Here is a 105,914-nt window from a genome sequence, read left to right on the forward strand (position 1 = left end):
CATAAGACTAAAAGGGAATTAAAGACTAAACAAAATACCCAATCAGACAACAAACCAGACTTCTCGAACATAAAATAACACTACATAAACACTAGATGGACAGGCGATGGCTTTCGATGCTTACGGATGGTCTAGGTTCTAATCCGACAGACACCACCTCAGAGTTTCTTCCAGGCATCTCTTCGGGGGGGTGGGGGTGGGGGGTCAGGGGGGGGGGGGATGAGCTTTGCCCCCCCCCCCACCCCTAAGAAAGTCTACCGCCCCTTCCCCCGAACGAAATGGAATTTTTATAGAAAACATATAATTTTACCAGTGTCCGCCCCCCCCCCCCGGAAAATGTTGACCGCCCCCCTCCCCCCGAAAATATCAAGTGCACCCCCGGAGAAAAAAGAATCACGAAACCTAAGCCTGCCCACCATCTCCTACCTCCCTACCCCGCAGTAAAGCAGTTCCGCCCCTGTAATTAATTTCCAGTTTTTAAAAACTGCGCTCTCCACTAGCCAAGGATACTGGAAAAGTTAATAATAATAAATATTCTTAAGGAAACAACATTTGGTACACAATTTTCCAAATGTGCTTGTGCTATATTATAGAGAAACACATAGGCTTTGGAAGCCTTCGAGCTACTACTTGAAGCTCATTGCAAAGATCATCAGCATCAATATCTTTATTAAGCGTTGTGCATTAACGACGTTTCTTAATGTATGCAGTCAGTAATGTATGCCGTAAGTAAGGATAACGTTGATATTGGATATATCATATAGATAGCCGAATAGAATATTATGTTGTTCTAATTGTTGGAACCTCTCATTGACTGTATACCCATATCGAAGAATTCTAATTTAAAATCCTGTTTAGGATCTTGTGGTGCCAACAATAAATTTAGTTTGAAAAATCTAAATCTCTCCCTGGCTATCGAGATTTCTAATGCAAAGTGAGAGAAAACGAGACTTACAAGCCCGATTAAAAATAAAAATTGGTCGGCGTGTTTTACAACGTCACGTCATGCGCTGGAGCGTTCACTAAATTAACATTAAAATTAGGTAATCATCTGAAATGTTTGAAATTAAAAGATCTAGATTTAAAACAATAATTATATTATTATTTTTAACATAGGCGTGGCTAGGGGAAGGGCGGATGGGGCGGCCGCTATAGGCACCGACCCAAAGGGAGCGCCAAACGTGGTACATAATAATATAAAAAGCTTATTACTGAATTATATACAGTAGAAATTAAGAATATAGACTGCTACTTTAGCATTACGTGACTTATTTAATTATTTCCTACATCCATTGTGAGACCATCAAAATTAAAAGGCAATGTGACGTAAAAAGCGCCCCGACATTTCTGAATGATGGAGGTGGGGAGGGGAGGGGGGGGGGGGGAGGGAGACACATCGGGGGACGAGGGGGGACGACGACGACGCATTTTCACCAACGCGAATCTATAATAATAGTTTCGCTGTCTCTCTATCTATCTATCTGTCTGACAAGAACGCTCTAGAGAAAACACAAGGAATTTAAAAACCTGCACAGTAATTCGAAAAACGAAATATGACGTCGACACATTTAGCGTAGAGTAGAACATAATCTCAAACCAGAGAGTGCACACAGTAATGTAATGACGTCATTGAAACATTGAAAAAAAAGGAAATGTTGTCTAATCTAAATGGTTTTGCGTGAAGAGTTTCTTGCAATACAATTCTTCGGGTAGGGGCGAAGCCCCACCCCCGCGTAAGAACGTCTGAGGGGGGGTGGGGGGTGGGGTGGGGGGGTTGAGTGGGGGGGGTGGTTTTAATTTAGACTTTTTCCTCCCCGGAGAGGGGTGGGGGTACTTGAAATTTTTCGGGGCGGGGGTAGAATTTTCGGGGAGGGGCGGACACTGGAAAAAGTATATAATTATATTTCGTTGAATGGGACGGTAGACATGTTTTTTTTAGGGGGGGGGGGGGGGGTTGTGGGTGGGGGGTGGGGGGAGGGGGTGTGTGTGGGGGGGGGGATGGGGGGTGAGTGGGGGGGGGGGTGGTTTTAATTTAGACTTTTTCCTCCCCGGAGAGGGGTGGGGGTACTTGAAATTTTCGGGGGCGGGGGTAGAATTTTCGGGGAGGGGGCGGACACTGGAAAAAGTATATAATTATATTTTGTTGAATGGGACGGTAGACATGCTTTTTTTTTGGGGGGGGGGGGGGTGGGTGGGGGGTGGGGGGGGGGGGGGGGTGGTGTGTGTGTGGGGGGGGGGTGGGGGTGAGTGGGGGGGGTGGTTTTAATTTAGACTTTTTCCTCCCCGGAGAGGGGTGAGGGTACTTGAAAATTTCGGGGGCGGGGTGTAGAATTTTCGGGGAGGGGCGGACACTGAAAAAGTATATAATTATATTTCGTTGAATGGGACGGTAGACATGTTTTTTTGGGGGGGGGGGGGGGGTGGGGGGTGGGGGGTGGGGGGTGGTGTGTGTGTGGGGTGGGTGTGTGTAGGGGTGGGGGGTGGGGGGGGGGTGGTGTGTGGGGGGGGTGGTGTGTGGGGGGGGGGTGGGGGGTTGGGGTGGTGTGGGTGGGGGTGTGGGTGGGGGTTGGGGGTGGTGTGTGTGGGGGGGGGTGGTTTTTGTTTAGAGAAAAGAGACAGCACTATCAACCTAGCGCCCGGTGTATCCTTCCTCAACGGGCCATTTTTCTCGTTGCTAAATATAAGCCTAATTTGAGTAGGCGACGCAAAATTGATAGTTAATTCTGGGCATCGCAATAGATCGCGACGCCTTTGAATATTACCCTATCTATAGTTTATTTAATATATAAAAAGTTATTAATTATTAGGTACTTTTTGATAATGTCGATTACACATTTTTGCGCCCCCCCCCAATGGATAGCGCCCTAGGCGATCGCCTAGTTCGCCTTATAGGTAGCGCCGGCCCTGCTTAACCCCCCCCCCCCCCCCCGATTCCAGGTAATTGTTGGAGGCATTAACATTACATCTAATTAAAGTTGAAATTATTCACACAGGATATAGAGTTAAATAACATACTAACACGCTAAATCGTCGATTTTTTTGGTAATGTTAAGTATTTCAATTCCCCCCCCCCCCGAAGAGATGCCTGGAAGAAACTCATCATCTACTATTTTTTTTTAAATCATCGCTAAAACCAAAACCATCCATGAACTAGGCAGGTTTTTCTACTTTAAACTATACCCATATATATATATATATATTTCTGACACTAGCGACGAAATGTACGATCACGTGACCTTTTACAGATAATATTCAGCTATTATAAAAAGATTAGAAAAATATGTTGTAATTAATTTTTAAAGTACCCTCTGTCAGAAAAGACAAAAATATCTGAACTAAGCAAACATCGGACAAAGTGGGCAAATTGCATGGAAGTCTAATCATTGGACGAAGTTATAGCTTTAATAATAAATATACGAGCCGGCCCGCGGCATAACATACGCCGCTATTTAGTTGTTTCTAATTTTCAATAATTCATAATTTGTGAATTCGACAGTACCAACGCTGACACTGAAAATATTTCTTTAAAACACTATAAGTAGCTCGTTAAGGACCATAACCCCCCCCCCCCTTCCTTCCCTCCCCCCTCCTCCCCCCCCCCCCTACGTTTAAAATCGTTGGCTCTGCTTGTAAACATTTAGAGTGAACACAGCTCACTAAAACCATGTAGGGGTGGGGAGGTAGGGAGAGCGTTTGCAGCTTGTTTTCTAACGGCTCGAAGACGAGAATTATATATATAGATACTGAAGAAATAAACTATAAAAACTAGATTGACAAACGTGTTTATCAAGTAGCTAGATGTTTTCATTTTTTAAAACTGAACTATCAAGCCTCTAAAACTTGCTAACATCAATTTAAAAAAAGTTTAGTGATGCGTTGCGAAGAAAACGGTCATTTTCTGCGACCGGACCTAGAGCGATTTTAGTGATCGCCATAGTTTTTTGTCGAGCTCGGCCTTTTTTTGACCATTTATTATGTGCTTTTAACAGAAAAAAGGAACAACTTTCTGAAAATGCTAATTAAAAAATTATACGATGTCAGAATCACATACTAATTTTCGAATTGTTTAGGGGTTGTTTTTTTTAACATTTAAAATATTTAGTCTTTTACGAATATGTTTTGTTTAGTATCCTACTAAAGGCAATTCTGCACATTTTACAGGTATTTGTAAAGAAATACGTTGAATGGTAAAACAAGTTAATAAAAAAGTCTAGTGACATTTAAGCGCAATTTCCTTATGTTATCTAAAAATAGCTCTGTCGTAGCGTAAATCAAGAGCAGACCGGAAAAGTCTATGTAATCATACTAAATTTTTTAAAAATTATTTTTAAAAATATGGCAAGCGATAAAATCATAGCTACAATTTAAAAAATTAAAGTCGATAAGGAACCATCAATTACACTCCTTTTCAGATTTTTGTGTTGAACATAAGCCGTTGAAAATTATTTTGAATTATTGTATAAATTTAAATATTTAATAAAACCGCCCTCAACCCCACCTTGAACTGAACTGAAGTGGCCAGGGAGAGTGAAACGATAAATGTCATAACATTTATTGTCCATGATAAATACGAACAAGGTGATCCAAGAAAACAAAATGGCGAACAAGGGAATATTTTCAGTTCGATTCAGGCTTTTAAAATTCGTTTGTATCTCTTTTCATTATAATTGGCTTATTTTTTTATGACTGTTATGCTCAGATTACTTATATCTAACATTATTCTTATTAATTGTTACCAATGTTTTTGTAGAATGTTTTTTAACGCACGTTTCATTGGGTTTTTTTTAGGCCTGTGGCCTGTGACTACTCACTCTGTGAGTGCTCTAAGCCCTAAGCAGTAAGCTAGAGCTATACGTTTCTAGATCTAGATTATCTAGACTAGATAGATTTATATCGAGAATCTAGATTCTAGTACTAGATTCTAGGAGGAGTACTCTAGAGATCTATTCTAGATCTAGAATCTATTATCTAGATCTAGTAGTAGTAGATCTAGCTAATCTAGATCTAGTCTAGAATCTAGTCTAGCTAGATTCTAGATCTAGTATACTAGATCTATACTAGATCTATATACTATATACTTCTATACTATATTATATATATATATATATATATATATATATATATATATATATATATATATATATATATATATATATATATATATATAATACACGTATATAGAACTTGTTAAAATTCGGCGCCTTTTTTTGCGTACCGATCGACCCCACACTGTTTCATTTGGTTACGGCTTCGCGACGAAGCATCGTAGAAGCATAATCTTAATGTCCTTTTAAAGAGCGAATTCTAGTCTATCGTTTAATGTATAAATTGAAAAAATAACTTGCTTATTTCATTTTAAGAATCAGTTTTTAAAATTTAAATATATACACGAAAACAAACTAATTCTGTTTCAATTTTTACACTGATGTAAAGCTCACTTTTATAACTACTTTGTGTTGTAAATTCAAGTATTTCTGATTTACGGTCGCGAAGCCGTGCCCTCAATAAGCATGTAACCCTCGAGTCAACTTTTAGCCCCGGGTGAGTTGCTCGCCGAAAGGTTTTAAAGCTTGACGACCGATGATGCTAAACGGATTTTACCCTTGATAGAGCCTTCAAACAAGTTGTAAGTATCATTTTTAAAGTTTCATTTCCATTTTAATAAATGAATTTTAAGTTTGAATGTCAGTTTGGTTTAATTAGTACACGTTATTAATGTAAATTTGAACAATACTAGTCCACAGTTTTGGCGTGTGAACTACGCTTGTACACAGGGTGTGTTTAGACGTGAAGCCAGAGTTTCTTCCAGGCATCTACCGCCCCCCCGAACGAAATGAAATTTATATAATTTATATAGAAAATATATACTTTTAACAGTGTCCGCCCCCCGAAGAAAGTCTACCGCCCCCCCCCCCCCCCCGAAAATTTCAAGTGCCCCCCGGAGAAAAAAGTCTAGAAGAAACACTGCGTGAAGCTATTTAATTCAGGACATTCTAGGGACTTGAAATATGGATGCACTTAACTATTAGATGCTAGTGTTTACTAATTCTTTAAAATCTATCGACTGGGATCAATGATAGGCTCGTATTACTACAGTTTATCTGGACTATCAGGTCAAAATTATGAATCGACAAATTCAAAATGGCCACCAGACAATCCTGGTTACTATGTGGACGAACTCAATTATTTACAGGGAACGAAGGTTAAATACTTATAAAATATTAATGAAACACAAAAGAAATTTATAATTATAATAACTATACATTTTTATCAATTTATTTAAAACAAAAGACACTAAATTTTAAGGACTAATGTGATTAATTTTTTTATTTTCTGTTGTGCACTCTGATTCTGATTCCCCTGCTGAATAATGTGAAATGGTCTGCGCCAGTCTCCTTAATAAAATGTACCAGATCAATTTTTAGATGGTGGTGCAATTTATTAAGATTGTACATGTTGTGACTTAGTTTTAAATGTTATATTAGTTGTAAGCGTAAGTGTAAGCAGTACTAGTAGTATTTCTCATTATTTATTTATTTTATATGCATATAGTAACAATGAAGGACAGTTGTCCTATAGGATGTTGAGAACCACAGTATGGCACCTTCATCATTGGATATCTCAACCATTGTGGCACAAGCAACGAATATTTCATTCAATAGAATTAATATTAAAAATATACTATCAAGTATAAATTACTTTTAACAAAAAGGTGTTTTCAGGCTTTTTCATATGTTTCCAGCCACAGTCATAGGACAAATAGTAGGCCTACACAATAGGCTAGTAGTAAGTTTAATTATATTTTATTAATCACTAAATCAATTATTTATTCCATAGCTGGAGACATTTATGGTGGCTTATCCAGAACTTTCCTTACAAGGGAAGGGAAGAAGGCCAAGCCCCCCCCCCCCCCCTACAGTTCCCAAAACATATCACTTACTCTTGATGCTCCACAAGATCAAGGTTGAGGGAAACAAGACATACAAAGATGTGGAGTTGTCGTTTTAAAACTGTTCCACCAAAGCAGTTATCAACCCGATAGGTTTGAATGTAGCATCAACTGCTGCATCACTTGTAGGCATCACGTCTTTATTAGATTACATTACATTGCATTACTCCACTAAATTTTGATTCTGTTTCTCCTGCACTATATAACTGTGGCATTTTTTGAAAATAATATTTTAACTCATGTGATTTTTGAAAATAATGAACACATTCTTCCTGTTAATGTTACCAACACAATAGTTTTAGAGTTATTCTATGTCCAAAGCAACAAAAAAAAAAAAATAGAATTTTTTTTTTTGTATGAAAATAAAAGTGACCAAAACGCATTTTTGTCATTTTCAATTATTTTTTTTTACCTTAGAAAGACTCATTTTAGATGACTGAAAAAAATTGGGCATATATATTACAAAAAAGTTACTTTGCAGTAACTTTACCAATTTCTACACTTCTATGTTATCTAGTTTAGAAAATATGGGTTCTCAAAAATGGCTCTTTTTGAAAATCAGTTTTTTTACCAAATTTTACTTTTTTAAAAATCGCATAACTTTTTTATTTATTGAGATATTTTTATAAAATTTGTGGCATAGAGCTTACAATTAAAATTTCTTTCATTACATACTCACTCCAGAAGTCTGCAATCAATAGTTAATTTCAGTTTGGACTACCTAGATTAAGTGCAAGGTTTAGGGATTTGACTTCGACTATGTTTAGTATTAATATGCACTAACTACGCGTAGATCAAGCTTAATTCCGATTAAAATGCCGATTCTGGTCAGAAATCCATTTTCAATGACATTTTTCGTTTCCGATTAAATTTGAGGTTGAGATGATGATTTGGTTTCGATTTAGAGAAAAAGACACCACTATCAACCTATCGCCCGTTGTATCTCTCCCTCAACGGGCCATTCATCTCGTAATACAGTTTAAATGTACAATCAGGAGATATAAAATACAAAATATACAAACTATTTATATTATTGTAGTATTCAATGTCTTCGCTGCCCACATTAGATTCCGTTGTAGTCTAGCGAAGGGGACTTCTGATAATGTTTGCATAAGGGCCAGAAAATCCCAGCTACACTAATGGCTGAACTCTGAGACTGACTCATTGGACTCCTGTGGTTCGAACGAACGAACCCATGTTAAGAACCACTGTTATAAACAATATGAAACAATGATACTAACATCTGAATATAAAAAGAGTACCAAGAATCTACTCATATGGTTAAAACTGACTTTAATTTAAACAAAGGCTGGTTTACATTTTTTCCATACTTAGTAATATTAGTTTGAAAATAAAAATAAAGGAATATGGTTTCGTTTGAATTTACTAGGCAATATACTTTGATATGTTAAATAGCGACTACCACTCTACCTAGATGCTTCTAGACAGCCACTATCACTCTACTTGATGGCATTTAAAACAGCGACTATCACTCTACTTGATGGCATTTAAAACAGCGACTATCACTCTACTTGATGGCATTTAAAACAGCGACTATCATTCTACTTGATGGCATTTAAAACAGCCACTACCACTCTACTTGATGGCATTTAAAACAGCGACTATCACTCTACTTGATGGCATTTAAAACAGCCACTACCACTCTACTTGATGGCATTTAAAACAGCGACTATCACTCTACTTGATGGCATTTAAAACAGACTATCACTCTACCTAAATGCCTCTCAGTAACTACAACTCTACGTGATGCGTTCATATAAAAAAAAATCTGATTTTCCAAATGATAGTTTTTAAAATGCTGCCAACAGATAAATGTAGATGTATCTAACAGTAAACAATGATAGCACTATTTTATTTGCTGATGGAATAACTGAATGAACATTACCACAATAAATCCTTTCTCTGTTAAATTTATGTTGATTTCGAGACAATTAATCCTCTTTAGCCTTATAGAAATATGTACTTTCGTAAATTACACCAATAAATCACAATTAATAAGTTTTGTTAACTGATTTTAATTACAACTCTATCTATAATATGTAATTTTAAAAAAAAACATAGGTCATCTCGCTGCATAATATCAACATAAAAAGCTGAGTGAACAGAAAGAATAAAACAAGTATTTTTGATGTTTTCATACAGCCCAGGTTAACGTTACAGGTTAAGCATCTTGAATAAACGCATATCTAAAATGAAAAAACAATGACATTAACTGAGCTTTAAAAGGCTGTTTTATAAATTAGAACAGAAATTGATTAACTATTATGTCCTTAATGTTTACCAAACTTACAAATTGTTTTAGAAAGAAATTGCTGTTTAAATTAAAAAAAAAAAACAGCACTTCATTTATTTATTGGAGTTTTGGAAAATCAAAATAAATTTTTCTTCAAGTTTCTAACGTTAAAAAAAAACGACTTTATAAAAGACCATTGTAACTATCACAATGTTTTATTGGTACAACTGGCTACATTATAGTACACCCCAATGGAGAAGGCGGATTAGGGGGTAGAGGGCAGAAAGTCTCAAGACATGCAGTTCAAAAAAAGTAATGTTGGAAATAGAATTGTATTTGGCCGTTCTGTCGCTTTTTTTTAAAAAAAAGATTGTAGGGAAAAAAAGTCACAGGAAACAAAAACACAAGGAAAACAAAAACAGAAAAAAAGTCACAGGAAAAAAGTCACTAATATATATTTGCATGAAATTTGTTAGTACTTAAATATTTAGAGAATGCAAATTAACTTAGGATTAATTAAATGTAATGTAAAGTGGGTAGGTTGTATACGCATAATAATTTTTATACTTCATCAAAAATATTTAGTATGAAGTATGTAGATTGTAATTATGTTGCATAAGATTAATGGCATTTAATAGAATGCCCCAAAGTCCACGTTTTTCATCATGTTTTTTTTTAAAAATACCAACATTAAATTACCGTGAAATGAATGGTAAGTTCATCTGACTTGCTGCCCTCAACTCATCGCAACAATAGTTATGTTTAGTTCAACCACCTTTACTGCCCACATTTATCACGCTCATTACATAACAAAGCATGGGATCATACCAGAAAGCCGACAAGGTTCAAAGGCTGTCATTGACATAAAACGTCAACACAAAACATGTTCGGACAATGCCTACTGAGGAGAGGCCGATCAGAGAATAGCCTACGGCAAAACATATGCGAAACACGATGTGCCTAAATTTCTTTTATAATTAACTTTTCTACCGCGTATTTAACTAAATACGTATCAAAAGTTCAGATTGTTGTTAAATTATCTTAGAGTATTTTTTACTTACAAGTGATACAATTTATAATGCTTTTAACGTATATAAATAATATATGCTATCAAAAAATACAACCCACAACAATTAACATACAGAATCTTACAATTCGTAATAAATAAATCAAAATATTTCTAAAAAGATTTATGTGACTTATTTTCTGTGACTTTTTTTTCCGATAAAATTTTTCCATTGTGACTTTTTTTCCTAGCAAAAACTTTTTTTCTGTGTTTTTTGTTCCGTTCACCTTTTTTAAAAATCGTAATCGAAAATGTTTTAGAAAGAAATTGCTGTTTAAAAAAATGTTTGCAATAAACCATGTAAAAATGTTAGAACCAGTAGAATTGACTCTATTGAGACAGACTGAACAACTGTCGAGTGCATCACCATCAACGTGGTCATGGGAAGAGGGTGAGGGGTTATGGAGAAACATAGAAGTGTCGGGAAAATTAATTTAAACAAGCTACAAACATGAGCGGTTTTCGAAACATTTTTAAGTCTGAAATAAATTGGTATAAATTCCAGACTTTGTATCACCCTGAATTAGAGAGATTTAAAAATAATTTTTACTTAATTTCTGGCCTGTGCCTCCAAGGAAATTTTATATTCATACTAAAATTATATGACTTGTAATGAGACACCAACGATAAGTGCTGTTGCAATTGCTAGTTTCCTCCCTTTGTAAAACAAAAACATACGAAAAATGAACCTAAGGGAAACAGATAAAAAGCAATTTATATTATTTATAATGATTGCACTCATTGACAGCTATCTGCATTAACACGAGTCTCAGAGGCGTCGCGAGGCGTGCGAACCGCACCGGGGGACACCATTTAGGGGTGGTGACACCATGGCAAAAGTTGCAAAATATATAGAAGAGATATGCTTTTTGCCAGTTCAATTAATGATTAATTAGAGGTACTAATAACTGACTATAGATAAACAACTTTACTATTAACTGTGCACACTTTAAAACTATCACCCGAGAAAGTGAAAGGGGGGGGGGGGACGGACGGACGGATGACAAGTGTTACATCAACTATAAACTTTACAAGGAAAAAAGGTTTTGTTGAATATTTTGAATGACTGGTAAGTCAATGAACGACCGGAGAGGGGTGACACCGAAATCTAATAAATTACGATTAAAAACGATTAATATAATGTGCGCAAAATGGGAGGAGGTGGCACCAATTGCAACTATATGTATAAGCCTATGTAAATCTCTGGGTTATATTGCTCGCAATATATATATATATATATATATATATATATATATATAGAGAGAGAGAGAGAGAGAGAGAGAGAGAGAGAGGCCTATATATGACACCATGGTGCCGCACCGGGTGACACCCGATCTAGCGACGCCACTGACGAGTCTTATAATTAACACAACATATTGTATGCAGTTTTTGAACTAGTAGTAAGAAACTAAAGGGGTGTTTCTTTCAGGCATCTCTTCGGTGGGGGTCGTGCCCCATACCCCGAGAAAAAAAGCCTGAAAGAAACACAGGGTTCACCTGTTTTTGTGACCTCGGCATTTAAAGGGATAATTTAATAAACTCTATGCCTAGCAACCTTTGCTTTCCATTGAGTCTAAGCGTTTATTGATCTTCCTATTTGTTTTTTTTTTTCGTAAAAACAGTTACATTGTTTCACTGTGAAGATCTTGTACAAGCCATATCATACTTTATATACCCTATATACTTTAAATGATTGGTAAAGTTATTTGAAAAATGAGTAGTTAAATCACATCAACATGGTAGATGTTATTTTTAAGTGAGTAAAAACTTAAGTCATGATGAATCAAACTAATATTAAAATAAAAACGTTGATAATATAATAGCAAGCTTTTATTTATGCACTAAAAAGTAGAAATTAGAATGAGTTTCTTTAAAATGATAGACACCACTATTTATATAACTACAACAAAATGCAAGTGTCCACTCATACACTTTTATAAAGAGTATTCAATTACAAAAAAATATTAATACTATCCACTTTTAGCAGGATTGGACTACAAGTGTAGCAGTATAGAATTGCTTTTAGACCAATTTAAAAATAGGTTTACCCAATCCCAAACTTTTCAGTAATAATCATCCACACTATAAAATGTGATGTAATATATCTTTTAATGTTACACAAATAAACGTTTGTAATTAATTAAATTTTAGTTTTCAGTTAAAGCCCCCCCCCCCCCCCCATTACAGAAAGTCAAATCACATGAATTATAACACTTGTATCGGATCTAGTCGGATAATATTGGATTTAGTAGAACTTGGTGAAATTTTATTTCTTAATTTCTGCTAATGATGATAGACTCAAGCATGAGGAATGAAGTATAAATAAGAAGAGACAGATTGCAACAATTATACTACATACCATAACAGATCTTGTCTACCTCTACTTCAAGCTATTTGACTGAAACTGCAAGTCAGTGAAAGCTAACTGAGCATAAAGCTAATAATTTTCAAGAAATTATGACCTTATATGTCTGTGTATAAAATTTGCAGAGGCAATAAACAACAGGGCAAACAACATTCATGCATCCTTGGGTAATGGGGTACAGTCATAGACATACTTGGAAGAGGCATACTGATAGTTAGTCAAAAAGTCATACAGGCTCAAAATTATTTTAAAAAACTAGGAATCTAAAGTGTAGACTAATTATTTTACTTTTACTCTTTGCTTGGAACACAGTAATATGAATAATGGTATAATTTGTACTAAAACAATTAAAAAAAAAAACCCACTGAATAGAGTTTATGAACTTCATCAAAATAGTACATTATAAAAACTGAATAAATGCAATGATAAATAATTTAATATGCTATTGATACAATAAATTAAAAAAATACTTTGCCTGATAAATGGGTATTATCACTGATATTGGTTTATATCTCTATTAATATGTACAAAAGATTTAACAAAAGGTAGTCTACCTATTTAGAGCAGGATAATGTGGATACAACTATGGCTTCTGACAGGTTTTTATTACAAGACCAATAACAAGAGTTGTAGCATACCACACTTTCTTCATTGAGACAAATATAAACTTTAGTATTACATTAAATTCAATATTATTGCAATTCATTAAACACAGCCAACAGGATGAATATTGGTCATAGACAATATTTAAAGTAAATAATATATGTTTTGACTTCAACCTTCATTTTAGGATGTCTGTGAGTGTACTTGTCACCCCCAGGATAAAAGATAATGCATTTTTGATAACCACAGACAACATGAATTCCAGTTCTTTCTTTGGAAAAATAAAATAAAAATTATTTTGGGGGAAAAATCTAATATATCCATTTCCCAACTATCTTCACGGGAGATTTAATGCTTAAAACAAAAACCACACACAATCTAGTTTTTTCTAAACATGTGATTCTTTTTAAAAGTAACTAGCAGATTAAAAAAAAGTAAAGAACAGTTTAAACCAAATGCACAGTACATTTTAAGTTATGGAGCATTTCAGTCAACAAAATATTTTTAAAAGTAAATTTTAAATGCCAACCATTCTTTTCACAAACTCTAATTTCATCTTACAGCATAAAAAACATTTAGCCACATTTTTGACTTTTAAGATTTGATAGAGATGAGCAAACTTTACTTCTGTATAAAAAACTTCCAAAAGTGGATTGGTAAATGTATGGTATTTTAAATATCTCAAGTTTCACAGAAAAATACTTTTGTGTAATCAGAATTGTTGAAAATATGCTATTGAAGAAGTGTGTTTAATTCGTTTAATTTAGAATAAGTTCTTTTTGTTCAAATATAAAAATGCTTTGTTTTAGAGTGAAAGCTGCCCTAAAACTAAAAAACATTTTTAAAAATCAAATGAGAGAAATCTTATAAAAATATAAAGTACATGGAGGAACATATTTAAAACTTTAAAGAAATAATATTAAAAATAATTGCCAAGAGAATTATAACAAGTGAAATATTATTGCAATTTTATTTCACTTCCAAAACAAGTTTAAATACAAAAGTAGGAATTGTATGTTTTCCATCAGAGAATACCTGCCAAATTAAAATGAAGCAGTACTTTTTGTTACAGAGTATTGCACTGGCAGATAACAAGTATGAACACCTTTCTTGCCTTGTATAACAGTTAATGACTAGATCCAGTATTTTTCATGAGTTCATCATACATCCCTGTACATTGGTTCTCACAAAACAAATGCACTCAATAATGTAACAATTAAAACTAAATATTTATTAACAAAATTTATTAAGACTTAACATGTAGTCCAACTCAACTTGAGCGAGAAAAATAGAACTGCAGCAAAGTCTGGAAGACCAAAATGACAGCCATACAAACCCATTCTCTAACCTGAAGACCTCCTACAGCACTGGCTTGATTTGGTTCTCTTTCAATTGGAAGGTGTTGAGACTCGGGCTTAGCCTGAGATTTTTGGATGTCTACCACTCGGGACATCATGTCATTTAATACAGCATGCATTTCATCTTGCATTTTAGCTATCTTAACCAAAGTGTGAACCTCCTGTGTGACAAGTGATGTCCGTCCAGCCGAGTCTGTTGTGACATGTCTAAAAGATGGACTAACAGAACCTGGTTTGGAGTCCCGAGGTATTGTATCACCACTTTCAACTGAAGTTTTCAAAGGAGATACCTGTGTGTATTTCATATCCTCCCTAAATGATATTTTAGAGGGGCTCCCCCTGTTGTCAGTAGATGGGAGCCTACTAGCAGAAGTTGGGCCATGTCTTCTTGTTCGTTCAGGAGTTGAAGAAACTTTGTTTTCTGGATAAAGCACATTTACTTTTTGATGATGGTCTGTTTTTTGGGTGGACTTGAGACCAGCATTTTCTTCTTGAAAATGACCCTTGTGAGATTTGTTACCATCAGATGCACTTAGTATATCAGAGGGACTTGACTTTCTATTTGTGTTCCTGCATCTGGCATCATCAGACTCTAAAGATATCAGTTCAAAAGTAAAATTAGCTACAAGTTTTCTTGGCATAACATTCAATGATAAAGAGCCAAAAATCCTAAGGTAAAATGTATAAAATATCCAGTGGTTAATATTACAATTGACCTTAAAATTGTTAATTAAGTTATACAATACTAGCCGGACCTGCAGCATTGTTATCAGATGAATAGCTGTCATCAGTGGCAAGCATTGAATGTCTACTGAAACCTTTGACAGATGTGGCAGGCCAAATATGTGGCACTGTATGAAATGTTTGGGTCTTTATGATGTAATCCTTCTCATACTGAATACAGTCAGTCATAGGATCCCATGGTCTAGCACTGAGGATATTTAATCACACTCTTGATGTATGCACTTCATCAACTGATAATTCACTGAATATAGCAAAGTCATTGAAATGGCAGGAAATGTTTACTAGTATTAACAACTGGATGTATTTGTTAAGGATGTTGTCAGTAGCTGTTTGGCAACAGTAAATGAGTCTAGCATATTAATTTCCACTCAATTACCCCCTCCCAATACACTTCTATGGTTATTACCCCCTTCTCTCTCGTGAATAGCTCAGGTACATGTTACTAGCATAGTGAGAAATCTGGCATTTTCTAGATTCCTAAAGAATACCTGAAATTTTTATTTGTGTAGGTATTCTACAGAATGGCTAACATTTCCTTAACACTACCCTAGTTTAATCCATATTAATATTATTTAATGGTTAGGTGTAGTGTTAGGACAAGGGTTAAATTGGAATTAAAGCATCAGGGGGTAATATATGATTGAGTAATTGAACTGCGGTAATATAAGGAATGATGGGGAATGATCATGTAGTAATTGATAAGTGGTGATGTACTGCTCTAGCACTAAATACTGGTTGAATTTCTTGTGGATGGTGTCAGTCACTGCTGCTATAGGTGAATGGTATTTAATTAAAGCATAAACACTGGTAAGTTTAACAACCAAGGGTTATTTAGTAAAGGAGACAAATGCATACTCCACATGTTTGTAGATCCATTTGTTTATAGCAGGGTCAAGGTTAAACCATTTTGGTATCCATTCTACTTTGTTTCTATGTCGCTCTTTGGCCTCATTACGCTGTTTCTCTTCCAACTTATGTTTTTCTGAAGTGGCTGCATGCATGTCTTGTATGACCACAGCATCACTAACCTTCTTCCACAATCTGTTAAACAGAGCCAACTCATTTTATTAAACAAAAATGTTCATAAAATACTATCTAAAACTAACAAAACTAGTTTTTTAAAAAGAAAATACTAAGTACCTTTCAGATTCATTATCTCTCTGTAGCTCTATTGGTACAGTATACCTCACTAGTCTTTTGCTCCTTGTTTCAGGGGATGGATCCCAAAACAAAACTTTTTCCTTAAAACAAATAATTATCAAAGCAACTGGTTTTTGGGGTTGCTTATGTGACTTAAGTACTTGCATAAACTGAACTTAAATTCTAAAACATAAAACAAGTTTTAACAGTGCAAGATCATTGATTTTTCTAAACATGTAAACTCTGGATTTAGATGTGTAGTTGTAATGTGTGCCAATGTAACTGATGCATACTAGATGTGTAGTTGTGTCCAGATACAGTTTAACAAATTTAATTCCTTAGGGGATATAATGTCACAAGTGTTAATCTTTTTTAAGTTAATCACATAAAACAACAAGTTTAACTTGATTTTGCCTCTAAAAAGAAAGATAAAATTTATCTACAACTCACCCTGTTTGTTAGCTCCTTTATGTAAATCTGCTGGTCCCAATGACCCTCAAATGTACATAATACCTCTTCTCCCATTATAATACGTCCAGTGATACGATTTGATGCTTCTCCATTACTAAAAAAGGGCTAAGGATAAAAAATGTTAATGCAAAAATTAAAAGTGGATATTTTTCTACACAATTCATGCTAAGTTAGATTCCAGACCTATACAGCTTTAACAACTTTTTATGAATATAAATTAACCAATAATGTTCAAGATAGTTTTCATCGCAGCACAACTGAAAAAATGGGCCTTATTACCATAAACTATGACAAATTTACACTTTAGAGACCTTGCAAGAAGCAATTGCTTGATTAGCAAATCCTGATTTTGCCAGATCATAGCACGGACTTGACTCAAAAGAGTACAAGCCCAGCACAATCGTTTTGGTCTACAGATCTCCTGCCAACGTACCAAAGCCTATGCAAAAACATTCATAAATATTGCGGTACTCCAGATTACGCCATTCCTGGAAGAATACCAATATGGCCACATAGAAACATGTTCAGAGATAAATACAATCAGACCAGATAGAAGAACATCTACAGACTTTGGTTCAAAGCATATTTGTGTATTTGCTCAATGTGAAAAAGACCAATGTGCCATGACTTTATTACTTGTCTTAACCTGTTAATAACAATGTAGGCTACGTATCTCAGAATGGTCATCTTATATTTATATCCACCTATTTAGAAAAAAGGGAGGATGTTACATGTTAATGCTTGTCTTTGATGGTTGTTACCTAATCCTAACCCTTATATATATCAGTGATGTTCCTTGAATGTTCTGAGAAATGTGTAAGCTGTGTATTTACTATGATTTACTGTGTATTTCATTGGGCAGTTACTATTGCTACATACCCACCTCTCCCGTCCTGTACAATTAGACGGGGGGGGGGGGGGGTTATAGACAAGATGAAGAACAATAAAGAATAAACACAATTAGCAATTATTTCTACACTTTAATGCCACGATATAAGTAAAACACCTAACATTAAACCGCCACCACATGGAATACAATGAGGAAAATACTACTATTTACAACTATAATAAGAAGTCCTTAATGTGACTACCCTACTTGTCCCTAAAGGTCAGTTCTACTCTACAAACATCTTGTGGCACTGCCCCAACTCACGAGATCCTCTTTGGTCAGAAATATTTCCCAGTCATAAATTACAGACTCAGTATATGAAGCCTTACACCAGCGGTCTGCTTGGCCAGACCCCAGGTTTCTCACTGCCATAAATCACAGCTCTGGACTGACCGCATTTAACTGCCTAATAGTGGTGATCAAGCGCTGGTAACGTCTACCATATTTATGGGTGTCTTCCCCTCCTTTAGGGTCAGACCTGGTAAAAATCCCAGGGGTCGTAACATTATGAACAAAACATGGTAATCAGACTTGCTAAATAAAGTGTTAAGTAAACTTGATGGTGTCTACTGTTTTAAGTACAAGCTGAGTAATGTAACAGTAACTAATATGGTCATCACACTCCCCCCAATATGCACTATTTTCCCTCTGTAAAGTAAACAATAACACATCTAATTTCTAGGTGATCACAAGAATTCTTGCACTAGGGCATCAACTGTTTCACAGACAGCAAATTTTCATAAGTCAAAAGATCTTAGTTGTGTGTACAAACCTTTAATTTAAAATCCAGATCACAGTGGTAGCCAGTTTTAGGACAGTCTATGGTTACTTTTCCACCCATTTCCATGGTAAGTGTTCCCAACAATATACCTAATTGGATCAACAAAAAAGTGCACTAAGAATAACTGATGCTTGATTGAAAAACAAGTTACTACTAAGAAAATGAAATAAAATCACCAAAAGTTAAAGCTAACCTTTGCAATGAGCATAGGGCATTGTTAAATAATAGTCTTCTCCTCGTTCAAGAAATGTTAAAGTTGCCACTCCATCCAAGATGGCTGAGATGGAATTACCTGAAACCATGTAAGGAGAAAGTAATGTCAGTTGGCAGAGAAGCACAAATAAACATGCCATCTCCCACCCAATTCACTCTTAAAATGGATAAAAAGGAGCATGCCAAAAATACAATGTCAACTGCACTGAACTAAAAAGCAGCTAAGGAGCTTATGATTTTTAGCCCTTGCCTAGTGTCTGAACGATAGGGGGGTAAAAAAAAAAACCAACTTTGGTGAACGCGTGTGGACTTAGGGGGGGGAGAGAGGGGGGATAGATGGAGGGTTGATGTGGACGACCACATGTGGAATTTAACCACCAAATATTACATTTGATGATTTTAAATTTAAAAAAAAAAATGCATATAAAATGTAGATTATACATTAAATTGGCAGTTCTTGTGGTAAATCAAATGTATCAGATATGTAGCTGTTTATTGCTACATCTAGTCGTTTCTTTTCAAATAAAAAAAACAAAATAACCATGTTACCATTAGATATTTAACCCTTTCCCCGGCAACATATTTGGTACCCTGTCCCCGGCAACTGGGTGGATCACACCCAAAGACTTTCTTATAGTAAATTCTTTTCTTTGTTCATTGTGGGGTGGGTAACAATACTGACACAGTTAAGGTATTCAGGGCATTGTGGCCATGGGGAACACAAGACATGTTGTTGTCAATGGGAGAACTGTAATATGATACTACAGGTTGATGGGATTCTCAAGCAAGAGTTAACCTGTGGGTGGACACATGTAGTGATTTATACTCTTTGCTGGAGCTCTGACTTGCAGTTACAGACAGAACTGTAGTTTAGAGTTACAATAGATTAATGAAATGCAGGGGTAAGCTTGCCTGTGGGAGGACATATATGGTGATTTGTACTCTTTTAGGGAGCTCTGGAATGTAGAGACAGTAGAGCATTTTAGAGTAACTTGACATTAACCCCATTATGAGTACGAATGAGGACAAAAAGGCAAAACAACTTTGTAATGCTGCTTGAAAGTTGATACTGGGCAATGAATTGATCAAACTGGGAGTGGGGTAGGTGTTCTACAGGTTGTGACCCTGAGAGTAAGGTTTATAAGTCATTAACGTTATTGAGAACACAACAGAAACAAGTCTTGAACTTTTTTGTCTAAACTCAAGTGCTAATGATAAAGGAATATATTTGCCAGTTTTAGTATAGCAGGTGAAAATGACCAACAAGTTTTGAGTTTGAACTATCAGTATCAGAGGTAGTGGATGAAGAATGGCAGCCATCATTACTTGAAGACAATGCTGGTTCAATTTCAAGCAGCTCTGATGATGAGGTCTACCCAATATACTGCATTTCAACTATCAATAATGTGAACAGTTGGCACTCATAATGAAATGAGACTGATGGTGCAAAGTGAAGAAAAAGAAATATTTTCAGGAAAGACAAAGTAACAGTACACTAGACCACTGCCAGAAGTGCAAATCCCAAGAAAAATATAAACAGCCTGACTCAAAATATTTCTTCAGTGCATGTATACAAAACATAATACAACCGATATTTGACTGCATTAGCAGAGATGGAGAGAAAGCAAGAGGAGACACTGGCACTCTGCAGAATAACAATTTAGTTGTATGTCAGTTCAGTACTGCTTATGGAAGTTTTTGAAGGCAGAATTTTCTATGAAGAGATTCAGCAACCTTCTGGGTCATATTCACTTTCACAACAATAACACTAACAGTCCATCAGGTTCATGGTATATTTGCTTCCATTATGGTAGATACTCCATACACATTTGGCAGGGTGTTATGTTTATGGAGAGATCATTACTAATTGGGAAACTGGTTGATTTTAGAGGTGGGAGAAGATTTATCCAATACATACCAAGCAAAATTCTGATAAGTATGGAATTAAAATATTTTGGGCATGTGACTCATGTAACACCACTAAAAGGGTGCCCATATTTTGTCAAAGAAAACTAAAGTTCCCTGCCAGCAAGAGGAAATGTCCAGTTATTTTAATTTTATCTAACAACTGTGCTCTCTGAGGTGCAAATTATTAAAACGTGTTAATGTTCTATTATTTTATTACTAAAGTTGATTACTTCAAACCTATTGGATATTTTTGTTACTCAAATACCTTCAGATTGTTAATTTATAGTTAAACTTTGAAAATGTAACACAACGACTTAACCCACAATGTGTAAAAACAAATATTTAGAAGCCAGTTTATAAGTTATAAATATTTTTTTCCATTCAAAATTGTGTACGGGTGTGTAAAACCCAGTTGCCAGGGACCGTATAAAAAAATTTCAAACCCTCATAAAAAATTTTTTTACGCATAGTTTTAAAATTTACAACCTCCAATGTGTTCATCCCAACCACCTTATAGATGGGAATGAGGCCCAGAAAAAATTATAAAACAAGACTCGAGATATGAGCAAAAATATAGCGACTTCGGGTCGATTACACCCAGTCGCCGGGGAAAGGGTTAAATATCAGCCCATGTATAATGTGCCTTGGTCAGGTGTGTAGGGCTAACGGTAAGCGCGACCACAAAAGGAGGAGAGGCAATTTGTTATGGAAACATGCAGTGTAAAGTTAAGTAAAAGTAACATAATGAAGTCACGTTGATTAGCCAAATTTACCCGAGCCAGAGCCCATATGTTGTTGATAGCCACAAATGACAGAAAAAATTTTGGTCTACAGCATCTGTTATTTAGATAAAGTGTATGAATGCCTGCAATCTCTGACCCTTTATAAAAATAGTGGGTAAAAAAGCCTTAAAAATTGAAAGACAGGGTACACAGCGTCACAGTGCGATTACTCTTTCAGTAAAGAATAATTTTAGATAGTTTTAGCACATTCATTTGGTAAGTTTACACGCCGTATACTTACGAACTTCTTGGAAAAGTTTAATTCCCAATTATTATTTAGGCCTAGTAATAGATGTTACTGAAAATATCAAATCCCTATATTACATTACCAGTTAATGTTGTATTGCATGTAAATGAATTATTAATTTTGCAGCATGTTTTGAGAGGTCTACTAAATTTTTGTGGATGTCCACAATGGGGGAGGGGGGTGTTCGTCAAAAGTGGCCGCATGTGGACGGTGCAGGAGTCTAAAATTCCAAAATTTTGTGGACGTCATGAATAGATGACCCCTAAGATGAGGGGTTGGGTAAAAAATTAAACACAACAAGTATATGCTGGAAAAGTATGGATGCTAAACAGCGAATGACTTGTTCAGAAAACAATTATTTTCAGTATTTTTCTAGGTGAGAAAATTACAAGAAGATGTGTGCTGGGAACAAAGAACTCAAGCCCATTTCAGAGGCGACAAATGAGAAACATGGTTTTGAATTTGAATGTTGATGTCAATGCAAGTTTGAAGTCAGTTGACAATATTTCAAAGTTGCAATTCTAATAAATTCAATAGATGCACATATGGATAAGATGTTTTGACCTGATCTTCCAATTTCAGGGCAACTGAATAAACAAATGGTAAGACATTAGCGGATGTATCTCATTTCACTTTTATATTGTCAACCAGCATTTTTAGCTTGAGTGAATTAGTTTTGATTCATGCAGTAGTTATGTAAAGTAAAAAAGTAAAGTTCTCATTTCAAACCTGACAGTCTATAGGGCAAGTGAAGTAGAGTTCACTTGTTTCTCTAACCTCTGATTATGAAGGGATAGTGTGGTCTGCACTATGCCCAGCCACCTTTACTTTCCCTAATGTGAGTTAGGTACCCATCAGAGTAGTTATTAGGGGAAAGAAAATATAATATTAAATGTGAACAGGACACTAAAAATGGGAAAACATTTCTCCCTCTAGACTAAGTTTAAATCTTTAAATTAAAAAAAAAAAATAATTGAACCTACCATAAAATTTAGACTTTGCCAAAATACAACCATTAATGTTGAAACCATCATGCCTGTTGGTTACATGGAAGGCTGAGATTGGTGGATGATGGGATATCTGAGAAAAGTTTTATTTATTAAATGAACAAACATTTAATAAAAGTTTATAGTCAGAATTTACTAAGTGTATTTAATATTTTGCCTACCTGTTCAGAAACATAAAAAGTCCTACTGTTGGTATTAGGGTGGACCCAGTAGCAACGAAATGTTTCTCCTATTATGGGATTATAAGGCTTTTTCAAACCCTAAAATTAAATAAATTGTATTGAAAAATGCACAATGATAAGTAAAATAAATTTCATTGAAGCAAAGAAAAAAAAACAAAACATACAGACCTTGGGTTTTTTGTAGAATCCTGACAAATACCACTTGACTACCATTTTCATTCTTTCAAGAGCAGTTTCTTGCTGGACTGCCCTAAAAGTATGAGATTAAAAAGAATGACATATCAACTAATCAAAATTTTGTGTTCTCAAAACATCAAAAACTAAATAACAGCAAGAGACTTGAAATGAAAACCTACTGTGATAAAATATCAGCATGATAATAGTAATCTGTTAATTTATCCAGGAAAGATCTTGGTTCCAGTATAAAGGTTGGAAGTACCACTTTAGATAGGTCCATACCCGGACGTACCTTGAATGACAAACAAAACCTTTGGTTAAGAACTAAGTCATTGGATTATAATACATCTACTGATGATTTGAATGTTGATAAATCTCAAAAACCTGTTTCACTAAGGTCCAAATTAAACTTTTATTTTCGTCATCAACTTCTTCTGTTTGACAAGCATCTCCTTGCTGTGGATAAGAACAAGTCAAAGTAACAGAAGTAAAGTTTGTAATTGAAATAAAATTACTTAAATAATCCTGCACATTATGTCTAGAATCAAATACTTTAAAAAAATTTCAGACAATTGATCAATGAATATCTACTACTAGTCAAATCAACAGTAACTTCTGGCCTTGCCTTTGGTCAAAACTGTATACACCTGAAATTTCCTAAGTATTTTTTTAAAATGCATAACCAGAGATGTAGAAACAAAAAAAAAACAAAGCTTAGAGCAATAGAGTACATCCCTTTTTATTATCTGTGTGTAGCTAGGAATAATTTGTGCATCTCACATTTGTAAGAAATTTTTTTTTTATGTTTTGTAATTTAAGATAGTTTTGTTATTTAAGGAAATTAAACTTTACAGCTTGAATTATACTAGTTAGTTGCACACAATTTTTCAATTGATGAAAATGACAAAAATAACGACAGGGTTGTATTAATGGGACTAAATGCTGCAAAACAATACCAAATTTATGTTTATTGGATAAACGGTTCTCTAGATATGACGGTTTTAGTGTAAAAATTGCGGGGACAACTAAGCCTATGGAGAATGAAACCAAAAGTTGGTCACGTCGAGAGTACGAAAAAAGCGAATGGGAAAATCTTCTAATAAAAGGCATAATTATAATTTCTCAAAATTATTACATTATCGCAGTTTAACTTTGCGCGCGTCTAGTCTAGAGCGAAGAGAGTAGGTTACGTAAGACTAAATAAATTGTAATAAAATGTTTTTAAACAATCTAGTTTATTAGCTTTAAATATATTTACGCTTAAGGAAATACCAAAGCTAGATTAAACTGTCAATGAAAGCTTAATAATAAAAAAAGCCTAAAATTAAGTAGGTTTACCGTTTAACACTAATTAATTACTAGATCTAGATCTAAATGTAAAAAATAGACTCTAGTTAACTAGTACCTAGAATCTAGACTAGATCTAGATCTAATCTAGAAAATCTAGTACTAAATACAAATAGCTAGACTCTACCCTAGAATCTAGACCTAGACTCAATCCCCATCGCCATCATATCTCTAAACTCTAAAGTTTAACTAGATTTAGATCTAGAATCTAGATTTAAATGAAATTCACGATTATTGAATTTTTTACGGACACATGCATGGTGCATTAAAATTAAATTAATTTAAAACAACAAAGATCTAGATTCTAGCTCTACTCCAAAATTCAACCCTGATTGTTCATGATCTACGACGGGCGCGTTCTAGATTCTATCTAGATCTAGATCTATTGAGAGACATTTAAAAAAAAAATATGCATCATGACAAAACTTGATTCATTAAAAATAGGCCTAAACAAGTAAACATGGATATTATTATTAATAATTAATGGTTTAAATCATGGCACAATAAAGAGTAGTTTAAAAATGTTAAGAAACAACAAGTTACAGTATAGTATTTAAACTATTTATTATAGCATACATGGAAACTTATGCCTACATTAAAAAATTGAATAAAACAAATTCATAAACAGAGTGTGTCTTTTTATTTTATTAAATATATAGGAAAGTCCCAAAGTTTACAAGCTTTTAATTTTAAGAGTAATGTGTGAATAGAAGCAACAATCTGGCTAGTTTTGTGTACAGTGTAGGATGTGTAGTCTCAAAGTCAAATGAATAAGCTAAAGGCTGATTATGTATGAATATATTAATTAATAATTATTAATACATGCATCTGATTTACAGGAATAATAAGATATATCATAACTACATATCTGATCAGTCCTGCTAATAAGATGCATATATTATTATTAGATATATATTTATGATATTGACAAACATGAACTTAGAATTTTATTTTGTTGAACAAGGAGCAGTCACAAAAATGTATATATAAATTCTTGTGTTTTATAAAGAGACTAACTTTGTGCATTGCAATGGATATAGCTTTAATTTATTAAAAATTGTACAATATAACTTCTAAAGGAACATTGCAATGGATATAGCTTTAGTTTATTAAACATTGTACAATATAACTTCTAAAGGAACTTGTAAATTAAAACTCAAACAACAGATGCTTACTGATCATATCAGTTATTAAAGTAGCTACATTGAGTTCTGAGTCTTCACTATTTTCCTCATCAATTGACCAATAACTTTCAATAAGCAATTACAAATCTATCAAGTTTTGTCTCACTAGCTGAGAGTCTTAAGACTATTCTGCCAAAAAACAAGGTGTCATTGTCATTTATACATTCCCACTTGTGTTTTAGCAGTTGGCCAGTCATATCCTCTCCATTGATAATTTTAGCTAACACTTGTTTTTGTCTGGTCTCCACATTGCAGAATATTTTATCATAAATAAATAACTGACCTTTTGCCAACTTATCAACATCTATCTTTAACTTCTTTCTTTATTTATTTTCTTTCTTGATTCTTCTCTTCTTTGTATGATTTCACTTTCAATTTCTCGCTGTTGGGTTTTGTGTGATCTTTGCCTGCTAGCACCTTCAGTTATAGCAAAATCAATTAGCTGATTTTGTTCATTGATACTTTTTGCATCAAGCCACTCCATTGTTTTATTTAATTTAGCTTTAACCTTTTCTCACAGATAGTGGTGTTGCCTGTGTTTTTATTCCTACATAGGGTTCATTGAAATAACTAACCAACTGTTGCCAATTTCTTTCAGGGTTTGATTTTAAGAGCATGAATTTTTTTATGATTCTGTTTACAGAGTTTCTGTTAGCAAAATAATTTTTTGTTGTTTTTATATGTCTGTTTCTATCTAATAGCTCATCAAGTACCTTACATCAGAATACCTTTGATAGAGATTTACTACATTCAAGGCATTCTTCTTCCCCATTCTGTCTTGCCTATAAATAATGAAATCATAAGTAGTTAGGCCTAATTATAGTTATACTATTTAATTTTTGACAATGGATACCTAAAAAAAATTAATAGTTCTGCTTATAATATATTTTATTATTTAAAAAAAAATACACGGACCTTTTGAAGAAGGGCATCGATACCACTAATTAAAAGAGTGACTGGTTTTTGTAACGTCCGCAAAAAATATGTTACTACTAATATATCAAGTTATAGGCTTAATAAAGTTAATTAAACTTGAATAATATTAAATATATTAATATATTTATTACAGTTATTAGTTAAACAAAAATTAGTGTGTTTGTGAGTGCTTAAATAAAAGAACAACTGAGTAATAATAAGCTAGTAAGTCGAAAACAACGATATGCCTATTTTAAAATATATAGTATATTTAATAGGCCTACTTAATAGGTTGACAGACATGCAATATGGTGTTTTATTAACAAGAACCTTACAATTTAAACAATAATTGAATCCCTTATTTTAATTTTATCAATATTAATCATGTATAAAGCCTTTAGAGCTAATTAATTAACTAGGAAGTTCGGGGCTTAAAAACTAGATTTAAGGCTGAACGGAGATGCGTGTTAAGCGGTATCGATATTACTAGTATTGGTCTACTTTGTGAGACCATTTTCTATATTTTCTACATTGTTAATTATTAACAAAAAGAAGTCTACTAGTGCATTTAATTAAATAGATAAATATATTACACTCAATCCATGTTTAGTTTAAGTGTGTATCTTTTTACAGTATTTTATTTAAATAGCTCGATTCCCAGTTCGATCATGATTACAGCGAATTAGTCACAACTAGAGCGGGCCTTCAAAACGTTACATATTTGTATAAATGTGTTTTGTATTAACATTTAACACAAGATAATTACGTTAGCAACATTTAAACTCCAATTTTGTAAGTGTTCTTTTTTTTTAAAAGCGTCAATGTCATAAAATTTATTATATTTTACAATCAATCAATCGGCGCGGAAAGGGGTATAAAAAGTATCGATACCGTTTAAATAGTGTCATTCGGAGGATTGCTTTGTGAGACGAAGTTCGTAGTCTGCTAAAGCGTAAAATATTACAGAAAATTAGACTTAAGCAGAAAAATGGATTATTAAAATAATCCTAACAAATACAGAGCTAGTCCGAGTGTTAAAATATTTTATTACAATTTTTGAAAACTTACCTTTTTTAGTGGCTTTTGTTTTGACATATAGAAAAGGGGTCTTGAACAAAAAAATAATCTGCCGTAAGCGGCCGCATCAAGTCGTTCCGACTAAAGTTAAAACGGGTTACGGAATCACGTGATATCTATTTTAAAGCCGTTTGATGCGCTATGTGTAGACGGCTGTAGACGTAATTATTTTCTTTGTAAACGAAAGGTTTTGAGACTGTGACGTCATATTTTCTTGGTTTGTGCAACTAACTAAATTATACTCTCTAAGGTTTTCACTTGAGTGGCCTAGATTACTTGCTTTTATTACATCATGCTGCACCTTAAAATATAATTACGCAACTTTTTATTGTGATTGTAAAAGCTATACTGCCATTTTGCCTATGAAACCCATCAATCACCTGCATTATTATTCCCCCTCCCACTTTCTGTAAGCTATTTCAGCACAAAGATTGTGGGTCATCTGACTTAGCAGATAATTGGCTTGACTAAACACATGCACACCCAACACACTGTAAAATCTGGATGGAGCCAAGTGATACGCAAAGAACAGGGGAGGAAAACCTGAAAATGTCTCTTATTTTTTACTTGACTCATGACTTGAGGGGTTTTGTATTGTTACTAGTTAATTATAGAACTAATCAGTATAAGAACTAAATTGTACTCTTGCAGTTAACTTAGTCACATTGAGTAATTTTATTTTACTATAGGGGAACTCTGTGCATTGAATTGTCACTTAGTCTTAAGGCTCAATTATTTCAAAATCATTATTATTTTAAAGGTTTTAAACTGAGTTGTAGAGTATTCATCAGACCTCAATGATACCTACTTGTAACTATAAAGTTATTTATTAATGTTACTGTGCTAGCTACAGAATTGATATTACTACCTTAAGATTTGACCACATTATCCCTTCATATGCTGAGTTCAAGAAACATGAACTCCACTTCATCTGCTCAATGGATCGCTAGGTCTAACGAGGAATCTTTAAATGCTCATCATACCTGTCAATCAGTTCACGGGCCAGTTGTTATAAATAATTTCATCTACCTATAATAATTTGAAACTATTCCTGCAGTCTTAGTTCACATGACAGTCAATTACATATTTTACTATACATTTATTTATCCCAGGTGATCAAAGACCTTCTGTGGACCAAATACCTATGATCAAAGTACTGCAGTGGTCAAACCACTTATGGTCAAAGCGCATCTGTGGTCAAAGTCAAATTAATTTATATCACACACAAGCCATAGAATGAACTTACAGATAAGAATTATTTTCATTTAATTATTTCCTCACCTGACCAAGCTCTTCTACTTCATTTGAAACATAAACTGTTTCTTCAACTTTAGGTATACTTTGTGGTTTGCTTTCTTCCTCAGCCAATTCAAAGTCAGATTCACTCAAGCCTGTACTACAGTGATCTAAAATAAAATTATGAAAGCTTTGAGTAAAGTAAGCACAAAACAAACAATATATATAACAATATTAAGACCAGTGATAACGAATGTTGGTGAAATCTGGAAACTAAAAATACAAGAGAAAACATTCAATACATAGGAGAGAAAAATACTTTTGAAAATATGGACAGACATGAATGAAAATGTATAGAGTTAATGAGATATACAAGGACCCTAGAAAAGTGGCATGTGTTAAAAATTGTTTGGCCATTTTAAAATAATAACAGAGGGGTAAAAATCCCAGAGGAAAACTGCTAAAAGGCAGACCTATGCTTGGTGAAAAGCCCAGCATGATGTAGACTACTTTAAGTGGTAAAGAATAGAATAGGGAAAGCTAGCCAATGCTAATTAACCAGCAATTTCTTGACACTTTGCAAATCTTTTGTTTTAAAACAATAAAAGAAATCAAACTGTTTGATAGATGGCTCAAGCATTGGAAGTTCTGCCCCCATTTGTGGTTAATAACATCCATGATAAAAAGATCAGTAGGTAGAAATGTTTTGAGGTTGAGATTTGTCTACAGACAGTGAGGGTTGGCCAACTGAAAGGATCAGAAATTACTGAATTAAGGTTGATACACTTGGCAGATAAATCCCTAATATCTCATAATGTAAGAGACCAATGAGTTTCTAGCAACTGACACTGTTTAATAGGTTGATATTTAGTAAGATTATTAGAGTTTGTATGAACTGTTTTTTTTTAAGTACCAGAAAATATATTACAAATGAAGAAATTCTTTTAGAATTAAAGCTATATCCATAGCTTTCTGAAGGAATAGAACTAAAATATCTTAACTTCCATTTGATTGCATGGTAACAAGATGTTATGATTTGAGTAATTTTTTAAAGTGATAACAAACCATCATCATCACTAAAGTGCTCAAGGAGATCCTCTGACTCTTCTATAGTTTCTTCAGTATCATCAATCAAACAAGAGCTCATATGTGAGGCTAATGTTGGAGGTATGTCTGGTGCTAAGGCAGCAGTCAGATCAGTGCTTATGTCATTTGGTCGTGAGGTTGTACGTTTAATAAGACTCGTGCACTTTAAAGCAAGCTCTAATCCATCCATCCAGCACTTTCCTTTACATTAAGGAAGACATTAGGAATAAAAATTACTAATGTAAAAAAAGAGCATACAATAATTTTAAAAGGAAACTTTGTGAATTATCAAAAACAAACAAATCATACTTTTCACCAAGAAGTCAAGATAATGGTCTCTTAAAATAACTCAGCAGAAAAGCATTTGCCTGCCACTCAATCCCTGAATATCCATTACCCCAAACAGCCTAAATCCTTAACCACATTCTCCTTACTATATGTAAACAACTTGTTTTTTTTTTTTTTTTGCAAAAAAAAAATTATTATTATTATGAGCTATAAATATTTTCTACAAACATAATGCTCTTAAAAAAACAAATTAACATAGGACACAACACTAGGCTTAATCCATTTCACTTAAAATAAACAGTGCTTAACATAAATGCACACTATAAAAAAAAACAACAAAAAAAAAACAACCTTATTCAGAACAGAACACATGAAAATATAATATTTGATCCTAACATTAATGTAGCAATAACTCTAAACTTTTAAGTGGAAAGTACTGCTAATGTCTTACCCTAACAATAGCTTTGTTATTAAAACAATCACTATAAAAATTTCTTACATCATTTTGCTTTGGTTTTTACTTCATTTCTGAGCATTGTGTACAACACAAAGTAAAATGAATTTTTTTAAGAAAAAATTAAAACTTTAAGTTGTTGTAAATTTATTTAAATGCCAATATATATTAAGTTTTAACAATATATTGAACGCACTGTTGAAATAATATTATTTAAGTTGCAAATAATCAGTTGTTGGGGAAGATGAAAAATGTATGGTTTTGTGTAGTTTCTACCCAGTTTATTTGTCAGTCTCTACATAAAACAATAGTTTTAAAGTTATCTCAGGACATAAACATATGTGTGATACCTTGGTTCTCAGATGGTGCACGAAAGATGGCATAGGACATGGGTAAGGGCTGAACAAATGCACCAATAGTTTCTCCTTTTGGTCCCTTAAAACATGAGAAAAGAAAAATGTTAACCCTTTATCTACTGACGGTACTTATAAGTACCACTTTAATTAAGCGCCTGTATTATTTTTAATTTAAGACGAATTTTAAAAATTATTGATGTAATTGATAGTATTATCTCCCTTGAGTAACAGGTAGGTGGAGGGAACGATGTTTTTTTTGAAAATTACTGGTGTGGCGCCATTTTCAATCTCTACCTGTATCGGTAGTTCACAATTGTTCTGTACATATCTCACATGTGTTCCTGATTTCCCTTTGTTTTACCTTATTCTTCACGTTTTCAACACCGAATATTTTTTATTGGCATCTTCAATAGTCAGGCAAATGCATCTAACTTCTAGTTATACAATTTTTATCAAATTGTCTTTGTAATAGATCGATGTTTACAAGTGGACTTATAAGTACCGTCAGGGCACACGGACATTTTTTTAGGATTTCTTGGAAAATGCTGATTTTCGATGTGGAGTGACATAAATATTATTTTGATAATTAATTATCGAAATGTACTTTAAAAAATATATTTATGCATTTATAAGAAGGTTAGCATAGGGTTTTCTTCAGAAATATTGTAATTAATTGCAGATTTCTAGTAGTAAAAGAATAACAAGAATAGAGGTGGCAGTTGCAGGCTCGTTTTCTAGGTTTAGTATACGTTATATGTATACCAAAGTCTAGTTCTAGAAGTAAGATTTGTAAGTTATATTTGTTGCAAAAAACTGTCTTGCATACAATAGCTAGCGTGTACGTAATGCATACATGTAGACTAGTAATAGTCCATACATCTGCATGTAGTATAGATCGTTTTGTAATTTTGAATCAGTAAACACAAAACAGTAGGCCACTACGGCTATTCAAAACACATTTAGCTCACTTCTATTTATAAAGTTTACACAGTAGTGTAGACTTGTCATAACATTCTATTAGGCTACAATTACACTAGTATTACTAGTAGTAGTGTACTGAATGACTAGGATTTCGTTTTCAAAATATTTGTTTATGCGGCTCATTGTAATGGCTATTGGAAGCCTCCAGCAAAAGCAGGTTCAGTCCGGCAACTGTTGCCACACCAGAAAGATGACAGACAAGAATTACTCAGCAATGAGGAATGAGGGAGCATGCCATGTCGGCACCTTTTGCTGTGTTTGAGGTCTAAGATGTGTTCCGATAGAAAATCCAGTAAAAATCGTACTCAAAATATACTTTTGTGCGTGTTTATGTGTGGAAACTACAAAAAAATGATTGTTATAATGATTGCCATGTTATTATTTATTAAGTTGTATCGTTTTCTCCTGTTTTGTAAATTTTTTTATTTTTGGAAAAAATGTCCTACATTCCTGACGGTACTTATAAGTACCAATACATGTTTGGGCCCTTAAAAATTTATGAAACAAAATTTCCTTCGACATATGCTTTAAATGTGCACAAAAGCAATATGATAACACATTGTTTAAGAAAAAATTTCATTCAGAACATAATTCCGTAAACAAAGGGTTAAATTTAGAGAATAAAAAAATTAGATATAATTATTTTCCAAATACAAATAAAGGAGTGATTTAGCAATAAGAGTTGGGAAGGCACTTCCAGTGTAATCAAGTTAAAGAAATATAGAAGTTTATGAATGGTTTTTTTTTCTCAAAAGAACAAAAATAGGTAAAAAGTTCATAAAATATGCTACTTACAAAATAATTGTATAAAACATAAAATTCTTTTCTTTTTTTTACTTTCTTGTATACAAAGTATAGAGGAAGTATTGCAATCGTGCAAAAAATCAAAATCGAGATTTTCACAAAACTCTAAGTTTTACACCTCCATGAGTAGGAAAAACATAGTTTTGCAATTTTTTTCTGTGAACACGATAACTTGAGTGCAATTACAGCTAGGTTGATGTAATTTTATGTATAAATAATATATCAAATCTATAGTTCTGTATCAACTTTTGAGCAATATCCCTTAACGGGAAGTGTAGTTTATTCTACTTTTGGTTTTTCAAAAGCCTATAACTTGAGTACAGTTTCTGATAGATAGACGAAATAAATTTCAGATATAAGTAAAAGATTGTGTTCACAGGCAAAATATGTACAGACAAAATTTCAAAACTATATTTTGTCTACAACGGGAGGTGTAAAACTTTAAGATTTTTAAAAATCAATTTAGATTTTTTGTAAGATTCCAAAACTTTCTCCATATTACGAGAAAGTAAAAATTAAGATAATAAACAACGTATATTGATATACAACAATGATTAGGCAATTTGACATCAAAATGTTTGTTTCAGATTCTTCTGTTTATATATAACATTGTCTAAATATTCTTTTTACATCATGTGTGTTTATGGTGAATTGAAGAGATTAATGTGTTTCTTTTTTTTTTAAATTTAGGTATTATCTGTTTTCATTTAAAATAAATAATGCTTGTCGATTGCTTTTGATCAATAATAAAATTGTTTAAAAATTTCTTTTTATAAATGCAAACTTTAATTCTTGGAGTAAAATGTTGATATTTTTAAAACAATCAACTTAAAAAAAATTTTTTGGACCTAAATCAATTTGCTTTATCTTTCATTTTTACACGTTCCACATTTTTCATTAATGTATTTATATGATTTTCCACAAATAGATTCCCTAAAAAATTAAAGAATCAGTATACCTATTGGTAAAAACCATACTATAAATTATCATGGCTTATCATTAAGGACATGGGCGGGTGATGAAAACCAAAATGCTTATTTCTAAACCTAATGCTATAATATCTAGCATATAGTTATGACTCAATGAGTTAAGTCTAAAAATTAAAAAAAATGGCTAAACATTTCTCCTGCCATTGCTATGGTGGTGTGGCCATCTTGGATTGTTTTTATTTTACAATTTTAACAATGAAATAACTTTCTTAATTATTATTAAAATGTATCTAAATTTTCTCTAGTTATTCTGTATACATATACCAACAAAACTGATAGAATTTTTTTTTAAAAATTTGTATGGATTTTCTTTTACAGTTAAATTGGTGTATTATTAGCACAAATTTTGAATTTTATAAAGAGGTTTTCAGAAAAAAAATTGTAAAAACAAAAGTATTTTAAAATTTTAAAATGTAATCTATCACTGTATCAGGATTGTTACCAATATGTATCTCTATAATCCTGCAATTTTTATTGAATTTGCAGAAGCCACTTTTGAGTTATTTTGATGTTAAAAAGGTAAATAAAATCCAAAGATGGGTTTTCTGCAATTTTTATTTATTTTTAGACTTAACTCATTGAGTCATAACTATATGCTAGATATTTCACTACTTGCGTACCCGTCCCCACGCATTGCCGTGGAAATGGAAGTAAGTCTGACGAAATATATAAGAAGGGTTTCATCCATGTGTTACCAATTTACAAAGTTATTTTTTTGCAACATTCTCAAGGTGACGAAACTGTACAGAAGGATTTCCTCGCGTTACAAAGTTATTTTTAAAAATGTGACTTTATTTTTGTATGTATAGTGAAATATTGCACCCTCCAGTTTCGCCGCCCTTGCGAAATTAAAAAAATGATTTTTGCATGAACCCTTCCGGGTAGTGTTCTAATCTACTCCCCAAAGTCTCATGGCGATTGTATGAACAGTGTCAAACAGCAATCAACTTTATTTTTATATACTGTACATAGAGAAAAATCACACCCTCCCGTGGCGCCGCCCTTGCAAAATTAAAAATGAATTTTTCTTACAGAACCCTTCCATGGTGTGTTCTAATCAACTCACCAAAGTTTGATGGCGATCGGATGAACGACGTGAAACCACATTCGACTTTTATTTTTATATACCGTATATAGAGAAAAAACAAATTGCGCCCTGCCAGGGCACCACCCCTGCGAATTTGAATTTTTTTTCCGCAGAAACCTCCTCAGGAATATTCTCAACAACTTCCCAAAGTTTCACGACGATGTGATGAGAGGTGTAGTAATGCATAAAAGACAAACACACACAGAGACGTACATTGCTTTTTATATATTTAGATTAGGTTGAGAAATAAGCATTTTATTTTGGTTTTCATCATCGGCCCATGCCCTTAAGGTGAATGATTATGCTAACTCTAGAAATATTAATATCCCTAGCCGTTGAAAAAGAAGGAGGGTTGAGTGTTGGGCTATCAACCCCACCTTGTAAAAAAAACAAGCTAAAGCAAATGCAATAACGACAACCCAAAGTAATCTTGGTCAAGGAAGTTCCTCTTTGAATAAGTCAACGATGCATAGTAGTGAAAGTTTCGGGGAAACTAGTCTGCTGATTAAAACTCGAAATGCCCAAAACAAAAACCAGATTAGGGTCCTGGTACAGCAGAACTCTATACGAAAGCAGCAGACCTGCACAGGTGGGTCAGGGAATGGGAAAGTTCAACATCAAAGTTTTTGGATTAAGTGAGACACAGTGGAATGGCAGTGATCAATCAAGGCTGGCTACAGGAGAGAATACTCAGCTAATGAGGATACAGCCTACCAATCTTCAGAGTGTAGCACTTGTGTGCATGGGAAAAAAACTCAGCATGCTTCAATACCAAGGGAAAAAAGTAACTTTAATTCAGTGCTATGCACCCACAGCATTCTGACCACACCATTGCTTTATATACTGGGTGAAGAAACATATGAACTCATCTGCCCTATGTATCTTAAGGTTTTCTTTCTTCTTCTTCTTCGTTCTTAATTATTAGTGTTGAAGGGGATCGAGATTTATCTGCCAGTGGGTTTGAACTCGAGACTTTGTTCGAATTTATCAACCATGAGCTTTTTGCCGACTCGACCACGCCTCCAACACAATTAAGCGTTACGTGTCAACTGGTTATGCGCCATTGAGGCCATTGACTCCGATTTCAGCCTGCTTTTTCTTTTTGGATTTGCTTCCATAGCATTTGTCCAACCAAGAACAATCTACAAGGCAGCAGTTGTTTAATTTTGGAGTTGTCTCTCCTAGAAGAGTGGCTGTCCCCAGCTAACGAGCCTCATCTGCCCGAGGGTTCGAACTTGAGACTTTTCGGTTTAGCAACCATGAGCTTTACAGACTCGACCACGCCTACCCCCTCTTAAGGTCTGAAAGAGGAGCTTTACTACGGACCTAATAATGTTGCAAAAGATGAGGAGAAAATTACTTGTACATGTTCCCCAAGACTTCATGCATCAAAATGTTGAAATTAAATTCACAGTAGACCTCTCTCAGAGGCGAAAGAGCCTGCACTGCATAAAAACACAACAATTCAAAGGAGAAATCCCTCTATGCTAAAATGAAGTGATACCAGAAACCTGATCAGGAAAACAGAAATCACCTTTTACAAATACAGAAAAGCAAATGCCTAATATTTTAGTTCAGTGAAACTCACTAAATATAATAGTTAGACTTAATTGGTAATCAAATTGTTAACATTGGTGATTAAATATTACACAGTGAGAAACTAGATAAAAGAGAGAAGTTATAGTTGAATAGGTAACAATGAGGTTAGCCAATGCTACGCAGTAAAGCACTGAGACATTAACCAAATAAAATAACCACATTAGAAGGATAAAACCCAACCAAAAAAATCTAACTTGAAAAACCTCCAGATGCACACTGCATAAAAATGAATATTATTACAAATGTTAAGAAATAAAAAGGTTTAGCAGACAAGTTCTGGAGTCACATGCTTTTAAAAATAATTTTTACATTATAATAAATACCTTTGTTGCCCAAATGGACTGGTCCAGTGGATGAAACAATTTAAAACAAAATCCCTCTTTTTTTGAGGGCCTCTGCAGAAGCTGACAAGTGTTCAGCAAAATTGTACCAACCCAGTGACCTGTCTGTGGACCATAATATAAAGGCTAAAAATAAGAGTGGTGTATTAATGAATTAATGAACAGTGGACAATTGGCAAATAGCTTCCTCCTTAAAATAGGGGAGACAATATATGAAAGGGTTTGGAAGCAGATGTCAGTCCATGTGTATTGGCCCAAGCACAAGTCGTATGATGGTAATGCTGACAATGACTTTATCCCTGTATTTGTGAAGCTAATTGGTCTGATCTTTCACATATCTCATCAACGTACATGTTACAAGGCAAATCATTGCACTTGGAGTGGTGGTCTTGATCCTCTCTGGCTAGACTGTTCTGTCATTACAAAGTCTTTTTATCTTTTGCTTAGTCTTAACTAAGGCATTAAAATAACTCTATGTCCAACATTATACTTAACTGTACACCTACTTATGGATGAGCATAGTTTATTCAACACAATAAAGAAAAACTCTACTTCATCAACTCAATGAATATTAAAGTCTAAAAGCAACTTTCTTTGTAAAACATGGATAAACTGTGTGTTATTCTTATTTACCTAGCACAAAAGATAGTACAGATATTAGTTTTTTAAAAAGAGTATAATTTAATTTTTAAATAATTCTAGTAATGTATATATCATCACAGACTGTAAGAATCGAACACAGAGAATAAATAACTAGAATAAAAAATACAAGAAGATTTACTTTCATTTTTTCACTCTTGTATATAATCAACATTGATGGTTTGCAAACACACCAAAGTTTAGTCCAACTTTTCAAGGTACCACGAACTTTTAACCAGTCAGCCATAAGAACAAATGACTGATCAGATGCTGAGTTCATTATTTCTCTAGCCACTTCTTTCTTTTGGCTTCTGTAACTTTTTTTCTTCTCCTGTAGATGTTATAAAAATTATTTATCATCCACTTAAAATACTATAACAATAAATAAATACAAACTGAGTGTTGAAGTTCCTTACAGCTAAGATTAACCATAATTAAAATGGATGGGAGAATTATAAAAGTTAAAATCAATTATAAATATTGAGTATGTTTTAAAAGTTATTTCTTTACTAGGCATAATGCCTAGCTTCGCTTAGGTTTTCAAAAACATTTGAGAATTTGAATACTTAATTATTTAGTGACGTCTGAGGTGTGGAGTGCTTAAATTTAAACAGTAATGCTAATTTTAGAGAATATGTTGTTGTTCTTTGTTGTTTAGAGAAAATATTGGAAAGTTCAAAATGTATGACTAAAATGGAATTAGAATTACAGAGGTTCCATGAACAGTATAATAATAATTATATTACATTGACTTTTAAAATTAATTAACATATTTAATTAGGGTACGTAACTTAATTAACAACTTGATTTTATACTGAAACAAATGCTATACTTCATCATTTTCTGTTTATGTTTAAAATAGTATATAATTGTTTGAAAAATAATTATTTTTAAAAAGTTACCTCCCTTGAAAATTAAACGAATGAAGTATGTCTTTGTTTACTTTTTCACAAACAATTGTTTATAAGAAAATATGTCATCTGGACAAATCTAACGACCCTAAGGGTTTTTTTTTTGACGGGAATAATGTTTTTTTGTTATCCTCCGGGGTCGGTCTACGACCTCACAAAATATTAGGGAGATTGTTCGTCAATTTATTTATATATATCTTATATAATGAAAATTCACTAGCGGTCACTTTTTAGTCCTCATCGAATGCTTTGAGTCTGACCAACAATTTTTCCATACGGCCTAGTCATCTATAGAGGTGCATGCAAAAAAATGGCCAGATAAATAGAGATTGAGTATCCTAAACTTTATGTTGAAATTTCCCTGTTTTTCCCATAAAATACAAAGATTATATAGGGAAATACGACTGGTCAGTTCTGACCCATTTGCAGATTTTTCCCGGATGTGGCGAGTTTGTTCTGACACCCCTAGGTGTTCTCCTACCACCTCACAAAATATCAAGGGGGTCGTTCGGCAAGAAATTTTTTCGTTTTATAGCTAAAAAAAGAGATTTTCACTCGCTGTCATCTTTTAGCCCTCGGTGAGGGCTTTGAGTCAAACTGACAGTTTTCCCAAAAGGCCAAGCCATTTACACAGGTGCATGCAAAAAATCAACCAGACATACAAAAGGTAAGTGCCCAAAAATCTTTGTTGAAATGACCCTGTTTTCCCCCATAAAATACAGAGATTATATAGAGAAATACGACTGGTCAGTTTTGACCCATTTCCAGATTTTTCCCGGACATGGCAATTTTTTTGTGACACCCCTAGGCATTCTCCTACCACCTCACAAAATATCAAGGGGGATTGTTCGGCAAGAAAGTTTTTTGTTATATAGTTCAAATAAGGAGAATTTCGTTTGCTGTCATGTTTTAGCCCTAGTCGAGTGCTTTGAGTCAAACCGCCAGTTTTCCCTAAAGGCCAAGCCATTTACCTAAGAGCATGCAAAAAATTAGCCAGATATATTGAGTTTATGTACCCTAAATTCCGCGTTGAAATGACCCTCTGTTTTTCCCGTAAAATACAAAGATTATATAGGGAAATACAACTGGTCAGTTTTGACCCCTTTACCAAGTTTTCCCAGATATGCCGAGTTTTTTGTGACATCCCTAGGTGTTCTCCTACCACCTCACAAAATATCAAGGGGGGTCGTCGGGCAAAAGTTTTTTCGTTATATAGCCCATATAAGGCGCCGGTCAGTCGAGGTCAGTTTTGACCCCCTCTTCGTGGACTTTTCGGCCAACCGCACCGGCTCTCGTGTTCTATTGCCCCAAGGCAGACTCATGCTAAATTTGATAAGCGGCGCTGGGAAATGCCCTATCGGGCACCTGACAACTTTGTCAAAATTCCTTATTTTGTGTGGGCTACACCAAATTTTGAATCTTTTTTTGGCATTGGGTAATATGTAAGTTGATGCTTGGTAATTGCTTTTAGGACCAACTTCAACAATAGCCAGAGTTTACCAATTTGGCTTAGAATACAACCCTAGATGGCCAGTCTGCACTTAAAAAGAACTTAAGGTTTTAATTTTTTTTTAAAAATGTAATTATGTTACCTTAAGCGATTCTCGTTTGGACAACTTGCTTCCAGACTGACAGACTTTTTCATTTGACTAAAAGAAAGAAATAACATTAATATATACAAAAATACATGAATTTTTACACATCTTTAGAAAAAGTTAAAATTTTAATGAAGGTAAAATAATATGTAATTTTCCTAGACAGGAATAAACAAAATAAGTAGATAAAATAATTAATACATGTACACTGATTGTGCGCAAGTTATGTAACACAAAAAAGTGATTTTTGAAATCCAAAACTTAACTGCAGTTATAACTTAATGTAAAATTTCTAGAGACCCACTACTTCATGTTACTTAGCTAATCTAGAGACACCTTACTGCACACATAGAACCATACACTGAATGTTTTTAATATGAAAAAAGTGAAAAAGTTTGTGGAATTAATACAGAAATCAAATTAATAAATAATAGTTTTATGCGGCCATATATAACAATAAATATTAAACTAAATAAAATGAAAAACCACCACCCAGCTCTGATCACATTACTTAAATCACACCACAAATCATTTAATTATACATTTTTTGACTGCTTATGCTGTGTGTACTTTTTTTCTTTTCTGAAAATAACAATCAATACAGATAATCTACAATAGATGAAACACAACTTTAAAAAGTGGACAGGTGGTAAAGCAATTTAATATTCACCTTAAATAGTTTTTTATCTGGTGAGTCAAAATTGTCCAATATTGAGTCTGAAAGCTGAATTTTTCTACTAGAGCCATCTATTGTGTCTCCATCCAAGGAACCTAATTGAACAAAATTAAATTAAATTATTAGAGGGTGCTCAGCTGTATTTCACTAAACAGTAAATTCATACACCACTTAATTAGTTAACATATTACACCTGTTGATACTATCTTGAGATCATGTTCTGTTTTAGCTGATTTGCCGTGAAATGACCAAGTCCTCATCAACTTAAAACGGCTTTTCTTTTGTAGATAATGTAATTTGTTAGTACTGTTACACAATGCATCAGAAGACATCCTTGATGAATAGTTCACCTTTCTGTTCTAATTTGATATTTAAATTGACCGACTGCGTTCTAAGCCACCGTCAATACTACTTTAGAAAATATAAATCCGTAGAACAGATGGTGAAACATAACGGGCAAAAATGCAATGTTTCCAAAATTATTAAACATCTACGGTAAATCAAAGTATCACTAATATATAATATATGTGATTTATCAACCATAAAAAATAACGAATGTTGTTTTTTTCTTTCTTTTCTTTCGATACCGTAGTTGGCCGTTTAGCAGAAAACCTATTTCTAAAGACTTGGTGACATTCAAGTGGAGTTAACGGGTCAATACACTCAACATCGGCTTTCTACAAAGTTGGTGCGAGCTACATTAATCTATAAACACATCACGTATCTTGTGGCAATATATATATAGATTTCTATGTCTTTAAAAAAAATCTAATTTAACCATCGAGAAACCACTGTTGGATGTCTAATGAAGAAAAAAAAACGGTGTCATGTACCCCCTATACTTTCACACTCAAACAAGACGTTTTTTTAACATCTTGTGCCTGGTTAGTTGTGACGTAATATGTTTAGTGTGTGTGAAAGGGTTGACTGATTCTAGTGAATGAATAATTTTTAAATTGAATGTTAGTCTCATTTACCGTTTTGCAGCTAAGTAACATGTCAGAAATGTGTCTTTAACATCAAATTACAAAAGCAACTCGGTTATAAAAGATGAAATCGTGTGTGCCGATACTAATATACGCTTCAATATCCTAGCCAGTGGTTTAAGGTAAAACGTATTCACTGTGAACTTTGAAGGTATTTACTGAGTACAATAATATTTAAAAGATTATATACCAGCGTTTCTTAATCCGGGTTCGATCGAGGTCGGAGGTTCGGCGGAGGTCAAGAAACACACCCGACTCCTTTGATTTACGAATGGATTTCGTTAGTGCGGACGATAGAATTAACGACGGTACCGGTCGATGACGATGTGACTATCGACATCGTGCTATTTCTATATCCTAGAACCCTTGCTGTCAAGAGACACATACGTCCCGAATCGTGTCAACTTCACCTATACAGGCGCGCGTTGATCGTGTATATGCGACGAACATACTTATGTTTCTATATAGTGGCCCAGTAGTCGACTTGTGATTGTCGTGATGGTACGTTCATATTTTACGTTGATATCTTAATCCCTTCATACTATGTCGAGCTAACAAAGGAAGTGGTTGGACGAAGATGTACAGTACGGATTCACGCGTGTAACGGAACTTGATGGGGGTTAGCGTCCTAACATCATGACTTGCAATGTCAAGTTGAGCTATTCTAATCTAGCACCGGCAAAACTTAGAGAACACTTCCTAAAGCTGTACGGAGACAGAATATACAAGACTGAATACATCGTTATCTGAATTCAAGGTGAAGCAGCGCATTTCTGAAATGGTGTCTAAAACTAAAAGGCAACAGCAGAGGTCATATTGATTTGCTGTAAATGATCATCATTTGGTTTTCGTTTTAGTGTGAACATATTTGAATGGGTTTGTTCTTTAAACATGGTAATATTTGTGCACAAAATCTACTTTTTTGGACGCGTGTTGACTGGGTGGAGGGGGGGGGGGGGTTCAAGTCCATGTGGACGTCCACAGGTTTAATTTAACACCGACGTGCTAATCAGTGTTTCTTCCAGACATTTTTCTCCGGGGGGGGGGGGGGGCAATTGAAATTTTCGGGGGGGGGGGGGGGCGGTAGACTTTCTTCGGGGGGGGGGCGGACACTGTTAAAAGCATATATTTTCTATATAAATTATATAAATTTCATTTCGTTCGGGGGGTGGTAAAAAATTTTCGGGGGAAGAGATACCTGGAAGAAACTCTGGTGCTAATAATTTAAAACAACCGTGAAACTCTTATCCTGCATGTAAAGCGTGAAGTTAAAACATCGCAGCGTGTAAATAAAGCACTGGATTTACCCCTACACCGGGGTCATCTATAAAATAAGTAATGTCAAGATATTTAACGATTTTTACCTCCCCTCCCTCCCGTCACTTATCTTAATTAAAAAACAGGACACCTAAAATGACGTCACATCTCAGCCTATCACAACTCTCAAAAATGTAATTTAAAAAAAAAACCAGCACAATTTTTTTTTCTGAAATATTTACTGAGCATATCAGCGTTGAGTTGGCCTCTATCCCCCCCCCCCCCTTTTTTTCCCAGAGTGTGATGTCATTTATGGACGAAGCCTAATAAAAAAACAGAATCGAAGCCATGAACCCGAGGAGGGAATTATACTGTGTTAGCCCCCCCCCCCCCCCCCCCCCCCCCACACGCTTGAAAACTTTGCATGCGTTTTTTGTTGGTAAAGGGCACAATACTTAAAAATTGAAAAAAAAATTATACAGACGTTTAAAAATAAACCTTACTAATTTTTTCTCTCCACGGGCTACATTCTACTTTTAATATTTAGGCCTAATAATAAACATTATCGAAAATAATAAAGCCATGTCAGTAATTAGGTACACAATACATGTTACTGAACTAGTAAATTCATCTCAGTAATTAGGTTCACAATACATGTTACTGAACAAGTAAATTGTTAGTAAGTTTTTAGCGGTCTATTACATTTTTGTGGACATACGCAATGGGGGTGGGGAAAGGTGTGGGTGATAAATCCGGAATTTTTGTGGACGTCAAAAATGGATGGCACCAAATCAGTCTGACGTCTAGGGCACTAGATAAAGTCTAGTGCTGTCTTAGTTTATATAGGCCTAGGACATTCATTCTACGAGGGATTTGTGATTGAAGTTCCGTCGTAATAAACAATTCGGTGGTTTTATTTTTCTCTGTGACTAGATCTATATGAAAACAGGCATCTTATAAGGATTTGATATTCTAAAATTATCTGAGGTGAGGGCTTCGGGAGAAATCAATAGGCTACAGTAAAATTTCACCGTTGTACAAAACATCGTTTACAGGCCGCATATTACCACACTCAAGAGCACCTATCTTTTTTTTCAGCCAGTACATGTGTTAAATCTTTGTCAAGAATAAATTTGTAAATTTATGTTATTCGTGTATAAAGTTGCACTTGCTGGCTTGTTAAACATAGATAGGCTAAGCAGCATAGGAAACAGATGAAAGATTCTGTTGCGGATGTTTTGACGTTTTTAACTCTGCGATAAAACCTCGAAATAACATGAATACTAGATCTATAAATAGACAGAAAGTTTACCGACAACTCGCTATAAATAGCTTTAGGTGATAGATCTATATACAATATATTCATATGACGCGGAGTCATTCCGCAAATTTAAGAATTCATCTTGTAATTGATCGGGAATGTTGGCAACATCAAGGGAGGCAGAGAATGGGTTACGTGTCAGTGCAGTTTCTTCTTCTTTCAGCTTAGGGAAAATAACGCCGCAGTTTGTTTTCTCGAGATTTAAGATGCCCAGAAATCTCCTGTTTCATTTTTATTTTATTAATCTCACAATCAGATTCATCTACCAAAATGATGTTCAAGTTTCGAAGGTTTGATAGGCTTATAGTTAAGAACAACTTTGCACAGTACGCATTGTTTTTCTCTATTTAATTTCCTGTGATGTTAGTAAAGCCGAATTTAAGATATTCTTGTAAAAGGTTTTTTTTTCATACTAAGGTTTAGTCTACAAGTTCGCGACCTCCCAGAAAGGCCTTCGCGACACCCATGGGGGTCGCGACTCCCAATTTGGGAACCCATGACCTATCCAGTATCTATATGGCTGAATGTGGGACCAAACAGTAACATGACATGAGTGTAGAAAACCCTGTAATTGTTATGACAAAAATAACATATCCAGTTTCTGTATGACTGAAAGTGGGACCAAACTATAACATAACATGAGTGTAGAGAAGCATTTTATTTTTATATTAAAACAAGTTAGTCTAATTTCGGTCCTGCACTAGGTAGGCCCTACTTAGTCTGGGTAGCATAAGGCATTTACTAATCAAGAAGTGGTAGAGAATTGGCGCATCTTGTCCAGATAAGAAGATTATAATAATAATTGTTCTACAATCTAGACTCAACCATTTTGAATAGATTTTATTTTTATGACTCAAAATTTTTAAATAGCTTATATATGAGTATTGAAAGGCTTGATAATACTAGATCTAGATCTGTAAGAAGTGTAAAAAAATTATCCTCGCTGGTTTACTAATTTAACGATAATAGTCCCGTCTGCTATCTACATTACTCATCACTATCTCAACTAGATCTAGATTTCTAGATCTAGATTCTACACCTAGATCTCTAGAATAGCAGTAAAACCAACCGTAAAAGTGAGTAGAAAACCAAGTATCGCTACATACTCGTTTTCACACTAAATACTTAGATCTAGATCTAAAAATTTCAAATATACCTAGATCTAGCTTCACAAACATGAGGCCTAAAATAACCGACAAACAATATTATCTAAATGAAATATTTACAACGAATAGATAAGTTTGGTAAACACAAAACACAGCCTTGACCCCAGGAGGTCAAGTTTGGGAAGTTAATGTTAACCTCACTCATACTCATCATAGGCTAGTCTTGTAGACAAAAAAAAAAAAGAGTATGGTAGCAATACAGCCTATTGTATTAAAAATTATGCTAATATTTTAATTGTACAGCTACTGGTAAAAGAAAACTTTAGATACTGAAGTAAAGCAATTTTTTGTTCAACACGCAATATGAATAAACGCAACTCAGATTATATCGCACAAGAACCATATCGGAATAATTCCCTCTTCTCGACAAAAAAATTATAGATATAGATCTAGATCTAATATATGTGAAATAGATGTGTGAAAACTAATACTGAAAATCTTTGTATATCCTCACACTAGCACACACACACACAAAAGATTATTTTCGGCTATGACGTCGATTATTTATAATGGGTTTGCTTCCTGATCCAGTCGATTTCCCCAGTGCTCTGATCGATGTTGGCTGTTATTTATTTAAGGCAGCTGGTCACATTTTATATCTGCTACGACAGGTCGTATCTAAGTTACAAGCTAAACGATTGAGGATGTAGGTCCAAAGATCAATTTAGGCCTAGGGGTCATCCATAAATGACGTCACGCTTTTTTGACGATGTTTACCCCTCCCCCCCCCCGTCACAAAGAGCCAGACCCCCCCCCCCCTAAAATGACGTCACACCTCAGCCAACACCCCCCCCTCAAAACTACAGTTGTATTTTTCTTAAATTCGATATTTTCCCAAAATCTTGTCTGAAATTTTTTTTTTTTAAATGCAATGTGTGACGTCACCCCCCCCCCCCCCCCCCCCCCAATCACACACCATCACAAAAATTACGGACTCCCCCCTCACCCTCCAAGGGGTCATCCATAAATGACGTAACGCTTTTTTGGGCGATTTCTACCTCCCCCTCCCCTCCGTCACAAAAAGCCAGACCCCCCCCCCCCCTAAAATGACGTCACACGTCAGCCTACAAACCCCCCCCCCTCAAAATTGCAGTTGAATTTTTCTTAAAACATCGATATTTTTCCAAAATCTTGTCTGAACTCGGTCAAAATAGAGTATTTTAATCAATTCCTATTGCAATTTATTAAAACAGTTTTCTAAAACACGAAATAACGTCTAAAATTCGTTTTCTAACTTTGCATTTTTTAAAATGCAAAAGTGTGATGTCGCACCATCTGAACCCCCCCCCCCTCATCACACACCGTCACAAAATTAGCCCCCCCCCTCCCCCTACGAGTGTGACGTCATTTATGTATGAACCCCAAGTGTTACGTCATTTATGGACGATCCTTAATAGGTCACGCTATTATTTCTGGAAAACATCAACTAATTTAAAGCATCGAGAGAACAACAAAACAACAATGCAGACATCAGCGTAACTACTAACACCAAAGTGTTAGGAAATTAATGTCGTTTTCTATCCAACATGAGAAACAAGTTAATAAAAAGTCTAGTGACAATTTAAGCTCAATTTCCTTAATTAATTTTTTGTGACCGAACGAAAGGATATTTTTGAAAACTTTCTTCGGCAATATTGTTCTAAATTATGGCAGGAATCGATTCGTAAATGATTCAAGTCGCTAAGTGGTCTGGTTGCCGAGATATGGGCCAAAAACTGCATTTTTTCGAGATTTTTTGGCTTTTCCGGGAAATCCAGGAAGGAATTCCAGGAATTTTTTTGGTCCACAATCATCCTCGGAACTTGCTTAACATATTTGCTTTTGGAACTAGTCCTCGATATTGCTTCGTTGAGGAGGAGATACGACTTAAAGCTGCGGACACACATCCATCCATCCATCCAGAAATAACGAATTAATAATCGCAATTGTCAGTATGGAAATTGCGCTAAAAAATTGAAGTGATGAATCAAATGAACAAGACAGTTAAAAAAAAAAACACTAAATTTCAGTACAGGTTATTGAAATACGTTTTCACTTTCGGTGATTCGGAGTGAAGTTGGAAGTATTGTAATGTGCAAATAAGATAATCGAAATAGAGATTTTGACAAACCTCGACATCACATGTTAAAACTCCCAGCGTGGGAAATACTTATGTAATATCTCGTCAGCCTGTCTGAATACACGATAACAAGTACGTTCCAGTAAGTGTAACGAAATTTCATATATCAAATTTGTCGTTACCAATCGACTTTTGGGCGATTTCCGGTAATCGGAAGTGGTAATTACTCTATTTGCGGTGTCTTACTAGATTAACGTTAAGTTAGGTCACAAATAAGAATTACATTGTATGCGCAAGTTTCTTCCAACTTTTGAACTATTTTCGTTAGCTGGGAGAGGTACCTTACTTTATTTCAGTGGGAACATGATAACTTAAGTACTGTTTCAATTAGGTAGACGAAATTAGGCGATTTGGCTCCCCGCGCTTTGTCATGAGCACTATGTCTCCTACGTGCGTTGAAGAGAGCCATACACTATTGAATACAAAGGGCTACTATAATCGTATACTACATAGACTCAGGCACCAGAGTGTGATTTGGCGCCACGGGCACCCAAGCGAGCACTGTGGCTTCTTTGTTCGTTTTAACGAGCGTTATACACGTTTTAAAGAGCACACGACATTCGAAGATTAAACCGTACCCGGCGCCCCTGCGGTAGAGTAACCAGTGGCTCCCGAGAGCGACCCGCAACGCCCCTGACACATAGGCAGTCGCAGTTGTATATTCTACCTCACTATTATGGAGGGAGATTAGCGCACATTCAAAGCTTTCATACAGCACGTCCTGGGACGTCTGGGCTTTAGTGTCGACAAAACCTCGCCCGAAAAAAACTATGATCCAAGAAATATAGCACATGATTTGTTTACATTAAGGTATATTGTTGTCGCCCCCCCCCCCCCCCCCCCCCCCACCACCACAATCACGACATGCATGCGGTTTTGGTTGGTAATGGGGCAAATCATTGAAAAAATAACGTTTACACTTTGACATTTAAAACAAATTTTTCTCTCTACACTCTAGCTAGATTCTACTTTTAATATTTAAGCTTAATAAACATTATCGAAATATTAAAGCGGTTATATAACAGTTAATAGGTACAAACACAGGCATGTGTATGTGGGGGGGGGGGTGGGGGTGGGGGGTGGACGTCAAAAATGCATAAAAGGGTGACCCTTAACTGGGAGACTAACTTACGACACGTGCGATATTTTCTGTGCGATAATACTAATTACATTTTATAACCAATAGTTCATATAAAAAGAAACGGGCAGTGGGATGACTTAATGATGTATAAACATCTGAAGATGTGCCGTGGCCTGAATAAACGCACGTGATTGTTGTATACGCTAACGTGGGTTACAATTATAAAGTTTGTCCCTCTCTCTGTATATTCATCAATTACAAAAACAGAGATACCAGGATTAAGTTATTATAAAGATCGTTCTATTTCGCTTAATATTGTTTCTGTAATCAACAATGTAAATAGTAATTTAATTGTTAGTCTAAAATAATAATCATTAAAAATTTTTAAAAAAACCCACGTTTTCTGATTGAACTAAAAAGTAGAAAATAAATGCTATACATCACAATAATGCAAGCGATCACTCTACTATAAGCGATGAAAAACGTGGGGCGCCGAAGTAAAAGTTATATTACTATTGATTAGATAATACTATTGACTTTTATTAGGGAGCTTGTAGAGAGTCAACAGTATTAGAAACTGTGGGGTAGGGTGGTAGTGATAGTGATAGAGAGAAAGAGAGGGGACTGTAAGGAGGCGCTTGCAGCTTGTTTTCTAACGGCTCGCAGAGGAGAATTATATATATAGATTATATAGCGGTTTAAAATGCTCAATAAAATGTTTCCATGGATCAATTTAGTAATAATAACAATTGAATATTCTATTGTCATCCAAAACAAAGCTTCCCTGAAAATTTCAGCGCGCCAGCTAACTGGGAAGTGCCAGATATTTTGATCGCAGGATTTGATTGGAAAGACAGAGACGAAAGCAAGTTAAAGAAAACGTGGGAAAATAAGAGCAAGGGCATTACGGACGGCATGGCTAATCTACGGCACAAATACTTAGCTTTGTTATCCTAGAAAAAGTAACCTCACCTGGGCTGTTATTTCGGCACGATTGGCAGCAGTATCCCAAATGACCCGAATTCTGTATCGGGGAACACGGCATTACGTCTTGTCAGTACCTATACTTTATTGTCAAGCGGCTAACCACTTTATTTGCACAGCCACATTTCTTGCTCATAAATAAAGACGGGTTATAGATCTAGATTTTTAAAAAGATATTTTTTTAAGTTAAAAAAAAAGCTACATCGCTAAGCATAGGACGCATCTGTCGCAGGACGTATGATCTTCAGCTATTCTCAAAGTGGCCAAATGTGACATTGATTAATGGTTTATTTTTATTTGGTCAATGAATTACGACACAACTCTGTGGCATTGGTGTAACAGATCACAAGCCGCACACCACCCTGCCAAATACCCCATGTCAAATCCACCCTGCCAAATACCCCACGTCAAATCCACCCTGCCAAATACCCCATGTCAAATCCACCCTGTCAAATACCCCATGTCAAATCCACCCTGTCAAATACCCCATGTCGAATCCACCCTGCCAAATACTCCATGTCAAATCCACCCTACCAAATACCCCATGTCAAAACCACTCTGCCAAATACCCCATGTCAAATCCACCCTGTCAAATCCACTCTGCCAAATACCCCATGTCAAAGCCACTCAACACAACACTCCCCAGCTACCACGCCCACAACTTAAGATACATCACATAGAGTAAACTAGAGTGGAGTCCGATGGAATAGAGTGGAGAAACTATAGTAGTCCTATAAAAATATTAAAAGTAGAATATTAAAAGTAGAATTAGAATAGAGTACAATATAATAGAATCTAAAATAATTGAGTAGAATACGGAAGAATATAGTAGCTTCCAGTAGAAAGTAAAGTAGGGTAAATTAAAGTATCAAAATATAGAAGAGTGCAGGGCAAATGTGTAGAATGTAATAGCATAGGAGATGGTCGATTAAAGTCGAAACCAAACCTTACATCAACTGGCACTACACCCTAAAACACACCATCATACAACTCATCTCACAAAGAACATTACACAGCACAATATACACCCAGCACCCTACATCCCTTTATGTTACATAGTAAAAATAACACTTCATCCCACTAAACCCACAATCCAGACCCAACCACTCCTCACCCCACACCATAAATACCACTCCCCAGACACAACACCCCATAGAGTGGAAGGGAGTTGAAAATTAGTAGAAGAGAGTAAATGGCAGTGGAGCAGAATGAAGTCGAGTACAAAGGAGTATAGTTTTAACTTTCTAAATAGTTTAAACTGGTAGTATTTGGCTAATGGAGTACATCTGACGTCTTACTCGCACCAATTGTGACGTATATTGCATAGAATGATGTGACAATTAACCAATTTTTTTTAAAAACTTCCTTTGGATTGAAACATAGTTGCATAGTTATTCTTACTACTTAGATTTAATTTCTGGTTACAATTAAGGAATCGGTTCGCTTAACATTTTTAAACTCCCGTAAAAATTACCGTCTCGTTAAAGTTATTCTGGTTAAATTTCGTACACCTGTTCAATTTTTATGTCCGGTTAAAGACACATTTTTGGTTTAATTGCCGTTTTTGTTAATTCAAGGTTAAAGTGATTAAGTTCCTGTTATGGTTAAATTTCCTGCTTCAGTAAAATTTCCAATTCCTGGTCAATTTCCTGAACCAGATTCAATGCAATTTCTAGTTCAGGTAAAATTTTGTATTCCAGTTAAATTTTGGTTCCAGTTAAGTTCCGATTTTGGTTCTGAGGTTTAGCTTAAGTTTAAAGTTTAGATTTAGGTGGCGTGTAAAGTTATCGATTAATTTCCGGATCAGGTTAAATTTCCAGATCCGGTTAAATTTCAAAATTCTATTTAAATTCTGGTCTTGGATAAAGTTTATGGTTTAACTTCATTTCCAGTTTAATTTCAGTTTCCGGCTAGACATTTTTGTTTCCTGTTACATTGAATACATTCAGTTCAGTTTATACTTCCCATTTCAGAGATATTATAAGTTTAGATTTAGGTTTATGTTCAGGTGACAGTTTATGCTGTGATTCCAGATAAGGTTCCAGTTCCATTTAAACTGCCAGCAATAGTTAAAGTTCTGATTCAGGATGAATTACCATTAACAGTAAAAAGTTCAGATTCTGGCTTAAGTTCTGGTTTATTTTCCAGTACTGGATAGTTACGTTTCCACATAAATTATCATTTATTACTGTTTTAATTTTGGTTCCAGATACATTTTCTGTACGGGTTTAAATATGTTTTTGGTTTAGATGTAGGTTGAGGTGGAGATATGTTTTTAGCGCAATTTCCATACTGACAATTGCGATTATTAATTCGTTATTTCTGTATGGATGGATGGATGGATGTGTGTCCGCAGCTTTAAGTCGTATCTCCTCCTCAACGAAGCAATATCGAGGCCTAGTTCCAAAAGCAAATATGTTAAGCAAGTTCCGAGGACGATTGTGGGCCAAAAAAATTCCCGGAATTCCTTCCTGGATTTCCCGGAAAAGCCAAAAAACCTCGAAAAAATGCAGTTTTTGGCCCATATCTCGGCAACCAGATCACTTAGCGACTTGAAACATTTACCAATCGATTCCTGCCATAATTTAGAACAATATTGCTGAAGAAAGTTTTCAAAAATATCCTTTCGTTCGGTCACAAAAAATTTGCTGAATATATGATTTATCTCGATTTAAAATTGTTAAGGATAACATAAGGAAATTGCGCTTAAATTGTCACTAGACTTTTTATTGACTTGTTTTTCTATCAGCCTATTACGAGTTGTATTTCCCCTCAATGGGTATCTTTCTTGTATATTGATAAATGAGGAAGAACTTTGACTCACATTGTGGGTATTTATTTAAATGATTGGTGTTTCTGGCTATTCTCATTGTTATTTTAAAAATTTTAATACAAATTATTGTACTACATTGACAACTTTCGAAATTACTGCTAACAGCAAAAATCTGCGAGAATTAGTTCAAACAAATAGGCTTACATATTGATCTATAGGTGGCACTTAATAATTACAATATAATGTAGTATTGATGATTCATCTAATGCAACACATTAATGTAACAGGAACAATAAAATTTCGTCAAGAAAAGAAAAAAAATGACAGTAAATATAAGCTGAAATTGAAATAACAATAGTCAGTAGGCTGATTCAGTGTTGATTCCTTTTAGCTTTCCTCCCCTACAATAAAAATTGAAATAAATTGAGTCACTCTACTATCTATATATAAAATAAAGCGGGAGTTATTTCCCTAATCTTTCTCAAATATTCTTATTTAACACTATGTTTAATTTAATGTTTAAAATAGAATCTTGTAGAAAAAAATCTATTGCGCACCAAGTGAACAGCAAACAATGTGTGTATAATAGTGCGGAACATTGGTACTTAATAATTTCATATGCATTTTTTGAGAAATCAGAAATAGTGCCAAATACTACTTCTGGTAACTGGTAATTACTCAAAATTTGATAGAAAAAAGAGAATTAGATCTTTTATTTATTTGTGAAAATTCATTTATCTATGAGAAACAGTTCTCAAGTTATAGGTTATCGGAAATCGCTGAAAAGTTGATACAGAAATATAAATTTGATGTAATGCTTATATATGAAATTTCAGCAACCTAGCTGTAATGGTACTCAAGTTATCGTACCCCCAGACACACACACACAGACGGTTTTTTTCGAGGTTTAAAATGTGATTTTGTTTTTTGCATGATTACAATACTTCCTCTATACTTCGTATAATAGAAGGTTAAAGAAAAGTGGTCAAGTGCTGATTAGGGCACTTTCCAGTGCTGCAGGCACTTCAAATTTGGCAGACACGCACGTCAGGCAAATAGTGCCAATCTGCCAAATAGTCCATGATTAAAACTGCACAATGGCATGTGGGGATTTAGTAATGATAAGTTCTACACCTGTCACCTTGGATCCAGGATCTGAACTGGAGAGTATTGGGATTGCAGAAGAAGCCCCAGAACACAATATTCCCCTGACATTTATTAAATCAGATAAGTGAAAAAAAAACAATACAAAACCTTTTAATAACAAAAAGTTTTAAGAAAACCATTCATTTTCTGTAAACGCTATAAATGCAGAATTGTTTATATAAGATGAGACAGCATGGACTAGCGGTAGCGAGCTAGACTGCTGACTCAAAAGTCTCGAGTTCAAATCAGAGTTCAAGTCAGTAGAATGTCAACAAGTCCACCCATCGCTGATGGGTACCTAACTTACATTAGGAAAAACAAAGGCATAATTATATAAACGCTGGTTATAAAAATGTTTTTTTTTTCTGAAAATTTAAAATGTATTAATACAGTTGAATTGGATGACTAAAATAAATCAGGATCTTTTCCAGATAAGCCCAGTCAAAAAAGTTAACCCCCACCACCAAGACAAATTTTTAAAAAGAGGATATGAAACTTATACTTTTAGTTTTGACATGTTATTAATCAGTTGCAAGAAAAGGTATATCTTTTGGTGCATGCTTGAACTGAAAGTGGCAAAGAGTGCCAGGGCTTAACTTATCGCGTGTGCATTTTTTTTGCAATAGTAGCTGGGCTTATCTGGAAAAGACTCAACAATTGCACACCAAATGAACATGAACAATGTGCATTTAATAGCTTGATAAATTGTATTTGTATACCGAACTTCAATTCATCCTCCAAAAATTAATTAAGCATTCACATAATTGCTGTCAGGTCTTTGAGATACGAGTAACTGGATTAGCTGGTTTAATGTTGTTCATGGAAAAGAAACACTCTGAAAATTTTGCAACTTACCCAACTCAATTCTGAAAAAAACAAACCTCCTTTGACAGGTTTATTTAAAAGCTTGAATGGAAAAGTGGCGAAAAAAGCAAAGACCAGCGAAGAGAAAAGCAGAGACAAAAATTAAGTTAAAGTAACAAAAATTATATAGTAACATTTAGGTTCAAATATGTTTCAGTTCCATGAAGTTTAGGGATTAAGTGACAGAATGAACTTAGCATTTACCAAGAGTAAGTGAGCGAGATGAAGCTCCTTAGCCTATTTCCTCCACACTACACTGAACCTACACCTCCACCAGCATCTTATAAAATCGCACACTACCAGGGCACAAGAGCATGCGTCTGATTCAATTAAGTGAACAAATATAGTAGTCCAATTTAAGTGAAACAAAATTGTAGCCTGATTTAATTAAGTGAACGAATATAGTAGTCCGATTCAATTAAGTGAAAGAATATAGTAGCCCATCATATCTTGCACTCTTTAAAACTACCATAGGTGCCATGAATAGTGCTCATGGAAGCCATCCCAGGAGAATTTTCATACAACTACCTGAAGGTGATCATATGAAAAGTGTAGTGTTGCATTAGGACAAACACGCAGACATACTTTCATAGTTTTATACATACAGATAAAAATTTGACAAACTTTATATTTTTTACTTTAAAATTAAAATTTAATCAAAACTCACTTTTCCTTGGTAATTCAGTTTTACTAAGATTCAACATGTTGATTTTTGTATTTTAATCCTTCAGTGAGTAGCCCTCAAATGAGGGAATTGATATTACACATCATGTAGATTGATTCCAGTAAAATGATATATAATCTGTAAAAAATATATAATAATAAACTGTTATCTAACCACAAGGATGACTTTTTCAAAAGATCTTAACTTTTCCTGAATAAATTATTTTCATAACTGATCCACAGAAACGACTAAATTTACATTTTACATTCCTATAAACGCTGCTGAAATGTATAAACATTTGCATTAGAACTGAGAGAAAATTTACAGGATGTTGATGTCCACACGTGTAAAAAAAATTCTGAAATATTTCAAATTCAAAGCTTATGAAACTTTTCACCTGTACAAAATGTATACATTTTTATGATTTTAATGGCAATACCTAAGTTATAAACAAAACAACGTTTAACAGGTACAAAAAATAGCGCTAACATTTCATACCTTGTTTGGCTTAAACTTGATATGACTTAACAGACTTGATGTGACTTAACAAATTATAATGTCACTTATAGGCCTACCTACAACAATACTATTTAAATTTAAACCTTTCCATGCAAAATAAAACAAGTTAAACAGATTTATAATGACTGGGGAGTATGGTATAGATTGAGAGAGCCCACACCACCCACCCCGAAACACGTCTACCGTCCCCTACAACGAATAGAATTTATAGGCCCTATAGAAACATTTTTTTTCCCAGTGTCCAACCCCTCCCACCAACCCCCCCCCCCCCCCCGGGAGGAAAAAGTCTGAAAGTGAAAGTAACACTGATGGTATTTGTAGATCATACACTGATACAGACTAACATAAAGGAGAGCCAGCTGTGTACACTATGATGAAGCAGAGGCGTAGCAACACTTCCCGGCGCCCAGGGACAAACTCTCAATTTGCACCCCCCCCCCCATCAAACTATTTATAATGCAAAAATGAAGCTAAAATAGCATTTTAATTTGTTTTTTCAACCCATTTTGGCGCCCCCTAAGGTTGGCGCCCGGGGACATATGTACCCCCCTGCCCCCCCATCGCTACACCTCTGTGATGAAGGTAGAGCCTACTTCTATAATAATTAATATAGACCTATTTCCTATAGAGTTCCTTCAACTGTTTTCTCTACTATAGAATATAGATTCAGGCCTAACCACTATTTTTTAAATTTGTTAATCTAGATTTCAAAATCTATCTATCTAGATTCTAGTCTATTTTCAATATCTAGATCTATTATTTTTATTCATTTCAACAGCAGTTAGGCCTACAAGTTCTATATATATATCATTCTAGCTAAGCTCTGCAAATATGGACAAAATACAACTGCAAGTAAAATAACTATGCTCAATTTATTCAGGTATACCAATACCCCCAATACCATGACTTGTCACTCAAAAAAAAAAAAAAACAAGGGGATTCCACCCCTCACAAAAAAATTCGCTAAAAAAAAATATTTGAGCTAGACAGAAAATCTTTTTTTGTTTTCATAGACTAGATCTAGATCTTCTAGATCTAGATTAGTTGAGCTCTACAAGAATATGTATTATTATGTATTATGTAGGCTAATTTTTATTTTTATATGATGATTAGGCCTAGTGTTTTTTTTTTACCAAAATCCCTAGTCTAAGTAACTAAGTAGGCCTATAGTTTTATTTATATAGTAATAGTATTTATATGTTACTGTAACTATTAGCATGTAGATCTAGATTCTACTATTAGATCTAGATTCTAGTACTATTCATAACTATTCTTCTAGATCTAGATCTAGATCTAGATCTAGTCTTAGACTCTTAGACTAGCTAGAGGTCTAGGTCTAGGAGGCCTAAACCTAATCTAATAAAATATTTAAATATTGTTTCACTGATCTAGAATCTAGATAAAGAGAAGTATATCTGTGACAATAATATATAGATTAATTATAGTCTACCTTTTGTATTTGTTTAATTATCTATTTTATTAATCAAAATTAGATTTCTAGGTCTTGTTTGGCGTAATAGTCTCTCATCATAACGTAGCATCCTTCCGGGCAATTTAGTAATAGTGTAGGCCTAGAATCTAGAGGCCAACAGAAAAGGCCAAAATATCGAAATATTGGCATTTTACGAATGTCTTCATTTATCAGAATGTTCGCATAAAATAATTTTAGCCCCATAGTCCTACGGCCTACAGTTTATTTGGTGGCATTTTAATTCTCTTGATTTCATATTATTGTCAGGGTGATCTAGATCTAAGTAAATGTTATTTGCGTGCAGGCCTTATCCCATGATTTTTAAAACAATAGGCCTAAGCCCAGAGAGAAACATTGATTAGGCCTACGAGTTCAAGTACTAACTTTGTCTAACCGATCTTGGTTCAACTTTTCTTGGTCATGTGACTTATTCAAAATGGACTCCCATATTTATTTATTTTTTATCGACTGAAGTAAAAAAAAATTAAAAAAAGATGCTACCGCAAGCTTGTGTCAAAATTATTAATGACGGTTTCAAACGACCCGCTATTTATTAGGCCGCACGTTTAAATTAAGATAGATCTAGATTCTAGTTAACTCTACTAAATCTGAAATCTAGATATAGGCCTAGATCTAGATCTTTGACTTAGAATTAGAGTTTAGACTCTGTCTAGCTAGACTTAGACTCTAACTCTAGAGTGGTCTAGACTACCGTCTAGACTAGTCTAGAGAGTCTAGATCGAGATCTAGATAATCTAAAACTAGGCTTGAACTGACTAGGGCTAGCTAGTAGTACTCAGGATAATTTTAGATACCAATGTTCGATAATAATTTAATATAGGCCTATTAATATAAAAAAAAATAGACTCTTCCTTAAAATAAGTGTGTTGGGTTGTTAGTATTGTAATCTCTACTAATTATATTTTTTTGGTTAGAAATTAGAGTTAGGCGTATGTAATAAATAATGTATGTATTACTAGAGTTAAGGCTAGGGTTAGGGACAGGGTTAGCATTGACATTAGCCAGCCATGTGTGTGTATTTAGTAACTTTCAGTAACCTAACACCCCCTTTTTAAAGAAGATTCTATTATCAGACACTGGTATAAAAATTCCCCCCTTACTCTAGCTGCTAGAAGTCTAGATGATAACTTTAAGACGTAAGATAGATCTAGTAGATAAAGTAAAATTTACACTACCGCATAGGCGCCGCTTAAGGCCCCTAGTTCCTTAAAACTAACAGGCGCCATCGTGCCAAATAGCATCCTGTTAACGATGATGCAGATTGCGTACTGCGCTAAAGTGACACAGATGAACAGGATTTTTTCTTTAACACGAAAAAAATTATTTGACGTGTTTTAAATATCAGTGTGACTGATGCAATATGTTAGCGTTACTAATTGTCTATTATTACATGCTAAATCTCAATGTCTGATTGGATTGTCTAAAAATAAATGCTAATTGCATTATTCAAAAAGGGACGAAATTGTTTGGATTTTTTTACAGACAAAAAGAAACATCCCAGTTAATAATCTAACCATGGTTAATTTGTCTGATTATGAAAATAAAACGTATTACATAGCCCCCAGTGGCCCACGTGAGCCTTTGGGGGCTGAAACTGAGATATTTGTTTGTAGCCAAATCGCATGCCTGATTCAATTTAGTGAGAGTTTGTAACGCCCCATCCTATCCATTGTCAATCACACTGTTTAGACCGAAGATAGTCGCCATAGTGCTCACCGGAAAGACCAGGGTGCCAAATCGCATTCTGCCGGTGGGCCGCCCATGCAAAATTAGATTCCCCTACCACCCCAGAAACCTAAAGTTTTATGGCACTCTGATAAACTGTGACGAACCGCAATCGTCTTTTATTTTCATATACCGTATATAGAGAAAAATCGCACCATCCCGTGGCGCCGCCCTTGCGAAGATAAAAAAATTTTTTTTACAGAACCCTTCCCTGGAGTGTTCTAAATAACTCCCCAAAGTTTGATGGCGATTGAATGAACGGTGTAAAACCGCAATCGACTTTTAGTTTTAGATACCGTATATAGAAAAAAAACAAATTGCGCCCTATTGGGGCGCGACCCTGCGAATTTGAATTTTTTTCCAGCAGAAACCTCCCCAGAAATATTCTTAGCAACTTCCCAAAGTTTCATGGCGATTGTGTGAACAGTGTCACTGCAATTCACTTTTATTATTTTTAAATACCACGTAGAGAAAAATCGCACCCTCCCGTGGCGCTGCCCTTGCGAAATTAAAAAAATATTTTTTTGCAGAACCCTTCCAGGTAGTGTTCTAATCAACTCCCCAAAGTCTCATGGCTATCAGATGAACGGTGTAAAACCAAAATTGACTTTTATTACTTGCATTTAATTTAATTTTGTTAATGTTTTACATTTTGAGTTAGTATACTTAATTGTTATGTTTAGCTTTGATATTTAATACCTTTAAATTTATTGAACATGTATTGTGTTATTTTATTTTTGCTAGTTAAGGCTTAAGGTAGTGTAGAGAGTGTAGAATAAAAGTGATTCTACCAAACAATGGCCTCAATTTTAGACCAGTATGAAGAAGAATCTAACAAAGCATCAATAAGGAGACCAAATCAAGTTCCTGGAGATGTGGTTAGTTTCTTGTATCTTGTAATAATTATAATGTATTGATATAAGACAGAAAATAGATCCAGGTGCCAGCATTTTCTTTTCTTTACTTTTATGAGTAAACAAAGCGGGGGTGATCTCCCCTAAACTTCCATTTATATTGTTATATAACAGTAAGGGAGAGTGCAATCTGGCTATAGAAATGTTTACTATTTTTTTAATACTTTTATATTTTTTAGATAGTGTTAGCCGTCCCAGCCAGGCCCTGCACTGGCCTCTGTGAAAAACCTATCTGTAAAGGACCATAACATGTGTGTTTAGTAATCAGCATATACCCGGCAGTTCATTTGTATTCTGCCATAATAAATAACTACTATGAGTGATTATACTAGACAATTTGGCCTAATTAAAGATTATTGCTTTCAGATTGGTCCTGGATTCATAGATGCTCGATTAGATGCTGACGTACCTATTTTTAATAAGAAGAAAGTCAATTTTAAGTATGCTCAGCTTTTCATTTTCTAAGTAGATTAGATTTTCAAGAGAAAATTAGTTTGTGTACCACCATCTCGCCGGTACACAAACTAATCTTCTCTCGTTTTAGCAATTTTTTTTCAACTTTTATAAAATTACTTACTCAAACGTTTGTGACATTTGCATGGTTAGTGTTATTTAAATATTATCAGGATGCAGAAATTTTACATACTTTAAAAAAATACCTATTGAAGAGAATGCTTATTTAATTACACAATATTTTTTCTGTGTTGTATTTTCAGACCCCCTGACCCAATTACTGACTTGGTGGTGGCAAATAATTTTCTTGTAATAGCAATGAGTAGTAACACATTACTTCGCCTTGATTTGGAACACCCAGACCAGCCAGATGGTGAGATAAAACAAGTGTTGATTTCTAAACAAATACAAATGATTTGGTCAACGACCACACCATGTCATACTGTAAATAATTGATTTTGAAGCTCGTACTTTTTGTTGTGTCTCCAGATTTAGATCTTATATAGTTGAAGCATGATACATAGAACACTCCTTTCATTTGTTTTAGCTAGTTAAATTTTTTACATTTTTTAGCTTCTTTGATCAATTGTTAGTTTTTCTTTACTTTCTGTAAACCAATAGTTTTATTTGATTGTAATTTTGTGATAATTTTCTTTATTGCGTCACACATAAATAATGTTATGCTCATTATATGATCCATATAACTACTTTTAGAAAAAGAATAATTAGTTAAAAATTATGTATTGTCGTTCCTTAGTCTATCTAGCTCTAATGGTTCCCTGACTCAAGCTAAGGAAACAAAGGCGGCTGGGCATAGTGCTGACTACAAAACAATCATGTCATTAAACCAGATGAACTCTACTTCATCTGCTCCAAACGTCTTGGGAATGAATGGGAAAAGATGCTGATTGATAAAAATTTTCTTATTTCATAGAAGTGGAACTGCCTCGAGCTGTGGAAGATAAGGTTCACAAAATTTTTTTGGATCCCACTGGACGTCATCTTATTGTGTCTATGAGTTCACAAGACAATTATTATCTTTCTAGAAATTGGAAGAAACCAAAACCAATTGTGAAGTTAAAAGTAAGGAAAGCTTTGCAGACATTTTTTGTCTTGTATAATTCTTTTCCTTAATAACATTTAAAAAAAAACTTTTGAAGAAAGTTCTGTTTCTGAGTTTAAGGGTTTATACTCATCTACATCCTCATCATTGAAAATTTCATACAATTAATTTTAAGAATATTTTTCAGGGACATCTCATAGAATCAGTCGGATGGAATTGGCAAAATGCAAATGATAACACAACTAGTGCTATTTTACTGGGAACAAGCAAAGGTAACAAAAAGATGGTTTATTATTTCCAAAAGAAATGCTAAGTAATCTGAAATAACATCCTAATATATAAAAGCCCATGTGCTCACTTCTCTATCTGTTTATCTGTCGAAATTTTTCCATAGACTATGAGATCAGTATATTCAGCAATAGGTGTTGAACTTAAACATACATAGCTTTGTTGAGAAAAATATGCTGACTATATTGAAAATTTAAACTTTATTTTATTTGAATGCAGCAAAGATGCAACTTTACCTCTTTTTTCTAGAAATCCGCTTTTTCCATTTCAGAAAATATTTCTGGCAAAAAATATCAGAAAGTTTCGGCTGAAAACAAAACCGACATTTTTCTGCCAACTGATTTTTTTTTTTTAATTGTTAGTTTACGAAGTATAAACTAACTGTGACCTGTGAATGTGTTACTAGTGATCGTGCAAGGACGCTATCGCTCAATTTTACCCATTATGTTTCATAAAGCTAGTCAGGCGTTGCATGAATAAAAATTGTTTATTGTAAAGAGTGGTTGAGGACCAAACTTTCTTAAGACATTTGTGTTATGACTTTGGCTATTAATGACGATATGGGTTGGTGGGTAAAATTTGGCTAATTAACATGTCGTCATCTACAGACAGTGGCTAGGATGTGGAATATAGGCTACTTCACTATATGAGCATGGCTTTTTAGGATAGCAAAGATGTAACTTATTTCCCTTTTTCACTGAGCTAGGGATTTAATTTATTTTTATTATTATTCTATTTTGTATTGCCAAAGAAAAGGTGAATTAATTTGAAGGACTATTATAAATGTGAAACAGAAATGTACAGAGAACAGAAATGCCCTGTCAATTATATTTCTTTATATTACTTTAACTTTTATTAAACCTACACATTCAAAAAGCATTGTTATTTAAATATTCAATTTACATCATTTAGGGTTTGACACAAAATAATTATTTGGTTACACAATTTAACATATGGTTTTTAAACTTATGTTTAAAAGAAACCTTGAAAATGAAATACTGTAAATTGTTTAAGAAATTTGCTACTTGTAAAACAAATTATTTCATCAGAGATGTAACCGCCTGCCTTAGAAAAAAGTGGAAATTTAATGTGTTTTTCTACATAAAATTATGCAACCTGTAAACTAATGCTTTTTCTCAAAATTTGCACCATTTTGTGTGACAAAAACACTCTTAAGAAAATATAAGAAACACTGGCAAAAATAATCACGTTACACGAACAATTAGGAAAATATCACTATAAAACAAACTTACTAAAAGTTTTAAACTATTTATGATGTCTTTAATTGTAGAATAAAAACTGGAATTTAAAATAGAATGTCAAAAAGGATGCACAATACCAATTATATCATTGATAACAGAGACACAAGATAATAAAATGCCTACATTATTTGTCTAAAATTAGAAATAGATGTTGATATACATAAAAATACATCAACAATAAAATATATATTTAGGTTACTTATTTAGGTTATTATTTGTCGATCAGGTTAAAATGCAGGTTCGGGATAAAGTTCTGTTCTTGGTTAAATTTAGTTCCTAAAAAGGTTCCCATTTCGGTTGAATTTTCTTTTCCAGTTAACTTTAGTTTGCCGGTTGTTTCTGTAAAATTTCTGCTTCCAGATAAAATGATAATTTCTGGATAAATTTCCGTTTCCTTTTTTCAGGTTCAAATTTCGGTTCAAATATCCCGTTCTGGTTAAATTAGTACTTACAGTCAAACTACCATTTCTTGTTCAGTTTCCTTGGCGGGTTAAATTAACAGTTCAGGATACAGTTCCATTTTGGGTTGCATTCCATTCAAAACACTTAATTTTGGGGCATTAAAACTAGTGTTTTTAATGGACCCACAATTTGAAAATTCATAAAAAATTAGTTTGAAGATATGCACTTAAAATTTTTAGCTGAGTGCCCCAGAATATGGAAGGAAAATATGAATTGTTTATTTGGCTTAAAATGTAATATTTTATGAATGTTGGAAAACCTACGAAGGGGTTAATTTTTCAAGATGGCCGCCATTGCCATAGTAACCAAGATTTTTCCGCCAATTTTTTTAGTGGAAATGCATATGCGGATGTATCTTAATAAAGCTGTAAAGAAATAACTGTTTTCTAACGAGTATTAAAAAAGTTTTTTTTTACCGGAGCCTTACCCCTTACGGTTGATGTATAGATATTTGTTTTGGATTAGAAATAAAAAAAGAAACACTATCATCCTAGTACCTGTTGTATTTCCTCCTCAATGATTATGTCAGTTTTACATTATCACTTATGCCAAAGAGAATAGATTTTAATTTCTTTGATGGAAATTATCCTGTTTTCTAGGTCTCATTTTCGAATGTGAATTATCTGCATATGAAGACAACAGATTCTTTCAAGGAAGTATGGATCAGTACCTGAAACAGGTGTGTCTAGCTTGAAAAGTTTTCAATACCTCACATTGAATAATACATTTAAAATAGTGTAATAAAGAATACAGTCACATTTTAAAAACTAAGTTTAGTAGATTAGATGTGCACTGTTTGTGAGTTCACATTTAGAAGAAAAATGCATGTTTATATTTTTCATAATTTTCAAAGCCATTAAATTGGAATTTTCAAAATTGTTGTATTAAAATGATTTTTTTTTTTGCAGCTATTCACTCTTCATGGAAAGGTAACAGGTTTGGAATTTGATCGCATGCCATCAAGCGATATGAATTTTTACAAGTATTATATTCTTGCAACTACACCAGGGTAAGCTGGATAACTTAACAGTGTCTGTTTTACATAATTCCAGGAACAGCATAATCATTCCATTTCAGTACAATGTTACCTTATACTCATAGAATGAACAGCAATCCATTCTGGGAGCCTTTTGTTTTTATGTACACATTTTATTTGAAAATCATAAAGAAAGTCCTTTTTTTGTAGCCTTTAGGAAACATACTAAAAATGTAACTAATATTTGAGAATTTTATAAACATAAATTTTGCTCTTGAAATTGCTTGTTATAAATTTGGCATTCATCCAGTTGAATATCTACATAGCCCAGCTGTATTACATAAAGAATACATTTTTATATAATCTGCAGCCGGCTCTATCAGTTCATTGGTCAAGTATCACAATCTGCTGAACCTCCTATGTTCTTTTCATTATTCCAACAATATGAATCAGGAACAGGTAACATTGTTATGACTTCCTTGTAATTTTTTGTATATTAGTGTGTTTGTGTGTACTATTAATTTGATATAATTTATGTTTGATTTTAGAGCACCCACAGTTTATTGAACTGCCAGGGGATTTTGGGTACAGTGAACTTCATCTCTTTTTCCCTAAGTTTAGGCAACAGGCAACCAAGTTTTCATGGATGGCTGGTAAACAAAAATTTCGTAACATTACAACATTCTTACCTTATAATTACATAATAAATTTGAAATTTTGCTATTTCCTTATTGAAATCATAGTACAAGTTTTACAACATAGTAGATCATAAAATCGCTTTACTGCTTTCCATTTTTAACACTATAGGGATAGATTGGCTGTATTCAGTAGTAAGAAATATTCTTTTAGTTTTAAATCACAGTTCTCTGCCAATTAGGTATCAGCACCCCAAGCCAATAAATAATTTTGGTAATGGCAGGTCACCCAAAAAAGATTAGGCTTAAATCAAAACTCAAATTAAAAATTTATTTATCATTAATTGACATTATTTCATCTAGTTACTATTCATAAAGCCAGCTAATGTGAAATATAACCTCATCCCATTGTTACATGTTTTACAGCTTATTCATCTTTGATTTAATTATGTAATTAAGCAGTGGTTTTTTTTTTGTGTGGTTTTAAACAGTTGCAAAATAGTCACCTTGTTTGAAGCTTTTTAGCATCATTTTGTGGATCTCTTGTTTTGAGTTTTAGACATTGGTTAGAAGTTACTTTACATTTACTTCCTTACAAACTTTTATATAACTTCATGCCTTGTGGTTAACATTCAATCATCTGTTATGGGTGGTAAATTGCAAACTAACCTAAATTTCACTCATGTCTACCAAACATTTCTTCCAAACAGTTGTTACGTCCCCCTTCCCTTGTCCTTTAGAACTAGGTGGGGTGTTCGTGAACAAGAACTTATAATGAATAAACACAATTAGCATCTATTTCTACACTTTAATGCCACGATATAAGTGCATCACCAAACATCAGAACTGTCATATCTAACACAATAAGAAAAATACTAAAATAAGAAGTTAAAGTGGCTACCCTACTTGTCCCTAACGGTCAATTCTAGTCTAAGTCTACAGACCAGCTCACAAAAGACATCCCTGTTAGTCTACTCACTCTGCACTGTGTCACTACTGTCCGTCCCCTGATATAGAGTCCACCGTAAGAACTTCGGCCCCGCCAGGTGTTACATTTAATTAAGTCATCTCCAGCCATAAATTACAACTCAGGCTGACCTTAATAGCCACTCACTGAGCACCTGCACAGTATCATATCTCATTTTGCCTGGGCCTGTTCTTAGATTTATTATCATACTTGACTCACATACATTTTTTCGCCAAGAGAAGACTCCCTCACACACACTATCCAGCAACCAGCCTCTACACAAAATTGTCACTGTCACTATACACATCATTCCATGCTTTAACATACCTTTCGCACCAACATTCACTCGCACCGATCTACACTTAGAACATGCATCATAACAATCATGGTCATTCAATCCTTATAAAACATGTCATAAATCAGACAAGTAAAAAAGTTCCCCTTCCAAACCTGACCGTCTATGGGGCAAGTGAAGTAGAGTTCATCTGTATCTGTGACCTCGGCAAATGAAGGGATAGTGTGGTCAGCACTATGCCCAGCCACCTTTACTTTCCCTGAATTATGTACCCATCAGAGCTGGGTGGACTCAGGGATGGTCTATTAACTTGAACCCGGATTCGAACTCAAGACAGATTAGCTCTCTACCGCTAGGTCACTCCGTTCCTTCTTTTGAGTAGTAGGAAGTACATAATTCCTCATTCTGCTTTTCTAATAATTACTACTTAATGGATTTTTTACTTTCTCTTATACAAAGTATACAGAAAGTATTGTAATCGTGCAAAAAAAAAATCTCAACGTTTTAAATCTCCCTGAGTCGGAAAAACATAGTTTTGCAATTTTGTCCGTATGGATTAAAAATCATGTCTATATCCCTAGTTGCCATTCCCCGTAGTGTTGTGTATTATTATGAATATTCAAGAAAGTTTAGGGGAGATCAATCTCTGTTTATTTTTAAAGGAAGCATACATGCAAAGATTATAAGCAGTGGCCCAAGATACAAATAGTTGTGAGGTGTTTTCTAAATTGTGTTTTTAAGCATCTTGCTCTCCACTTTTATTTTTTGGTCTCCATGATAAATAATGTCTGTTGTGCTTGTAGTTGTTGCATATTTATGTGTGTTTTGCTCTGTGAACCATTTATACATACCATTAAGACTATATTAATCACAACACAGCTTATTTGTGTGTGAAAAGACAATTGGTTTGTGTTGAAAACTAAACTCTGGTTTGTATTCAGGTCCTGGTGTTTACTATGGTGATATAAATATGAAAGGAACAGCTGGACCTAGTTCAATACTTTCTAATGCTAAACTAATGAGGTAACTATTATGATGGTATTTCCAGTGACAATGTTGGTTGTTAAATTAATGTTGTTAATAGGATTAAGAAAAGTTTCTACATGTCTAATTCAGCATAAGTGACAGAAATATATTAAAGAAATATAGAGTGAAATATGAAAATACATGTAAAATCTATCTGCCAAACAACTATAACCCTAACTACCCCTACTCTTGTACATCCTCATTCAAACTGCCAAACTACACAATTCTCCTACCTGACACCCATTCCTCAGCCACGAAACAAAACACATACTATACACATACAAAAAACAATTAACTACCCTGTAATTTTCTTGGCCTGGCATTCACCCTGCCCTCTCACCAAATGGTCAAAAAATCTAATTAAACTTGGGAAGTGGATGTATTGATTGTGGAATTGCTTATTCAATGAGTACTTTTCACTTAACCTGATTATAAATCTGTCTTAACCTAGAAGACCGGGATTTGGCTGCCCCTGTTTTCACACACCATAACAAATGGAAGAGAAAACCATACAGATATACATTAAGATAGAGGGGAAAATAAATGTAGCAAGCACTAGGAGACTTGAAAAATTGTATCTACCTTGTCAGTATTGTTTAGGGACTGAGGTAGAAATAGAAATCATGACAGGCAAAGTGAGCTTTCAACAAAGTTAACAATCAAGATACAAATAAAAATCTTCCAGTCTTACTTTAAGGAATAGAGACCTGGAAAACCACCACATCATATAAAAAATAATGTATTTATATATATACCATGAAGAACTTTGTAGCAAACTAACCAGTGACATAGATGAAAACTTCTAACGAGATGGATCAACAACACGTTTTAAAATGCAGATGAAAAGTTCTCTCAAATTCCCAATAGAAAAAAACAGAGACTAGGAAAAATCCGGGGAATTATTAAATATTAACTGATCTTGAGTATTGCTTGTAGTAATTATTTTAAGTGTATTGCCCAATTTGTTTTTTATTTACTTATCCTACTGTTAATCTGTGAGTGAAGCAATAGCAATATAATAAGTTTTTCCTTGCAAACAAAACCTGTTTTGTTACTGAATCAATTTTACATTGATGTAATGGAATATCCTGAGTACAGAGGTACTCCTAGTGGATTCTTTCATCAACATGTTGCTGTGGCTATGCCTCATTTAAAGTAGTAAAGAAGCTCACCAAAATCTACAGTTAAACAAAATGTCCCATTATTGCAAACCAAAACTGCCTGGAGTTATAAGATTTTGATATTTTATCAATGGGTAATTTGGGATATGAACTAAATGTTCAAAAGTAAAGTATTATTAATTTTTTTTAATACTGTGTAAAGATATTCCCCACTATTTTTATTTGTAGTCTTAGGAACCTTATCACTGCCATATGTTTTGTACTGTGTGTTTCTTTTATTTGAACAGTTATAGAAAAAATGAAGAAGATAAAAAAACAACACCTACCTCCATGGTTCTTACAGAATTCCACATGTTGGTCCTTTATCAAGAAAGGTCAGACATAATAAAACTTACTCATACTTCTTTATAACCCAACCAGTGGGTGTATGAAATTATATTGACCTCTTTGTCTTTGATATATTACGTACCTCTTATTGACAAATAAAATGTAATTCCACGTTACCTGAAGATTTTCCAACTCGTGGTCAAGGTTAACTATTTGTTTTGTTGTGTATTTTTACAGCATGAAGGCCATATGTTTTTTAAACGAGGAATTGGTTTTTGATGACCAGTATCCTGATGTAAGTTGTTTACAATCAATTACTAAATTTTTTGTTCCAGTACTTGGGCAGCTTTTTTCTTCTGCATATCAGTAGAACTTTGACTATTCCTAATTTCATCCTGTTTCTACCTTCCTCTATTTTCTCTTACATATTGACACCAAAAAAATTAGGTCCAAAAATATTGTGTGTAAGTTTCTTCTCCTGGGTCCAGTTTCTGACACAAAAATCTAGTAGTCTATGTCCATTTAAAAAAAAAAAGACATGGGACTATGTCCAGCCTTAAAAGATAAGACATGGATGAGACAGTTCTCTTTGTTAGTGATTGGGAGAGAAGATGAGCCAAGTCAGATAACACAAGGAAATGATTACTAGGTCTAACTAACTCACTTTTTCAGCAATCATTTAGTGCAAATAAGAGAAAAAAATTAGATCATTATAGATTAAATTAGTTGAATGATGAGCGAAATGTTTTTTGCTGTTGTTTTTTTTTTTTTGTAAAAATATTTTTGTGTATGTGTAACTGGATCATGTGTTTTTGTGGTTCCTTAAGCCATTAACCACTGCTACTGTTATTAGTGTAACTAATATTTTCATTGTTTTATGTCATTACTAGCATGCGTTGTAATGATATTAGAAAAAACTAATTTCAAGGACATTTGTTATAACATTCAATTTACATTGTGAATTTTTATTGAAACATGTTTTATTTTAATTTGAAAAACCTCTTGAATTGTCGTAATGGGGCATTGTAGGAGTACATGGATACCACCTGATACATTACTGCCAGAGCGCCAGTGGATGAGCCTCGTTTGATTTAGTCATTGGTGCAAGTACCCTACTGAATCCCTAGTGTAAGGTGCTCAAAACAAAAGCGCCATAGTGGTCATGGGGAGTCCAGGGTGTTCTGGGACCACCACTGATGCAAGGGGTACTCCCAATTTTGAGCACTTCGGCTGCTAATGGCAGAAACTTTCCCTGGAGTATTCTCTTAACCTCCTGAAGTTTCTGTGCGATTTGATGAAATGTGTTGTATTGTTTAAAAGACACACATACACGCAGACAGACAATCATACATTCTTTATACATATACATTTTTGTGATTTTATCATGTATTTATCAATGTGGAAATTCTCATCTAGAGAGTTGGAAAACTGTTGGGTATTTGTAAAGATGCAATTCGTGGAACTATTTGGACCTACACAGCGAATTCTGTATTTAAATATAAAGTTACTAAGGAGGACAGGTAAATAAAGAATGTTTTGGTAATTACTTTTTACAGTGACGTGTTCCAAAGTGTCTGTAGTCATATTTTAAATTCTTGCTCCAGCTCCTTCAATTTTCATTATAAACTCCACAACACTGGTTAACATTTCATTATGTAATCCACCATTTAGGTATGTATGTTATTTATATATTATATTTATATATATGTATGTATATATATATATATATATATATATATATATATATATATATATATATATATATATATATATAGGCCTATATATATATATATATATATATATATATATATATATATATATATATATATAGGCCTATATATATATATATTATCATACAGGGATGTGTGGCAAATGTATTTAGAAAAGAATGAATTTGACTTAGCCAAAGAATTTTGCAAGGTATGTACAACTTTTCCAATAGAATTGACTTTCACCATTGGTTTAGTTTTAGCCCATTAAAAATTTTTTTACTTGTCATTGCAGGATAACTTAATGCATTTAGACAAAGTTTTAACTAAACAAGCTGAATACCTATTTAGCAATGGCAAGTAAGTGAAGACTCATTTTTATAAACTTTTATGTAACCAATTCTTTGTTGCAAACTGATATTTTTATTTTGTAGCCAAACATTTTTTAAGAGGTCAGTATCATTAAAAGTATAGGAGTTAAATTACAACGTGCATATCACGTCAGTATTTTTGTGTTATTGATCACCTATGTGTTAAGCAGAAAATATGTGAAAGCTATTGCAAAAACATAATAACAGAACAAATATTAAGGAGTGAACAAAAAATAAAATGCAGACTGTGGCTAAAATGCAACACACTGATTTTGCGCTTAACATATAACCATAAATACATTTATCCTACTGCTGCCGGTCGAGTGTATGTTGGATACATCCAGACGGTCATATTGGTACCACTGGTCACATTGTGAAGTTGAAATTTATAACATCACACTCTCTTGACTTGCGCGCAAATTTTTTGACTTTGTTAAATATTTAGGGAGCTTCAAAGAATACATTAAAGTTCATGCACTGAACTCAAACTGAGAGTGTGCTACATGTCAACTGGCTTCTTCCTGCCCCCCTTTCCTCCTTATATGGGCAAACTTCTGATGGACTGCACATTTATGGTTACATTTATGGACATGTCAGGAAGCATTGCTGCAAACAGAAACATGGATAACCCATTGACTCAAGCACCAGTTGGCACAGACCAGAATACATACAACTGCAATAGCAATATAGGGTGAAAATATGATTTAACTGCAGCTTGAAAATTCACAAACCAAAAAATTCAAATAGTTTGTGAACCACTTATTAGTGTAACTAAACTGGAGACAAGTTGCAATAACATTACTCAAACTTTATTTTATTCAACACATCTACATTTTTTAAATTAGTTTCAAAATCATAAATAGATATTCTAAAATATAGACCTATATGTAAGCAGACATCTAATACTAAGTCTTATTTGTACCTTATATTTGTTTTACTTTTTTTTTATGCTGAAACCAATAATTATGTACTAAACTTAAAATTCTAATTTGTAGCTTGAAAATTTTGAAAATAATATATTAAAGAAAGTATCTTAACTGTTAAATAACTGGACTAGAGTTATTCTATTTAAAGATACGAAGAGAGTGCAGCAATGTTTGCACGAACCCAGAACTCATTTGAAGAGATAGCACTCAAGTTGATAAGGCTCCCCCAAAAAGATGCTCTTAAAATGTTTGTCCAGCAGAAGCTCTCTGTCTTAAGACCACAGGTTTGTATTCTACCTGATTGGTTTTATTTTTCATATTGCCTTTATTTTAATGTTCATCAAGTAATTAATCAAATAACTCTAAACAGTATAGTTCATTTCAGCAACTGTAGCTTATAATATTGTATAGTATCACTTTAAATTTCACCCCCTTTCAGACAAATTTTGAGTGTGTACCTTTAATACTTTTTTCCAGTAGTAGTTTTGGATTTTGAGACATTCATTTTTGATGATGGTTTTGTATAGCGCAAAGTGCATTCTCTATGCCTATAATTGGATTTATTAAACATTAACCATTTTTAGGACAAGACTCAGATGACTATGCTGGTCACTTGGATGATAGAACTCTATCTAAATCAGTTAGGCCAGTTAAAAGAACAAGGTCAAGATGAGACCCCACAGTATGAAATGATACAAGAAGACTTTAGGAAATTTCTTGGACAGTCAAAAGTGAAAGTAGGCTTTAAATTATATAACTAAATTTGAATTTCTAGCTAAAGAATTGCACAGCAATTGCTTGAGTAAGACTGAAAGGTTGTGTGATGCAATAAGTATTTGTGTTAGCTACCTGCAACTTTCTATTTGAAATTGAAAAATTAAGCCTGCTATTCTCATGCATATGGTTATTATTGTTTCACCTATATAGACATCTATGTGTGTTTTTAATGATGCTTTATAATAATTTCTAAAGATGTCTTTCTTTTAAAAGTATAATCTTTGATCATGAATCAATTTTGTTCTCAATTTTGTAAAAATTCTTGCTCAGCAATATTTATCTCTTGTTCTCTCCAGCTAGAACTAAAAAGTCTCTACTCAATTATTGATTATCTTATTTATACAAAATGGTCATTTCTTTTCCTATTTTAAGTTGTCTTTTAGGAGAAAAATGTTAAAAAACATTGTTCTTTTTATAGTTTGTATAATGTAATAGTACAAATTGTAAATTAATCTGTAGATAATTCTATATTTTAATTTTTGATAATAATATTTTTACCAGCTTTTTTTAAGACAAAGTTTTGTAAACTCCCTAGGAATGTGTTAGTAACAATCGTAGTGTTGTCTATGATTTAATTGCCAGCCATGGTGATGTAGAAGATTTAGTTTTCTTTGCTGTTCTCATGAAAGGTCAGTATTTAATTATCAGCTACTAATATAATAAATTTAATAGTTTCATATTTCCTATACAGTTCAACTTGTATAATATCTGGGGTTTTTTTAAACAGACTTTGAACGTGTGATTGGCCACCATATTCAACATGAAAATTACAAAGGAGCTCTGGAAGTGTTAACTAAACAGGTAGAATTAAATTTTTTAACACTTACAGTCCCTGGAAACATACTTTTCCAGTCAGTCACTTCCTAGTCAAGCTGGTTGAGCCCAATGGCTTTAAAACTTCCATCTAGAATTTTTAGAAATTCATAAGTTTATTAGAATTATTATGAGTCTGATAAACTGTACACATCTACTCAAATTTAAGTCAAGATATTTAGAAATGGACTTGCAAGTTAGACTTTGAATAAAATATTTTTCTAATCAGTGACTGTTAATAGAGATCTGTGTATGTGGCTGGCAAAATAATCTCTGAGGGAGCTGAGAGTAAAGTTATATACAAGCTAAGGTCATCCAAAAATAACTTCAGGCTGACAGTGTTCACATTTTTACTTAATATTATAATTTTTTTTCCCAGTTTAATGTTAACCATAGTTTACAGTCTTATGGTGACTAATCTTGTAAAACTTTCTTTTACAATCTGATGCTAATTTTGTAAAAACATTTTTACAGTCTGATGTTGAACTTTATTACAAGTTCAGTCCCTTATTGATGCAGTATGTTCCTAAAGAAACTGTTGAAGCTTGGATCAAACAAGGGAAACAACTAGACCCTAAAAAACTAATACCTGCTCTAGTGCAATATGACCATAAAAGGTTCAGTGAGCAAGTGAGCAATGTTCTTTTAATTTTACTTTCCTTTACATTAAGTACTGGAGTTATCTCTTAGTTGGTACTGTTTAAACTATTCCAATTTAAATAGAAGACTTAGTACACTGTTTATATAGTGAGCTGGTAAAATATATTTACCCTAGTGTTATTTTCCTTAACTATATGTCTGAGTGATAATTTTTATTCTACTTGCAATTGTTGAGCATTTCTTTCAGAATTATCTTTTCATTTCACTATCTTCAATTGCTTTTTCTTCTAGGGAAATGAAGCTATTCGTTACCTAGAATTTTGTGTTCAAAAGTTGGATAATAAAGACTTGGCCATCCATAATTATTTGCTGTCTCTATATGCCATGTTCAAGGATGACCATTTGATGTTGTACCTACAACAACAGGGAGAAGTAAGGAGTCTTCCATTTATTTTGTCCACACAAATCTTTATTTCTGATTCATAAAGATGTCCAAACAGTTAAATCCATATACTAGTACATTACAGATATGTCGGCCTCAAGCAAATTTTAAAAATGCATTGATGCTCGTTTCACTAAACTAAAAAATTTCTAAATAATACAATGGGGCAAAAAAATGAGAAAATGTCCCTTTTTTACTTTCTTGTATACGAAGAGTAGAGGAAATATTGTAATTGTGCACTCAAAAAACACAAGATTTTCACACATCTCGACGTTTTACACCTCCCTGAGTCGGAAAAACATAGTTTTGCAATTTTGTCAGTATGTCTGTATGTGTGTGTGTCTGTGAACATGATAACTTGAGTACCGTTACAGCTAGGTTGATGAAATTTCATATATAAGTATTATATCAAATTTGTAGTTCTATATCAACTTTTCAGCGATTTCCGGTAACCGGAAGTGGAACTTATTCTACTTTCAATTTTTCAAAAGCCTATTACTTGAGTACTGTTTCAGATAGATAAATGAAATTTCACATGTAAGTAAAAGATCTAACTCTCTGCCTTCTGTCAAATTTCAAGTATTTAAAAATGGATTAAAAATCATGTCTATATCCTGAGTTGCCATCCCCCGTAGTGTTATATAAAAATATTCGAGAAAGTTTAGGGGAGATCACTCTCGGTTTATTTATTTTGGCACTTTGTTCTTTTCACATTGCAAGTATGAATCTTAGAAATATTTAAAAATTGAACACAATATTTTTTAAAAGAATATTCTGAGGACTTTTCTTTTATAATGTTTATTAAATAATGTTTATTGTGGCATTTTTAATAGTATGTTAAAGATCTTTTATTATGGAATGAATGATCATTCTAACAATAGGATACTAACATCAATAATAAAAGTGGATCAATGGCCTGTTATTGGTGCATAAGTGTTAACTTTTTGATAATGCTTTGCTAAAGTAAAGGTTTGTAAAGCTCATTGTTGCTAAACTGAAAAGTCTCGCGTTAGGACCCTCAGGCAGATGAGGCACGACAGCTGGTGACAGCCACTCTTCTAGGAGAGACATCTCCAAAATTAAACATCTCCTGCCTTGTGTGTTCTTGGTTGGACAAAGGCTATGGAAGCAAATCCAAAAAGAAAAGCAGGCTGGAATCGGACTCAATGGCGCATAACCAGTTGACACGTATACTTAATTGTGTTGGAGGGGATCACTTCCAGCACTAAAATTAAGAATGAAGAAGAAGATGGAGCATTTTTTAGAACATAATAAATCACTAATCACTATCAGCATTCAGAAGTAGTACACTTACACATTATATTCTATTTTTGGACATCATAAATGGATGACCCTTGCGCCTTAATTTGTTGTGCCTTTGAAATTTGATGAACATTTACTTTGTATCATATCATTTTTCCCACCCACATATTACATGAATTTTACATATTTACTCATTTTTAAATGTGCACTGTTTATTGATTAGGATCCAGAAAGTATCAGATATGATGTCAAGTATGCACTAAGGCTTTGTGCTGAGTTTGATCATAAAAAGGCTTGTGTACATATTTATTCATTGATGGGATTGTATGAAGAAGCTGTTGATATGGCCCTGTCTGTGAGTAGTGTATAAATCTTTTTTCACTGACATGTGCTTTTTTTTGCTTTACACATTTGACAAATACCAGTATTTCAGGCAAATTTTGCTTACAGTTAAAAACAACATGAGCTTTATTGCACAAAAGAACAAAAACTGTTACAGCACTCTTTTTAAATGCATTAAAGATAAGAAAATCAACATATATTTTGAATGATTTCTTTAGATATAATGTGATACCTCAACATATGAGTGCCCTGATATATTTGATTTTTGAGATACGAGTTATTGTTTGAGATAAAATTAGCTTTGACATATGAGTAAAATTTGAGATAAGAATCACCAGAATAGAAACAACCGAAAAGTTGCAACTGATTGTGCAACAGTACTATTTAATGACACTAACTTCTTTTCTGAAAAATTCTGAAAGGGAGGAAAAACCAAACCTCCTTAGATGGGTTTAGTTTAACAACCTGCGTGGGAAAGTGGGGAAAGTGTGGGGACAAAAGCAAAGACTAGTGAAGAGAAAAGTAGTGACAAAAATTAAGTTAAAGTAACAAAACATTATTCTGTACAATAGAGGTTATTTTTGGTGAAGTTTAAGTTCTGTTAAGTTTAGGGATAAAGTGTAACATTATAAGTGTAACGAGTAAGTGAATTCAAGTGACCAAAAGAGCTTAGCACCGGGCCAACACCTCCATCAACATCTTCAATAAGCTCTTCAGCTAATTTTCAAAGTAGATACACTTATAAAATTAGTGTATTTCTTTGCATTATCCAATATTATGTTGTTAAACAATATTTTTCATGCATAAATAAACTTTTCTTATTTAAAACAACACTTATAAAAAACAACTGGGGTGGCATTTTGGGGGCTGGAACAGATTAATTGCACCTTTGTGATCCAAAAAATAGCTCTAGAAATCGTTTTGGTACATTTTGTGACAAATGCTTTTGTTTAAATATCAAAGCTGAAGAAAATGTATGTGTATTTTTTTTATTTTAAATGCATTTAAATACTTGTTGAAACCCATCATGACAAAAACAGATTGCTTTATACTAAATTGGCTTGATGTTGCAAATATTCCCTTACTCTACACAAGCATGTGAATGATTTGCACCTAGTTACTTGCCTCTAACCAGCTCACATTAGTGTTCACAACTGGTTTCTCTCCCCTTTTGTTAATGACTTAAGATATTTTAAAATTAATTTTGACATTTAATTGAAAAGTTAATAAGACGGAAAATTAAATATACTTGCATTTTCACTGGAAATGGCTTACATGAAAGCTTGTTAAAACAACTTGTACTTTATAATTTCTAAAAATTGAATAATTAGTAACAATTTCAATAGTATCTCCACTGAAAGTAAATGTTAACTGTTAAATTAATCAGAAATTGTCAAATGTACTTTAAGTAAGTTAACTGCTCTATTAACTCCTAGTTTTTTTTATAATGCCCATCTAATGGTTAATCACACAACTCTTGTATAACAGTGTTCTAGCATTAGTTTGGATAGCAATGTGTAACTTAGCTCACTGCCACATATCAACACATTTTATTGTTTTTATAATTTTTATATTTTGCCAAAACTTATCAAAATGGTTACTAATGTCATCTGTGTCTTATCATTAGTAGTTAAGTTTTTAAAAGTTTATGGTCACATCATTGCTTGACATGTTACTGACTTTATAGGTTGATGTGGAGTTGGCCAAGCAGCAAGCTGACAAGCCTGAAGAAGAAGACAGAGACATGCGTAAGAAACTTTGGCTGAGAATTGGTAATTGCATTTGTTCATTTGAAGATTTAATTAAAAACATTGTATTGTAAGGTGATGCTGTATTGTAGAGTTAATTCAGATAAATGTAATTTTTGAAATGAAGTAATTTCAAAATGTAAAGCAAGTTCTCACTAAAGGAACAAAAAACTTTTTCTTGACAGGCTTTACTCTATTGTTATGTTTGACACTTGTTTATGTGGTGGATGTAATCACTTTTGCATAAGATATGTTCATGGCAATATACTACCCCTCCTCCTTTTTTACTTCCTCATATACAGAGTTAAGGGGGAAGTATCGTTGTGCAAAAAATCAAAATCTCAATATTTTACACTGTCCTGTGTCAGTAAAAATCCATAGGGCAGGTGAAATAGAGTTCATGTTTCCTGACTTTAGTATATAATAAGATGGTGCTGTCAGCACTATGCCCAAGGGCCTTTACTTTTCATAATGTGTGTCAATTACCCAACGGGGCTAGTGGACTCTAGCAGTCTTCATTCTAGTAGTTGAGCGCCCTTCATAGCAGGTATCTATCAATGTTTGAACAATTTCCATTTAGCGGATGTGGAAATTTCTTTATTGCCAGTTTCTCAAACTTGAGTACCATTTCATTTCAGCATTTTCCAGTTAGCAGAAGTAATATTTTACTGTATTTTTAACTTTGAACAGCATTTCACTTAGGTGGACATAATTTCATATGTATTAACTTTTGAGTGATTTCAGTTAACAAGAAGTGGTTCTTCACCTTACTTCAAAATTTTATAACTATTTCATATTCTCAGAAAGCAACATATTATAAGTTGTTTTTTTTTTTTAAATCTGTGTTTACTCAAAAAATAAGAGGTTTTGTCATTAACTTATCTTCCACTGGAAATCTCAACCCTTACTGTTACATAAGGATGACTGAAAATTCTGGCCCCTGCTAGACAGTGTTTCTTCCAGACTTTTCTTTGGGGCAGGGGGGGGGGGGGGCGACACTTAAAAGTATATATTTTCTAAATAAATTCCGTTTTGTACAGGAGGGGATAGACTTTCTTGTGGGGGGGGGGGGGGGGTAGTGCCCTCCTGAAGAGATGCTTGGAAGAAACTCTGCTGCTAAAACAAACCAACTGCATAGATTTTTTTTTTTTTTATAGCTCGCCATGTAGTTGAAGAAGAAAAGGATATTAAGAGAGCCATGGAGTTTTTACATGAATGTGATCGACTAAAAATAGAAGACATATTGCCCTTCTTTCCTGATTTTGTAACTATTGATCATTTTAAGGTACTTCAGAAACCTTTTCTTGAGTTTAATAGCATTAAGATGTCTATTAATTATAGTCATTTTAATTAAATGTCAATCAATCTAAAGTGACTAGGCAGGTTTTGCAAGTGGACTCCTCATGTACATATATAAGTGCATATAAATATGTGTGTTTCTTAATTTTCCTTAAGACAGTTCTTTTTTTATTACTTTTTTTGTTTCTAGGATGCCATTATCACTTCTCTCCAAGATTATAACAGACACATAGACAGTCTAAAAGAAGAAATGAAAGAGGCTACACAAAGTGCTGAGGAAATTAGAAAAGAAATTCAAAGTTTTAGAAATAAGTAAGATTTTATCATCAGACATTGTTTCTAGACACTAATTCTTGGACTCTAAACTGGGCAGTTTTTATTGTGCAGATTGTAAAATTATTATAAGCAAAGCCATTTATTATTGTCTTTTACTTTATGTCATTTATGTCAAAGATTAATACATTGTCTGGTTATTGAATCACTAGGAAAACAGCACTATTTGCTAAGTGTATTTATTACAAATATCATTATCTGCTGAATACCATAGTTTTTGATGAGATATGCCTTTGTTAAAGTGTTCTTTATTTTAGTTAGATGTACCTTTATTAAAATGTTACCCATCTTGTTTAGATATGCCTTTGTTAAAGCTGAAGATAAATGTTCAGCCTGTAACTACCCTCTGATGTCCAGAGCATTTTACCTCTTCCCATGTAATCATAAATTTCATATGGACTGTCTCATCTCTGAGGTAATGATTAAAAGTTTATGGTTTTAGTTTGCTACATTTGATCTGGCGCAGTACAATCTGAACAAACCAATACTTGAAACACCTTCTGGAAAGTGAAAAATTTAAAGACATTTTATTTTTCATAGTCAGACATTCAAATGTCAAATATTAATTTTGGGATGATTTAGACAGAAATTTAAGATGATTGGAATCTAAAATAAAACTGTTTATGAATTGCAAAGCATGAAAGTAATATTTATTTATGATATTTTCAATTGTCTTAAACACAAGTAGATTAAATATATGTTGTTAAAAATGTTTATTATGTTTATAAAATTTAATGTTGACCTACATTATTTTACAACATAATTCAGATCATGCACACAATACATAATTCAAATTTTGACTTTTTTTTTTTGCTCACTATTTGTAACCCATATTTAATTATAGAACATTTTTATGTAAATTTTAGTACAACACAATGGGATACTACAAAAACTGATACACCACTTAATAGAAAAATCACTTTTCACTCTTTCATTAAAAAGAAAAGCAGTCTTTTATAATGTCTTTTAATCTTAGGTGCTACCAAGTTTACCTTCCTCTCAGAGAAGTCAGGTGGAGAGTTTACAAAGAAAACTTGCTGAAGGAGAAATTAGTAACATTCAAAAAATTCAGTCTCCACCAGCAGGTATTAAGGATATTGATGTCAAGGTGAGCCTCTCTACAAATTAATTAGTTTCTAATTGGAAATACTATTGTTTATTACATTGACTTGCAGTGACTACTAAATATTTAACATCATAAGTCATATTGTCTTCATCCATCCCTACAGACACACTTTTTATACAGACACATTTTGTTGCTTTACTTACAAATCTTATCATTTATGGGTAGAACAATACTCTGCCAGATCCCACAATGTGGGCGGGGGGGAGGGGGGGGGCAAAATCCTGCTTTTAAAAAAAACTTTTATGTGGTTTTGTAAAACATAAAAAGATCTACTACAGCAGTGATTTTTTTTTTACAGTGTAACACACACTGTATTGTAGAAAATAAAATACCAGCTTTTAAAGTCAGCTTAATACATCTTTAAAAATTCTTTATTAGAAAATGTTAAGTAAATCTTATTTAAGAGAAAAACATTTGTTAGAAAAGAGCGCATTTTTTTCTTAAACGTAAAACCAGTAATGTCATTTAATATTTTAAATGTGTTTCTTTAAAAGGCAAAACTAGATGAATTAGTGGCATCAGAATGTATTCTTTGTGGAGATTTCATGATCAGGTAAAGTTAGTTTATTCAGCATAGATATTCATTTTTAAATATCTCATTGAATTTGACCAACTGGATCCAACTCTAGCCACACACACGTCAGACTTGACCCAACTCTAGCCACACACACACACACACATCAGACTTGACCCAACTCTAGCCACACACACGTCAGACTTGACCCAACTCTAGCCACACACACATCAGACTTGACCTAACTCTAGCCACACACACGTCAGACTTGACCCAACTCTAGCCACACACACACACACACACATCAGACTTGACCCAACTCTAGCCACACACACGTCAGACTTGACCCAACTCTAGCCACACACACATCAGACTTGACCCAACTCTAACCACACACACATCAGACTTGACCCAACTCTAGCCACACACACACATCAGACTTGACCCAACTCTGGCCACACACACACACATCAGACTTGACCCAACTCTAGCCACACACACACACACACACAACAGACAACCCAACTCTAGAAACACACACACATCAGACTTGACCCAACTCTAGCCACACACACACACACACAACAGACAACCCAACTCTAGCCACACACACATCAGACTTGACCCAACTCTAGCCACACACGCACACACACATCAGACTTGACCCAACTCTGGCCACACACACACATCAGACTTGACCCAACTCTAGCCACACACACATCAGACTTGACCCAAGTCTAGCCACACATACACACATCAGACTTGACCCAACTCTAGCCACACACACATCAGACTTGACCCAACTCTAGCCACGCACACACACATCAGACTTGACCCAACTCTGGCCACACACACACATCAGACTTGACCCAACTCTAGCCACACACACACATCAGACTTGACCCAACTCTGGCCACACACGCACACACACATCAGACATGACCCAACTCTAGCCACACACACACATCAGACTTGACCCAACTCTAGCCACACACACACATCAGACTTGACCCAACTCTGGCCACACACGCACACACACATCAGACTTGACCCAACTCTAGCCACACACACACACACATGGTGAAGGGTGGAAGCAGGCGTTGTAACTGAAATAGCAATATAAACATAAAGTGATATTTCAACGCCAAGGGCAGACAAAGGTACAGAATATAGTCCAAGTAAAGACAGAACAGACAGACCCGACGGGTTCCGAACCTACCATTCCACACGGCACCAAATCGCCTTGCCTTCCATGCATCAAGTCAGACGTGTAACCACATCTGCCAATCAGCTCTACAAAAATAGAGCTTCTTGGCAGACCACCATCACAATTTGTGCACGGAAGACACGGGCTGGCTTGACCTCTGAACCCCGAAAGGTCTGACCGCTAGCCTCATAAACACAACAAGTACTATTATTCGACCAGACAAGCGACACAAGTATACGGACGGCGATACAGACAATTAGTAGCACATCCACACACCAGACTTGACCCAACTCTGGCCACATATCAGACTTGACCAAACTCTGGCCACACATACACACATCAGACTTGTCCCATCTCTGGCCACACACACACACACATCAGAGTTGACCCAACTCTAGCCACAGACACACACATCAGACTTGTCCCAACTCTGGCCACACACACACACATCAGACTTGACCCAACTCTGGCCACACATACACACATCAGACTTGTCCCAACTCTGGCCACACACACACACATCAGACTTGACCCAACTCTAGCCACACACACATCAGACTTGACCCAACTCTGGCCACACACACACATCAGACTTGACCCAACTCTGGCCACACACACATCAGACTTGACCCAACTCTGGCCACACATACACACATCAGACTTGTCCCAACTCTGGCCACACACACATCAGACTTGACCCAACTCTGGCCACACATACACACATCAGACTTGACCCAACTCTGGCCACACACACATCAGACTTGACCCAACTCTGGCCACACACGCACACACACACATCAGACATGACCCAACTCTAGCCACACACACATCAGACTTGACCCAACTCTGGCCACACACACATCAGACTTGACCCAACTCTGGCCACACACACACACACACACATCAGACTTGACCCAACTCTGGCCACACACACATCAGACTTGACCCAACTCTGGCCACACACACATACACACATCAGACTTGACCCAACTCTGGCCACACACACATCAGACTTGACCCAACTCTGGCCACACACACACACACACATCAGACTTGACCTAACTCTAGCCACACATACACACATCAGACTTGACCCAACTCTGGCCACACACACACACATCAGACTTGACCCAACTCTGCCCACACATACACACATCAGACTTGTCCCAACTCTGGCCACACACACACACATCAGACTTGACCCAACTCTAGCCACACCCACACACACATTTTAAATGACACATATTTTTATCTACAGATGTGTAGACAAGTTATTTGTTGAAGATGATGAATGGGCTGTGGTTGCTGCTGAGTGGGACTGAGATATATTTTTTAAATTCTCTCTTATTGACAAGCTATTTGTCCTACTGGTGCAGTGTTCCTAGACAAAGTAGCTTGAAAATCCTAGAATAAAAGTCATATGGTACTAGTACACGTGATACATAGTTCAGATGCACGTGATTATAATCATTAAGTTAATTTCTCTTAATGTGTATTATAATGGCTTTTCTTCAGTATTCTATACTTACGTCCTTTCTTTGATTAGGCTTTTATAAAAAAATGTTCAAGACGTGTGCCCTTTTTTGCTGCATAACATAATTTTTATTTTATTGTAATATTATCAATAAAAGAAATTCAGATTTTTAATGTGTTCGTTGAATATTCTATTTTCAAAAATATTAGATCATTTCCTATTTACCCTAGGTTGAGAAGGAAATGTGAGCTTTAGAAAGTTCGAAACTAGACCTACCTACCCACACAAAAAACTAACATTAATTCTGTATTAATTTGTACATCTGTTTTAACATGAAAATATTTAACTGATCGTTCAAATGGCAATGGTTTAAAATATTTTGAGAAAGTAATTCTTAGATATAGTTTAAAATATATAAAATAAGTTTCATATTCAAGTAAACTTACATATGACCATATAGTAAACTTGAAAATATATACACTGGAAAATTTTCCAAATGAAGAGTCGTCTGCAATCATTTTATCTTGTAAAACATGAATAATTAATGATATCTACCTCATTGTAAATTGTTGATATTTGTAGCTTTTTATGTGAATCATTTTGTTTTTGTTCAAATTAGAACTCTGCAAATAATTTTTAAAATTAAAATTTTGTTTTAAATTTTCAACACATCTACTCTGTTTGATCCAGAGCATCACACGGGGAGGAATATAAGGAAGAAAAGCGCCTCTCTCCATTTCAATAAATGATTAATTAACTTTGTTTTAGTTTTAGAATAGAGAAAAATTTTAAAAATAAAAAGTTTTAATAACAATCTTTTATGTAATAATGCACTAAAAAGTAGAAAATAAATTATTTTCTTTAAATATATAATAATACACTACTATTTAAATAACTATAAAGAAAAACGTAGGTCACTTTATTATCTATTAGATACCTTTATTAATATACGAGAAAAATGGCCCGTTTAGGAAGGATATAACGGGCGCTAGGCTGGTAGTGCTGTCTCTTTTCTCTAAAATAAAACCACCCCCCCCCCCCCCCACACACACCACCCCCCCACCCCCCAAAAAAACATGTCTCGTTGAGGAAGGATACAACGGGCGCTAGGCTGATAGTGCTGTCTCTTTTCTCTAAACTAAAACCACCCCCCCCCCCCCCCACACACAACACCCCCCAAAAAACATGTCTCGAGGAAGGATACAACGGGCGCTAGGCTAATAGTGCTGTCTCTTTTCTCTAAACTAAAAGCACAACACACACACCCCCCCACCCCAACCTACCCCCCACCCCCCAAAAAAACATGTCTACCGTCCCATTCAACGAAATATAATTATATACTTTTTCCAGTGTCCGCCCCCTCCCCGAAAATTCTACCCCCGCCCCCGAAAATTTTAAGTACCCCCACCCCTCTCCGGGGAGGAAAAAGTCTGAAAGAAACACTGGTGTCGAGCTTAGCCACTACCCGAAGAATTGCATTAAAGAAATTGCAAGAAAACCACTTTTTAGATTAGACACATTAATTAGGCGGTAATTTTCTTATAAAGTATCGATGAAGAAATTTCTTTTGAGTTGGGGAGGGGGGGGGGCTCAGACGTTCTTACGCGGGGTGGGGCTTCGCCCCTACCCGAAGAATTGTATGAAAGAAACTCTTCACGCAAACCACTTAGATTAGACCAAATTGCCTTTGTATTCAATGTTTACTCGAGAAACAATGACGTCATATTACTGAGATTATTTTCTACTCTATGCTAAATGTGACCGCGTCATACTTCGTCTTTCGTTTCACTGTGAGAGTTTTTAATTTCCTTGTGTTTTCTCTAGAGCGTTCTTGTCAGACAGATAGATAGATACATAGAGAGACATCGAAACTATTAGTATTAACGAGAAAAATGGCCCGTTGAGGAAGGGTACAACGGGCGCTAGGCTGATAGTGCTGTCTCATTTCTCTAAACTAAAACCAACCCACCCCCACACACCACCCCCACCACCACCCCCCCACCCCCACACACCACCCCCCACCCCCCCACACACACCGCCCCCCCCCCCCCCCCCCACCCCTCCACCCCCCCCCCCCCCCCAAAAAAAAAACATGTCTACCGTCCCATCCAACGAAATATAATTATATACTTTTTCCAGTGTCCGCCCCCTCCCAGAAAATTCTACCCCCGCCCCCGGAAATTTCAAGTACCCCCACCCCTCTCCGGGGAGGAAAAAGTCTGAAAGAAACACTGAAACCAACCCACCCCCCCCACACACCACCCCCCACCCCCCACCCCCACACACACCACCACCCCACCCACCCCCCACCCCTCCACCCCCCCCCCAAAAAAAACATGTCTACCGTCCCATTCAACGAAATATAGTTATATACTTTTTCCAGTGTCCGCCCCCTCCCAGAAAATTCTACCCCCGCCCCCGAAAATTTCAAGTACCCCCCACCCCTCTCCGGGGAGGAAAAAGTCTGAAAGAAACACTGAAACCAACCCACCCCCCACACACCACCCCCCACCCCCACACCCCCCCACCCCTCCAACCCACCCCCCCCCCAACAAAAAAAACATGTCTACCGTCCCATTGCAAGAAAACCACTTTTTAGATTAGACACATTAATTAGGCGGTAATTTTATTATAGAGTATCGATAAAGAAATTTCTTTTGAGTTAGGGAGGGGGGGGGGCTCAGACGTTCTTACGCGGGGGTGGGGCTTCGCCCCTACCCGAAGAATTGTATGAAAGAAACTCTTCACGCAAACCACTTAGATAAGACAAAATTTCCTTTTTATTCAATGTTTACTCGATAATCAATGACGTCATATTACTGTGTGCGCTCTCCGGATTGAGATTATTTTCTACTCTGTGCTAAATGTGTCGACGTCATACTTCGTTTTTCGAATTACTGTGCATGTTTTTATTTTGCTTGTGTTTTCTCTACAGCGTTCTTGTCAGATAGATAGATAGATAGGTAGATAGACAGACAGCGAAACTATTAGTATTAATAGGAAGAAACCCACGCTTTTTTTTTGTAATAATCCTTGACGTCATGAGACACAACGTGACGAAACATGTCAATGCCACCTATACAGGCGTGCGTTGTATGTATGTGCTTTGACATACATACTTTTTATTTCTATAGCCAACTTCTGACTGTTGTGATGGTAAGTCCTGTGATTTCTTTCTTAATATGTAATCCCTTCATACTAAATATGTCGAGCACACAAAATGGTCGGATGGAATAGATTTACGAGTATAACGGAATGCCAAGTTGAAAAAATCTAGTCTAGCACCGGCAAGACTAAGAGAATACTTCCTTAAGCTGCATGTAGTCTAGATGGAAAATACAACGATCGAACGAAATAAAACTCCGCCAATCTCCTCTACGCTACACCTCAACCAGCACCTTCGGTAATCTCAAGTCAGCTACCAGTGTAGTTCTTTACATTCTACTTCATTATGTTTTTATTTATTTTATGCAACATTTATTATTTATAAATAGCTTACATTTTCCTTACAGAAAATACGTAACAAAAACAGTTGAGGTTGCATTTTGAGAGCTGGAACGGATTAATGAACTTCATGTAATTTTAACGGAGAAAATTGCTTTCAGATACGAACAGTTTGACATACGAACAATGTTGCGGTACCTCGATGTGTCTCCGCATTAAAAAAAAAAAATACGAGAAAGTTTAGGGGAGCTCACTCACTCTCTATTTCTACATTAGTCTCCCTACTCTCCGTGTGTGGGGTGGGGTACGACGTGCATGATGGGACGTGGAATTAAAGTGATTTGGTTTCAGAGTTTCTTCCAGGCATCTCTTCAACTAAATGGAATTTATATAGAAAATATATATAACTAGCCGGCCCGGCCAGACCCTGCACTGGCATCTCTGAAAAACGTATCTGTAAAGGACCATGACATGTGTGTTTAGTAATCAGCATTTATCCGGCATTGCCCACCCTAACCACAACCAACCAAAACACACAAGAAACGCAAATATAACACTAACACAAAACAAACACAAACGAAAAAACAAACGCAAAGACAAACCCAACCACTAACACAAAGAAAACACTAACGCAAACAAAAAAGCAAACGAAAACAAATCCAAACCCAACCACAACCAAAGAAAACCAAAACACACAAAAAAAAAACGCAAACATAACACAAACGCAAATACAAATACAAACAAACGAAAACACAAAAGAAAACACAAAGAAAACACAAACGCAAAGAAAACGAAAACAAACCTAAACACAACCACAAACTCAAAGAAAACACAAACGCAAAGATAAACTCAAAGTGTCAACAGTCTAGCCTGGGGCGCCAAATCGCACCATGACGACGTGCGGCGTAACCGCCTCATTCAACTTAGTAAACGACTAGAGTAACCAACTTATTCATAGTCTTTTGAACTCACTTACGCGAACGTAGGTACCATAGCGTAAACGGGAAGGCCCGGGGCGCCAAATAGCACCCTGTCGGGGTGCCGGAGGACGCCCGGATTTGATTCACTTAAAGACTATAGTAACCTTTCTTATCCATAGTCTATCGCACTGTTTAAAACAAAAGTATGCAACATAGCGCTCACATGGTAGCCCAGGGCGCCAAATCGAACCGTGCAGGGGCGCCGGCGGACGCGCCTGTTTTAATTTAGTGAATAAAATTATAATACTCAAAGGTTATCCGTAAATGGAAAGAAATAAACATAGGATTTGTAGGACCTGGCTTACTAAATGTTATTGATTTTTAAAAAATAATTAGCGAACAGTATGTTCAGTGTATAGAATTGATAAAAAGGCAGTATTAAAAATACCAACGACATTGCACTTAATAAATCCCCGCTAATTATGTAAAAAAAAAAAATTTTAACACCAAAACAAAGTAATAAAAAGTAAATTCTTTCTTCCCCCGATTTAATGGTTTTTAAAGGGAAGTAGCTGTGCAGTCAATACATTTCAGACACAATTTTAGAAATTTTATAAACGTTAATACACTTTTTAAAAATTTTATGTAATGTTCATAATTGAAAATTATTATTCTAAGTATATAAAATGAAAATTGTTTTTAAAGACTTTCAATAGTAATTTTTTTACTCATAAATTTAGACCCGAGCACTATAATAATCTAACACTTAAATCCATTGAAGTATCCACGACAAACATGTTATATACAGAATTGAGCTTTATATATTAGAATTTACCAATGTACGCCCCCCCCCCCCCCGGAAATTTTCGTCCGCTTCCCCCCCCCCCCCCTCCAAAAATATCAAATCTGAAAGAAACACTTTTTGTTTGTGTTGTTTGGCGCGGTGTTGGATGTGGTGTACTTCAGTTGTCAGGTAGAGTGTCGGTCGGCAGTGCCGGCGTTAGGGGGGGGGGGGGGGGGTAAACGGAGCGGTCGCCCCAGGCCCCGCGCATGAAGGGGCCCCGCGCTTCAGCACCGCCATTGTTGTCTGAATGGTTTGTGAACTTAAATAATCTTTGCTGAATTGAATTTGAAAAAAAAAATGGCCGAAATTGTTGATTGTTAAGTTAAAACAAATATACGACATTGATAAGCACCTTAAAAATACCATATAGGCTATATCGTTATAAATATAAATTCGCGTTGAGAAGAAAACAAAACGCCTCACTGCACATGTTTTAGACACCAATGGAAAAATCTAAGGCCCCGCGCGGATGGTTGGCCGGTAAACGGAAAAAAAGTCACAAGAAAAAAAAACATAGAAAAAAGTCAGTTTTCGCTAGGAAAAAAGTCACAATGGAAAAATTTTATCGGAAAAAAAGTCACAGAAATAATGCCACAGAAAAATAGTCACATAAATCTTTTTAGAAATATTTTGATCTATTTGTTAAGAATTATATAATCTGTATGTTTATTGTTGTGTTTTGTATTTTTTGATAGCATAAATTATATATAGACGTTAAAAGCATTATGGTTTATATCAATTGTAAGTAAAAAATACTCTAAGATAATTTACACAATAATCTCAACTTTTGTTACGTATTTAGTTAAATACGCGGTAGAAAAGTTAATAATAAAAGAAATTTAGGCACGTCGTGTTTTGCGTATTTTTTGCCATAGGCTATTCTCTGGTCGGCCTCTCATCAGTAGGCATTGTCCGAACATATTTTGTGTTTTTGCCGTTTTGTGTCAATGAAAGCCTTTGAACCATGTCGACTTTCTGTTTTGATCCTATAATAGATTGGAAACACTGACGAGAAGCCGCGTTGATTGTTAACTAGACTTTATTCACCATGATGGAAGAGAGAGAGAGCGGAAGTGACGAGAGACAATTATTTATATACATGTAAGGGACATCACTCAAGATAACAGTATAAATATAATAACAATACAAGAAGAGTGAGTTCCCTTGACTTCACAAGTCTCACTATATCACATCCCTTTACCCTTAGTAAACACAACACATCTCTCAATAGAACAATTTACAGTATCCTAAAATCACCAATTATATTGTAACATGAACACTATGGTAGATTACATCCTTACAAACAATGCACAATATGTTACAACATAATTAAAATACAAAACAATGATGTCAAAGTCCTTTTGACCTTTAAAATCATAGGTCTAACTTATTTGGGACTTTGATTGTCCTGCTTGACCTTCTCAGTGGCTTTTGATTTGGTGACTCAAGATTCTGACCATATGGATTCTCTATCTCAGGAGGTCTAGGATTTAAATCATTAACTCCAGAATTTACATTTTCTGACTCCAGACAACTTGGTTCACTCATATCAACAGAACTTGGTTGTGGAACAAACTGAGTTGGTGTGAACTGATCAGATTTGGTGGGATTGATAGATTCACACTTATTATCTGCACAAGTTATTTTTAACTGGTCTGCATGTCTACGGACAATAAGTCCATCATTTGTTTTTACTTTATAAGACACAGGTCCTGTACATTGAACAATTTGACCTGGTATCCATTTTTCCTTTCTCCCATAAATTCTTAGATACACATTATCATTAAATCCAAATTCTCTTTCAATGGATGTCTTGTCATGATTTAATGGAACTATTTTTGAATTGGCATCTGGAAGTATTATGCTATTATTCAGATCCTTGACTGACATAGATTTCTTTGATTGATCAATTTTCTCAGGTAATCTGATAGTGCTTTCCTGGTAACCAAAAATACTGTTTAAAAGTAATATCCTGGACCATATCAATTTGCAACTGTGATCCAGTATTTGAAGTGAGTGTATTAAATGGCAAAAATCTTTTTTCTTTTCTTTTGATGTTACCCTTTTAGTTTCTGTAAGTGCTAATGATGTTAGCAAAGTTGTTTAATGATCACATTCCTTCTTACTAATGTATTCTCTTTAAAACATTTGAAATTGCCATATCACCATAATCATTTATTAAGTTACAAATACTTTGTTTAGGCAACTCTGACTGATAATGGACTGCATCTTCTCCATCTTTTAGACTTAATTCCATTTTTCTTATTTTACATGGCCTTAAGTCATCATTCACAGACTCTTCAGGCCAACCACTCTTACAGTACTCATATACTTTTATTAAGCACTCATCTTTTTGTGTTTCTCTTTTAATATCATTCACATTTATATTGGAGTTATCCATGATAGTGAAAAGAACAAATACATCTTCTGGTACATAGCTAAGGCTTTGGTTTTTTAAAGGTAATCTACTAAGACTATCTGCACTATTCTCAGATCCAGGTTTGTATTTCAATTCATAATTGTATGCAGTTAGTGTGATAGCCCATCTTTGAATTCTTGGTGAGGCATGCTCAGGTAGGGTTTTATTTTCTCCAAATAAACCTAGCAATGGTTTATGATCTGTAAAGATGGTGAACTTCTTACCAAACAGAAACTTATGAAATTTCTTAACACCAAAAATGATGCCTAAGCCTTCCCTATCTAACTGAGAATAATTTTTCTCAGCCTGGTTCAAAGATCTACTGGCAAAAGCAATGGGTCTGTCACCCTTTTCATCTATGTGGGACAAGACTGCTCCTACACCATCAGGTGAAGCATCACATGTTAATATAAGTCTTTTCCCTGGGTCATAGTGAGTTAGTAAGGTGTCAGAAGACAAAGCTTCTTTTGCTGTATTAAAAGCAGCATCTTGTTGTTTACCCCAGTGCCAAGTTGCATTTTTCTGCAGCAGCTTGTACAGTGGTGATAGTTTACCAGACAGATTCCCTATGAACTTTGCATAGTAATTTATGTAAGCCCTGCTAGGGGGGGGGATACCTAAAATCTACCCTTCTAGGCTTAACTAACTAATCTGTCCGGTCAGTGCAACCGTGGTAGAACCCACAGTGGTTAAACCTAACCTTAGTCTAAATAATAAGCTACTAAAATAAAACAAAAACTTTTACAGTTAATAAAATTTATTGCATGGAACCAAAAGTTATAAAAACGAATAGATAAAACTGACACAAAACAGAACCAAACGAAACAAACTTTTTACATCAAACAAAACAATTCATATATAACAAAACACCCAGCCAAGTTGCCCAAGCAACCTCACTCCAACGCACAAAGCGCGACCACAGAAGCTGACCTGACCTACATTCTGGCGGTCAAAAAAAAAAAAGAAATTATCCGAGTGGTCAGTTTATATACTGACCGCTTCGGACGGAAGGGGGACCCCGTGGCCTGTTCCCCATTGGACCACCATGCACTCCCAGATTCGCAACAAATAAAATTAATACAAAATAAATAATCCATTCACCCGCTCACATTCACCCCTTTTAAAAATCTTACAGTCCCTGTAAGACAAAAAAATACATATAACAATCTTAAAATAAAACATGCACCCATCTCTTACACCAAGCCTATAAGCTTGAATGCAAAAAAACAATTTCCATTAACATTAATCTTGCGTCTCTGTGCTCCCTAAAAAAACTCAAGGCACCAAGATAGTGTTCCCTTCACTGAGGGCTGATTCGCGCTACTAGTCCTGTCGGCCGTTCATCCGGAAGGACAAGGGGGGAGGGTCAGCCTAGACCCGCCCGCTATTAATGGCACACGTTGCCTGTCCATCCCGTCCACCTGGGTCTACTACACAACACACCGTGTTCTGGTTCTGGCCTCAGCGTAAGACCACCGGTAAAACGTCCGCTTGTTTGGTCCGGAGTAGATGCAACCGCCTTGACCCACTGGCTCTCCGACTGTTACCCGCCCCCAACGATCGTGCCTCCGCTTCGACACACCTGTGGGGCGGGTGTCCAGTAGCCCTCTTTGTGGGTCAAGGAATTGACGTCATTGGCCTCTCGTTGGTGGGGAGCGTCCGCTTGGTTGGGCCAGGTGGTGACGCAACCGCCTTGCCCCACTGGCTCTCCGACTGTTACCCGCCCCCAACGATCGTGCCTCCGCTTCGACACACCTGTGGGGCGGGTGTCCAGTAGCCCTCTTTGTGGGTCAAGGAATTGACGTCATAGGCCTCTCGTTGTTCACAGGTCTGCCGTACACACCAGATCCGCGCCACGCCAGCGTGTTGTACAGTCTAGACCACACGAGGCCGCCATCTTCATCACACGCCAGGTCCAGTGCCACACGCCGTGCCTTGTCCAGCCACGCACACTGAAGGCTCGTCGAGGCACGTCTCTCCGCCAACCTGACTGGGTGTTTAAACAACAAACAATTCCTACACTAAACATCAACTAAACACATATCGTTCCAAAAAGGGCCTATCAAAAACAAAAAATTTAACTAAGCTACACTAGCCCTAGTACAAAAAACAAAAATTTAACTAGACTAAAGCACTGACCCCACTCGTGCTACCAATTTGTAAGCCCTGCTAGGGGGGGGGGATACCTAAAATCTACCCTTCTAGGCTTAACTAACTAATCTGTCCGGTCAGTGCAACCGTGGTAGAACCCACAGTGGTTAAACCTAACCTTAGTCTAAATAATAAGCTACTAAAATAAAACAAAAACTTTTACAGTTAATAAAATTTATTGCATGGAACCAAAAGTTATAAAAAAGAATAGATAAAACTGACACAAAACAGAACCAAACGAAACAAACTTTTTACATCAAACAAAATAATTCATATATAACAAAACACCCAGCCAAGTTGCCCAAGCAACCTCACTCCAACGCACAAAGCGCGACCACAGAAGCTGACCTGACCTACATTCTGGCGGTCAAAAAAAAAAAAAGAAATTATCCGAGTGGTCAGTTTATATACTGACCGCTTCGGACGGAAGGGGGACCCCGTGGCCTGTTCCCCATTGGACCACCATGCACTCCCAGATTCGCAACAAATAAAATTAATACAAAATAAATAATCCATTCACCCGCTCACATTTATTAAGCCCAAAAAAGCTCTTAGTTGTTGGGTATTTTCAGGTTTGGGTGCTTCTTTAATGGCTTTTGTTTTCTCAGGTTGAGGTCTGATGCCTTGCTTGCTTAATATATAACCAAGAAAACTAATTTCTGTCAGCATGCATTGACATTTATCTTTGTTTATCTTTAAACCTTTTTCACCAACTATTTTCAAGACTTTATCAAGTGTTTTAAGATGTTCAGTGTCATTCTTACCAGTTATGTACACATTGTCAAAGTAAACACAAACATTTGGAATATCCTTAAAAATACTGTCCATGACAGCTTGGAAAATTCCAGGACTAGATGATATGCCAAAACATAGTCTTTCATATTGGTAGAGTCCTTTATGTGTATTTATTGTCGTATAGACTTTTGAATCTGGATGCAGTTCTAGTTGAGTGTAAGCATGACTAAAGTCTAATTCAGTGAATTTGTCTCCTCTTGCCAAATTCAAAGAAATTTCCTCAATGTTAGGAATGGGGTACCTATTTAGCTCTATTTGCTTATTCAATGTAGCTTTATAGTCTCCACAAATTCTTACAGGACCATCCTTCTTTAACACTGGCACAATGGGCGTTGCCCAATCGGAATAGTCTACCTTCTTTATGATGCCATTAGATTCCAATCTACTTAGCTCATTTTCAATTTTATTCCTCATTGCATAAGGTGGAACTCTAGCTTTGCAGTATCTTGGATTTGTGTCTTTAATGCTTATCTTCACTGTTCTATCATTTAGTAATCCAGGATTACCAAAAACACATTTATTTTCAGATATAACTTTATCTATTGAAGTAAGACTAGATTCTCTTGCATTGTTCAATGAACATATACTCTCCCAATTTAACTTAAGATCAACTAACCAGTTCATACCTAGTAATGGTGGTCCATTTCCTTCAACCACAAGAAGAGGAAGTTTAACACTTTGACCATTATAACTTACATGAACCATACACTCTCCTATCACCGGAACATTGTCACCAGTGTATGTTGTTAGACACTTGTGACATGGTTGTAAAGGCACTGATCCTCCTGTGACAGCGTCAAAGTCCTTCTTTGTGATGACTGTTAGAGATGCTCCAGTGTCAAGTTGGAAGCTGATGTTCTTACCGTTGATATAAACTAGTACATTGATGGGAGCATGACTTATTGATTTCACAGAGAACAGGTTGAAATCCGGCTGCGAATCAGTTTGAGCATTTTCACAGGTAGAGTGGTTCATTGGTTGGGTTAGGTAGTCTTGGTGAGAGTTAACATAGTGCTGCCTTTGGTTGCGGTACTGTCTTGACTGGCTAGATTTAGCAACAGACGAAGACTTTGCAAAGCAGGCCTTGGCAATGTGACCTTGCTTACTGCACTTATAACAAGTAGCTGACTTGAACTTACATCGATGAGATGCATGGGGACCGTTGCATGGATGACATTTTTGATAATTATTACTAGATTTAGATCTAGGATTTAAACGTGCAGGCTGTTTAGCATAAGTTGAAATGCTCTGATGGGGTTGGTGTTTGTTGACTAACCTGCTGTTTACTGCATGGATCTCTGAAGGTGCTAGAGATCTCGCCGCATCGGATGACTGCTGGAATGAAGTTGCAAGTTGTATTGCTTTTTCTAATGTTAGATCTGACTCGAGCAGCAACTTTCTTTGAATATCAGGGCTGTTTACACCTGTCACAAACTTTTCACATAGTCTGTCAGACAGCGTGTCTCCGAATTCACAGAATCTACTTAAATGACGTAAAGCAGCAACATATTCTGATATTGACTCGTTTGGTTGACGAGTCCTACCGTCAAATCTAGCTCTAGACAGGAACTTTGATGGTGCGGGCGCATGGTGGTCTGTTAGCAATTTGCTCAGCTCGTTAAAGCTCTTGGTAGTTAGACTAGCTGGTGCGCATAAGTCCTTTAGTAGCCTAAATTGTTGAGGCCCTATGACTGTTAACAAAACAGCTCTCTTTTTGGCTTCTATCGTCACGTCGTTAGCTTCAAGGTAAAAGCTTAACCTATCTAGATAATCATGAATGATTTCATCATTCGAATCAAATTCTTTTATTTGGCCATACAGCGCCATTATTCTAGAAATACTTAGCCAATATGCTCTAGCAAACCTCTTTTTCAGTAAGTAGGTGCTCTTTCTAGTGGATTATTTATCCTCGTCGCCAGATATAATAGATTGGAAACACTGACGAGAAGCCGCGTTGATTGTTAACTAGACTTTATTCACCATGATGGAAGAGAGAGAGAGCGGAAGTGACGAGAGACAATTATTTATATACATGTAATGGACATCACTCAAGATAACAGTATAAATATAATAACAATACAAGAAGAGTGAGTTCCCTTGACTTCACAAGTCTCACTATATTACAGATCCTAAGTTTTGTTATATAATGCGCGTGATAAATGTGGGCAGTAAAGGTGGTTGAACTAAGCATAACTATTGTTGCGATGAGTTGAGGGCAGCAAGTCAGATGAACTTACCATTTCACGGTAATTTAATGTTGGTATTTTAAAAAAAATCACGATGAAAAACGTGGACTTTGGAGCATTCCATAAAATGCTGTTAATATTATGTTTAACATAATAACAATCTACATACTTCATACTAAGTATTTTTAGATGAATTATAAATATTTCTATGCGTATACAACCTACACACATTACATTCAGAGGCGTAGCCCCGGGCGCCGACCATAGGGGGCGCCAAAAGGGGTGGAATTTTTTTTTTAAAGCTGGTCTTATGCTGCAGTTTTGAATTATAAACAGTCTAAGTTAAGAAATGTAATTGCTACACACCTTTGCATACTGGTTTAACGATTTTCTACCTTGATTATTAACTGTAAAACATATAGAGTCTACTCTTAAGAAACATTGACCGGCAAAACCGCTTTCCAGCTTTTCCTAAACTAAAATCGGAAGAGTTTACACTAGATTAGTGAGTCGATAAACGTTACCCCTTATAAAAACAATCAATTGTATTAAAACGTATTGTTCGATTGTTTAACCGTAAAATATGTTAGTGACTTTTATCCATGATGGTGCAGGGGAGGGGCCTTTTAGGCTAACTACAATCGCAAAACTACACTGGATTTTGAGTAAACAACCTTTAGCACTTAGAAAGGAAACTAAATGTACTAACGTACAATTGTGTAACAATTTTAAAAATTAGAAAGCTAGTTACGTTAAAACCCGCTCTACAAACTTTGTCAAAGATGGTTGGGAGGCAGAGGCGTAGCGATGGGGAGGGGGGGGGGGACATATGTCCCCGGGCGCCGACCTTATGGGGCGCCAAAATGGGTTATAAAAATAAATTAAAATGTCATTTTAGCTGCATTTTTGAAGTTTGAGGGCGGGGGGGGGGGGGCGCACATCGAAAAGTTGACGGGGGTGCAAATCGAAAGTTAGAGGAGGGGTGCAAATTCAAAATTTGCTCCCGAGGGCAGTAGCGTAGCGAAGGGGGGGGAGGGGCGGGGGGGGGGACATATGTCCCCGGGCGCCGACCTTAGGGGGCGCCAAAATGGGTTGGAAAAATAAATTGAAAGGTTGAGGGGGTGTAAATTGAAAGTTTGAGGGGGTGGTGGTGCAAATCAAAATCTTGAAGGGGGGGGGGGCGCCAAATTGAAAGTTTGTCCCCGGGCGCCGGGAAGGGTCGCTACGCCTCTGTTGGGAGGTGAGCGTGTGTGTAAAGGCGGGGGGGGGGGCTCTTTTTTCGAGAACAAAAATCACAAACTATTTGCCTGGATCACTGTATTAAAGAGAAATAAATATCACGGATTCTTGAATCTCTATCCGCCAGTAAACTAGCATACGATTGGAGCGGGTGGGCGGAAGACGATAATCTTGCCGAAATTTTAAGAGCTAAAAACATAAGTATATTGTACTGAATAGGTCATTTTTTTAATTGCTTGTCTCATAACAAGTCATAATACTACCATTTTCAGATAATTAAGGCCACTAGACCTGCTAAACGATGCAAAATATGGTACAACACGACAACTGGTGATGCTTTGTCACTTTGTTCAACCTAACTGATAATTTAAAACTATAATACACTATTATCGAAATTGTTCTAAAGACACAACCAAAAGTAGACCAAAAAAGCTTGGTCTTATACAAACTACACTCTAAAGCAGTGGTTCTTAATCTTTTTGGAGGTACCGAACCCTATCAGTTTCACCGAACCCTTCTTAATAGCTTTATAGTCCACACTGACAAAATCTTATCGTGAATCAGATGACGGATGTGTCTTGACCTCCGCCGAAGCTCTGAGACTTACATACCGAACCTCTTGGGTTCGGTCGAACCCAAGTTAAGAGCCACTGTTCAAATCTCTTTTGATTTTCTCCTTTTTTTTTTGCTTCGGTTTCCTAGGCAACACTTCGTCAACCCACTTGATTTTTATGAAGATAGAACCTAATAATCCAACATCCGCCTTCTCTAGTTGAAACAATTTTCTTCAGGCATTTTTTGTCTCCTTCTCGTCCTCTTTCGCCGTGGACTTTACGCCAGCACCGTTTATGTTATTTACTGATATTGTGCCCTGACCACCACATTTTCCATGTTCTTATTTCATTCTCCTCCTGCGACCCATATGGAAAAGTTCGGCTATCTCCATTACCACAAACATTAGGATATTTAACTCTAATGTCAAGGCAGTTCTGCTGTATGGAGCAGAGATATGAAGAGTCTCCAAAGCAAGCACAGCAAAGATACAGACCTTCATGAATAAATGCCAGACAGATATTGAAACTGAGATGGCAGGACAAAGTGCCGAACATAGAACTATGGAGGAAAACTAGGCAGGAGCCTTTGGGTGTGCTAATAAGAAGGAGGAAGTGGCGCTGGGTGGGTCACACACTGCGAAAGGCTCACCCAAATGTTACACGCCAAGCGCTTGAGTGGAACCCCCAGGGAAAGCGGAAAAGAGGGCGCCCAAGACAGACCTGGAGGCGGAGTCTTCTTGAAGAACTGAAGCCAACAGGGATGTCTTGGGAGATGACAAAATTAATAGCCGGGGATAGGAAGAAATGGAAGGAAATGGTGGAGGCCCTATGTTCCATAAGGAGCAAAGAGGACTAAGTCATGTCATTTCATTCCCCACTGTCTGTAACCTAGCTACGAGCCATACAGTAAAAGAGACTTCACATTTAGCTATAGATCCTGAATGAATTTTTTGGACAATGCACTTGAATTCCACATTGTCTTAGAGTGTTAAACGCGTTTTATTGCTGCTGATTATAATCAGAACGTCATGGGAAACCCACTATCATTAAACTAGTCATTACTGCTTCTTCAATCAGTACAATTAGTTCTGAATTTGTTGTTGACTGTGTGCGAGAAGGCAGCGAACATCTGCGAAATCCAAGTCTTCGAGCTGTTAACATCCGCTGGATTCCAATTTGTTTCCTCTTACTTGTTTAGTTATACCATCAACCAGTCAACGAAATACCCATGTCGTATTCCAATGCGAACAATACATGTTTCTAATAACTTGCTCTTGTATGTTACTTGTATGACCATATTCTAATAAACATATAATCAACTATGTACCATATCACAACAGCGATTATTCAAAAAAATCTAACATAAAAGGCTAACAAATTAGCGCTTGCTTCAAACCACCTTCTAACTCAGAACAGGATTTTTTTTCCTGACGTTACTAATCTTTTGTAAATGGAAAACGCATCTTAATGGGAATTCAATTGGCGTAGAGGAAAGTTTTAAAGAACGAAAATCATACACTGTAATTATTAAACCTTTTCCGGACTGTCGCACACACGCTTACACACACCCACGCTTATACACACAAATATATACACACATATATATATATATATATATATATATATATATATATATATATATATATATATATATATATATATATATATATATATATATATATATATATATATATATATATATAGATCTATATACTAGCCGTCCCGGCCAGGCCCTGCACTGGCCTCTGTGAGAAACCTATCTGTAAAGGACCATGACTTGTGTGTTCAGTAATCAGCATATACCCGGCATTGCCCACCCTAACCACAACCAACCGAAACCAAACACAAAAAACAGCAAACATAACACAAACAGAAACGAAAAAAACGCAAACACAAACAAAACACAAACAAAAAAGCAAACTAAAACAAACCCAAACCCAAATCCAAACGCAAACACAAATCCAACCACAAACCCATACTCAAACACAAAGAAAACGCAAACATAAACGCAAGTGCTCACAGTCTAGCTCGGGGCGCCAAATCGCACCATGCTGAGGCGCCGGCGAAAACGCCTGATTTAACTTAGTAAACGACTATAGTACCCCAACTTATTCTTAGTCTTATGCGCTCACTTAAACGAATGTAGGCGCCATAGAGAACATGGGAAGGCCCGGGCGCCAAATAGCACCCTGTCGGGTCCGACTGAGTTAAAGACTATAGATAAAAGTATACATAGTGGACATTTAGGAGCTGACTTCTAAACTGTTATTGATTTTTAAAAAATGCGGTGCAAAGCAATGTCATCTGATGGAAACTTTGAAGCTTTAAATCAGAAACATAGCAATTGAAGGATATTGTCTCATCGATCTTGCATTCACAATCGAGAACGTATTAAAACTTTACATTGCAAAATGTACTGTTTGAAACGTCTGCTTAAAAAAAGTACGCACTATGGCGAGGTAAAAAAAAAAAGACGACGTTCATGTTTCGTGCGACAGATAAAAACGAATTCCCATTCGTGCGCAAAAAAAAAACACAAATAATAACCTGCAGGAATTCCCGTTCCCGAATAAAGATGTATTTTTACGTCAACTATCTTTGATTAAAAAAAAATAATTACTAAACAGTACGTTCAGTGTATAAAATAAATAAAAACCAATATTTAAAATATCTACCTCATTGCACTTGATCAATCCACGCTAATTATGTAATTATTTTTTCCCCAACACCAAAACAAAGTAATAAGATGTAATGGGTTTTATAAAGGGAAGTAATTGTGTTTTCCTAATTTATCAAGGGACGTAATTGAATTGAAAGTTCGCCCCGGGCGCCGGGAAGGGTCGCTACGCCTCTGATTACATTACATTTAAGTTAATTTGCACTCTCTAAATATTTTAATACATAAAAGTATTAACACATTTCATGCAAATATATATTTGTGACTTTTTTCCTGTGACTTTTTTTTCGGTGTTTTTTTTTTTCTGTGACTTTTTTCCTACCGCGACCCCCATAGAATTAAAGAGCCGAAAGTAGTATGGAAAGTAATAAGCACTAAAATAAGATTTTCTAGTAGACTTTCAACATGAACTACTCTTGATAACTGTTTTAATAGCATGAGTAAAATTGCATACTATTCACTAAACCTTCGTGGTTAAGTTTTTAATTTTAAAAAAAAATTTTGTTAACGCCAACCTATGTCATTATAATTATCTTAATTTTGTTTTTAATCGAAGAATAGTGTTGAAAATATATTCTCGAAAAGTTAATCAATTTTACGTTTGGGTATGAATAGTGAATACTACACCAAAATTGTGTCTGCAGTTTTTCATCTTACTCTGAATCATTCTGCAAATCAAAGAATTCATCTTGTAATTCATCGGGAATGCTGGCAACATCAAGGGAAGAAGAGAATGGGTAATGCGTAAATGCAGATTATTCTTTTTTCAGCTCAGAGAAATAGCGATGCAGTTCGTTTTCAAGAGATTCAAGATGCCCAGAAATCGCTTCTTTCAAATTTTTAATTATCTCACAATCAGATTCATCTACCACACCGCAGAGTTTCTCAAATTTACAATATTTCCAAGATTTATTTTCTTTACCGATTTTGCAGCTTTGATAAAAATGCCCCGAGATTATCATGGAAAGTTATAATATTCGTTCATTTTCCCTGAATCTTCAGGTTAAGCTTATCTTGATGTTCGAACACATCTGCTAGGTATGATACTCTCTCCAACCACTCTATGTCGTTTTAAGTATACCAAAAAGTCTTGTTTCCTTTGCACTTCCAAGAACAATTTGATTTCAGATTTCAATTCAAAAACACAATTTACAACATTTCGTTTGACAGCCAGCGTACTGTAGTGTAGAAGAGCAGAACCTCGTGATCTATATTAATGTTTTTGCTCAGTTCTTTGAAGGCTCCAGATTTTATATAATTTACGACTTATACTAGCAATTGACTCTTGATGTCGATTGGTTAGTGCAGTGGTTAGGGAGCTAAATCTTTTCTGTTTTCTGAAAGCCCGATTTTGAGCTAAACATAGATGGAGCACCATCCGTACAAACCCCCAAAGCCGTTCTAACCCATTTTAATCCTCCCGTTTAAAAAAAACCTATTTATTTTCTCGATGCTATATCCACAAAATAACAACTCCTCTTTGCTATCATCCGCATGAATATAGACACAGACCAGCAACTGCCAACACGAACTCACGTCTGTTGATTTATCTACTTGAAAAGCTTAATTCAATAAAAATGTGTTATTTAACATTTACGTACATGCAGCGTTTGATGAGATTTTCTCCTATTGTTTTTTTTTTTTTTTTTTGCTTGGCAATTTCTATCGCGACTTCATTAATGATGCTTGCACTAATGCTGGTGAAAACTTCCTGTTCGATCAAGTCTCTGGCGTTTGCAACTCGTCTCAAATGACGTTTTAGTTTTGAAGATTTCATAGATGCGTGACTGAGAACAACTTTGTGCAGTGCGCTTTGTTTCTTCTCTGTTACATTTCCAGTGATGTTAATGAAGCCGAATTTCAAAAATTCTTCTAAATATTTATGTTTTGTTTCAAATTACTAAGGTTTAGTATACCAGTTGGCGACCCCCCAGAAAGACCTTCGCGACCCCCAGGGGGTTCGCGACCCCCAGGTTGGGAACCCGTGATCTAAACAATATATATATATATATATATATATATATATATATATATATATATATATATATATATATATATATATATATACTACAACCAAAAACAATGAACGTAACACACTCTGTTTTGTAATTCTTGTAAAAAAAATTCTTACATAATAATTCCTGGGAAATTATTTAAGACAAGTGAAATAGGGGAAATAATCACTCTCTTAATATAAATATGTATATATCTACACATTTAATTATAAATGTCAAAACAAATAAATAATGACTTTAGATTATATTGAAATCGTTTAACACTATTCGTGTTTACAAAATGTTTTTGTCTATAATCAGAATTTAAAATATCGTAATCATAAATGCTAATGTATTACAGCATATTGAACGTTTTTAAAATCAAAGTTGGTATAAAAGCACGCTTTTCGATCTGATAGAATACCATTCGAAACGAGAAAAATGGCCCGTTGAGGAAGGATACAGCGGGCGCTAGGCTGATAGTGCTGTCTCTTTTCTCTAAACTAAAACCACCCCCCCCCCCCCACACACACCACCCCCCCCCCCCCCCCAAAAAAAAAAAACATGTCTACCGTCCCATTCAACGAAATATAATTATATACTTTTTCCAGTGTCCGCCCCCTCCCCGAAAATTCTACCCCCGCCCCCGAAAATTTCAAGTACCCCCACCCCTCTCCGGGGAGGAAAAAGTCTGAAAGAAACACTGGTGTCGCGCTTAGCCACTACCCGAAGAATTGCATTAAAGAAATTGCAAGAAAACCACTTTTTAGATTAGACACATTAATTAGGCGGTAATTTTATTATAGAGTATCGATGAAGAAATTTCTTTTGAGTTAGGGAGGGGGGGGGGGGGGTCAGACGTTCTTACGCGGGGGTGGGGCTTCGCCCCTACCCGAAGAATTGTATGAAAGAAACTCTTCACGCAAACCACTTAGATTAGACAAAAATTGCCTTTTTATTCAATGTTTACTCGAGAATCAATGACGTCATATTACTGTGTGCACTCTCCGGCTTGAGATTATTTTCTACTATACGACGTCATACTTCGTTTTTCGAATTACTGTGCATGTTTTTAATTTCCTTGTGTTTTCTCTAGAGCGTTCTTGTCAGATACATAGATAGATACACAGATAGATACACAGACAGCGAAACTTAACATTCGAAATAACAGCCTACATTTAACTAAATATAGGTCTTACAGTTCAAATCATATATTTTAATTAGCTACTGCTTCTTTGAGTTCTTTAAAGATATTTTTTAACATAGTGATAGGTATGGGTTAGATCACTGTATTGATCACACACCTTTTTACTGGTAATTAGAAAAAAAAAATTCACAGAGTTTTATGTTTAAAAATCTAAGTTTCTGGCGGCATGATGGTACTTTGGTACATCATTACGCGTTTTTCTACATGTACTTAACAGATCAGTTCGGGGTGGGTTGGGGGGGGTTCAACTTCATTCACCACTGTCCGTTCACTTTAGGTCAATTATCCAACCCAGTGTATACCTAGCTGTGACATTAATGTCGCTTTACACAATTGTGGTGGTGAGGTGTGGGGGTGGGGGGGGGGGGGGGGAGATAACCAACTCAGAGTGAACATAGCGTCAGTTTTTAGATGACTGTTCTAAACATACATATATATTACACAAATATATATTACATAAATAAATATTACAGAAATAGATTTAAATACGTAGCAGTGGTATTATGACAATAATTTTTTTTACAGAGGGGTCCTTGGGGGAGGGGGGTTGTAACTGTTTCATATAATTTGTAATCGTAATCACTATCGCCCAAACTGTTAGAATACTACTACTTGTCTAAATTTCCCCACCACTACGCAGTTTGCTCATAAGTAAATTTAAATAGAGGTGCCACATCAGCAGTGTTTCTTCCAGACTTTTTTCTCCGGGGGGGGGGGGGGGCACTTGAACTTGTCGGGGGGGGGGGGGGGGCGGACACTGTTAAAAGTATATATTTTCTATATAAATTATATAAATTTCATTTCGTTCGGGGGGGGGGGGGGGGCGGTAAAAAAATATTTCGGGGGGCTTCGCCTGGAAGAAACTCTGCGCATCAGTTGCATTTGTTTATGTATTGTAATTTTTTTAAAAATTAATCACACGATTCAAACTGTATATATAAAGTAATTATGTGTGAAGTTTTATGTATAACATTTTCTAATTCAATTATTCGTAAGCAATACATTATTCAGTTGCCTTAAACTTAACACCCCTCTTGCTAAGTGGTACTACCGTAGAGGCTTTTTAAACATTACAATGCAACGTACTGGTTAATTTTAGAATGGCAAACTGAAGCAGCTGTTAATATGTTGTGTAAACGTAGACACTACTAGACTAGTACAATAATGCTTAATTGCTGCATGAAAAAAAGAAATCTTGTGATTTACATAGATGTGCCGACCAAAAATATTTTTTAACAAATATCATTGTTTAAAACTATGAGTTTAAAAAGTTTCCAAAAAGGTGCCACTCTGCTGAAAATGGCCAGAGGGGGAGCGGCCCGCTCTCCCTGCTCCCCCCCCCCCCCCCCCTGCGTACGCTACAGGGATGTCACCAATTGCAATATAGGCCTATGTAGACCTTTTTAAGGGACGGATTAGTCTAGCGGGAGAGAAATGGACCTCCCTCCCCATCCGTCACACATCGTCACAAAAAGTCAGACCCCCACCCCCTATAATGACGTCACACCTCAGCCTAAACCCCTCCCCCACACCCCCCTTAGAATCGCTGTTGAATTTTTTCTTAAAATACGATATTTTTCCAAAATCTTGTCTGAATTCTGTCAACATTGAGTGTTTTGTTCAATTCCAATTTATTAAAAACAGTTTTCTAAAACGCAAAATAAAATAACGGCTAAAATTCGTTTTCTAGCATTACTTTTTAAAATGCAAAAGAGTGACGTCCACACCATCTGAATTCCCCCCCCCCCCTCATCACACACCGTCACAAAATTTACGAACCCCCACCCCTTCGAGTGTGACGTCATTTATGGACGACCCTTTACATGTCTATTATTTCACATTACATAAACAGTGAATAAACAGAAATAAACTGCCGAAAGTCAATTTTCTAATCTTAATTTTTGTAAGGCAAAAGGGTGTCGTCACACTATGAATCCCCCTCCCCCCCCCCCC

At 35.2% G+C, this 105,914-nt stretch overlaps 2 protein-coding genes across 11 annotated transcripts; one reads left to right on the forward strand and one right to left on the reverse strand.

Annotated features, from left to right (window-relative positions):
• Positions 1–12,441: 12,441 nt before the first annotated feature.
• LOC131958610 (oxysterol-binding protein-related protein 8) lies at positions 12,442–57,164 on the reverse strand. Of its 5 annotated transcripts, none has more exons than XM_059323728.1 (21): positions 57,032–57,164; positions 55,066–55,200; positions 40,696–40,796; positions 40,023–40,079; positions 37,662–37,850; positions 36,863–36,985; positions 31,074–31,158; positions 29,961–30,182; positions 28,941–29,065; positions 23,521–23,592; positions 23,316–23,428; positions 23,128–23,209; positions 22,939–23,037; positions 22,754–22,850; positions 18,814–18,912; positions 18,612–18,709; positions 16,930–17,055; positions 16,480–16,580; positions 16,195–16,380; positions 15,351–15,526; positions 12,442–15,187 (listed from the first exon to the last, which is right to left on the reverse strand). In XM_059323728.1, exons 2-21 carry the CDS (start codon positions 55,100–55,102, stop codon positions 14,508–14,510), a joined length of 2,868 nt encoding a protein of 955 aa, XP_059179711.1. In that variant the 5' UTR covers positions 55,103–55,200; positions 57,032–57,164; the 3' UTR covers positions 12,442–14,507. The 5 variants fall into 5 exon arrangements, with proteins under 5 accessions (XP_059179711.1, XP_059179712.1, XP_059179710.1 ...); XM_059323729.1 differs by lacking the exon at positions 57,032–57,164 and adding an exon at positions 55,561–55,714; XM_059323727.1 differs by lacking the exons at positions 55,066–55,200; positions 57,032–57,164 and adding an exon at positions 49,604–49,797.
• A 32-nt stretch (positions 57,165–57,196) lies between these two features.
• LOC131958611 (vacuolar protein sorting-associated protein 18 homolog) lies at positions 57,197–83,704 on the forward strand. Of its 6 annotated transcripts, none has more exons than XM_059323735.1 (30): positions 57,197–57,335; positions 59,543–59,676; positions 60,079–60,152; positions 60,429–60,538; positions 61,100–61,248; positions 61,416–61,500; positions 63,840–63,919; positions 64,149–64,249; positions 64,587–64,675; positions 64,765–64,869; positions 67,055–67,136; positions 68,548–68,634; positions 68,825–68,882; positions 70,004–70,107; positions 70,447–70,507; positions 70,592–70,656; positions 71,742–71,877; positions 72,178–72,330; positions 72,906–72,999; positions 73,098–73,171; positions 73,658–73,813; positions 74,075–74,215; positions 75,712–75,843; positions 77,518–77,602; positions 78,736–78,863; positions 79,068–79,189; positions 79,508–79,625; positions 80,187–80,318; positions 80,831–80,889; positions 83,316–83,704. In XM_059323735.1, exons 2-30 carry the CDS (start codon positions 59,596–59,598, stop codon positions 83,377–83,379), a joined length of 2,925 nt encoding a protein of 974 aa, XP_059179718.1. In that variant the 5' UTR covers positions 57,197–57,335; positions 59,543–59,595; the 3' UTR covers positions 83,380–83,704. The 6 variants fall into 6 exon arrangements, with proteins under 6 accessions (XP_059179718.1, XP_059179715.1, XP_059179716.1 ...); XM_059323732.1 differs by lacking the exon at positions 57,197–57,335 and adding an exon at positions 57,446–57,525; XM_059323733.1 differs by lacking the exon at positions 57,197–57,335 and adding an exon at positions 57,473–57,525 and having other exon boundaries at positions 59,548–59,676.
• The last annotated feature ends 22,210 nt before the right edge of the window (positions 83,705–105,914 follow it).

This window comes from Physella acuta, unplaced genomic scaffold (assembly GCF_028476545.2).
Source record: "Physella acuta isolate Inbredline_101_S28 unplaced genomic scaffold, ASM2847654v3 ptg001344l, whole genome shotgun sequence".
NCBI lineage: Eukaryota > Metazoa > Mollusca > Gastropoda > Physidae > Physella > Physella acuta.

Coding starts and splice junctions, on each gene's coding strand:
- LOC131958611 (XM_059323735.1), top strand. CDS start 59,596: ATGGCCTCAATTTTAGACCAGTATGAAGAAGAATCTAACAAAGCATCA. Junction 64,250..64,586: donor ATTCTTGCAACTACACCAGG/GTAAGCTGGATA, acceptor TATAATCTGCAG/CCGGCTCTATCAGTTCATTG. Junction 68,883..70,003: donor TTGATGACCAGTATCCTGAT/GTAAGTTGTTTA, acceptor ATTCTCATCTAG/AGAGTTGGAAAACTGTTGGG.
- LOC131958610 (XM_059323726.1), bottom strand. CDS start 41,033: ATGTCTTCTGATGCATTGTGTAACAGTACTAACAAATTACATTATCTA. Junction 40,080..40,695: donor CAGATAAAAAACTATTTAAG/GTGAATATTAAA, acceptor TCTTTCTTTTAG/TCAAATGAAAAAGTCTGTCA. Junction 17,056..18,611: donor ATCTGGATTTTAAATTAAAG/GTTTGTACACAC, acceptor TTTTATCCTTAG/CCCTTTTTTAGTAATGGAGA.